This window comes from Falco biarmicus, chromosome 3, assembly GCF_023638135.1.
Source record: "Falco biarmicus isolate bFalBia1 chromosome 3, bFalBia1.pri, whole genome shotgun sequence".
Lineage (NCBI taxonomy): Eukaryota > Metazoa > Chordata > Aves > Falconiformes > Falconidae > Falco > Falco biarmicus.
In genome coordinates, this window is record NC_079290.1 from 105089342 (window position 1) to 105231812 (window position 142471).

Below are 142471 nucleotides of genomic sequence, written 5' to 3' on the forward strand. Positions count from 1 at the left end.
TTGACACCAAAGCAGGGACAACTGGAAGAGGAGCATAGAACTAAGCATCTTCTTCACATGTGTTTTCCAATTGCGTGCTTGAGCTTTGCTCTTTTCCTCATACGTGCACCTTGAGAAAGCACTGCAAGATTACTTCCTGCAACTGGCCTACGAAATGCAAACCCACCCGAACACCAAACACCACTTGCAATTCCTGTTCCCACTCCACGTGTTCCCTCTTCCCCTACAGCTCCACCCAGAGCAGCGCTGTGCTGGACTCATCACCTTCACTTCAGTCTGACAAATCCCTACTTTAAAAACTCTTGTCAATTCTTTCCCTGTCAGGATGCCTCCCAGTCTGAGGGCGAGGGCGTTGGTAGATGCATAGCTTCTTACTCCATCGCTCTTCAGGGGATCTTAAGAGCTTCATCTTAGGGTCTGGCAGAAGCCCTGGGCCAGGCTCTTTTGGGTGGCAGCTGCTGTGTGTGATGCCAGCGCCCACTCCTTACCTTCCACCGGCATCTGAAAGAAGCCTTTTCTTCTAATCTCCCTTGTGGCTTTGCCAAGCTGAGGTTTGGAGAAAGGCAAGAGCCCTGAGGTTCCACACCACCTGCCTTTCTCCAGACCTCAGATTTTTTTTGAGACAGCTTCTTTTTCTTTAACATGTACAGTCATGGGAAACTGCAGGGGTCTTTGGCCTCCGACTGGAAATAAAACTCCATTAGAACAAATAGAGCTGAACAGTTGGTCTTTGTACCACAAAATGAGAATTCCAGTCCCACCCAGGTGCAATTATGCAATTATCACTCAAACTTGCAGACAGGGGAACTGGCACTGCAATGCTTTGCAACACAGCCAGAGCCACAGGGAATCAGTGACACTGGCACGCTTGTCTACCTCCCCTGCCTACCCACTCCAACAAATCACTTTGGGGAGGACAGTTTTTAACAGGAAATGTGCTTTAAATATATCTAACTGTAGATTCAGCAGCTCAATATTGTAACTCAGCTTATTGCATTGTACCTTCCTACATAAGAGTACTTACAGTAACTGGCACTTTTGCATTTGTCCTTCTTACGGACTTTAAACTACACAGTACCTATGCTCCATTTATTTGGCGTTCTTAGACTATATGTTACTTTTGCTTGTAAGTAAAAATAGCAAATATCTATTTTCCTCTCTAATTTCAGCTGACGTTTTAGTTGCCCTGTGCTTTCTAAGGTAAGCATCCTTCCTACAAGAATAGTTGCAGCCTTGACTCAGAACAAGTCCTTTTTTACAACTGGCTATTCCAAGCATGAAACTTGCTAAAAACATTCTGCCTCCCCTATGTCCAACAATTATCTGGGATTACAGTTTCTGTCTCCAGACACAATATCTCAACTGTTGTACCTATTGCAAAGATGAAAAATGAGTCTGGGCTTTCAAGCTTCCTGAAAAGAAGCCTGTCTTATCCCAAGGCTGAACAACTGGAGCCCAAGGATGTCAAAGACAATGAATACCAGATATATTTGAAAAAAACTCCTCTTGGATGCTGCTCCACCATGAGCAGCAGACTTGGGGAAAAGCGCCCAGTTACAGCAAATGACAAGGCAACCCAAGGCGTACACCAAGTGCTCTCAATGGGAAGGAAGCTGAAAGAGCACAAAGACTAGATACAAAAGCACCCAGATCCCCAGCACAGCCACCAGTAAGCTTATCACTAGAGACCGCCTATAAGAAGCTGTAGATGGAAAGTAGAGCCTATGTATTCCCAGCAAAACAACCAAGTCAAAATAAAGATTCTGAAGAAATGAAAAAAACCACAGAAGGTGGTGAAAAACGGCACCTACAATCAATAGAGCAAATGATGACAGAGAGACAAATAGATCATACAGACTTTCACAGGTCACTCATGACTGGCAAAGTGGCTGACAATGATCTTTCCTTTTGCAGGCTGGGCTGAGATGGCGTTTGTGCCAGCCAACAGGACAAAGAACACCAAATCCACGAAGCACGGAAGAAACCAACAACAGGCTGGATCCTTATCGGCCAGCAGAGGTGGATCTTGTATCCTTGGTTTTAGTTATTAATCATGCCAAGTCCTACGACCAGGTTCTAAATTGATGCCAGTATCAAGGGAGTTGTATCTTCTTACACTAGCCAAAGTGCTGGCCACTAACTTATGGCATAAATTATAGACATGTTGCATGTAACTTACACCATTTTCCTTTAAACCCTGTGAAAATACAAGCCCATGCCTTTGCTTCTAAAATAATTAAAGACAGAAATTGTCCATATTGGCTGACAAATATCTAGCGAAATTAGAATATGCTATACTAACATTTTAAGTGTTTTGCTAAAAACATGAAGAAAAATACAAGCTATCCATTAGCAAGCAGTTCTTTTGAAAAGAAACCATTACTTTTTTATGCAGAGCTAATGTGGCCAAAATGCCACAGATCTTTCAATGACTAAACCAACAGTATTATTTATCTGACATATTCATTGTTGAACCCAGCTCTGTGCATTGGCAGTAAAAAAATAGATTCATTTATTTCAAATGAAAGTGTGTTTAATACAGAGGCAATATTTAGGGCAATGTTTGTCTTTAGAAAGATATCTACATCACTTAGCTTTCTTCAATGAAAATTTCAGCTAGACTTAAACTGGATTCTAGAGAAATCAGTCAGCTACAGCTCTGTTAAGCCTTGCTTTACATGGAAACATGGAAAAAGAAGATCCATCTTCTAAGGTCTGCTTTGTTTTTTTCTTTTGGTAGTAAGTGATACAAAGCAGACTGCATCTCCCTGCCGGTGTCTTTATCCCCGTGTGCCCTGAAAGATGAGCTGAGGTGAGACAGGGGCTGCTTATACAGACCCTACCAACACACAGGTACTGAAGAAATTAATGAGCCGAATTCAAAATTGTCTCAAGCAATTTAATTTACTGGCTGTACCCAGCGTGAAGATGATCTCTGTGGGCTCTCTGGAAAGAAAGCATACTGTTTAATCTCATGCTGCTAGTTCATGTGCCAAGTTAGAAGACTGTTTCCCCAAGGGCTCTCCCCCCTCCCCACCACAAACACCTTTTGGGCAGAGAGAGGCTCTTGCACGGGACAACGTAGAACCCAGTTCAGATGCACAAACGCAGCCCCTGAAATATCCACTCCTCTCTGCTGATTAGGTGTGCAAGCCAAGCCGCTCTGCCTGCTCTTTCCTAAGAGCTCAAGTCCCAACAAGCATCTAATCCCACCTCTGATAAACAAGTGAAAAGGCCCTTGCCTGAAATTTATGCAATCAGGCAATGAGAATAACCCCCTGCATTCCTGTTTTTCCTTACCTTTTTAATAATTAGCCATCCAAGGGTGCAAAACACACAAATAAATGAAGACTAAGGGGACTCATGCTTAAATAATACATGTCAAAAGAGTCAATGAAATGAAGGTTCAGCTTGAATACTGGGAGATTCCATAATTAGACAGAAAAGATGGTAAAAGGCTCCCACCCCATGTGTCTCTGCATAAGGATTAGAGAGGGAGAGACAAGTGCGTGTTCAGACCAATGGAAGAATACCTTACCAGCACTTCAATCACTGCAGGAGATTTCATGTATCCGTGTCTCAGGATAAATGGGGCTGTTTAACATAGGTTATTTTCTTAGCAATCCAGGCAAGGAGAGAGATGATAAAAGAGCCAAAACTCTCGTAGGAGGTATGAATGAGCAATTAAATGTTAAAAATAGATAAATAAATATTTACATTCCCATATCAAAGAGTAACAAGAACAGCACTATAGTACACCGTGCTAAGGCAGACGAGAGAGATCAGCCTCCCTCGTGGAAGGTACCAGTAGCCGGAGGGGTGGTACAGCTTTGTGGTACGACCTTTTCGTAAAATGCATTGAGTCTGGGAAGCAGTTGAGCTGTACTCCTTTTCCACATGTCTTTTAATTTGCCTGACACTTATGCATAATGCATTGACCCCAGCTTTGAGCTACTTTCAAACAGTTTGTTCAAAAATTTTGACTGACACGCTAAGGACAGTCTCTTCTGGAGGAAATCAGGGTACGTTGTGAATTTGCCTGGTCTGGTGCTACGATGGCAAAATGAAATAGTGCCCAAAGAGCCAGGCACTGCTGGCCACTGGAGAGTCCTCCTGTGCAGCTGCCCCACTGCCCCACAACCAGCAACCACAGCCTCGGCTCTGCAGCACCAGTAACAGGCAGCTGGGAATTCACTGTGGAAAAACCTCATTTCGGCTGGTTACAAGACATCACCAAGGCAGTGTTCTCCATTGTGGACGTTGTGCCCTGGCTTGTTTGAACTGGTTGTTTAGTATGTTCTTTTGGTTTGTTTTGGTTTTAATTTAAGGAGGAAATTCAAGGCATGAGTCCAGGGATTAGCACTGATAATGCTGCAGTTTGTAACAATGCTACAGCTTTTGCTGTTAGAACCCTTTGGTGCCAAGTACTACATGAAGCAGAAATTTAAAGCAAGTCCCACCTCAAAGAATTTGCAACCTGCTCCTTTATTCCAAAGCAAACTGAGCCAGGTGTGGGCGCCTGCTGGGGAAGTCAGTAACTGTGGGCACACAGTTCACTGCGGACTGCACCTGTGCTCATAGGTGGGGTGCAATGAGGACATGAAACAAGTGCTTGTAAATTATGAGAGATAACAATGCCCAATACCTTTGCTCCACTTAAGTCAAAGCGGTTTTGTCATTGAGAGAGAAGGTTTTTCTCATGTGATCACAGGATGTACTACAACAAATAATGATAAAAGAACAGCCCAAGTAGATAACTCCAGTCTTGTCATGGCTTTACTGTTCCCAAAAGCTTTGTGCATAGCCAAGCTGAAGACATACCAGAGGCATCGTTTCTCAGCCCCAGAAGTATTAAGCCTTTGTATGTTTTCCATAGGTTTGGACTCAGTGATTTGGGTATCAATATCCCAAATGCTAGTGTGCAAACGCCAGACTCACAAATCCTATGAGTTAGCAGCCAAGAAATCAGACCACAAACAGAACTTTCTTGCTAAGACCAAGACAATGGGTGACAAATCCAGCAATGGTTTTGAGGGTGATGACATTACATCAGATATCACTTCTGAAACCACAGGGTTCATCCTTCTGAATTCCTTTACCAGCAACTATATTCAAAATAAAATTTTCCATTACTGGCCATTCTTTCATTCATACCCAAATGTGATTCAAGTTCCAAACTGATAATGTTCTTCACATCATTTATGTGCTATAATGTCACTGGTCTGTTTTGAGAACATTTGAACAATGTGAAGATTGATCAGATAGAAATTGCTTATATATTGTATTTTTTTCCAACAGTACAGAGCGTATAACAGTCTAGTTGCATCAGGATATGACCCTGAACAACTTTTGCTACTTTAGTTAAAACAAATACATTATAAAGCATGGTGTTGGATCTCTGTCAGGGTGAGATGGTACCCAAGTTGCTTCATCTGCTTTGAAGCATCTTTATGCTCTAGAACGTGATTGTAGACTGCACCAGAGAATTGTTTGTGCTGCCTGAAAAACATCAGAGACATGAAATACAGACAGAGCATGGAGGTGTTGGTGAAAAGTCATGGACTCTCATTTTGCCTTACAAAAGAAAAGCTTTTGCTATGTGTTATACAGGGAAACCTCTTGGCAGAGGAAGGTCTAGAAGTGATGTTTTCAGTTTAGATTATCATTCCTAGAAGGCCAAGAGTTAAAGTTCTTCACAACTGCTAAAGCTAGTTACAAGCCCTGACATTCTCCTCCACAAATAACCCAGCACTTACTGGTTAGGCAGATCTCATTAACTTTGTACTGAAAAACGTTATTATCCCTTACAGATTCACCACCTTTTGAGCCCTGGGGTCTGAGAATAAGTAACAGAACCCTTGCAAGCCTGCCGTGATTAGTTACCAATTTGAAGTAGAGTGTTTCCTATTGACACCATCACCACAGTTTACGTGTGCCGTTCCACTTTGCGGCTGCCTGCCAGGGGGACCTCACAGCTGTCACATCCTGGGCTTGTCAAAATTCCTGTAGGCTTTACCAGTTGAAAGGAAATCTATTTCAACGTATGGTGTGTGGCTAACACTTTTTAGAAGGCTCTTCTTGCCCTTCCCCTTTTGCATTTCCATAGCTCTCCAGACCTTGCAGTCTTTCAGACTCTCCCACAGCCGCCCCCAGCTTTCAGCTGACCGGCGCAACGCTTTGTGCTCAGCCTAGGGCAGAGCTGAGACCCACCTAGGCAAGGGACCTGAGAGCCCTGTGGAGCAGAGCCCCACCAAGTAAAAGAATGCCATTTAGCACTGACAGGCTAGGGCGCATTGAAATGTTCCCTTCTAATACATATTTTATTTTCTCTGGTTTTCCACTTAATATATCACGGTACCTGCCACCAGGTTACATCAGCAATAATTTCTGAAATGTTTTGAGACAGTGCCTTAGTGATGGCTATAAAACCCATTGAGGTGGTCCTTTACCTTGTAGCATTTTCTTCTCTAACAGCTGTCTTTCTAGATGAGGATTTTATGCAGAAGATCCCAGATCATCTGAAGTTCCTCAATTTCCAATTTTGCATCTGCTTCTACCAACACTGAAGTGAAGCTTGACAAAGCCAAGTCTAGTGAGACTAGAACACAGGGTAAGGCATGCCCTCAAGAAAAACAGCCAGAAGAGATACCAAAAGCACCAGTGAAACCAGGACCATATTTTCATATGAGTGGATCTAACGGAGCCGAGCTGTAACTAGATCCTCTCAGCAGACTCCTATGAACAGTAGTACCACCATATATGAAGTCATGCGATGTTACCTGTTATCCATTGGCCTCAAATAATTTTCTTTTGATTTGCTGTCTTTTTGGAGTGGTACACCTGGGGAACCATTTAAAGATAAATGAAATAGAAGGTATCCACTGGAAGGCCACTAGTGGTAAAGTAGCTAACTACTATCTCTTCGCAAAGAAACAAAATGCTTCTATTTGTTTAATGACAGGGGTTTTTTGCTGGGGCTGTCCAGAAATTGCTTAGCTACACCATGTTGCAAATCTGCTAGCATCATCACTACAGCTAGGAACCACTGTTATTGATCAACATTCTGTTGTGGTAAATGTAAACCAAGAAAATAATAAGAAGAGATTTCTGCCCAAGAAAACTGACGGATCAGAAGTTCCATTCATTCCTTCCTGAGTTCTTCCCAGCATACTGGCATTCTGCTCTAGATGTTGTCACCAGCAAGCACCACAGAAACTCTGCTGCAAACAGCACTTTCCTTGCTATGTTTCCATAGTTTTTTCTACAAGTAGTTTTTCTATCGCTACTTGTCATCTCTCCCTAAACTCCTCAGCAGAGAGGCTCCTTATTAGGACTGGATGCTGAACATTTCTGTTCCATGGGTACCAGTTGCATCCTAATTGGAAAAACCCTGCTGAAATGGTACCAGTTCTCATTAGAGCTGCTGAATCACAATGTTCCTAGCATCCCCAGTTACTCCTCCATCCTCTCAAGTTCAGACCAGCAGGTACACTAACAGCCATTCTAACTACTGCTTCCCACCTTACCCCCCCACCCAGCGGCTTCTGGGCATGTTAGGTCACGCTCCCAGAGAAAATTGCTAGGATTTAGAGGGATATGAGCTAACTATGCATTTGTTAATAGAAGGGAGGCTACTTTTCTGTGTTGTTTTCCTTGTGCAGTGTGAGTGCCTATAGCCAGAGCAGAGGATGGCAGCGTATCTATGACAACAGAAGAGAGGATTATGCACTGAAATGGTGTGGAATCAAGTGCCGAGAGACCTATTACCGTTTCAAAGAAGGTAGAGGTGCCTGAGGGCCGTGAGTGGGAGAGGTTAGTGGGAAAAACCCGAGAATGCTGGACTTGTGACTCCCACGGCAGAGGAGGTCACCTGGGGGTAGGACAAACAGGTAACAGCTCCTTGGCAGACTTCAGAGGGGACACCAAAGCTGGACTGCCATGGTGATTAAAGGAAGGGATTTAGACAAGAAAACACTTTTGGGAGAAAAGATACCACTGAAATGAACTAAGTATAGTGAAATGAGCAGTACGGAGATTTTTAAACACAAATGGTCAGAATCATTTCTGAAAGGCACTCGTCCCTCTTTGGGTTTGAGCCCAGGCTGCAGTCAGACTGACACAGCACAGTGGCACAAGAACAGCACACAGCCTACGCTGGCGCCTCTCAAGCATGAGTCCAGTCCTTGCGTACCTTCGCAGTGTCCGACGTGTAGAGATGGTCCCCACGGTGGAGGTGGGAGAGGAGAAAAGGAGGAAGGTACACTAAGAAGCAAAGTAAGCTCAGATGGGTCACCCCACACATCCCAGCCCCAGCTCTATCTAGGGGGAACACAGGCACTAAAAGCCAAACTACTGCATTAGCAAGCAACCTTCTGAATCGCACTCCACCCTTCATCTCATCAGTACATCCCGACCTCACCAGGTCCAGCCAGCTTTCCCACCAGAAAAGCATAAAATCAAGGACTCCCACAGGAAGCCTCTGGCTGGCACCCTCAGAGCCTAAGCACAGCCCCTGGGGCAATTATGTTCCTTCTGGGAGCTGGTCAAGACCTGTGCCCTGGCAAGCCTGAGCATCATGGCGCAGAGCTGTGGGCCTTCCTGCGGCAGGGGGAGAGTGTTGTCACCCCACCACCACTCCACGTGCAGCAGCCACCTTTCCCCTCCTGCCAGCTCTGATGGCGATGCGGTGGCTGTTTGCCAGGCTGCACCGTTACAGCAGTTTGCCTGGCACACGGCGATGCGGACAGGCTGTGTTCCAATGCAATTCCGCAGCTGGAATGGTGTGACAGCAGTGGCACCTTTGGAGCAAGCAGGGGATGCCTGTTTCATGAAGCGCCACCAGGTCGGTTTGTCCCGCTGTGAGGTTGGACAGGAACACGTTTACACAAGTGTTCTCACTGCTCCGTGAAACTGTCACTACGGCCTTAAAGCAAATTGGTGAAAGTCAACAAAGTCAGCTTGACCCTCCAGATTCCACTGCACAGGACAGTGAGAGCAAAGCTCTTTTTTCCCCTCATACAGGTGAACAGCTTCTCTACCAGATTCCGAACAACAGAGTCCTCACCAGTCAGATAGGGCTTTAGTGCTGCCTGAAAGAGCAAGAGCGGATGATGAAAAAGATCAGTAGGAACCATGATTCCAAGTAAGAACCTCTCACCTCTTTGAACCTTGACCAGAAACATGCCAACAGAAAGCGAGAACACGTAAACAAAGGACCATTTCCTTCTGGAAGCATAACAGTACAGGACTCGAAGTGTATGGGGTTTCATTTCTTTCTTATCTTCTAGAAAAATCACTTCCCCCCCTCCAAAAAAAAATAAAAGTACATGCATTATTAGAGACAGAATTTCCTCTTTGTCTATGTCTGGAGCTGTAGGAGTGTCAGGTCGCCCAAAGACAACAGCCATAGTAATTCCCCTGTTTTGGGTATATTGTCCTACTAGAAAGGCCACAACTTCTCATGCCATAGACACTGCAAATATAAGAGAAGCTTATTGTCATTTCTGCTCCTTTATTTTTGACCTACTAAAAACCCAAATAATCCTGTACCATGGTTACCTGCAGCCATCTCAACTAGTTTTCAAAAACCTGAGTATATGAAAAATGTCTGAAGGCTAACGTATATTCTTGAAAGCTTATGGAATGAGGTAGCTCAGAAAAAACATACAACAAACACACAACTGTCCACAAGCAGGGGAAAAAGCCATTTCTTGCATTTCTACTTGCACCATCCACTCTGAAAGTAACCAAGGAATGAATGTGTTGGAATAGGGTTTTCAACTTGTATTTGATTCTCCCAAAGGTTACTGAAGATGAAAGAATTCTTCCCAGAAACTTTTTGCCTGGACTTAGAGGATGAGAAACATGCTTTTTTTGAGCTTCACAAAGGTGAATTGTCTTAATCATGGTGGCAATCAATTTAAATAGCTATGTGATCCTCTGAAGCGTTCATAAAAGTATACACAGTAATAATTGGTATCTATATGCACGTGTATCTACATACATGCACACACATTTAAGTGAGCAGTTTCTAGAGCCCACTGATGAGTGCATCAGTGTTTCATACGGCTTTGTTATAATAGACTCATTCTTTCTGCAGAAGAACAGATTTGGATCTGCCAGCTGTGTTGCTCTAACTGAGGTCGAGGAATCTTCCTGCTGAGAACTGCAGCTGCTGTCAGCACAGCATCCTTCAAGGATTCTTGCTTCAATCCTCCGCAGTGCTGAGGACTACCTACTCGATAGAAGGGTGCCATACAGGGTTCCCCGGGCAAGAATAATGCAAAGGTAGAGACCAAAGTCTGGGAATTCACATGTGAGTGTTTAAGCAGACTGGCCTCAGAGAGCAGGATTGTTCCATAGGTGTTTAATGTGGTTACACAACATCTCATCAACCCATGAAATTTCATTTTGTGGGAGACAGTCTATTTCTCTGGTTGGTCTCTCTTACATCCACATTGTCATCAGAAAGATCCGAGTTTACCTTTGTCTGGCAATTTAAGAATGACTTCAAAAGGCCAGATGTTACAATTCTGTACGAGTTCTATATATAAAGCCTTGTGCAAAGTAATTTAAATTAGATATTATTCCAGTTTCTTATACAAAGCTAGCATTTTACCAATTGTACAGCTGCAACATCTGTTTCATGCCATCTAATAAAGCCTCCCAAATATCTTTTTAACTCTGCCTCAATGCTGCAGAAGTCTGGACCTCAATCAATAGGCAGTGGCTAGCAGTCACTAAAATTTGGGTTGGCATGGTTTTATTTTTCATTCCTTGCATGAATAAAGGAACTGTATGTTCTTTGTAGAACATGCAGCCTCGCAGCCATTGCTAGAATATTTTCCAGAGAAGCAGAACAGCAGAAAAAGGAAGGGGAAAGTAAGGCAGCAGTCACAAGAACAGTGTCAGCTACTGAACGTTACTTGCTTACTGCTACACATCACTTCCCTTTGCCTCAGCATCCCTCCCTCAGCTGAGGCATGCATTATAATTAAATCACTTCAGTGCTTTGAGATGAGGGAATAAAACTTTCAGAGAGAAACACAAAAGAGATGTTTTCATTATTTACCTGGGAGCTGCAGTTCCCAGATGCCTGTGGTGTGCACAGCTAGGCGTACAGGGCACTCCAAATGTCATGGTGCCCATACATGCATGATATTGCCTGGCACAGTCATGACATGCCAGCAACGACCATGTGATACACTCATGACAGCACTGTGGTGTTGGCATGGCAAAGGCATGTGATGGCTGCATGTCCTGGTAACATGGTGATAGCAGTTCCTCACACTGACCCTGTGCCACTTCCCTGGGGTTCTGCTGTCTTGACCTGGCACCTTCATCTTGCAAGAGAACACAGTGAATAGCAAGAGCCTTTCCAAGAGCTTCCCTCGCCAAAGCAAGCAACAGTCGCTCTTTATGTTCATCCAAACATGTCTTTTCATAACAAAGGAACGGTTGGCCTCACTGAAAAGAGCAAGAGAGATTTGTAAAATGGTAAATGGGAATGATGATTTTACAGGCTTTCTGAAACAGGCTGGACTGCGTTTACGCAGCAGTAAATGTAAAGTCAGCACAGGGGGCAAAAAGGTGACTGCCTGACAAAAGCAGACCAAGGGCCCTAGTCAGGCCAGTGTGGGGTCTTGGACATAGACAAGCAGCAGTACCAGGAGAACAAGTGGTTGGATCCTATCTATCAAGATCTCATCTTGATTTCTATTAGTGAAGAATGGCTTACATGCTGAAGAATGAGGCTCCATATTCCTTTGAAAACTGTTGTTAGCACTGATTGCTTTAACAGCGTATCCTAGTTATTTATATGGACATCCAGCAACCTTTGATGATAAAGAGAAACAGTTCCCAGACTACATCACTCTGGCAATAAAAGCAATGGTGCTGTATGAAGGGCTCTTTGTGTTCAGATGTAAACTTTGCATGTTTTCCAGTAAATATTAGTAAATCTTTAATTACCTCTTGCTCCTGAGACTCAGCACAGCTTCTATTCTTTTTGAAAGGAGCTGTTCTTGGCATTTCTATCCTCTCCTATGAGCACCCTCTGCTGCCACTCACCGAAGAGATTAGTTCTGTGGCATGAAATGGACTGGCTGTGGGGGTTTGTGCGAGCTTTGAATTGCCACATATTATGACTGCTTGTTGGTGATGCAAGTTAAAATACCACTCTCACAAGCATATTCACAAGCCTCTGCTCCTGGAAGGGAAGAAGTTTGATATCCAGTCTTACCTCCTCATTGCCTGCACAGCACCATACGTGTTACTTTTCACCCAGGGTTACGTCAAGTTGACCTTCATCAAGTATAATGCTGCTTCTGAAGGTCTGACTGTTCATCTGACCAACCAGGCAAACTACAGTCACTTCGCTCAGAAGAAGAGGAGGGTGTGTTGGCAGAGATGGGAAGCAAAAAGGATTTTTGAAAGGCTAGAAATAAATGCCTCATACATGCAAAATCCCTGCACCCAGGAAATGGATGTGGGCTTATGGTCAGGCATGGCAACCAGGCTCAACAGAAGCAATACCAGATCAGGTTCTGTTCTCTGTCATGGACCAGTTCTCTGCTTAACCTGAGAATTTCTCTCCCTGGACCTCTTCTTCCTGCCATTTTTCTGTCATGTATCTGTAGACAATAAGCTTCTTAGGGCAAGAAACCTTTGATGGCAACTACCTAGCACAAAGGAGCCTTAATCTTGGCTAAGGATTTTGCCAATCCTGTTGTGCTTAAATATAGTAATCATAATGGTGTAAGATATGGATGTATTCTTCAAGAGCCATCATTCTTAAACCTCCATCTTTGCTTGTCTTGCTTCTCAAATGAGAGCTGTAATAGAATGAGACTGTTCTGGCTTGTACCAGGATACATACATATCTTGTCAGACACAACAGAAGCTCAGACCTACCTGAGTTTTTACTTCAGATGAGGTGTTTCAGTGGTTAGAACTGGCCCTGATGAAAGAGAACAAACAGAATCAGAAGGAAGAAAACAGTTTCCTTTTAAAGCCCTTCTCCCAGTGTCATGCTGCATTCTGACAATGAGCAAAATACACATTACAAGCGGTACCAGCCAAGCCCGCTTCAGTTGGAGTTTACGGTTCGTGGAGAAGTGCAGTTCGGGACAGCAGATTATAGCTGCTTCCTGCAATATCTGCTATTATCAGTACGTGACTTGTTTTCCTGGAATAGTTTGTTTGCTCAGCTAGAGAGCTATCCACATGGGAATTCAGGTGCTCCGGTAGGATCCCATGGCACAGGTGATATTAAACAAAGGACAGGTGTTTATGAGCAAAACACAAATTACCTGGGTTCCTGCTGGGTGGAGGGAAACAAAATTTGCAGGAACAACTGGTAAACGGCCAGACCTTCAAATTACAGTTGATTCTGCTCTCATTCCCTCCCTACCCTTTCATCCCACCCGGAAATAGCCATTTTCCTACTATATTTCCAAAAGACAAGAGGTGGCAGAGACAGTGTCACTAACCAGCAGCTTTGCACCCTCACAGCAGGTGTCCCACAGAGGGAGGTGCAGCCGAGCCGTTTCACAGGGAGTGGGGACTTGCCTTTGAGTGAACAACGTAAATACCCCATTAAATGCCAGCTGACACAGATGAGACAGTGGAAGAGAGAAGCCCTCTCCTTGGTTTCCTCTGGGGATACATCCATACATCTCTCCCAGGTAGAGTCTCCTCTAAGAGGGTACTAGGCAGATGGACACTGGAATTGGATGCGCTCCGAAAAATACCATGACTCGGACTCGAAAGCCCCTCTCCCTCTCTGCCAGCCACTGGTCCAGACATAGCACACATACACGCACACGCACCCACACTGTTTGACAGAGCCCTTGGGTAACTGGCTTCGCTGCGTCCACGTGGCTCGGGCACATCTCTGCCCCGGCAGTACTGTACAGCGGGAGTCTGACATTTGCTCAGGTTTAGCTCACTGCTGGGGGACTCTATTCCCTCCACATCTGTAACTTAATCCTGGGGTTCTTCCCAACTCCAGATGCATGGAACAACTCAGGGCAGCGGGATGTCTGCCATGCAAGTCACTTCCAGAAATGCAATCCTCCCTTTGCTCTGCTTTCCTGTCTCTCAGTACAAGCAGAAGAAGAAACTGCTGCACAGCCAGGTGAGACAGTTTGGCACACGGAGCACTTCAACAGCTACGTTAATGAGAAGTTCAGAAAAACCAACGGCCTCCCCAAAGACTGGGTTTTCACTGTCTTTACTGTAAGTGCAAGCAAGTGTATGGTGTCCTAGTCTGCCTAATTAGGGTGACAGGAGTTGGGAGAAAACCCGTCAGTTCACTGGAGCCCTCAAGGAAACACATGCACTGAGCAAGAAGGTATTGATGGTCCCTTGGTAACCATTTATCCGCAAAATGCAACACCCTTCTGAGTCTAGAGAGGAGCTCTGCTGGAGGCTTGGGAAGGAAAAATGTCCCTAAACCAAGAGGACACCTATGACTTACAGTGACTTCTACACCTTGGCATTCACAAAGATCAGTTACCCCCATCCCCTGTCTTCCAGTTCTGAAAAGGATGCAGCAGATCATGTTGCGGTGCTTCTTGGCAGCCAAGCACAAACTCAAGCGCAAACTGGGCTACTTCGATCTCACCAGCTGTGACATTTTAATTGATGAAAACTTTAAGGTATGAATACAATATTGTCAAATACTGAATGTGATACGGGCCAGATGTCTAATGCCAGCAGTACAGCACGGTTGACACGGGCTCTGGTGCTAGGAATTAAACAGAGCATTCAGTCAGCCAGCTAGGAAGTACAGGATTCATTTTTTTTCTCCAGTTCCATTGTCCAGCACCAAGACACGGTACCTATGCTGCCTGCACATTTACTGCACAGAGAAACCCTGCATTAACAGCTCAGGATGGGAAGAAAAGTACTTACTGCAGGTGAAACTGTTCTGTGCAGAATTTGCACAGGGAAGCAGAGTTCATAGTGGAACATATGGGAATTTTAATGCCCATTCAGTTTTTTCTCTCTCCAGAAACCAAACACACCAGATGATCAGCCCACATAAATCAGTGTGTAATGCTTCTAACATCACATGAAGTATACTGATTTACACCAGCTGAGTATCCATCGAAGGCTACGAAGAACTCGCCCTCACCATACTGAAGAATCAGTCATTATCGGTTGAGATGTCAGTACCAACAACTCCATGTTCACTGTAGGTTCACCATATAGCAATAGGTCAGCCCACTGAGACTATAAAATCTGCTAGAATTACAACTCAGACTTGTAAAGAGTGAATGAAACAGAGACAAGAAAAGCCAGAAGAAAGGGAAATGTTAAACACAGTGATTGAGGTGCTTTCAGTACAGCACAGTCCTTCAAAACCACCTGGCCTAAACATAACAGAAAGCCATCTGGCAGATTCTGCTGTTGCTAAAGCAGAAAGGAACTCAAACATACTCCAGCAAAGGGCAGCGGGAACAGCAGACCCTATGAAAGAAGGGAACAAATGTATGCAGCAGTGGGTAAGGCACGCGAACAATAGGCTCCTTTGTACAGGGAGTCAATGGCAAGGGAGAGTAAATGGCAAAGACACAGAAACTGGTGCCTCTCAGATTTCAGTGGGGATTGTCTTCTGCAACGCTGGCATGCAAAGCCCGGGCTGTGTAAACTTTAAGTAGAATAGAAGATCTAGTATCACTCTATTGTGGCAATTCGTACTTGGCTAGTTAAAAACTTCAGCGTTTTTAAAGACCATTACCTCCCCAGGTATTTTACATATGGAGAGATAAACAAAATCTGTTTCTTGAGAAGTATTATCTGTAAGAATGATGATGATTTCTGGGCACTTAGTGGTGACAGAGTCAGCTGGAACCTGGAACTTCGCTTTGAGAGAGAGTAATGTAGATCTCTAGGCATTTATTTGGCATAGGTTTGTCTATCTTTTCTTGCCCCTGCTGGGGAGCAGAAAGCCTACGGTTTTATTGGTGCGGTGCCGTCTCACGAGGCAGCTGTGCGCTCCCTGCAGATCAACAGCTGGGCACAGGACCAGCAGCTTCAACCCACAGTTAACACCGCTTGCTGCCGCAAACTCCCAGCTCGCTGTGGGCTGACCTTGACTTGGTGGCCTGACACCCTGTGCTTTCCACCTGTAACACACAACAGCCCGATTTCTCCCTGTCATCCTGTTTCACGGCACATGTAGAATCTGCTTTATGCTGATTTAACATGGCCTTATACGTTCAGTCCTAGAGCTCATCATGCCTTTCCCTCTTCCTTATTTGTCTGAGATGTAAATGCCCCCAGCATCATTCCTAATAATCCCTGAAAGGACGCTCCCTGCAGAATCCTGATTCAGTCTTTGGAAGGTGTTTTGCCTGCCTCAGAGTTCTTAGAAGTAGCACGGAGTATGAAAGCAGGGCCTGCTGAGAAGCTTTCTGTAGAGCCTTGCATATTCATGTGTAAGCTGAGAAAAGAGTGAAGTGCTTTAAGAGGAAAGGGAGCAAAAGTGATGGATGTGGTTTTGCTGTTGTTGGCTTTTTTCCTACTGTTTTCTCAAGCTTCCTTGTGCTGCCCTGTAAATGCCTAAGTCACTACACAGCTTTGGACAGTGTCATTTAAATCCTCAAGGAACCTGTTTTCCAAAAGCATTGCATCAGCCATGCAAAAGGGCTTCTCTCCAGAGGTATGCTGGGAAGACAGATGTGTAAATTTTTTATCAGCCATAAAAGGTTCAGCTATCTATCAGTAGAGAACAGACTGAACATAGATAAGCCATTTGCTAGTTTGCGATAGATGTACACAAATGAAGATAACACTCAAATCCCTAGTTAAAGCGGGAATGGTTCCTTTGATTTGAGTGACATAGCTTTTCATTCACCCCAGGAGTATGAGGTATATCTACATGGATACTGTAGACTTGGTTGTGCCCACCCCAGGTCACGACGATAAAAAAAGACTGAAAAAATTTGTTAAGACTGTGGAAAACAGAACACCACTGCCTTAGCCTGAGGTCTCCACTATCGCTAAGCAGGTCCCTTTCTGGGTTGGCAACATCTGAGTAGCCCTTCCAGTGCTTGGTTTATGACTGCGCACATGGCTTCTGCTGTGTCCACACAGGATACAGAACAAGTTATTTTATTCCTATTTCTGACTGGTATTTCAGTGCTGCTTAAAGCTTCAGCCGGAGGTCAGTCTCCCTGGACACCTGCCGCTACACAAATGCAGAACAGACAGCCCTGCTGTGGGTGGCTTTGGGCTGTGAAGCATGTTACAGTCATCCTCCCTAAGAACAAGTTCTGATGTAGAGAGATGCAGACATTCCCATGCAGTCTCGGCTATCAAGTCACTTGGAGCCTCTGGGAGCATGGACTGATGCCCTCGCCCTCCCTGAGACCACAGCAGGGCGTTCAGCTTCTACCTGGTGAGCTCTAGCAAAGACCCACACAATTAAATTAACGAAGTGTTTTTCTGGCTCAGTCATGCATTTCCTGCACGCCAAGTAGCCTTACCTCTGCCATATCGGCAGGGAAAGGACCGACCTCTGAGACGGGTCTTATGTTGTCTGCTTGTCCCCATGTCACCACGTGACAGAGCCTAGTCTCATTGCCCAGTGCTCCTTTGAAAGGCCAAACTCCTGCTGTAAGGATGGTTCTACAGCAATAAGACTACAACAGTAATCAAACCAGATGAAAATCAGAAGTATTCAGCAGATGCTAACACTGCATCTAGCACTATACAAAGCTCAAGACATGAGACCTCAGATCCTGGTGTGATGCAGGATCTGACTGCAGTTGGCATGTTGTTCAAGAACCCATGGACAAATCCTATTATTTGAAGTTTTTAAGCCTAGCTGTGATGTCTTGACAGAGCAAGTTTAGGATGTGACAGAACATGGAGCTGTACTGCCAGGCTGCAGGGAGCCTCTTCATCCCAGAGAAACATCCAGAACAGCCCTTCTGACCAAAGCCACAGGGTACTTGTTTTCTCATCACTTCAAAAGCCTAAAGAAAAAGGACAGTCCATGGTTAGGAGGTCAAGGACAGACATTCTGGGGTTTTGTTTCCTTTCTTTATCATATGTTTGCTAGGAAAGTTTGAGCAAGGCACCTGTATGCCAAATGGAAGGAGAAGCACAGGGATTCCATTCTATATGAAATTCCCATGAAATGGGATATTCACAGAGATATGGTGAATCCTGGCCTTATCCTCTCCGCCCTTCCTGAAATAGAACAAAGGGCATGTACTAACTCGCCCTGGTTTTGAGAGGTTAAGTGCATTTAAAAACTGAGACATTCAGACAGTACAATAATGGGGAATGTGGAAGGTGAACAGCATGACAGGTATCACAGAGAACTTTCTTCCTCCTGTTTGTCAGCTTTATATGTTTTGAAGGAGAAAACCCCAAAACCTAATCAAGGCGATTAAGAAAGTTCATTGATTTTGTCTGCCAGCACAAAATCTTCTGAACTTTTAAGAGGGAAAAAGAACACTTACTGAGAAGCAATGAGTTTGCCAAGAAAAATGCACGTAACTTAGGTGCCCTCTGTTGGCATCTGCAAAGCAGGGTTTTTTGAGCAGCTGTTCCAGTTCTCCGGAGGAGAAAAAAAAAAAAAGAAAAAAAGAAAAAAAGAGAAGACATTTTACTGCCCTCACTATTTGTTCAAGAAAGTTTTTCAAAGAAGTGAAAAATACTTTTGTGTTTTATTCTCGGCAAAATAAAGGGCCAAAGAGAAGGCTATCATATTGCCAAAATCTAGCAAACACTTAAGACTTCATTTCGCAGGTACTTGCAAGCAAACTCATTGCTGTTTCATGAAAAAAAAAATTATTTTTAAAAATCAATTAAAAGAGAGTAGAATTCTCCTGGGGCTCTTATATTATTAAATATTCTTCCTTACAAAACACTGAATAGTTCCTACATGTCTTATATACAGGATGCAGCACACACGGTGGAGGCAGGAAGCAGACAGAAGAGTTTCTCTCACTATAGGGAAAAGAAATAGTAAACAGAATTATACACAAGCCAGCTGTTTGGTTTCACACAGATATTTTTAACTGGACCATCACATTCTGTGGATTGTAGCTTCAAATGTTGGCGTTTCAGAGGGAAATGGAGATGAGTCCAGTATGGGTATATAAAATCAGTATCTTACATGGCTCCTACCTGAAACTAAAGCTTACCCAGGAAACCAAGGCCAAGGGTGCACTGAAAACTCAGTACCAAGTTTACTTAGTTTTGATCCCATGTCTACCTCAAATCAAAATGATTCCTAGATTCCTAGAAACTTTATTTCATGGTATCAAAAAAACTCAACTAGAAGCTTTAATGGAAACCGGTATGTTAAGAAACACAGTGCCTTCACGCACCTATAGAGGAAGAGTTAATCTAAAAAGCATCGGCTAGAGACCCAAAATAATGTGTAGTGTTGTTTTCAAGTAAGTAAATGTATCCAAAAAGGGATTTTGTTTTAAACCATCCAGTCCTTATGAAAATTTTATCCTGCCTGCATTCTGTGTTATGGAATTCTGCTGGGATTTATTAGTACTTCCACCTCTCAAGGTGTTCACTAAGTCAGTAAAAGGGCATTGCTCTGACTCTGAGGTGATCCAGCCTAGTTTTCTAATGGGCATTCAGTTTTCCTAGGTCTGGCTTCTGCAGATCAATGCAAATCCAGCATTGCCTATCAATGCAAAGCCTTGAGAGATGTCAGCCCAGCTGTAGTCTTCGAGAGCCTTGGTAAGCAGACAAGTCACAGGGTGGCCAGCAACAGCTGATCATGTCACTCCACTGGCTGCCAGATGGAACACTCCTGTTTATATCAGCTGTAGGTCCAAAAGGATCTTTGAATAAAGATCTCTCACTGCTGAGTTTATAGGCAACTTAGAAGGCACTGACAATTCTAATCCATGTAGACCTAAAAAAGCTACGGTCTTTTTAGCCATGCACCCATTAGAAAGAAAGAAGTGGTTAAATTTTTTTCATTTATAATTACTTTTAAGAATATATTTATGTACAAAAGGCTAAATGTTAAGACACGTCCCTATAAAGTGCACCTGCACGCTTTTCTCCTGCCTGTTGTTCCTCCTGCCAGGTTAAGTTGGTTTGTACAATGTGCCTTACACAGCTTTGTAATTCAGGTGGTGCTTGAATGCCAGCGTACTCCACTGCACTTCACCAACAGAGCTGGCAACTGCTAGGTGGACTATATAAAGACTGAAAAAATCCTTACACCGTCTGATATACATCAGCTAGAGCTGCTCTTGCCTGAAGGACCGCCATCTGTTTCACCCCCAATTTTCTGTGAGATCACTGTATATGTAAGGAGTAGCAAAGGGAGAGCCTATGGCTACATGAAGGGTGTGAACGATAACCTGCTCATGGTTACTGTCATAGAGCCAGTTTCCTCCCTGTGTGCATGTGTATTTATTTGGGGGTGTATTCCTATCCTGTATTGCACTGTAAGCAGTTTTACAGTATTTTCTCTACCAATTTCCTAAAATGTTTCCAGTGGAGCTGAAGCTGCTGAAGTGAATGCAAGCGTGGTGTTTGGTTTTTGGTTTTTTTGTTTGTTTGGTTTTTTTAATTGTCTTAGAGTAATAGTCCACCGAGGCCCCAGATCACAGGTTGGAAACCACCTCCCCTCATCCTTCCCTCGCACACAGCTGCTTTGCACACACACGTTGCAGCTTGGGTGTATTTTAGTGCCAGAGTGTTCCCACCACCTCCTAACTGCATCTTCTTTCCCAGATTTGGTTCTTGTGGTTTTCGACAAGCGCCCCATAGGTCAGAGTATTTTACCTTCAGAGGCATTTGGCCACTTTGTGCTCCTCTGTCATGAGGATACTGCAGGGCTTGGCCAGAAACAACCCCCGAAGCTCAGAACTGGCCCGTGTACAGGCTGAAATACGCAGCCACAAGCAGAGGTGATGGCCACTCGGGCCAGAGCCCTGCCAAAGTGCTGGAGAGCTCTTCCAAGAAGCCTAGTGGCTCTAGAAAAAAGGTTGCTGTTGCCCAGAAAGAATTGTCAACAAACTGTCCCAACTATGCCACACGTGCAGCTCTTCAACCAGCATGAAAAACAGCCCTGAACCATTACAGAGCAAGAGGGTTTTCACAAGTTAATAAAACATGAAAAGAAAATAAAAGCTAAACTTGCCTGCGTTACGCATACCCAGCTTGCTTTCACCTGACTTGAACAAGCAGGTATCAACCTCAACTGGAAAACCAGTGACTATTTCTGGAAGTCCTCAGCTCTTTTGCAGACAGCAGTGCCTGCACCAGCCAGCCAGATATTATAGGAAAGTTACAGAAAATGAGACAACTGCTAACCACATTAAAACTCATCCCTTTTACAATGTTGATCTGACCGGCACAATCCAGCCACACTTTTTACATACAAAGCCCTTCTACAAAAACGCAGGGAGAGAAGCTGCAAAGACTAAACCTCAGGCTCAGCAGCAGAAATCCCCCAGGCTGGGCACCATCCTTGGCAGCTGTGTGACCAGCGCCCTCACTCACCAGATCCCCTGTGCCTTGCACCTTGAACCGCGCTCTGTTGACACTCCCTTTTGTTTTTCCTTCGATCGAGGTGACAGCCAAGCAGCAGCACGTACTTCTTGTATCAGGCCAACATCTCAGCAGGAAATGATGATGCCTGGGGGACCAAGGAGAAGGGGAGGAAGGGAGAGAGGTTTAAAAGCGACATCAAATGTCAGACACTGCTCTTCTAACCCAAGAGGAATGTGAATGAGCAGTAAGCTGAAGGGTACGTGCGTGATTCCTTCCTCTCCTGTGCTTACTCTAACAGGGGAGTGCAGGCATGTTCACGTGATCCTGTGACAGCAGCATCGGTTTGAAGCAAGCATCATCTGGGGATGGCGGAGACAGCGACTGTACAGGCTGGCTGGGTCTGCAGGAACAGGGCCGGGGGAGGTGAGCTACTGAAGATGGGCAGGATCACATAGGTAGTAATTTGGGGGGCATGTGAAAAAGCCTATCAACTCTGCTCAAACAGAAAGACATTTGGTGCTCGAGCCTGAACCTCAGTGGCTGTATTCATTTTCCAAATATGACCCCCTTAAAGGAAAAGCTTGCTCTTCCCCTTTTCTAGCCAGAATTTACAGGAACACTAAAGCATCAGATTAATTTAAGTAGAGCCTCCCGGCTTCTCAACATGTTCCCCCAGGTGTCACAGTCTTTGAAGACAAAGGGTCAGCATCTGAGAAACTCAAGGTGGGACAGTCCTTCCCACCAGGGGTATAACCCTGCCTGTTTTGGGTGGGCAATCACAGCTAACTCCTGGGGATCTGGCAAGCACTGCTCGTGTTTTGTCAGGACACGGCCAGGACAGATGTTTTCCATCTGACTGCCACATGTCAGAGACAAATCGGAGGCCTGAAAAGAAGCTCAGGAGACTTCTAGTCCTGTTCCCACCTCTGGAGCAGCCTCAGTTCTTCCTATATCTTGCTTGACAGATGCTTGTCTGACCCATCCTTGAAAACCTCCAGTGACGAAGGCTCTGCAATGTCCCATGCGAGCCATCATTTCTTCCTAATAGTTAACCTTTAATGCAGGTAAGGCTGCTGTCTCTATCTTATGCAGCAGACAAAAAGTAAAAATTGTTCTCCTCCTCTTTCTAGTGGCCTTTTACATATGTGAAGGCTGTTACCATACCACCTCAGTATTCTTCACTTCAGGCCAAGTGTTGTGCTACATGATACATTTCCTTCTATAATTTCACCATATTCTGTAAGAACAGGAGTCAACAGCAGAGAGAGTTAGGAAAAGTGTATTGGGGGACAGACATGGTGTACTAAGGAGAGACATATCCACAAGAGCTGCCCTCAGCACAGCAATGTCACCCAACGGCTGTCTTTGCTGTAAAGCTGCACAGACTTAAACCAAGCATGCCTTAGGGTTAACTAGAATTCCTCACATGCAAGGCAATATACATTAATGTTTTTCCTTTACTCCAGTTTTCTACTTAAACAGGTGGCAAATGCTGGTGCCTGGATGTAGAACAAGGGAAGCTACCTAATTGTCCCAGTGCCAGCCCAGTATCTGGCACCAGGAACAATGAGAGACAGATGCCAGCTTGTTTCATCATGAGATACCAAAGCACGGGTGGAAAGTGGCTACGGAGGGGATGTGAATGAGGGAGCAGGGGGGCAGCACACAGAATTCACCCACGAGGCTCAAAGGCAGATCGTGACGGTCCTTCCTCAGAGCCAGGGGTTGCAGGTTTCTTTGCACAGGGTCCCTAATGGAATCCAGGCTCACTTGCTGCCAGAATTCATCTGGCTTCGAGGTGGGTTCAGCACCTCCAGCACCAATCCAGATGGCAAATGCTCACTGCCCAGTCAGTCCCAACAATCACATCTTGTCATGGTTTAACCCCGGCTGGTAATTAAGCACCTGCAGCTGCTCGCTCCCTGCCCCCTCACCCGGAGGGATGGGGAAGAGAATAGGGAAGGAGTGTAAAACTGGAGGGTGTCCTGGTTTCAGCTGGGATCAGGTTAATTTTCTTCTTAGTAGTTAGTACAGTGCTGTGTTTTGGCCATGATGTGAGAACAACGTTGATAAAGTGCTGATGTTTTTAGTTGTTGCTGGGTGATGTTTATACTAAATCAAGGACGTTTCGGTTCCTTGGACCCTGCCAACGGAAGGGCTGGAGGGATATGGGAAATTGGGAGGGGACACGGCGAGGACAGGTGACCCAAGCTAGCCCAAGAGGTATTCCATGCCATATACCATCATGCTGAGTGTATAAACTGGGGGAAGCAGAAGGAAGGGGGGACATTTGGCATTGTGGCATTTGTCTTCCCGAGTAACTGTACATGTGGTGGAGCCCTGCTGCCCTGGGGATGGCCGAACACCTGCCCGCCCATGGGAAGTGGTGGTAATTCCTTGCTTTGCTTGCGTGTGCGGCTTTTGCTTTGCCTATTAAATTGTTCTTATCTCAACCCTTGAGTTTTACACTCCTTTCCATCCCTCTGAGTGAGGGGGAGTGAGCAAGTGGCTGTGTGGTGCTTGGTTGCCGGCCAGGGTTAAACCACAACAGAAGGTTAAGAACAATTCAATTGAAATAGAATAAAAATGAAAGAACAATAGTAACAATAATGACAATAACAATTATAATGAGAAGGAGGGAAGGGGGAATAAAATCCAAAGGGAAAGGAAGAAAGAAACACACAATACACAGTGCAGCAGCAATGCCCAGCCAGTCCCTGAACAATGGTCTGCCCAACCTGCCAACCCCACCCCCCCCCGGTTTATATACCAAGTGTGACACCCCGTGGTATGGAACATCCCTCTGGCCAGTTGAGGCCAGCTGTCCCAGCTGTGCCCCCTCCCGGTTTCTTGTGCCCCTCCAGCCCTCCCACCAGCGGGGCCTGAGAGACTGAAAAGTCCTTGACTTGTTATAAACATCACCCAGCAGCAACTAAAACCATCAGCACGTTACCAACGTCGCCCTCACGTCAGAGCCAAACACAGCACCGCACTAGTTCCTAAGAAGATGATGAACTCCATCCCAGCCGAAACCCGGACACAGCTCTTTTCCGGTGAGCTCGTGCAGGAGAAATGCGAAGAGAATGGGATGAAAAGAGGAAAGAGGAGCAGCTTTGAAAGTGGAGGGGGGGGGTTGGGGACTTTGAGAATGCAGGCTGGAAATGAACAGTTACTCGAAGCTGTTCGAGGCTACAGCAACTATGCTACACATAAATTCGCAACTGCTGCCCTATGCTCGCAAAAGAGTTTAGAAAAATTGCTGCTCGGTTTTGTTCCTGGGATGTAACTACTACACAGGTTAAAAAAAATAATATTACATTCCCTTACAGTCACAAAATAAAGACTTATTCTTCGATACGTGCTGTCACGCAAGTGACACGCTGCAACATGCACAAGAGTCACCAGGTGGCAGGGTCACACTGCCACCGAGCCACCCCCGGCTGCGCCCTGGGGAGCGGGCACACACCAGTGCTCCCAAAGCGTTTCCCAGTGTGTGGTGGTACGCTCAGATTCCTGAGGGGCAAGAGGCAACCGAACAGCCAGCTTGTCTTCGCCCCCTCCCTGGTGTTATTTACTAACAGTTCTAAGGTTTCTCCTTTTTTACACAACCACTTGAGGTTCAGCATGACATAGGCTCTACGCACCGTGGTACCTTAGTTGCACGCTTGCCTTCGGTCGGGGGGCAGAAGGTGCAGCCGGGACCACCCATCCTTAAGAGCTGCTGATTTCTGATGTTCGTAGCTGTTCGTAACCAGTGGATAGAAGCTAAACTTACAGTAGTTGTTAGCCCAAGCGGTCCTGCTCTGAGGATTCAACGCAGGTTGCAGAAACCCACCCAGGACCCAGCACAGCCACATACTGGGAGCCCACATCGAACCCCATTCCCGTTAGCTGGGCAGCAGTACTGGGAAGGAAAAGGAAAATATCCCCCCAACAAAGGGACTTGAATGCCAAGCCCAAAGGGCTTCAAACTAAGGTGAAATAAGCATACAAATCAAACCAGCATCTCAAACAACCTCTTCTGAGAAGAAGGGGGAAGATGAACCTTTTCCTTTTAATAGCTAAAGCTGTTTGGCTGTCTCAGCTGCTGCTCATGAAGCCACAGCACACATGATTTTCTTCAGGTGGGTAGGAAACCTGCTGCAAATTAAGAACTTCATCATGGGTTTCCCAATTTCCAAGCATATATCCTAAATATCTTTCTTTTACCACCCCATAACCCTGAAAAATATCATACTTGTATGTTTACCTTATTTTCCTCTGTCTCAAAAAAAAAAAAAAAAAAAAAAAAAAGAAAAGATGCCATCTGATGAACAGTGGAAGAAAAGGGAGCTGGTGAGACATCTGTTGTGTAAGACTATTCTGAATTGAGAAGGAAAACTTTTTCGGCATCTGGGAAGGATGTGAGTGGCTAGTGGCTGCACGGGGGTCATGTACAATGTGTACTGCTCTGACACCTGGGTGATCTTAAGAAGACTGGAACCAGCAGAAGTTTAGGCTCGCATGGAACTGATGCTTAAAGAAAAGGAAAAAAAAAGAAAGAAAACCCCCAGGCTAATTATGTCGAAGTCCCACAGTATTAAAGAGTTAAAAGGAAGTGCTGTTGTACTTCTGAAAGCTGCTTCTGACAATGTGTCCAAACAGTCACACCGCTTCCACGGGACTGAAGCTGGGAGGGACAGTCCATCCCTTTCCCACCACACAGCAAGATCAACATTTTCTAAACATATCCCTGCAGATGTGTGCCTGCCCTGTTCTAAAAAGACCCTCACCACTTGCTGAGATCCTACCAGCTTTCTAAGCAATGAATATCCAGCCTGAAGAAGAATAGTAACCATGGCTGGCAGAGGAGCAACTGGGAGCTGCAGACAGTCCTGAGTTCTGGTGTGTTGTCATAGTCATTAAACTTCATATTCTGCCTTTGACTGAGAGCCACTGAGTGGAACTTACTGCACATTTTTGCTGTCTCTGAGATGCCTCGTTTCCACAGGACTCCGAGGAAAGACTGCTGATCCTCTTTCCAGAAGATCTGCTTTTCTCTCTGTGGATAAGGACAGGGCTGCAATCACATACAAGGTAACAGAGGAAACATTGGAAATGGTCAAATAAGTGAAGAACTAAAAGGAGTTGGAACTAGCGAGCAGCACTGGGTGACGAAAATGTCTGAACAGCAAGGAGAAAAGGGAGAAGCTGGCGGAAAAGCATCCTTTTTCTTTTCTTCTTTGAAGGGAAAACTCCACCTAACTGGAATGCAGGCAAAGCAGAAGTCTGCTGTGTGGGGAGGTTACAGTTTGAACTTACACATATGTAACTGACAAAAACAAGAGCTATGAAACATGGGGGTGTCTGTCTGAACACAGGGAAACAGTTTTTTAATGGTGAGGGTGACTGAGCATGGGGACAGGTTGCTCAAAGAGGTGGGGCAGTCTCCAGCCTTGGAGATACTCAGAAGCTGCTTGGGCATGGTCCTGGGCAACTGGCCCCGGTGGCCCTGCCTGAGCTGGGGTTTGGACCAGGTGACCTCCAGAGGTCCCTTCCAACCTCAGCCAGCCTGTGATTCTAACGAGAAACTGAGCCACACCGGTGCTCAGGCTTGCCTTGGGGATGGGTTTTCTTGTGAAGGTCTCCCCCAGGGGATGGTCCCCGAGGCTTTCCTGGCTGGAGGCTCACAACTGTGTGCCACCGCAGGCTCTGCACACTTCCATCCCTGAACTGTTCCCTGCTATGTCTTGCAGGAAGCTTGACAGAACCAACCTTTATCACCTGTTCCACAGCAGAAGATTATGAAAAATGTTTTTTCTACCTACAAAAGTTATTTATCAGAGAACTTCACTGCAGCAAAATCTCTTTTCAAGCCTGGGATATTCAGGATTTTCCCAGCCATAGATTCATCTAAGACATACCAACCTCCCAACTTTTCTCCTCCTTTTCCACAAAAGACTCACCCGAGCAGGGAGTTGTCTTCAGGCCCATCTTTCTCCTGATGAGATTCATCCATTTGGCCAGTGAAGTATCAGTGGGTATTCAAAAAAAGAAAAATGCTCTGTCAGAAGGGGTTGAATTTGGGTCCTCTTTGGCAAAACACCTACCTACTCTAGGAGTGAAAGACTGATACCTAAGCGCTCAGCCCGCACTGATTTCGGTGTAAATGACATACTGAAATAAGTAGAACTGCTGAGGGGAGGAAGCAGGGCATGGGACTCTGCTTGATGAAGCTAGACAGGCACATCATGCCACTCTGCATCCCAAAACAGTTGGATCTCACTACTACCTTATGACCTGGTTCCCTGGAAGTTACAGCCATGTAAACAGGAGTTAATACCAAGCAGGTCCTTCAAAATGCCACCTTATCTAGGTTCTAGTTTGCAGTCTCACCATTTTTTGCTGGCCAGCAGATGTAGCACACCCTGCACAGTGGATAACCCTGCCTGGGCTCAGGAGAGAGAAAGGTGAATTAGCAGTGGCTGTGCTGAAAGCAGGGGAGATGTCGGGCTCAGCGCACTCATGGATGATATGGCTATTCTATAGTCCAGCATGGCTATGTTTGTTTATCCAGTGTGGAAATTCTTGGCAGAGCTAGAATATTCATGTGCTGAAAATATGTTCCAGCCAGAGAAAATCCTTGATCCTCTGGCTCTCCAGCTACCACCAACCATCCCGGAGAGACCCCAGCAGCATCACTAGGTGACAGTAGCATCCAGTGACAAGAAGAAGATATTTTGAATCCAATCCCAATAAAAAGTAACGAAGATACAAGAACGAGTAAGACTGGACTGGAAATTGGAAGCCAAGTTTCTTTCAGACCGAGAGGTGAACAAGGATCTGCGCACAAACTGTGCTCCACGGGCTGTGGTTTTGAATGGGCCATTGCAACCAATGCAGGATCTTGTGATTCTGACCTCAGCTGTACACATATGCTTCAAGCAGAAATCTTTCTCGATTTTCTTAACCATATTTATTACTTCATTCTTATCAGAAAAAGAAACATTGTAAAATACTGTGTGAATACTACAAATAAAACTCTTTTACCTGAACCTAAACGATGTGTAGAAAACAGCATTCAGGTAAGTATCAGTTCGAAGAGCCATTGTCTTCCTTTGAAATGGCAGACACGCTGCAGTTCTTGATGGTGAATAGTCCCTTTTCTATAGCTTTTCTTCCTTGTGCAAATCAAGAAGAAATATTAATCCTGGAAGTTTTCATAAACCAAAAATCATTTCCCAAATACTCAAATTGCTGTCTTCTACCCTCCAGGAAGAACAACCCAAAAACCTCCAGGCTGAATCAAATCTATTCATTTTGATGATTTCAAAATACTTATTTGGATTGTGAACACCTTAGGAATTTTTTCACTGACCCTACATATGTAGCACTGAAAAGGAAGCATTGCCACAAACCAAACCAACCAAGCACTGAATTTCAAACAGAAGTTCTTAGTTACCTGTAGCTTAATCACCCAGGTAGCATCCATGGTGCAACTGCAAAGTCACCTGAACGAGCTTTGTGTGGCCCTATGTTCTGTCCCAAGTTTTCCTTTATGCGGCTTGCACTGGCCACATGTCAATCAAGAGAACAGGCAACTGATTATACTGGAAAAAAAAATAATTCAACAATATTAGAAGAAAAAAAAAAGAAAACTAACAAAGATATGCCTACAAGCACCATAAATTATAAGCCACCTTTCTGATGCTTTTAAGAACTGAACAGCTCTGCCAGGTTGGGCTAAAACTAGGCAGTAAGTTGTAAAGTTATTTGGAAAAAGTTGTGTAACCACACAGTTGCTTAACTTCCCTTTCCTTGGGAAAGGAGGCAAAAAAAAAAAAAAAATTAAGGACAGGAAGTCCCATGAAAATATTGGTTTACCTTCTTCAGTTTTAGAACACAAGTAATTTTCGGGGAACATGAGCAGACATGGTAGCAGAACAAAACACTGCCTGCTCATATCCTTAGTTGCCTTCTGTTTGAGCAAGACCTGTAGCAGGGGAAAAGCCGTTTCTATACCTCTGGCATTTCTCTTACCCTGTTACTCTTTTGCAGCTAAAAAATGAAGAAATCCCCAGAGCTCATGGGGCCCCCACATACCTGTGATCACTGTTCACGTGTGTGGGTGAATGGCTGTAGGAAAGGGTATTGCCTTGCTCTCCTGACCACTGCCCTGCATTCCCTAAAACTGTGTGGGAAGGTCTTTATCTGATTATGAACAGCAAGCCACTTCTAAATAACAAATATTATTTTAAACAAAGCTTAAAACTTTGTTTTAAGAGCATGACATTTCTTAAACATTTACAACCAGAGAAAATCCAGAACAAGTGTAGATCTCGAAGAATTTTTTCTATTAAACTCTCGGAGAAGGTGCATGAAAACAAGGACAGAAACATAACTCCTCTCCTCTGCTAGGTGCCTTTTCCCTGCCCTAAAATTTTGCCACCTTACCTTTTCATTTTAAAAGTAAAAATTTAGGAATACTGCTCCAGATTAGAAGCACAACATGCTAAATGGTATCAGGGAAATAATAGACGTTGCTCAGAGAAAAGCTGCTAAATTTGGTTCTGACTTCAGAGCTCGGTCCCTGGAGGGTGGCAGGGCTCACTGGAGGGTGGCAGGACCCACGGTGAGCCGAGGTTCTCCCCTGAAGGCCAGGTTCAACCCCCACTAGCCAGTCACTCTCCCTTTCAGGTGCAGGGAAGGGACTCTCGGGCACAGCTCAGCCACCTCAGCTTTTTAAAACACGTTGTGTTAGTAGCCTCCTAAAACTTACCCCTCACGGGTACGCAGCTCAAGAACTTTTTTTACAATGAGCTTCCCCAGTTCATAGAACCCACAGACAAGTTTAAGATATGTGCTGGACAACTCCTAATAAAACAAGGACTAAGTGTTACCAACTGTCCCACAAAAAATGGCATTTTTTTCCATAAATGTGAAATATACCTTTTAAGCTTCAAGTACACATCATGTAAGACTTACTGTGTCCTCAGTCGAGCCAACATTTGATGTTGTAATTTCCGAACCTGCATAGTTGCCTTTTTGTTAGGACAGTGAAGGAATCTTTTCTTTGTTTTTTAGATATCACCATGTATCGTTTAACTACTACTACTACATTTAACTACTCATGGCAATAACATTAATGAAGCGTTGTATTTCTAAATGTGTTTGATCACTCAGCCTCTAGAAACCTTGGGATATTTTTTAGGGGTGTTTTATTTTCTCTTTTGAAATAAGACTCATGCAAAAAATAAAATTGTTACAGACATCGAATGGGATGTAAATGATCTGCGGGAGAAGCCTTTTTTAACCTACAGTCCATATACAGAGATCAAACCGAAATTCAAATCAGACCTTGAAAAACACCATAAAGTCTGGGATTTGAGCTGAAAATTCAGCCATGACCCGATTCAAATACTGCAGTAATTGCACACTGATTAAATAAATCTGTTGTCCTTTCTGAATGGAAACTTAAATCCAGTGTTTACTTACAACCTCACTGTTCTCAGCCCATAGCTTTCATTTCCTTTGATGCAAAGAACAGCTTTTTTACAGAAATTCTCCAGGGCTTAAATGATTCACAGTTTGGGTTTTTCCCTCTGAATTGGAGCTTTAAGAAGTCAGGAAATCGGTGGCTTTTCCCATCAACAAGCAGCCGTCAAGTCAGGTGGTTAGGTAAGCAGGAGGTGGAACTGGTCTTGAAGGTTGGCACATAGAAACCCAAAAGGCCACTGTGCAAATTTCCAGTGAATAACACAGCTCTGTTCATCGTGTTTCAGTATTAACTGGCAGTGGCGGCGGCCATTCGACACCCACAGCCCAGAAAGTCTTCTACACCTCACCAAGATCTGCTGCATGTTGCCAGAGGCACAGACTTCCACTAGACGCTCAAACCTTTCATTCCCCAAATAGTAATCTCTGCTGAATTATTTTTTTTTGCCCAAAATGTTGCTGCTTCTCTGTCAGGAATGGAAAAAACGGTCAGTCCCAGCATCCAGCTGCATTGGGAGCAGGTGGCTAAGCAGCTGGTTTAGCCAGTAGCCAGGAATCGGTTTGCCCCTTGCTTAGAAACGGAAAAAAGCACAAGTGCACCACCCTAAAATCTGGTGACAGAAGAATTTGCTTGGGGGTGTGTTGCTGAAATAGCCAGAGTCCCATAAGAGAGGGGAAGTGAACTGGGAAAGGAAAACAAAGTGCACTCCAGGACACTGGGCTAGGATGACTTAAAGAATAAAACCTTACGTTTCCAGTTGGCTTAATTACATCACATAGGCACTTTGTTCAATTTTCAAGTTTATTTTAAAAGGTCACAATCAGAAATCTTGTCGAATACATTAAAAAAAAACAAGAAGGGTCAATACAGAGCCCAGAATAAACACGGCCAACATAGAAGGAGCAGTAAGAAGTGTCTTTATTAGCCAGCGTTTAGACTGATGACTATATTAAACCCTACAGAGAAACTGCTTACAAGGCAGAGGCAGTCTTAGACTTTTTAAAAGTTTTCACATTTAATCCAATCCAATGCTTTTATCTTTCTTTGGCTGAATCTCCAGTTCATCTCAATTAAGAATTTGCACATTTCCCAAAGCAATGGAGGAAAACACTCTCTTTTAAAGTGAATTTCACACAGCGATATCTATGGGGAAAATTATCAGTAACGCAAGAATTAACAGTAAGAGGATCAAAGAAGGCAAAAATACATTGGAAGTACTAATTATGTCTCACATCTTTTTAGGGTTGAGAAGTATCACTGCTCCCCTTCTGCATGAAGGGAAAGCTAAAGAAAAGGGATATCAGTTGCAGTAAACACAGCAACAGAGAAGGTAGAAGATTAAAAGTAGCACTATGGAGGAATACACTACAGTGAACAAGGATAACCGTTTGCATTTCATTTCCCCTTACAATTATTTCACGCAGTTACAAGATTCTATAATGTGCGCGCGCGCGCACACACACACACAAAGAAAGGCAGAAGAGACAGGATAACTCCTCTTGACATAATCACTGAAGAAATGTTCAGCAAGAAAACCATGTCCATGAATCATAACATTAATCCTTCAGCTCTGTTCAAGCTTGCCAAGACCTCCTCCCGAGAAGGCTTCAAGAAAGACCAACTGGAAAGAGCTTAGAGAGAGAGAAAGAGGTCTAGAAACCACAACCTGTGAAGCTGGGTAAGAGCCTAGAGAGACCAAGGAGGTATGATAGCTTATGAATGCTTTAAAAGATGCTGAAAAATCCAAGTTTTTTTCTCATAATCATAATGGATAATATAAATGTTAACTAACAAAATCTCTCTCCTTCTCTGACCTGAAGTCAGTCACTGGACTGGATTGCCCAGAGAGGTCATGAAGCCACCTCTGGGCCAGCTGAGCAGGCAGATCGTTGTCCAGTCTCGCCAAGCCCTGGCGCACAGAGGCTATGTGAGTAGCTTACCCAGGCAATAACCTGTTCCACGTCCCAGGGTTCTCCGTTCACATATCTGTGGAGGCAATAACTTCTGCTCCACAGCTACTGTAATTTCACAGAGGCCTACTGAAAACAGCATGTCATTCAGACTTGGAATAATCAATCCCCTTTGAGTATTTAGTAAGGTGATTAACAGAAATGTCATTATTCTGTTAGGGTTTAATTTAGAAGTCCTGTACTGTTTACATTATCTGTAAGAAATCATGAGGAAGTTGCTGTAATGTGAGATATTTATAACCTTTCATGTGAAGACTGAGTCAAAACTCATTTTTGCCTGGAGCTGATTCAGTCATAAAAGAGCCTACTCCAAGCAGCCTTCATCAGAAGGCATCCAGAGCCTTGAATCTATTATTGCAGTCACATAACACAAAAATAATTACATTAAAAAGACATTCAGGTTTTAACTAGTTGAAGCCACAAGCTAGGTTCATATTTGAAATCACTGTCAATTCACAGCAAGCAACCAGCTCCAGCTAAACCCCTGTCCCTTTAAACTCAGGCAAAACAATTAATTCTAGCCATGTTAGAGCTCTATGAAACTGGAGGAGTACTAATCTAACATTTAAAAAAAGTCCTCCATGGTACAATTTCCAGTAAAGGCAACATCTTTTAGCTGATGATCAAGTCACTGGAGCTATGCTGGTATATACCAGCAGATGCTCTCCTTCTTCTGGGGTGGAGAAAAAAGCATCAAGAACAAATGCAGGGCTTTTCTCTGCTTTCTACTATCTTTTTCTGCCATATAAACCAGGTGAGAAGAAAGCACAAAACCCAAGGATTTTCTCTTGGCAGCATGATCCACATCTGAGCCTTTCAGAAGTCTCCCTCTTGTATTCTAGTACTCCAGGTACCAAGGATTGCTGAGTTACAGAAGAGAAGGAGAGAGATGTTACTCCCTTCTTCCCCTGGTTTCCCTGGAGGGGATGAAAGGGTCACAGAACATGCACAGAAACACGTTTGCAAGCACAAATGATGGGCCGGTGGCACCCACACCGGCACCTCTGTGCACTGAGACCGGCCTAACCAACACCTTCTGTTGGGACTGGAGAGGAGGGTATGAATGATGGAGAGCCCTGGCCCTTTGCTGTGCCACAAAGAGGGCAATTTGGCAGGAGTGAGAAGTCCTGTCTGCTCAGCAGCAGGTAGGGTGGCTAGGCACAATGCCTCATCCCCTTAATGAGCGTGAGGACACATCCTGGGAACACGATAGCTTGTGGAAGCTGTGAGAGCCCTACCGGTACCTCTGCCTTTCCCATGCACCAAAAGGATGACAGTGGGATGCCATCCTTCACCACAGAGACGTGCAGCAGATGCAGAGGGGAATAATGACAGGAAGGGTCCCTGGTCCCAAACACAGTTGAAAAGAGCATCAGTGAGAAAAAAAAAGAGAGAGAGAGAGGAAAAAAAGGTCAGGAAACTTGCAATAGTGCCAGACAGCTGAACCAAATGTCAGCCAGACTTGGTACATTTTCTTTTTCTAAATGTTAAGTTTGTTGAGAAGAAACAAAGCGAAACTCCCCCCAAACCCATCCCTTGTTGCTACGTCTGTAACGATGCTTTATGCATCCAGCCCCTCCCTTCTGGTTTTTTTTGAAAAGCTGAGCTCAGCTCCCCAGCTCTGACAGCACATTGCAATTTATCTGTTTTCATTGTTGGCTCTGAGGGTGGGAGTAGCAAGGCTTTTCTTCTGGTGTTTTGTCTCCGTGTTCTTCTTCTGGAAACTGGCAGCTGTAAGTCTCTTCTCCAAGGTGTGACAGTTCTGGAGCCCCCGGCAGCCTAGGGAAGTTATGTTCCAGATCTGCAGTGAGAATAAGCAAAAGCACTGCACATACAAAAGGTCTTCACACATGTCAGCTGCCCATTACCTTTACCAACACAGCCTCTCTCTGAGGAAAGGACAAAGAAACTAACTCACGTGCCCAAAATCACAGAGTAAATCCATACTGACTCAATTTATTCAACTTAATTTATTCCATTCTGACTCTGAATCAATGGACACACTGCTCACCACTGAAAAGCTGCACAGAAGTCCACAAAGGTGCACTTACCGTCAGCCATGTGGTATTTTTCTTTCTTCAGTGACCATATGCAGAAATGCAAGAAGAAGGTCAGCAAGATGAGAACAAATACAGCCACTGCGGTAAGGATAGCCAGGATGGTGGTATAGAGAGAGTCAGTTGTAACAGGAGCTGCAATTAAATATATTTAATAAAGATTAAGAAATCATGTGCCTAGCCTATTGTTAAAGGGAAGGCAGTTCTTCCAAGGAAATTTAGAAATTCATTTCCTCTTTCTGTTGAAAACAATTTTACAAGGAAAAAACCAAACACTGCAGGTATTAACAATAAAACGGAGAAGCTCCAAGTCAAGGGTGCAGTAGGTCACTGTCTGCGGTAAGAAACATTCATGCTAAAAACCCACATGCCTGATCCCTTCGTTGTTCAGCGCCTGTCTCTCTTGCAGCTGTCACTTGTTCTATCTGCTCTGTTTTGGCTTTTGCTTTTTTTGGGGCATTTGGTTTCGATGTTTCCCTGATTAGCACTACAGCATGCCAAGTTTTCACACTTGTGTCTGCCTCATGAAAGTTGAAAGTAGCACCTTTCAGCAATTTGTCTCAGCAGAACTAGTAATTTCTCTGAATGAAGGGCCCAGACCTGAAAGGCACCAACACATCGCAGGGACAAGGGTGGGGGGGGAAAGCAGGAGCAGTGCAGCTTGCTGTTTTCAAGCTACTCAGTACCTGCAAAGCCTGTACCCATTTATTCCTATATAATTTGATCTATGATAGGATGTGAGATTTCAGTTATGGGTGTTGACTCAACCAATACTTGCAAGGGAACTGGATGACTAACTAAGTTATTGCCTTCCTAAGAAAATCTAGCAAAACAGCAAGAGCAGTTCAATGGAAAACTCGTAATTTGCCAAATAAGCATGCTCTATTCATTTTCTTCATTAGTGACAGTGCTTTAATGGTGGAATCTTTGCCCCAGTCAACAATTCTACATATATTAATATTGCAAGAAACACAACAGTAATTTTCAAAGCAAATTTTCATGATAGCAAGCTCTGGGTGATAACTATGCAGCAAGTCACCAAGAAGCGTAGAGAAAAGAAACAAATCATTGTGAGAAGGTACCTTGCTCCAGATCTTTAGCAGGGAAACCACATATTGCATTATGTGTACTGTTGCCTTGCTTGATTGTTAGAAATCCAGAACTTTCACAACTAAAAGAAGAATAAAAGTCACATTTAGAAGGTCCCTGCCTTTCCCTTCATTCGTCTCCAGCCTCTCTTGGCTCCCTTTCTTCCTTTCCTCCACTCCTCCCACAACCTGATTCCTTTTTTTCCCCTTTTTATAGCAGTGCATGTAAAGTTATGGCTGTTCCCGAACAAGATAACACACATCACAACTGTTTATGTGCACAATTTTTTTAGTTTCTTTGTTTCAAGTGATGTTCATATTTGGAATTATTTTGCATCAGTTTGAGCTGAACTTGGAAGGAAGTTGAACACACAGCAGTTCGTCTTAAGTGCCGCTTTTAGTATTTATAAAGCCAGAGGAGGAAGAAATATCATCTAGTGCTGAATTTAAAAAACCTCTTCATTTAATCTCATTGGTGATCTTGTCTTTGAATCAATTTTATTTTCTAATTTAAGTACTAATCATTTGAGAATTTTATCACACATATTTCCAAAGAAGAAAAGTATCAATAAATACATACTCAGTCCAGTTACGGCACCAGCCATTCTTAACATTGGAATAGGTTCCTATCTCACATGGTTTACATTTGAATGTGAAGTCTAAAATGCCTACAAGAAAAGAGAACATGATATTATCAGTCAGTGCCTTTACTGAAAGATGTGGATACAACAGATTAGAGCACGATGCATTCCCTCTACACTCTTTCTGCATTATGAATCACCCCCCTGGAGAAATACATGAGCAGTTCTTGCCACCCTCGCGTTTTGGGAAATGTATGGGAAAACCCCTTACAGAAGAGGTACGGAACAGTCTGATCTGACAGCAGAGGGTTTGAAGTTAAGAGGCAACACAGAATAAAAGTCTTCCACTGACAGTTCTAGCAGCTTGGAAGAAAAGTAATATCGAAAGTCTAAGCATAAAAGTGAAAGTCTCAGAATTTAGGAAGGGAAGAGTTTTAGTCACAGAGATGACAGTATAAAAGCCATTTCTCTCTGCATCATGAGCCTTCCCAAAAGTAGGTTGTAGCAAGTGATGGAAATTGCTGCTCAGCCAGCCACTTATACTGAGCCCTGTTTAGCGCCACTGGCGTTTCTTTAGTTACCGAGCTTAACCAGCTCCTCGCCCTCTGCGCATTCAGGAAGCTTTTTGCAGTAGAGACATGTGTTATCGATACAGCTGTATCCCTGACGACATCTGCAGTCATGGTCCTCAATATTTTGGCATATGCTGTTGTCTCCTGCCAAAAAGGAAGAAGTTAGACTTGCCTTTGTCATGGAGGACGGAAAACAACTTAACCATTTGTCTTACTGGCTGATACAGGTGAAATTACAGGTTCCTTACTGTACTGTGGTGGAAAAAATGGACACCAGCAAGATATCACTCCCATGCATACTGGATAAAGTTTAGAGTACTCAAATTCAGCACCACTCAGATTTTTACACCATGGTTATCTGAGCACTGCATGACTTACCACTGTAACCCCTCTCTCTTATCTGGAATACCAGCGCAGGTCGTGGCAGACAGAAGCAAGGCAGCAGGTTTGCTTGACTACATTGTGCAGATGTAGACATTGTGGGGTGAGGAGGGCACTGCCAGTGTCCCAGGGAAGCACTACACATTAACAGGCCGCCCAGTCAGCCCTCAAGACACTGCCAGCACCCTTCTCAGTTAGGCTCAGCCAAGTTAGACGAGGGATGCCCAAAAGACCCTTGGCCAGTGAAGCCAGAGCTCCTTTTCCATGCCTTTCCTAACAACAGCAGCTGCTTCCTACACTGCTGGCAGAAGTGGGTCTAAATCCAAGCCATAAAACCAGCAACCCTTCCTGCCCTCTGTCCTTCTATTTCTAGAGGAAATCTGCTGTGAACTTTGCTTGCACTCAAAAAATATCACCTCTAATTCTGACAGGCTCCTGGGTTCATGAAAGCAAAGGATTGATCATATATACTGATCCCATCAGTAAACAGTATCAAGCAGTCCTTCGGGCAGTTGGAGACCAGTTAGAGGAAAAGTGCTGTTCAACCAGGAAGCCGTATAACCTTAAAGGAAAAAAAAATACAGAGGGAAATGCTGGCTAGTTTGATAGCATGCTTAAAAACCCACAGTGAGCAGCAAAGATCAAGCAAAGATTATTTCCTGAGGTTGGTGATGGAACGTACAGGGCCACCAGGGCACTGCCCACATCTTCCTCTGCCCACTGGCCTCCTCTTACTGGCCTTCAAAGCTTAATGAAGACTGGCAGCTTGGGGATGCTTCCTTCGGTGTATGACCAGCGGGTGATTCTGGAGTTGATCCCACTAAGCAATGACTCTCCTACCTCACGCCAAATGACTTTATCTCAGTGGGAAGGGAAATACCTTGGGATCTCCACACTACTGAAGACTCTACAGCTCTTCACCTATTGCTCATTCCCACAAATCCCGTGTGCCTGCTCACTCCTTCCACAGGAAGCTCAGTGTCCTTGCTGTCAGTTGAGGCAGATATATTCAAGCTACGATTAGATGGGAGGCTGACTCCGATCTAGGCACCCATGAAAGATGTAACTTCCCAGCTAAAGCTGTTGCTAGCCTGTGGGACACCACCACGACCACACCAGCCAGACAAGTCTTCCAGCAACTCTGTTTTGGGACAAGCACGGAAGGAAGGTGCGTTCCTTGCTGTAGGTCACACAAACAGTTGCATATTCCTTGCTGTTCAGCTCTGGCTACTGTCACAGACAATACTAAATTAGGAAGAATAGTATGATTGCTCCTGGGACCATGGAAGAGGCCCTCAGAATCACCTGTTCTTGGGCTGAAGCCCAAGAAGCACAGAAATGTTACCCAGTAAGTCCTGCGGCTAGCCTGTTCTACCTCTCATGCCTTAATTTGACTTAAAATTACAGGCAAGTGAGAATCCATTACCATCTCCCCACCATCCCAAGACCAGGCAAGGGCACAGGTTAGACCAGGCTGTTGAAACTAATGATCACCTGAGACCTTGCCTGTGCATCTACTTGTGGGCCAAGCACAGGTCAGCAGAATGGAGGGATTGAAGTGGGATTGCTTCCCACTCTTCAGGACCACAAATTGCGGAGGACAGCCTTACAGAGAGCATCAAGCCCCATATTTCCTCTGAGGCCTGAATGGCACAGACCAAGTTTGAAACCATGTTTGAATGGAGCAAGGGCTCAGAATCAGTGTTAAGCAAACGCTTTCTTTCCTTGCAAGCAAGACCAACCCACAGAAACTTAGCTTTTGCTTTCCCTTTCCCACTACAGGATAACAAGTGTAAGCACATAACAATTCTGAAACATCAGTCTACTCAGAAGTTTATAGCTAAGGCACATCATGAATTTAGGGGGCAGGAAGGAAGCCCTTGCTGCTTTGTTTTGCATATAGAGTTACTCAAGATACATTTACATACACGCACACACACACACTGCCTGTTCCCCATGCTCAGTTACCCTGGTTGACATAGAACAATGTTGACAATCAGAAAGACAACAGGCACATCATTCCCTTACCTTTACTTGAGCTACATTTGGGGCAGCATTTCTTTTCATATTTATTGATTATTCTCAGTTCACCATCCTGGCATGGTGTTGCCAGAGTTTGCTGTGTCCATTGCCATAGGCACACCACCAGCAGCAAGCAAGCTCGGATCTTGATGTGACTGACTTCACTTGTCTGTTCAGTCATGTCTTGAGCTATACAACCCCCAAAGCACACTAGGGGGCTTGTATCAGGACTTCCCTGCAAAAGTACTCTTTCCCCTGATGCTGTGGAAGGCGCTGTGCTTTTTGTGGCTGCACTCTTCCTGTTCCTTTAGGGGGCGGGGAAAAGATTTTATTTTACGTCATTAGTTTCTTAAAAAAGCAGGGCTAAGCAACCGCACAACTGTGACTCCATTAAGAGAGCAGCAGGTTAAAAGCAAGATGTAGCATCACATAAGTTTATTTTCAAGGGGTTTTGCAAGTTGATATACAACTAAAAATTAATGCAATGCAAATTAGTGTGTGAAATTCAGTGCTCTCAGACTACTTTATTCTGACTTAGATATCCTAACGAATGTAGAAACTTGCAAGGATTTAACTATCAGATTGCAATGTATAGTCAGTCCATCCATCAGACATTTTGATTCTGTTAATTGTTTTCAACTTCCTTCACTCTGGATCAGAGGACTCTTGAATTATTTTCCAGAGCCAATGTAACTCCTGGATACCACGAAACCAAGAAAACAAATACTGGCTTCCCCATAGGCTGCAAGATCAGCCCTGGGACCAAAACTGAAAATAGCTGCAATGGGCTCTTCAGAGACACATACAGCTGCTCCGACCACTGACCACTCCACCCTTGGGATTTAGACAACAAGACAGCTGCTCAGCAAAACTGTACATAGGCACAGACATGTTGCCTGTAATCATCACCCGCTGCTGGGTTTCAATTCCAAAATGTGTTGCCTTATACAAACACGTATGGAAACACCCATCTCTGCTTTATGCGTAGACAGCTTGCTTTCCCCCTCCTCCCCTTCTACTTCCACTATACCCTAGGGTTTACTTCTACCCCTGTAGCTTGCGGTTGCTTTTATGTGTGCACAGTGATGACAGTATTTAAAATCTGACCTCATTCCCAACTGAACGGATGAATTCCGATGCAGAAGGAATTTTAAAGGGATTCTTTCCCACGCTGCCTGTGATGACGAACAGGTCAAGGCAAGGGCGAGTCAGACCTGTGAGAAGACCTGTCTCTAGAAAACGCCATGCCTACAGCATTTGACACTTGCCCTGTTACTTCCTTAGTTTAAAACACAGCCAAAGAAGCCTGAATAAACTTCCCAGACATCATCGCTCTTCCTTCAGTGTGTTCTATGCTTTCTTCCTGAAGATAAATCTATGGATCTCAAAGAGTAGGTCAGTCAACACACTCTTCACTTAGTCTTTGGTCTGTTCAGGGATCTGCTTGTGTTCCTGTCATGGACTGGAAGCAATCAGATTAGTTTGGTACACAACAGAGCCTTCTGGTTTTAAAAATATATGCCACAAAGCTGCTCATAGTCTTAAATGTGCTCGGTGAACCCATTCTATTAAAAGATGACATCCAAACTAGCTGCAAGTGGGCAAAAGACACCTCTCTGCTGTCAGTTTTTCCCACATAATTAATGCCCCTAGAAGGCCAGCTGTTATGGTTCGGAAAATAAAAGCCTCTTACTTTGTACTTCTGCTGTACAGGAGATCCCCTCCTCTTCCCACACAGCACGGCTCCTCACACTTCTCAGAGCCTGCACCACTCACGCTACAGTGGAAACAGAGACTCATGGCCAGCTCAGCTGCTGCCCAGCTTACCAGGACTTTTTACGAGGATGTGTAGCGATAGAACAAGGGGTAATGGTTTTAAGACGAAATAGAACCGATTTAGATTAGATATTAGGAATAAATTCTTCACTCTGAGGGTGGTGAGGCACTGGCCCAGGCTGCCCAGAGCAGCTGTGGGTGCCCCATCCCTGGCAGTGCCCAAGGTCTGGCTGGAAGGGGCTGGGAGCAGCCCGGGCTGGGGGAAGGTGTCCCTGCCCAGAGCAGGAGGTTGGAACCGGATGATCTTTGAGGTCCCTTCCAAACCAAACTATTCTATGATTCTATGATCTGGCCATAGAGAGTCCTGAACACCACGGTTCTTGGGTTCAGTCACCCAAGTCAGGATTCCTTTCACCAGCAATTCCAATCAGCATAACCATGATGCTGTGGGCAGCACAGGGACGGTTTACAGCTACTGGTCAGGGTGCTGCCCTTGGACAGAAAACACGGTGCACTCAGCAGCATACAAAACTTTCTCACCCTCTTCAGAACTCTGCAGTCTTACACTGAAAGACAAGTTATTAGGCAAAGCACTTCAATGCTGCAGCAACATGCTCTGCAGACCTTACCTCCTCCATATTCTTCAGAAGTACAGCAGTAGCAATAGACTAGACCATGGCTCTCAGAAAAGACAAGGACAGTGCAAATGTTCCAGATGGAGGAAATAGCCTTTCCCCATCAAGCTCAAAGACAGGTATTAATAATTAGCACTGCCTAAATACCAAATACAAACATTAATCAGACTTTTGCTGAGCATCATGAACACAGCAATAGAGAAGGGACCTCCAAAGGTCATATTGAGACAACTGGCAGGAGGTACACAAGGGATCACCAAGCCTGGCAAAGGTGGCAGGCAGGCAGGCAGTTAGCATATGTGTTATCTGATACCTGGTGTTTATCAGAACAGGAACTAATAGTTTCTTTCCTTCTATCTTTTTTGAATGTTGTTTTTTCCTGAATTGGTCTCTACATGTTTTCATTCTTGTTCAAGCATTACAGTCGTGCACAGATACTACCCAGATGATGGAACATTTACAGTTAGATCACAGACAATAGCTGTACATGCCAAGTCTAAAGCTCTAGAGTCAGCAGTGACCTTTCAGAGACAACCTGACTATCTGGCTTTAAAATCTTTGGGGGTTTTCTAAAGCTAAGCTTGCCTGTCTCTGATGTACAGTAGTGACATTTCACCTGTCAATCCCTTTCTCACTCAGTTCTGTATGTGATGTATGTCAGTACTGCTAGGCTTCATGCTGCTGCCTGATCCAGTAGGGTTCCCAGCTCTCTCTGCACCTATTGATAGAACAAATGCCTATTTCACTCATCTATAAGCAGCAGTTCTCACCTCACCACCACCTGACTGCATGGTGGTTTTATTCAGCAGCAGCTACAGGATTAACTAGACAATATTTAATTAAGACATTTCAGAAATCAGGAATCCTTACCATCTTTTATTTTCACACACAAGCAGAGGTTCCATGGCCTGCAGAGCTCCTTTTGATTCATGTGACCTGTGGTCAAAATGATAAGCCCAAGAGTTAAAAGGCCATTGGAAGCAATGTGGTCTTTGGGGTTGTCTGAGCACACATACCATGAAGTGCCTTCTTTGCATGAAACACGAAGGCAGAGCAGGGTCTTGAACAAGCATAGAGAAGCAGATGGTGGCCGAGATGTTCAGCAACACCTCAGGGTTCAGAGTTTAGTTGCCACTAAAAAGGAGCATCCAAATGCTGCTGCTACTGTCCCTTTGAAGAGAGACTCTGCAAAGGCTTGTGCCGGTGTTTGAACCAAAGGGTCTCTTGTGTGCCAGGCTCTAGTTCCCATTCTTGAATGAAGAGATCTTAATGTTTTATGACTGTGTCCAAGAAACAAACCTCAGTTCAGAGTGCGGGGCCTCAATTTATCAGGAGACCTGAGGAAGACAAGTTTCATCTCCTTCCTTCAGCGAAGGAAGGGAGGCACAAAAACACACGGCAAAAGACCCCAAAGGCAATGGCTGGCTTCCTCCCCTGACCTCCACAGAAGGACTCTCTTCCAGCCATGCCTGCCCACACCTGTACATCTCTCAGGGCAAATTAAGGCTGAGACGTAAATGCACACTGTGATGGAACAGAAGAAAAGATGTTACAGATCTCCTAATCCTTTCTTCCTCCCCTGTGCTACCATGACCTGGACATATAACATGAGGAGGAGTGCTCAGGGATGAGATCTGAAGGAAGAATCAGTAGATTCCTCCACCCAACTGAAACGCACCAATGTGGCAGCTCTTACCTCTCTCCTCAGGGCACACGTTCTTAAGAGTATTTACAGAACTGGCTGCAAATCCTACTTTTGCCCATCATAAGGATATCCAGCCATGAGCTGAACGTCCCACACATCGCCAGGTGCCTCATTTTACAGTTTCCTTTTTGCCTGGGGCCACTGGAGCCGCCAGTTTTCTGAACTGTCCGAATGACTAACCTTTTGGAAAGAACAAAGAAAAAGAAAACAAAAGATTGCAACCACTTCTCAACCACATAGTTAGTTCTTGCAAGTCCAGTGCCTTTAATGACACTCCTTGGACTTCACGTCATCAAGAGCATCGTTACTACAGAGAGTGTCTGGTTTCCTGACATGGAGATTTTTCTGATTACCCATAATGGGTGACCACAGAAGCCATGAAGTTCTTCTACAAGTGAAGAGGTTCTTCACATGAAATCTACGTAATTTCTGAATGACTATTTCTATTTGTTAGACCAATGTATAAATTGCCTTGTAAGCTCCATCTTTTAAGTTGCTTTCATCCCACTGTAGAAAAGTCCACTGCTAGCTACAGGATTCTCATTCTGTCATACAGAACTTGTCTATGCTCTCGGGAAACAACTATCAGTCGGTCTTTAAGATCCCTTTACTATGCCGTGATAGCTGTAAGAAATGTTACCTGCACAAGGGGAAGTGACTTGCCACACCAGGGAACCCGTGGTAGAACAGCAGTTTTAATGGGCTGCGAAAAGTGCAGAGAAACAGTCAGCGCAGGGGGTCAGGTCAGCACTGCAGCAAGGACGTGGTGGGGCTGGCAGCAGAGGGGGCACAGGGACATCGACTCCCCGGGAGGATACCACACGAGCAGTGACAGCTCACACAGTACTGTCCAAAGACTGGGGTAACCAAAAAGCTTAAGGACAAATAACCTGAAACTGTAAGTCAAAACTGTTGCATTCCTTTCAGTTCTGCTGCCCTCCAGGTTCAGCCTGGAGATTTTGCAGTGACTAGGACTGGCTGCCCGAGGGGTTTCCAGACGTTGGGGTATTTGCGTGCCTGCCCTCTTTTGGCACACAGGGAGAACCGCTGCCCTGCACACCTGCCCCGGGTGAGGCTGGGGGCACAGGGGGCAACGGGGCAGAAGCACAGGTGATCCACAGAGTGCCACACGTGGGCTCCTGCGGCAAGTTTAATTCTCACCCCGAAACATTTAGGGCTTTGTGGAGACCCCTGGGTCCTTCCTTCCAGCAGTGCCCAGGCCCCTGCGGCACGCACCCGCCAGAGCCACTGCCTCAGCCAACGGAACGAGGCTCCTGGTCACCTCTCGGGGCTGTCCACACAGCCTGGTCGCCAACAGCAGTGACTCCTTGCACGCTATCCCAGCGGTGCAGAGGCCAGGTAGCAACTTAACTGACATTTATAGAGGGAAACCAAATCAGGCAGAGGCAAAAACCCCCAAGTTCCCAACGCTACCACACTGAGTACTTCCTTTCCAGCTCAGCAGCTGGCACAGCGCGCATCAGCGGATGTGACCTTTCTCAAGTGTCTCATGGCAAACCTGAATCACTTTGATGCACTTCTCAGTCACAGGAGAAGGTGAAGAGAAAATGCAGGAGATAAAGGATCTGGCGTAGCCACAGCAGCAGAAACTTGTCATATATTCACAGGGAGGGAAAAAAAAAAAAAGGAGGAAGTGAACATAAAAAGCATAAACTTAACGAATCTGTGGTTTTGGTGTTGGGTCTTTTTTAATTATAACTACTGAAACATGAAATACATGTTAAGTGCCAAACCTGCAGTCTGAAAGGAGCATTCAAGAACTGCAAAACTCTGCTCATTTACCCAATTTTTCCCCAACAGCTCTCTCAAACACCATCTATTCTTGTCTTAATCCTTCTCCAAAACTGAATGCAGCAAAGCAGTGAGCAAAACAAACTTCCATGTTAAACACACAGACCTGTTAAAACTCCAGGCAGCCCTATGTGATAGATGTTCTCACATGCAAGAGAGAAAAAGTTTTAATAGAAAGCCCAAAGACAAGAGGGATTAGTGTTTTGGTTGGTTTTCTTGCTGTTTTTTTGTAGACCTAACCTCTGCCTGCAGCTAATTACAACCAGTGCAAGGGGCTGGCCGTGTGGCCTGTAACTCACGGCTGAAGTGAAATTTCTCACCCATAAACACAAACTTATGGGAATTATTAGTCAGTTTCATAGACGGTTCTTAAAACAATCAAGAGGCCAAATTTTAGTGACAACAGTTACACAGAAAGTTTGGTGTCTGCTTAAGTAACTTCCCGAATCAGGGCCCTATGGCAGCCAAGATGCATTTAATTTACAAATCATATAGGTTTAACTAAGTACTCTGACTGCCAATGCAGTTCACACTAAACCCAGTTAGCACTGGTTTGCAAGAAGAACCAACACCTCAGTTTACTGCATTACGCCGGAAAAAGTTTCCAGTACAGCCCTTTATTTATCTTCATTTGCTTAGATGAAGCCGCACAGCGCAGCCTGAGCGTCTCCAGCGCCTGGACGAGGGGAAACCGGAATGGCTGAACAGCAGGGACTTTGCTCTTGACACAGGCCCCTGCCTCTGAGGAGGGAAAGTTTCATTTCTGACACGTAGGAAGACAACCGTGGGCAGAAGGCAGCGCCAATTTGTTAAAGATTCTCTGCCTATTTTTAAACTACTTTCTGCCATGGTAGGGAAGACTGGAACAAAAAATCTAAGCAAGTTTTTCACAGAAAAGTGACAAGACTGAAGACGGCAATTAAAAATATTTGTTATTTCTCTATTCAGAGTGAAATATCTACATTAGTTTGTTTAAACCGGCAATCTACCAACACCCCAAAAAATACCGGACCATAAATGCCTCCACTCCTATCAAATGTTATTATGATTTAACTCTTCTGATAGCATGGGACGTCTTGGCACAGTGCTTGGACACAGCTCTGCACAGCCCTGCCAGCACAGACAGGCTTTTGGGCGGGCGCAAGCACCGAAGCCAGCAGCCACAGCGTCTCCAATTTTCCAAATGCTGACGAGCAACCACAACCGGCCCTCAGCACCCTCAGCACCCTACCTCTGCCATGCACTTCCCGGGCCAGCACCAGCTCTCTCCTCAGCCAGGGAGAAGCTGCGCCCTCACCTGCAGGAAGCCTGATGGGGGGCTGAAGGAAAGCACTAGAACACGCTGCACCCCGGCACCTTCCTGTGCAGCTGCTCTAGAGGGCGGAAAACAAGTAAGATTCGTGGAAACAGCTGATGAGCCCACACCAGAGGAGCTCTGCTGCCACAGCAGCACTTCTGTCCAGCCAGCAGCTCCTCGGTTCCCGCGGGCTGTGTTCTCACCGTACCGCCCGCAGCCCCGCACAGCTCCCCAGTTATCTGCGCCTTGCTCCGTTACATGGAAATGCGGCACTTGCTGCGCTGCCGCTGGAGCACGGCCTATGAACTCGGTAAGCGTCGTTTCTGAGAACGCGTTGGGTGTTCCCTGGAACGTGCTCCTCCGCTCCGTCCGTCGCGATTCGCCATCCAACCCCCTGCAAGATGACAGCACCTAGGCCACAGCACACTTGCGAAGACCTCTACACCCACGACAGGGGCTCCATGTTTTTGAAGGGGCTGAGCCTTATCACCTCGAATGCCCTGGCAACTCTCAGGTCAGAACTGCTGCCAGGCCAGATTTACAGAGAACACCACGACACAGCTTCCGCGAGTCGCACAGAAAGCCAGGGCAAGGCAGAACGCAAACTCAGCGCCCGCTGAGCTGACCATTTGGAGAACCTGCTTTTGAATAACTTTTTGCTCATTTGTACTCTCCAGTCACACACATCACGCACGTGCATCTAGCTGCTACCACAATTTATTTCAGAAAGACACTATCACACTTTGTGTATAATACAAATGTTTATATACATTGTATATGCTCTTCAAAATAGGAAATAACTGCCAAGTACACCATATGTATAACATATAAGAAAACATATGTTTAAAAACATGTTTCTAAACACCAGTTGTATTCTTGAATACATTTCCTATTGCATATTTTGGCATATGCTTTGGTACTGTGTAAATAAAATACTTATTTCTAATGAGTTATCTACTAAGGAGTTAATAGTTCAAGTAAAAAACACTTCCGTATTATATAACTTTCAAGTTTACTTCTTCTTGAACTTTTAAGCTGAGGTATGTAAATCACACCAAAATTTGCTCACAATAACGCTTCAGGTTACTCTCAGAGACTTTAGATTTTGAACCTGCTACCTAAAATTTGAATGCTTTCCAAAACTGCAGCCCGATTAACTTGTGGAAAAACATTACAGAAGTAAAGTTCATCTCATACAGCGTACAGGCAAAGAACCAGGTACTTTAACTGCACAGAGACCGAATCAACAACACTTGCTCAGTTCTGAATGCAGGTTGCACTGACAGCACGCAGGCACAAGGTGATCATCCAGATGAATGGTCAGAGCACTGCTACGTGATCTTTGCACGTCTTTGCTCAAATGCAACCCTTGAAGGCCTGGCCAGTAGGCACTGTGTTAGGAGTTCAGGTCTTGCTTCTTATCAACAGAGAACAGCTAAGGAGTTACTCTTCCCTGAACCATCACAAAAGTATCGTTCATCAGCAGAAAAACTCCAAGTGTCCACGTATGTGCTCCTAAGCCTAAGACATAAACAGACTTTCCCCAGATCCAGAGCACTGCCTGGAACCAAACTTGCCTGTGGGTTTCTCTCTACAGCCACTGCAAGCAATCAAGCCCCACAGAAATGATTTAAGCTAAACAATTTTACTGTGGAGATGTGCAAGTCTGACTGAAGCATCAGCCTTGCTGATGACAGACAAGCCCGGCTACTCAGCACAATGGGGTGTCCACCGCGAGGAAGCACACAGCGTGTCAGTTGCCCAGGGCTTATAGATAAAACATCAGTTATACATGGCAACTTCTGAAGTTTACAGTGCAGACAAGTGGGACCCTACCTTTCCTCCTATTTTCAACTACAGTTTCTACTAATAATATTCTAATCAGAAATTACCATTGTGTTTGCCTTCTGGCAGTCCACATATTCTACCTTCCACACACAGAGTAAGATCTTCAGGGATATAACCAAACACTCAGAGATCTGGAGCTACCTGGTGATCGTGAGTAATTCCACTTGTTGGCCTGACAATGGGGATGCTGCTCAGTGTGTTAACATGACATTTTCTCGATAGGTATGTTTGAAGAAATGCAGAAAAGAGAGGTGGCATTGAATAGCCATCTCCCAGCAATCACTTAACAGCTAGCACCAGAATCCCGGCACTGTTCTGGTGCATGGCTAGCACGAGAGTTACCAGCAATGACAACTATGTCTGAAGGCATAGCAGACATATGCCACTCAACACGATCAAGAAGGAATAACTTTTAAAAATGGAAGCACAAAGGAAGGTGGCTAGGTTCATCAGGGGAGATTCTCCACCTAAAGTGAAGAGAGTTCATTTGGGAACTACAGTGAAACACTGAAGGTACCTGAGAAGAGACACGTGCTCTGCTTAGCAACTGAGAATCCTAAGACAAAATATAAATGCAGTCATAAAGCAGGTCTTTTGATTTCCCTGTTTTTCCCTCTGCTCAATGATCAGCTCTTACACCTTTCTAAACACTTTCTTCAGTCCAGGGACAATTGCCTATCACTACATACAGAATTGCTAGCAATGCACAGAGGACTAAACTAACGCAGCCCTGGCAACAGGATCTGCCTAAGAGAAAGAATCACATGATTCCACCAAGAACAGCTACTCCCATGGGTCCTAATGCCAAAGGGGCCGCAAAACGAGACCCAAAGGAACCGAAGTGCAATTAAACAGTTACACACACCCACACTTAAAGTCACAGCACGCTCTGTCACATCACTTGTTACGATCGATTGGCTCAGAAATGCAGGAAACAGTAACGTAACATGGAGTCAGTTTTTGATGAGACTAGAATTGGAGTCAATATGTTCTTCCTGGATAGGAATTCGAAAGCTCTTTGCATCTGAAAAACAGATAATAAAATAAATAAAAAATACTGTATAGAGCAGAAGAAGCAGGAAAAGGGAAGCCAGGGACTTTTCCAGTTTCATGGATGACTAGGCACCTATGAATGACATATGGCTCAGTGCTTGTCTTTCCAGCCAGTGCTAGAAAACACCAAGGATAGGGAACAGTGTATTTTCATTCATTGCTCTATGAATGGAACACGAGGCAGCTGTGGGCTGACTCAAGAGCCAGGCTGCCACTTAGTTCTGAATACAGAGTTCAGCTCTTCTCAGTCAAACCTTTCCTGTGTTTACAGGAGACAGTTCAAGACAGTTCACCTCTGCGTAGGCAAAGACTTCAAAATATGCTTTTTAAAAGACTTTTAAATATTTTGATTCTGGGTCCTCTCTGTACTGAATTCCCTGCACAAAATCATTACATCATTTTTCAGGGACTAGGTGGGGGGCAAGGGGAAGTTATAAGGCATTAAAATCAACGAAAGAGAGAGAAAATGCTTCTGCGTGGCAACAGGCAGGGGAACCTGTGCTCTGTAAGAATGCAGACTTGAGACACTATGACCTCCAGTGCATCAGGACTAAATAGAGGATCAACCACTGGTAGTAACTGCAGATGACACTGTGCTACTTAGCCAGGTAAACTTCATGATTGAAATTATCAAAGTTCAAATAGGGGGCTGTGATCATTCTTTCCTATATATTTTTCCCCATAAAAAGAAACTCACCGTGATGGTTGTTTCTGAAAGGCCTCCTCTTGGTCTCTTTTTTGGCTGCTTGGATAATCAACAGGAGGATGGACATTCCACTCACTATGAGCAGTATCAGACAAATGAGGATAAGGAATAGAGACCCTGGAAGAAAACCAGAAGAATACACTAAAAAAGATTCATGTTTCTAGCTGGAGTTCCCACAGCTTTCCAGCTTCAAAAGAAGGAACCAAGAACCCCACAAGTACCCCTGAACCACAAAGCCTAGAAGTCCCAGCTGCCAAGCAGACTAGCAAGAAATCTGGAATGCTGTGTGTGTCTCACTGAAAAGACTGTACACAATACAGACAAGGTTTCTAAGAAAGAGTGTGATTTCATTTCCAGTGAGGTCAGTTTCAAGTGAAAATTCCTGTCCAGCTGTAGTAAACGGAGACACTAGACTTGGCCATTCCTGCTCCTTACCCCAGTTAGGCTCTGTGGGGCTCTCTGTATCCAAGCAAGTGAAGGGAATCACACTGGGTCTGGATGGCGAGAACACTGTGGTCGACATATTATTCCTGTGGTCAGCGGTGGAGAGACTCAAAGCAGGTGTTGCATTCTGAGAGGCAGCTGCCTGTGTGACATGGTTGCTGCAAACAGCATCATCTGTTTTTGTCCCTGGTCGAAGAGTACTTTTCCCAAGAATGCTGCAGCTAGAGGTGGAAAATAAATTGGTGCAGTTTTTCAGACAGTTGCACTAACGACTTTGTAAGTGATCTCCATGGAACAAATGAGTGAACATTACAATCCTTGTGTTATCAATACAAACTCAGGCTTCACCTTTCCTAGATTCTACAGATATGTGAAAAATAACTAAGCTAACTGAAGTTATTATGGAAAAAAACTGACAATCTGTGTTTCTTAGCATCTATCTGTACGTGTACAAACGCCTTGAAGCACTGCTGCATTTGGCAAGGGAACCTTTTGCTATAGAAACAAAACATCCAGATGTTAAAAAAAAAAACAAACCACAGGCTGTTTTTGTTGCCGTAGGTGGAGAGAGAAAGGGCAGAAGGCAGACAGATGCTTCAAATCAGTATGCAGACTGCTCAAGGCTCCTGGGAGGCATGAGGAACATAGTCGCAGTGCACCCACTGCAGGTTTACCCTACACACCACGATTTGGGCATCAGCTGCTTACAGAAGCAAACCTGAAACGTTGCTCTGAACATGTTTGGAGCAGGGATACATACTTGGTCCAAGGTCGACAGTTTTCATTTCCTCCTACAGAATAAGACCCTTCAGGACATGGTGAGCATACTGCAAAAAAAGGAGGCAGCAGTTGAGTTCAGTTAGCAACGTAACTGCATGATAGCTACACAGTAATTTTACTAGTAGTCTAGCCTACAGAACAGACACAACAAAACCCACACACCCTCTGAACGCCGTAGTCATTGGAGCAGAAGTAACACAACATGCTCAGTGTTCATTTCAGCCTGCAGCTGGCAAGGTTTCCTTTTTCGCTACTGGCTAATTATGGCTATTAACAAGGAGAGCATTAAGATTTCTGACAGCTCAGGAATCACAGGGCAACAGTTTGCTACAACTACCCTGCTACAACACTTGCGCAGAAATATCAATGAGACAAATGACAACAGCTTTCACACCAGAGATAACGACCTCATCTGAAGCGAAGGCAAGAGCTGGAGCATCTGACACGTCACTAACTTACCACTTCCCAGTGTGTATTTGGCATGTGGCATGTAGCCCGCAACACACATGCAAATTCTGTCAGATGTCTTCTCACACTTCTTCACTTCCACGCTCCCCTTCCCTAGCAACAACAGAATAAAGGGCAAGTGAGAGACAAGAAAAAAGTTAAGAAATAAAAAAATATATACATTTACTAGTCAGTGCCTATCTGTCATGTGTAGAAACAACTGCAGAGAACCATTTATTAACAATTCTGAAAACACCTTTTTTCAGGCAGTACAAGCCTGCTTCCTTCGAAGGCTCTACCATCAAAACCAACCAGGAGATATCAGCTATTGAAATGATAACCCAGTCTTTGGGCTCGGTCATCTCAAGTGACAGGCTGTATGCCATCAGCCTTTGAGGAGCACGCAAAGAAAGCATATGAAGACTGGCTGCCTCCCAAACTCGTATCAAGAAATGTCCACCATGCAGCTGACTTACTAGTGTTGCAGATTGTACAACTCTTGCAGAAGTTGTGGTTGTGCTCACTACTGAAGTACTCATCTTGACAGGGGGCACAGACTGTGTCTGCTGTTGCAGTGCAGCGCTTTCTCATTCTTTCACCTAAAACAAAGACCATGTAGAAAGGAGGAACTGATAGTTATCAGAAGGAAACCCTCTTTGTTTTCATGCACTAGAATGAAAATGTGCCCAGAAAAAAACGGTTCCACCTACAACTCTGGCTGAAAACATTCAGCAGATTTAGACATGCCAGAATCCCTGAAAGTTTTGACCCATAGCATCACTGTAGATTAAGCAGCTAAACTGGGCTAGCAGGGGCCTGGTGACTTGCCCAGAGTTGAGGCAATGCCCCAGATGATTCTGCCAGTGGATTCCAAATATCACTTCTCCAAACCACCTTTTCATATGGTTTAGACATCACAGCTTGCAGCCAGTGTCAGTTAGGAAAAAAAGCAGGGATTTAGCATAGCAATAGGTCTGATCTCCAGCATAATACAATGGTTTTACAAAAGATCTTGCCTTTCCTTATGAAATAAATCATGCAATTCAACCCAAAGTAATCCCAAACAGGTACAAAAGATGGTAATGGACTGCTCAGGTTCACAGAAAATTCATTAGTGAAGCAGTCAAAAAATAAATGTTTCTAGTACCTTTGTGCTGGCATTCTGAAAGCCCATCAGGCATGAAAGAATGTGGTTATATTTTGATATGCATCTGTATTGGCACCCAACATCAAAGTTGTTACTAGCTTCATTTCATGAACAGTGAGACACAGCGCAAGACGCAAGGCACGCATTTATTACTATTCCAAACAGTGTATCTGTATCACACATGACGTTTAGAAACAAGCTCTGAATGCTTGGTACCCCCAAATTTCAACCTGTACGATACACAGTACTTACACAGAATTCCAGATTGATGTGCTAGGATGACAAGTTTTGTGAGCAAAGCCATTTGCCCAAACTGAAACAGCAAGTTAACAGTGAATTTTGGAAAAGGAGTTAGACATGTTCCTTCTATCTCGCTAGCTTGTCTCCATACCGCACAGCAGGAACTACGGACAGCTTTCATGACCAGCATTTTTACAGTTGAGCTTAAATACATCCTCATTCTCACAGACTGTTTCATTTTGGTTCTCCATTTTCCCATTCTGCACATGAACAATGAGCACCAAGTCTCTTGCTCGCTCCAATTTTCTCTTCATTTATTGAGTGCTATCAGTGGCAAAATACCAGATCTCTTTAACTATCACAATATAAGCAAAACATTTCTGCATTTCTACCATCTACACAATCAGGAAGAAACTATGAAGCAACAGCAGCAGATTTGCTAACAATGCAAAAAAACTGATGAAAGTTCTTTCAGTGTAAAGAGGAACAAAAAAAGTTTAGAGATAAAGTATTATCTGTATCTGCACGCAAATACACCTTTCTTTAAATCGAGTTCAGAAACACTCAGATTCAAACATTTTGAGAATGCAATAAATTGAATTTATTCCAATTAGCATCTTGAAGACAATACTACAGCATCAGTTCACACCATATTGTGTAGTAGACTTAATTATGAAAAGAGAAGTAACTATTCTGAAAAGATGCACATAAAACCATATGCAAGACTTCAAGTTGCAACTGCATTTAAGACATGACTTACACCCTCTCTAGGTGTGTACATGCATGTACCTGTCTTTTAGTACAGTCAATATTGACTGTACTAAAAATAACCCCCTTTGTTAAGGGGATTGCTCCTTTAACAGCTGTATTACCTGTTAATTCTTGTTACACTTCATCACTAAGTCATTTCTATAATGAAATCCCAACTATTAAAATATTTGAGGTTTGACATTTTGCATTTGTTCTTCTCAATACTGCATTGCCTTCAGAGATAGTCAGATTGTGGAAAAAACCACACACATGCAGAACTCAGAATTCAGGCTCATTATGTTTCTACAATAAGAAAGGAGGAAACAAATACATTACATGTCAAGTTACGCTTTGCTAACCTCTGCCTATGAATCAAGCATATCTTTTTCCTCCATAAAAACACTCCAAGCAGTATAAACCTCGTAACAAAAGGAAGCTTAAAATACATCTATACCACCAGAATTAATTACCTGACATTTTCCATTCTTCTGCAAGATTTCTGAGCTTCTTTCTGTGGCAGTAAAGGACAGTAACATAAATGCTACCATCTTTTCTCAGCTAATGCTCCCACAATGAAAATGCCCAGACTGACACATTAAGCCAGCTGAGCCACACAAAAGAAGTCAAAGAACATGTAGCTCTTTCAAAGAGGATTCCTAAATTAATTTATAGAAATAATCTCGGTCAGTCTATACTGAAAGTCTCCTCATCAAATGCTTTCTCTCCATATTATGCTTCCTACATTTGCATGGTATTTCCATCCATCAAGCTGTTTTCTACCAGTCATGAGTTATTAACTGATAAATATTACATCAAGCAAGTATAACCAACATCCAGTGAAAATTACTTACCAGGGGCACAGTCCTTGCAGCATTTTTCACCAAAAAGATATTCATGTTCTTTGCATTTCAGTCCCAAGCAATGGCTAACAGTCACTGCCAGCAGCAAGAACAGAACAGTAGAAAACTGTGAATAAAAACCCAGAGCTACCATAATGCAGCCCTACTGTCCCTGAAAAATTCTGATAGCAGCAAACTCTTGGAGAAGAGATTCTAAATCGCTGGTGACCAGCACAAATTCATGTCAGTTGCTGGGAAATTCCCAGCATGTGCTCCACGCCCCCATCCTTCTTCCCACACCCCACAAACCCACTGTTTTTCTTCTGTTCACAACTGAAATATTCATAGGTAGAAAGACAGCATGATGACTAGTGTTATGAAAAGATTTCCAGTCACAGCCTTAAACCAGAGTGGCTCCAGCCAGGTACGTACCTCTCTGCACAGTGCTAAACACAGGTCTTGAACGCCAGGAGAGCTGGAAGAGATGATCCTTGTTGTTGTGAAGAGTGATGTTAAAGCCATACAGAGGTAACACCTGAAAACCTTCATGAATGAGAGCCACAGGCAGAATGAAGCGTAGCCCACAGGCTTGCTGCTTAAAAGACGAAGTACAGATTCTCTCCCCTTGGTCTCACCCTAACCACAGACCCACAACTTATTGCTGCATAACAAATAAGGTTGTTAATACATTTCTCTTCCCAGGGAGAGTGCAGAATCATAGATCATCAGTCATCTTGGTATTGCCCTTGGTATTTGGAGACAGCAAAAGCTACAAATGAGAAGCGTTCGCAGTGTCCATTTCCCAGTCCCTTACCCCCAGGCTCCCCGCTCGGCCGCTGAAGAGCAGTAAGCCTCTGACTCCGGACTCGGGGACTTCTCTGTTACCCCCACCATTTGCTCCCATGGAAATAAAAGCTTCCAGCAGAGGTGTGCCCCATGAAAGCACAGGATGCAACATTCATGTGCCAGCTACTTCTGATGCCTGTTTTGTTCCACAGAAGCATGTTAACTCTGGAATCCACACCCCCAGAGGGCTTCTCCATCCAGCTGTGCAAGCCAGCAGTGACAGAGCAGGCTGAACAGCCCACTGGCACTGCGGTCCTGCCCGCGCCCAACACAAGCATGTGGAGTAGAGAAGAAAAGTGATCACACTAAGAATTAGTGGCTTTAACTTTCCAGGCTCACTACCGGAATTTTTGCTAGCTTGATCTTATTGATCTAGGATCCAAATTTTAGGTCTTCCAGTTCTAAAAGACTTGAGCAACTCTTATGCAAAGGCCCAAGTAAACAAGACATCCTACAGCGAAAGATGTTTTATTTACGTTGGTTAAAAAAAATAGCCAGACCTCCCAGACAAAGCAGATCTACAGTCAGTTCACACCTAAAGGCAAAGGAGATGTGACTGGAACAGGAGTACACGTGGAATCCCAATTAGCCTGCACTCTTCGGGAGGACTGAACAGCAACATCATGGCGTGTTTTATCCAGAACTGATGCTTTTCATTTTTCTTAAGGTTCTGTAAGACTGCTTAAGAGTGGAAAGGACACAAAAGCGAGGCAAAACAGTAACTGTTTTCCTACTTCTCCTATTTTCCAAGCATTTTGGAAAACAGCCACTATGGAATGGAAGTTATACCTTAAAGACATTCTTTCCACAAGGGAGCAAGGCTCTGCCAGAGCAAGTAAACCACACCAGCTGGACTTCAGCTACCTTCACACTCGGTACTTGCATGTGGGAAATACCCAAGACTCTTCCCACTGCGGTATCATGCTCCATGCCATTTAAGTGGCTTTACGCCTTATGATTCAGTCACTCCTTCGAGCAATATTTAAGCAGATTTATTTTTCTCCCCAATTCTTTTTCACAAACAGCAGCAGGCTTTATCTATTCAATAAATCAATTATTATTCAACAAGAACTGAAAAAGCAAACTCCTATGGTGTTCACAAACCGGGTAAGGTTAAAATTCTGCTATATACATTTGAACTGAGAACTCCCAAACCACAAGAGCAGTGATGATGAAGCATTGATATTCTTGCTAAAGATACTTTAATACAAGTTAAATGCTCATTTAATAAAAGCAGTTAGCCACATACCATCTTCAGAATTCAACTTTTCTTCAAGGCACCCCTAAGCGTTACCTGGCTTGATACTGCCAGATTCCTTTACATGGCCATATTATGCAAGTAAACAAAACAAGGAGAGAACACAACAATTAGCCAAAACATTTCACATCTAGCACACTCCTTGGCTGGATTTTCACCAATGCAAATTAACCTCTCCAAAACGCTGCTTGGCATTGCCATGAGGATCACATGTGCCGCAGGCTGCTCCCAGAAAACAGCCTGCATGCAGCTACTCTGGGTGTAGTAAGAGAGGAGAGCTTCAGAGTGGTGAATTGAACCATGTTACGGGTCAGAAATAAGAACCTGTCCTGATTTTATTTAATACACAGGTATCATTTTTGACTATAGGTGCTTATCCTAGATGATACTCTATACAAGCTTTTGAATTCTACAAAGATGAAACAGATGATACAAAGATGATGTCCAGGAGACAGCAGCACTCATAAACCGAGACCTATTAACAGCAGGCAGATTGCCTGTGTACTTGAAGAACAACCAAACAGCAAAACCTCATATGGAACTTGTAACTTGTGCTTGATGAAAGGCTTTAAAGAAAAAGTCTCTAGATTCCTTAGACATCACAGGCAAGTAAGGGTTCACCTATGGGAAAGAACCTAAAAGAATCTGAGAAAGATTGAGTACCTATAAAATACTTAAAGGATTATTAAAAATAAACAAGTCTACGGACAAACATGGATAGTTTGTACTTCTAAAATTCCAAACCAGGAATATTCTCAAGTACCTCCAAATCTCACCATGCAGTCCTCTTTATCCTTACAGCTCTTAGTTAACATGTGATCCTGATTTCTGGCAGAGAAAAATGAAACATGTTAAGATGTATAACTCCATGCATACTTTAAAAATTAATTTTTCACAGTTGTTCCTCAAGTTTCAGATTTATCAGGTGTGTGGCAAAGACAGCAACAGTACATACTTTAACATTTTTGCAGTTACTAGCTAGATACTGCTAACCTTGTATTTTTCAAGAGATTCCATGCTCATATTATCAAAAGATTAAACTAAGATCGCATATGCATAATCATTGCCTTTACTGACAGATAAACTTCTAAATTTCATCATCATATTTCAGCTGCTCAAGAACCCCTCTGCAAACTAGCACTTGCTTTCTGAGCATCAGGTGTGACAAGTTAGAACTTGTCCACTCAAATTATATCTAAATAATTGAATTGTGCAAACAACTGGAGTGTAATACCAGAATGCAGTCAGGACATTTATAAGATTATGAACTAATATTGCTAAAAATTTTGTCTTAACTAGACCAGGAACAACCACACTGCAAAACTGTATGTTTGCATGTACGATTTTGTGCTAGTTAGAAGTGCAGGCCATTATGTGCTTATGAAGTCTTAGTTAAAACAACAGCAAAGCAAAACCTAGACCTTTTGCCAATCAATCTAAACCAATCATACCTAGGACTTCTCCCAAGCACCATGGTTTTATACACTGGATTTTGGTTTTAACATCTCCAGACTCTAGCCATATTAAAATTTCACTACCTTGCAATCAAGTACCTGTGGAGCGCTGGAATGGGGGTGGAAGGGAGTGGGGGTTGAATAATACGGCAGACATTCTAAGCTCATTTAAACACAAGATTATCAACTAAATTTATCCCTCTCTTAAAGTTCTTTCAAAATCGTGTGTTAATTTGTCTGTCCTCTGAAGAGTTCAATTTTTTCCCACTCACTGACAAACCTAAAATCAGCAACATTTCCAAAGCATGGAGAAAAATATTTACTGGAAAAGATATGTATATAAAAAGACTGATACGGCCATTTAACACCCAAAATAAAAAAAAAAAAAAAAGAAAAAAAGAAAAAGAGGGAATACTGAAACAGAAACAGGTAGCAATACTTATTTTTACATTATATTAAGAGAACAAATTTAATCAAATATAACATCTCACTTGGATTTTCAAGCGACTGTTCAGAAAGAGAGGTTTTTACAGTAAAGATGGAAGCAGAGTAAAAATACATTTTCTATTTTAAACAGTAGCGGATATGACCCTTGTGTTGCAAGATGCTTTCAAAGATTACCCAAAAGCAAACCGATTATAAGGCTTCCCAAGTGCTGACTGTGCATTGCTCTGGCAAAAGCAGCTCAAAAGCAAAGCCTGTATTTCCCCCAGCTTCAGCATGCATGAGTTCATCAGCATTGTTAACTTGCCCAGAGGCAAGTAATTATACTAGTTTTAACAATGAATTTTAGTTAAGTGCTAATCATACACCTAGGTGAATCCCATTGCTCTATCCAACATCTTTAAGTCCACAAAGAAGCCTTCCCCATTGTTTCATTTTAGAAGGAAATTTGATTTTTTGAGACATAAGCAATCACAAGTCTCTCATGTCCCCAGTGCAACTGCAAACAAAAAACCTGTCACACTATAACCAGTTTGCTTTTTAAAGGAGATGCAGAAGCTTCTCTGTAACATTTGAAGTAAGTTCTTCCTACAGCTCCTAAAGATATTCAGCGGTGAAGGGAGAACTCGTATTAAATTCTCAACAATATGTAGGCAGGTTGAGATGCATTGAGAAAAATACTGGAAGATTAGCCAGCCGGTCTGTGTATGGATATTCTCATGAGGTCAGAACACACATATTTGACCTACAATCCCCTTTACAAAAGCCAACACCTTTCAGTGTTATTTGTGATTTCCATAGATCAGCAGCTATGAGGGCTACAAGAAGAGTTAAATATTTGTGAAGCATCCACCAAATATGATTAGCCAAAAACAGCTGAATCTTCAGCTGGATTAACTATACAAACCAGGGTGAGCTGACGTAGTCCAGTACCTGCCCCATGTAATATGGGCCTTTTTTTTCCACTCACACTGAAGGCAACAGAGCTGTAGATCTTATGTATGGACAGAAGGTTTTTTTAAGTCTAGGACAACATGCTGTAGGCATGTAACACAGATAGCAGCAAAGTAACTTCCTGTTTGGGGGTTGGATTTTTTTTTCTTTTGTTTTTCTTTTGTTTTAATTGAAACCAAGAAAGTGCTTCAGAGCTCTGGAAAAGTGAGCAGGATCAGAACTCCTCATGACCATTACATACATAGTCCATAAGCCTGCTGTTTGCAAAGTATTCACTACATTTCAGGATCTCCTCCAGCTCTAAGTGATAGTTTTGATTTTCATCTGCTACTGCTGTCATTTGCTTCACTTCATTCAGGGCATTGTATTCATTCATAGGATCCATATATTCCTAAAACAAGTAAGAAAAAAATTTTCAATCACTAAGCACACATTTCCACACATCAGAATTATGAACCTTGGCTCTATGTAAGCTTCAGCAATTAGAAGACCAACGTAAGCCATCCCAAAGTGAAAGTAAGTCAGGTGTTAACACCTTTTTCTGTCTTTTTAACAGGCTTACATCTATCTCCTATTTATTTTTTTTTATTATTATTCACTGCTTCCTTGGCTGTTCTAACAGAAATCCAGATTCTCGGCTTATGCCAAGTGTCTACATTTTGGTTGCAAACTAAACTCATTATCAAATCTGGTGTCTTTTGTGAAGAAATCTCAATTCAAAATTCAGGAGCAGCCCACTGCCGATCTGTATGACATGAGTTTTCTGGTTTCTGGAGATAATCTTTGAGAACGTGTTCCATTCAGAACTTTCTTGTTCCATTTTCAACGACCAAGAAGACGTTACAGAGGTCAGAAGTCTCAGAAACAAAGGGGTTTGCTCCTTCACTTCACTCAAAATAGTTTAAAAGTTTTCAAGCAGTGCACTTTAGTTCATGCCGTAGAAGACTCAAGATTATCTTCAATTTCTTCCTAGAAGTGACATATACATGCATGCATCTATGTGTGCATACATATGCAAAGACTTCACAGATAAAGCACCTATTTTTAAAGGAAAGTTCTCAGTAAAAAGGCTATTAACATTGTCTATGTCACAATACAACCGTTTATCCCTACTAACACCATCATTCATACCCATGTATTTGCATACTGAGGTTAGGAAATTTAACATTCATCCTACGTCAGGGAAAAAGCCAACGTTTTACAGGTTCCCCTTTCACACTGCCTATGCTGCAGCTTGAATTCTGCTAATTCAATAATAACTGTCAAAGTACATTCTTACATCCAGAAAGAAAAAAAACAAGCCCAAAGTGAGCCACGAGCCTCCTCACTGGCCACGACACTGCCACAACTATAGGGTGCGAAATATTTCATGGTGTTTGGTAGACTCTTCTGCAGACAGAATTATTAGAAGAAAGCCTTTCTTCTGCAAACCAGAGTCTAAAAGGCCACAAACTAGAATCCACACTTGAAAATAATAATTTGGTTTTGTAAAAAGAAAAACACAGTAAAAGACAAGAGATCTCTGCTATTTCCTAGGCTACTGGGGCCCAGGTTTTGTTGATTGTTGGCTTTTTTGTTGTGGTTTGGTTTTTTCGAGTGAGTTTGATTTGTGCTGGTTTTTCTTTTTTAAAATGAATATGGGTTGCCAGTTACTCCATTTGCAACTGAAAGTATGACTCATTCTCCCAATAACCAGTGCACCTAATGAAGTCTGTGACTTGCTTTCTTGCACTCCATATCCATACAAGTGTCTGTGTGACAGAAAACCCTAAAAGCATACCTGTGAATAACAGTTATGCTAGGAAACCCCCTTTAACAAAAAGCACGATGACACTATCTGCAAGCACTATTAAGCAATACTGTAACCCAAAGTTCTGTGAAGTAGACACACACTGTACTGTTAATTCAAATATTTTTGGACTTCATAGTCTCTAAAGCAGTTTCAATCCTGTATTGAAAAATTAGCTATTGGTTTTAAAGTCACTAGAACTGGGGAAGACTTACCTCCAACTCTGCCATTGTGACAACACCATCATGGTTAGCACCAATGGCCTCGTCAAATTCCATCCTTCTGTCTTTTACCCAGTCATCATCAATATCTTGAGCTTGCTGGTTCTCTGCAGTACCAACAGGTAATGAAATTAACTCTGAAAGGGTAAGTTTCTTATCTCCATCTTGATCTACAACAGAAGTACACAGTAACTGAAAAGTATTTGCTTAATGTCCATTAAAAATGAGAAATTTCTTCAAGTCAGAGATGCCATTGGTACAGTCTGCCTGGTTTCAGCAGTCCACAATCCTGACTCCAGCAGAGAAGAGTAGTTATCATTTGTATCTTTTGTTAGCAAAAAACTCTGTATTATGGTATACACACAATGTTTTAGAAGGCTAAAAAATATACACTCATCAATATACTAAAAAAGTATTTTTCTGGACCTGAAGGACACACCAGGTGGCAAGCTGGGCTTTTTTTTTATTATTTTATTGTTGTTTGATTTTTTTCAACAATCTACTGCAACAGCAATTTTCTTACATCTGTATCCAGTCTCCCCTTGCATTAGCGCTCAGGTAAATTAACTCTCATAAAAGACTGCATACTGGAGTCGTCTGTCTGTGCGTCACATACTCAAGTATCACTGGAAACTCTTCATATTTATTAAGCTAATAACTAGCAAAGTCGTAGCTTGTTGGGGTTTTTTTGGTTTGTTTGGGTTTTTTTTAAGACAGGTGTTCTAGCAGTTTTAAATATGCATCACTATTGACTCAATAGAAGAAGAAAGATGTGTGCCAATACTCATGAATTAAAAAAAAAATATTTTCTTAGAAACCTCAACCATTTATTTCCAATTTCATGACTATATAACATGATTCTTACATGGCTGCTGTAGTGGGGAAGTACAAAGCAATTAATGCCCTCCTCATGGAACATTCACATCAATATATTTTATAGTATTTTACTGTTCATCAAACCTTTTCTACTTTTGCTACAGTAACCCTACAATGCAGTAGCACTTCAGTGTGCTACTTTACTGTCAGCTGATCTTCTTCATATGAAGTACTGAGAATGTCTTTCTAATAGGTAATGTTGTGCTGTTCTTTAACAACCAGAGACTAAATTCAGTTTTGAGATGCACAGACAATTCCATAGAGATGCCAGCATTTGTTCTAACAGTTTCTTTTTCTTACTCATCACATTAAAAGATGCGTAGAACAGAGCAAATAAGATATGCCAAAATTTCACATTGAACCATGACAGCATAATGACGTAAGGTTTACCCAATAAAATGGTTTACAAGTAAACAGCTCCCAAGAAATGCATTTTAAAATGGCATACCCAAATCTCAGATGATTTCTTTCACCATGAACTTCAGCATTCCCCTACTATGTTCTGGATGAAAAAAGGGCAAGAATTCTTCGTTCAAGAACAGATCAGGAGGTGGGTTGTCAGCTTGGTACCACTAGTCCCTCAGGTTATCTGAAACTTCCTGTGCTAGAAATTTCAGAAAAAGATTTAAGCTATCATGTTCAATCTGTTTAGAGTTCTTAAAAATATGTACTTTCCCCTGTTACTCAATTGTTTAAACAAGGATGACCTATGAAACAGTTATTTTACAGTTCAACTCTCAAGGAAAGTGGGTGTTGAGAGAAAACAAAGTGCAATTAGTTTCATCTAGTGTGCGCTGAAACACTAGGAAAGATCCTTTAACCAAACAACTGAACTGAAATTAGGAGATGAAAATAAAGACTCAGCTACACCTGTATCAAAACTTCAACACATCAAGTGAACACTGCTGTCCTACCAGCATTGTTAGCTGGTTCTGGTGGAAGGTAGGAATAATCCAGCTTTGTTCAGTACTTGTTGTTCACCTTTCTTATTTTCGTGTTTTGAAGCCCACCGCCAACAGACATCTTTCGCCTGCCTGAATACCAGTAGTACCTTTCCTCTGAAAAAATCATCTTTGTTTTCTACTTCACACCATCCCTGTGCATTGAAAGAGCCAAAACATTCTTCACATTTAAAATATACTTCAGATTCACTATCTCTTTGTATTGCAATTGTGACATCACACACCTGGTTAAGATCTACAAGAACGGAAGATGTCAACCCATTCTTCTCCTACCCAGATAATAACTGTAGAGCTACAAACCCTTTAACATTTAGCGTGTTTTCTTCTAAGACCAAGTAACACAACTACCATTACACCTAGAAAGATGCTGCTGATCCGTGAAGCACTCTGCACTAGTGCTTTGGCTAACATCATCACATAGGTTTATTCTACTCCACAGCACTCATTAAATCTACTACAGGTAAGAAAATATTCTTTGCCAATACAGCGGTTCCAAGCATGATCAAAAGGGGCATATTTTATTACTCCAATGTTACAACATTCAGCTTTTCTTATTTTGACTTGCCATTTCTTAATACAACATTATCTGAACCATAACTAGCTGTACTATTGTTTTGAACTCTTTTTAGGTATGTTCAAGCTCACAGGATCTGAATTAACAAAATGGTACAGAGATCCACAAAATGTTGTTATGCATACTACACACCATTTCGAATGTAGGTTTTCTTCTCGAGCCACACCACAATTCCAGACAGCACCCTCACCCTTCACAAAACTACATATGAATTAAGCTTAAGAATTGTATTAAACAGATTATAAAAAAGAAAAATCAAAGCCTAATTTTTACAGTGATCAGCAATACATTTCAAAGCATCTAACTGAAAAGACAGTATAAGCAAAGCCATAGAGGACTAGGAAAGCTATGAAGAGACTCCTGCCCTGCCCCTGCTCCTCCCTTCTTCCTTCACCCTGTCAGAGGCTCAGAATTCAAAAGAATCACCAACTCAGAGAGAACTTATACCCTTAGACTCAAGATGCATCATCCAGTATTTCAGCCTAAAAACGTCATTCATTGGAACTGTGAGAGATTTAAGAGTGTAGCTCTTCAAAAGAAGTTTGGAAACATCAAGAACAGATGCTAAGTCAAGCACCAAGAAACACATTTAGTTTTCAGTTACTTAAGGATGCAAGTACTTATTACTCCTTGTCTATTCTAAATCAGAAAACATTCTGACTTCAGACCTAAACCCTGCACATGTTTTAGTTAACACTATAATTCAGTAAAGGGAAATATTTTTGCTGCAAGGAGAAAACGCAAGTACAGGTGTACAGATACATCAGCACCAAAATCACTTCACATTTCCACTTCTTCATCTTACACCATGCAGACAAGCACTTTCAAAGTGCTGAATTTTTCCTAAACTCAATGGAGAATCATAATTTGCGCATGAGTTTCCGCTAAAACCATGCATCTGATCTGAAGAAAAAACCACCCTGCAACACACAACGTGACTGCTGTGCACCTAGCGGTCCTGAACATAACCAAACAGGAAAAAAATACCTGTACAGAGTATTCTTTTTCTGGTGTAGGCATTTTCTAAATGACACACTGGAAAAAATACTGTGTGTAGCACACTCTGCTATCTGCAAAATACACTAACACAAATCTGAACCATTGGCTTTTCACAAGTTTTAAAAACACTCTGAAAGACTAAAGTCTTCAGATAAACTTTTTTTGTTTTTAATTTAATAAACTGCCTTGAATTGCTCTTGCATGCTTTTGCTTTCTGAGTTACAGGTGGGGGAAAAAACCCAACAGTTACATCTACTTTTTTTAACTGCTAGCTGCACTTAAGATTTAAGTCTTCAATAAATGTTTTTTTATGAAGAGTAAAGAAATCCTTCAGAGTCTTAATATGAATTTTAGGGCAGTTTTTAAACAGCAAGTTTTACTTGTGTCCTTGATATAACTAAGCCCAGAATAATCAAACCACTTGCTTACAGTTTTCCAGTGTAGCCAACCCCAAATGTTCGAAGTCACAAGTCAGTCTCCCTTTGCCTACTTTTCTTAAATGAAACTCAGCTGTCAGTCACCAGTTGAAACTGTTGTTATCTGCATAAGTTAAGTTGTGCCCCTAGTTGGGGCCCAGCATCCAAACTACAGCACACTTCTGCGCGAAACTCAGAACATGCCTTAAGATCCACACATTCCTTTATTTTTTATTATATAGGCCAAAAAAAGGTACTTTTACACTGCACTAGAGTACAAAAATTTTTAAGTTTTGCTTATCATCCTCAGGAAGCTGTAGATAACTAATCTGACTTTCCCAAACAAGGCTTGTTACCCAGGTAGAAAAATGATTCTGTACACATTTCCCTTATTCAGCACATCTTTTATCTGATGAGCATTCCTGTAAACTGCAGTTAACCACACTGCCATAGAACACGCTACACAGGTGTTTTCCCTGCCATAAAATTCAAAGGCCCATTTGCATTTTAGTTGCTTTTTGATAAATGGAAAATATAACACAACCCACTTTTAAATGACTAATTCCTGCAAGGAAAGGCTAAGGCTTCGTGTTTTACTAACAGTGAATTTAAATACTTTTAGATGAGGGGAGCAGGGAGATTACTCTGTTAAGAGTTCCCATGTTTATACCAAGCCAGACTCAAATGAAAGTTTCAACAGTAATAAGGAAGAAATGATCAATCTCTCTCTAGAGAACTTAAATGAAACATAAAACAATTCTTAGGCAACCTTCTGCTATCAGCTGCTAGCGCAGTGCCCAAGCGCGTGCCCACCCAAACACAGCCCCTCCGCAGTGCCAGGACCAGGCTCGGGGTGCAGCAGCTCCTTTCGTTCGGAGCAACAAGGGACCTGGGTCCCGTAGTAACAATACAACGGTCCACGCACAACACAGGTCTGACAAATTTTAGCAGACTGTTTAACTGAAAAATATTCAAAGAGTAACAAATAAGTAACCAAGATTTTCAGTGTTTAATATTTACAATGAGAGTGTTGGGAAGGCAGATCTGAGTCGGAAGGAACTCTAGTATTTCTGTCTTATGCCTTACACATTCTACATTTTTGTAGAAGCAGAAGCATAAGTAAAACATTCATCTTAAGTACAGTTTTGACATTCAAGTTTTAGGAAAGTAAAAGAAAACCCAACACACACCAACAGTCTGCACTTACTTTCTTCATCTGTCTTCAGCTCTTCATTGTTTCTGATCTTCTCTGCAATCACTTTTTCATTAAAGCCCTTACTTGCCAAAAATTTAATTTTGTATTTGGTCCGTGGCACCTGGCCTGTAAGAAAGAACCATTTCTCAGACATGACATAGTATGCTTAAATGACAAACTTTTGGTTTCATTACTTAAAACAGTCTGTGATAAAACATTTTGGTTCAGCTGCATGGCCATCACACTCAGCTTTATGAATGGCAACATGAAAACTATCACCTGATTCACTTTTGTGTTTCTTCAGACCAGACAGGCCTTGTGAAAACAACCTGTTTATGTCACCATCCTCACCCCATCCCCAGCAGAGCCACTTAACTTGTTATAATTTCCTATGACCGCAAGTGAAATAACACAGCGGTCGACATAGGACTCGGGTGCTGACTGGAGCACCTCACTTCTTCACTCTGTTGTCTTCTGTACGGATCAAATCAGTTGCAATCACACGCAGTCCAAAAGAACTTAGATTTTGTCACAGCACATCTGAAGAGCAGCCAGTAGGTCTGGCCACTAGCAACTGGCTTCAGATGTCATCAGGAGATGGAGGAATCATTCGTCTTACCATCACTATCAGGGCCCACAGCTCGGAAGTGCATTTCATTTTCTTCCACAGTTTTCCTCTGATCCAGCACCACATCTCTTTCGCACCTATCTTTTTATCATTATTTACACCCACCCTATGGATGAAGAGCAAACAAGATTTAGATTTGAGGACTGGGGGGTAGGTGGTATATTTTTTCATTCTAAATGAATTACTTTATTCTACAAACATAGGTTGCTACAGGAAAGAGTATATTTATAACCCTTTCTGAGATGTTGTACATTCTTTGAACTACAGAGTAAACAAGTAGCAATTCACCTACTTATTTCATAGTTAAATTTAAGTAACTACAACATGTAGGTTACTACTCAGTGAAAATCCAGCCACGCTTCATTTTGCTGTAAGTTAACCCATTTCGGTATTGTTTTTGAGTAATTGTTTTAAGCAGAGGAAACCACAGCCAGCTCGCTGATGGCATCCTGGCTCATTTCCGATTGGGTCAGAGTCGTCAACTGCCAGCTGCTGCAGACTTTCACTACTTTGAAAAATTTCTTCTCTAACATCCTCTCAAACCATTAACTCCCTCTCAATTTATCTTTTCAAGTCCTTTTTACCTTGATCTTCCCAAGATCTCTGAAGTTTACTGATGAGCTGCCTCCCTGTGTCTGCCTAGATCACATCCCAACAGTTATGACGATTAAAAACAATGAAAACATGATGTGAATAACTTTGGTGCAAGGACTTTCAAACTACTTAATACTTTGGCTGTAGTACTCGTAACTGGGAAAAAACAAACAAACCAAATTTCCTTTATTAAACCTTGATCTCTGGTAACACATTGCAGCTGACAGTTTTTAATGCTGAACACATTTAGAAGTTCTGCACATACGTTTCCTTACCATTAGGTTTCTGAGTTAACAGGTTCACTTTGTCAAAGGATATGCTCGTACTCAGTGCTACTGAGCTAGGGAACTAAACTTTTTTCTAACTGACTAAAATTATCAGTAAACAACCAATCTGATAATTCACTGTTCTCCTTAATGTACTACCAATACTGCTTTATTGTATCAAGATACACTGCCATACCATCAATTTCATTAACACTTATTTCATTAAAAAGGAGTTAATGTAAAAGTTACAGTTGAAGAACAAATACAAAAACAGTAACATGCCACTTTAAGAGGTTTCTTATTGAGCATATCATTAAGTATTTATTTTAGAAAGATATAACAATATTTAAAACTGAAAAGACATAACTTTCAGGAGGCAAGATGTTATTCAGAGCACACCAAAACCACTCTTGTTCAATTAAAAAAAAAAAAAGAACCTAAGAAAAAAGAAACAACACAACAAAAAAACCCACCCAGCTTAACTCTGGCTTTTTTATCAGTTTGTATCACCGTCTCAACAGTACTGAGGTGTTATCATTGAAACTCAAGTTATTAGATATGTGATTTGCCTTTAAATGTCAACTAAATGTTAAAAGCTTAAGCCAAATAGCAACTCTAGCACCTAATCTTCTACAACACTTAGCTCTATTAATAAATGCAGTATTATTGTATCATGTCTCTCCAAATCTATATGCACCAGCTCAGTATTAGCAACTTTTCAGCACCAAAGGCAAGACCAGTAAAATGGTCACGTTCTGCTTGCACCACCTTGCACTTACTAGGTGAACAAATGTGGGTTTCAATGCAGAATAGGTACTGCCAAAAACGAGACAGGAAAACAAAGCGCCTTCTCAACATTTAACATTCTAGTTTCCTTAGATCAAAGCTATCATTGAACTTACTTCTTCCAAGCTGTACTTTCCATTTAAATCACATTGTAACTAGGGAGAAAGGTAACAAATCCCATTTACTGGTGTTCTAACGCACGAAAGCAGCCCTTTGTTCTGCTGCCACAGTGCACAAGAAGCCTCCAATGACTCAGATCCTCATGAACTAGCAGGCATCCACTGTACAAGATGAGCTGAAACCCTTCGGTGTCCATAAACAGCACTCTTAGTTTTGAGAGGAATATTTACAACCGCATGAAATATCAGATGTGATCCTGCTGTGAGGTTACCATCCAAGGCAATAAAAACAAAGGACTATCTATGCTTCCTGAGGTAACTATCTCGTTCAGAATGGACTGCTTGAAAACATTCCCACTAACACTAACAAGCTTAGATAATTACCTGTTTGTTGCTGAACAACTTAACACTGGTAAATCATGGAAAACTGATTTTCATGGAAAATGGTGATGGGCAATCACTTTTCTGAGGCACACAGGCCAGAACACTCAAAAGATCTTAGGAAAGAGTGGTACATTCTAATGCACTCCTTAAAAAAACTAGCAAAGAAAAGTACTGCCTAAAAAGAATTTAAGTTCAAGAAAACAAGATGAATCCAAGGAAGAATATCATCCCCGATTACAACTTTGCTCAAACCTTCCTTGGCAAACTATGTATAGAAATCTCGTGATGATTTCTCAAACTTCATGATATACCAGCTCCAAATCAAAACCCAAACAAAAAAAAAAAAACAAAAAGCTTGATTGCACTTTTTCTACAAGAAGCATAGTTTGCTGCTAGAGTGACATCGCAAATTTGTAAAACTTTAGGTATGTGACATACTGCTACCCAAGCTGACAGCAAAGAAAGTTTTTGTAAAAGCAGGGACTACCATTAGCATAAATTTGAATTAAGAAATAGACCACAGAGTCCTTTTTGATTGATCCATATTGATTACTTGTCTGATTCCACAAAAATTATAGATAAACCACAGCCCAGACAGTAGTTGAGGCAATGTGATAAATACCATTAGCATTAATACATTTCAGTAACAGGCAGCATCAGACATAACAGCTCCTTAAAATGTCTAAGTTCAAGGTTAACACTTCACTAACTATTTAAACTATATTTCATTATCTATTCACAGCCAAAATGTTAATACTACTGTTGAGTAAGAAACAAGCAAGCATGCTACTCTGTAGGATAATTCTAAATTTTTCCTTAACAAAAGCCTGTAGTAAGGGCTGCACTGAATACAGATGTCAAGCCTGGAAGAACAGATTTTAAACACTTCAGCCCAGTTTCTCAGCCACAAGCCATTACAAATCAGATTTTTGTGGCCAGCTTTCAAAAGAGCCACCTCTGAAAGTATTATCAATAAACATTGGCCATTCAGGTTTTCAGATTCATGTTTGCAGGTTCCTAAATGACAACACCGCAATACTGCCCAAGGGCCTGGGGGGAGCAGGAAGGCAGTGTTCTTACCTAAAAGGACTAAAGATAATAATTTTCTCGAGCACCTAATGCGTATCACTTTAGAGTTGGTTTCTGCTTCACCCAAACAATGAAAAGCAGATCCAGAAAATATTTTTTAATAACAGAAACCAAAGCAAAGCCCTACATAGCAGGAGGTATGCAAAATTTGTTAGATGTATATTTAAATGTACAGGTTAGGAAAAAACCACAAATCAGGGTCCACACACTACTTAAAACCTTCCAATGGCATACAGCATAAACAGTTCTTTCACTGAAAAATACAAGTCTGTATTCTAAAGCAAAGATAGCAAAATGGGGAAGCTTAAAATGTCGCCTCTCCACGTTCTTTATTCTACCTGCTACTGTCCAACACGGTCTGTCCATACCGGCAGCTTCCCAGCACAGATGCAACGCACAGCAGTAGAAGTGAATACTGCGTTAGGCCATGAGATGAACCCCACGTTAAGAAAGCCAGCACGGATCTGGCCAAAGCCACCCCGTCTGTGTGACACAGTCACAGCTGTGGAGCCCCGCGCTACCCTTACAGCACTGTGGCACTCCGAACGGGTTCTGCTTTGGGAAAGGGTAGGTTCATGACAAGGAGGAAAAAACAAACCAAAAAAGCTCTGTGCATGGCAGTAGTTACCAGAAGCTGTATTTAAACCCATGACCTGATGAACACTATCAAGGTAAGGCACTTAGCTAACACAAAAATTTTAATTTTTAAATGGCTACTGGGGCTGCAGCTGAGTAGCTGAAAACATCAGGAAAATGCAGATGCTAGGAGGATTTCAAACTCGCAGGGGTAACTCCAGCACAAAAACACCCTGAGAGAAACCCACACGTATTACATTCTTCTGTACTTTAATTTATTTGGTTTGTTCGTACATGTAATTTAATTTAGAATACAACTGACCCTTAGAAGCCAGGCTCACCAAACTGAATTCCAGTACCCAGTGCCACTGATTTAACGAAATCAGTGTCACCACAAGCACACTTGATGGCTTTCAATATCCTTCCTCCTGCCCTCCCATGAACACCCACCCACACAAGCTAAACTACACCACCCAGCAAAAGAATAGAAAATCTATAGATTCCAGGCTAATTTAAACTATTTAAATGGAGACTATAGCAAAATGGGTTTTCTGGCAATTATGAGAAGAAGGAAGGATGTCAAGCAAGCCCCTCTCACAGATTTTCCTGACCTGAAGGTACCTGAACACTTACTCTTGGCGAGGAATGAAGACTAAAAAGATAAACCTAGGATTTCTTGCACCATGCCCCAGTTCCACAGGGCAAATTTGGTTGAAGTACTGGTTAACTTATAAAAAACCCACTTCTGTAGACAAGTAAGGCTTGTCCTCCCAGTAAAGAGTGACTTCAGAAACTAAAATACAAAATTGTGAAATGCCACTTGTTCTTTCAGTCACATGTAGGTTGCTTGCTTAGAAAAACATAGTTTGGGGAGCTTTGCTTCCATGGTTCAACTTTATTTTCAGTAATCCTATTAGACAATAATTTATACTTTGAATTGATTACTTTATACCATACTGGCATGCTGTAGAATCTCAGCTTTCATTAATCAAAACCATACTGTGTGTTTTCTTTGTCTTCAAAGAAAATATTTCCAAAGGATCTGGAAGCCTGTGGCTTACTAGCTTTTCACAGAAGTTCATAGTATTTCTCTTTTCCCTCAGCCTTTAAGAGTATGTCTAGAAAGCAAACAAAACCCTCAGAATGCTGTCCTACATTCCTAATCTGATCATCAGGTGGAATGTAATTTTGAGTGAAGCTGATCTTTAATCCAATTGCTTTAAGTTTCCTAAGACAATCGCTTTCATAACAAACAGGCAGAACAGCACAGAGCCTGCAGCTTGCGAATGACAGTTCACTAACCAAGAGCTGAATGTTTCCAATAAGCACAGAGCAATGAACATGAAACCTTCTAAGCACCATCTTAATACTTGTATATATCCTACCAATGACACGAGTGGTCTGAACAGCAGACAGTTAATAAAGGATTCCACACTAAATGAAAAAGGCACACTTGCCTATTTGCTTTAGCAACCTTTACTCAGGAGAACACCAGAAAGAAAAAAAAAAATCCAATGTTACTATTGATACTCCTTCCCTGCTAATGAAAAGGTTGCAGAAAAAAAGCTGTTAAGCCTTCTCATTTTATCTCAAGTATATGAGCATTCCCACACCATCACGAGCATTAAAAGCACCAATGTAAGTTTCTGTTCTAATTAATCTTCTATTGCAAAAATGCAAATAAAGCAAGTTCTACCACCTAGCGTCTGAAAGTAGGAACTCAAAATCAGTGCCGTTTCCATTACGTTCACTGAACTCCAAACATCTGACAGTCCATTAGCTGACACAAACCTTATCTAGCACAAGAAGTGCTTTAATGCCTAAAAGTAAAATTAGTATTTTTACACCAAGAGTAGAGCTAGATTAAGTTTTCAAAAAGGCTACAAAATATAAGTTTAATGTTTCTTTTCTCATGTTTCACTCTCATTCTCTTTTCTTTTTCTACATTCTGGGGAACTAAATGTTTTGTTAACTGCTAAGTGCTAACGTAATGAAGCAAGCTGTCAAGTTCTGAACTCTTGGTATGTGCAATGAGGCATAATTATTTGTAACCTGGATGTATTTCATGTGAAACACTCAAGTTTTAGACACTTCACATCTACTAGAAAGTTTTATGAACAGAAAACAACTGTTAGTCCATTTACCGCAATCTTATCCCATTGTTTGTCCCTTTTCATCCCTTTTCTTCCCTTCTGCCTTTACTACTGTCTTTTCAGTGTCTTTCCTCTGTGGTTATTTGCAGAAGTCACAACAGAAACAAAAAACAAGATCCATATGGAATATGAGACCAAACAATAAATAAGCAGCTTAGATCGTCAATTGAAACCAAACTTACAGCAAAGCCATAGAGCGTATGACTGCTAGAACAGAACTGGAACAAACTCCCACCCTCCCAATTCATTGATTGCGTGGGCATCCCACCACTAAGGCAGCCCTTCCTTACCAATTCCTTGCTCTAAAAGGCAAGTGTAATTGACTATTCATTGAGCCAGGAAACCAGGAAAAAGTAATACTTCCATATCTGAAGAGGTTACATAGGCTTTTTTCACACAGAAACAGTACATTTTGTCATAAATTTTACTAGACCACAGCATTAGTCCTGTATTACTGGTTGTGACTATCGGCACATGACTTCTGACTCCTGAGGATGGCTTACGTGAGTATGATCAAACCTCCTTAACATGAACACGGCACTTGTAGTATGATACCTTCCCCTCATCATGGCGATTTTTAAATATTACAGAAAAAATTGCAAATTTTACTCTGATGATCAGAGAAAGAGGCTGCAGTGTTCTTGGCAATGTATGTAGCTTACTTTGAAAAGATGACCATGAGCTTCTTCCTTTTTTTTCTGGGGTCTGAATCTTCCTCAAACTCTTCCATCTCTTTTCCTAGAAAAACTTCTTGATGCCTCCAGCAAAGCTGAGAGCACACCAGGGCCGTTCCCTCGGCTGAGGAAGCAGGTAGCCCAAGCTCTCTTGTGCCAGGTCCGTGGCTGCCAAGGGCCAGCAGCGCAGCTCCTGCCTGGTGCCTGCCCTGTGGGAGCAGAGCCGGATGGTCTTAACGTGGGCGTCAGGCTCCATTAAGAGTGCAAAAGCGAGGGGGCTCTTTTCTTGGCTCACAAAGCCCCTAGCCCTGGTTTTGTTGCAGCAGTCCTATGGCTGCAAAGGGAAGGGGCAGGCCAGCGGCAGAATTCCTTCCTGGCACCTTCTGTGTGGGAGCAGTGGCTGTGTTACTGAAAATCATAACCAGGAAAACCCTCCATGCCAAACGATAGTTAGAAAGCAGACGTTGGTTAATTGCAGTGCCGGGTGCACGGGGGATCTTCCCTCCTAACGCACACACCAAGCTACTCAAAAGTACACATTACACACACTAGAGTACTTGCATAGTCATGGTACGTGACATTTCTTCACTGACCTTGGTGTCTGCAGGGCTGTTTCACACTCACATTTTCTCTGTCACAGCTCCTATGCAGCATTTTTTTTACCCCTCCCTAAACCTGTCATCACAGAGGTGCCAGCAGCATTGCTGATGGGCTCAGCTTTAACCAGCAGCAGATCTGTCTGGGAGCTGGAACCAGCTGTGTCCAACATGGGAGCATCTCCTGGTGTCTCCTCACAGAAGCCACCCCTGTGGCCCCTGTCCCTCCCCACCCCAGCTAACAAACCCCTGCCATGTAAACCCAATGCAGCCGTCAGCGGGCAGAGAGGGGGCACTGAAAAATAGGGAAAGGGAGCTACAGAGAGAGAGGCAGAGGTGGGGGGAAAAAAACAGTGATGGGCTACAGGCCAGAGAGGAGGAAGGGAGGGGGAACCAGGCTGAGAGATGTAGAAACCCAAAAAGTAGTGATGGGCCACAGGGCAGAGTGGGAGGAATTTGAAAAGGGGAGAGTGGGCTGGACAGAGAGAGGCTGAGTAACACCCAAAAAACTCTGAGCTAAAGGGGAGAGACACAGGAATTAAAGAATAGGGAGCAGACAGAGAGAGTGATGAAGAGAAAAACGGACTAGAAGGACTGGGGGATGTAGAAAACCAGTGAGGGACAGGGAGCCAGAATGTGGGATACAGCAAAAGAGAGGGACAGGGAGCAGGACGCTAAGGGCAACAGAGAGAATGACAGGGAGGCGAGCCAAGAGAAAAAATAGGGACAGAGGGTGGGACAGAGGTGAAGCAATAAATAGGTACAGGGAGCAGCAGAAAGAGTCAGTAAGGATAAAAGATGAACGCAAAAGAGGCCAGGGCAGTGAGATACAGAATGAAAGAAATGACAGTGAGCAAGACAAAGGGTTGGAGGGAGCAAGAAAAGGAAGGAGAGAGAAAAGAAGGCTGGGACAGAAAGCGGCACGTACAGGAAGAGAACACCAGGGAAGGGCAGAGGTGCAGAGGGAAGGGCAGAGGTGCAGAGGGATGCGCAGACGTGCAGAGGGAAGCGCAGAGGTGCAGAGGGAAGGGCAGAGGTGCAGAGGGATGCGCAGAGGTGCAGAGGGATGCGCAGAGGTGCAGAGGGAAGGGCAGAGGTGCAGAGGGAAGGGTAGAGGTGCAGAGGGAAGGGCAGAGGTGCAGAGGGAAGGGCAGAGGTGCAGAGGGATGTGCAGAGGTGCAGAGGGAAGGGCAGAGGAGCAGAGGGAAGGGCAGAGGTGCAGAGGGATGCGCAGAGGTGCAGAGGGAAGGGCAGAGGTGCAGAGGGAAGCGCAGAGGTGCAGAGGGATGCGCAGAGGTGCAGAGGGATGCGCAGAGGTGCAGAGGGAAGGGCAGAGGTGCAGAGGGAAGGGCAGAGGTGCAGAGAGAAGGGCAGAGGTGCAGAGGGATGCGCAGAGGTGCAGAGGGAAGTGCAGAGGTGCAGAGGGAAGGGCAGAGGTGCAGAGGGAAGGGTAGAGGTGCAGAGGGATGCGCAGAGGTGCAGAGGGAAGGGCAGAGGTGCAGAGGGAAGCGCAGAGGTGCAGAGGGAAGTGCAGAGGTGCAGAGGGAAGGGCAGAGGTGCACAGGGATGCGCAGAGGTGCAGAGGGAAGGGCAGAGGTGCAGAGGGATGCGCAGAGGTGCACAGGGAAGGGCAGAGGTGCAGAGGGAAGGGCAGAGGTGCACAGGGATGTGCAGAGGTGCACAGGGATGCGCAGAGGTGCAGAGGGAAGGGCAGAGGTGCAGAGAGAAGGGCAGAGGTGCACAGGGATGTGCAGAGGTGCACAGGGATGCACAGAGGTGCACAGGGAAGGGCAGAGGTGCAGAGAGAAGGGCAGAGGTGCAGAGGGAAGGGCAGAGGTGCAGAGGGATGCGCAGAGGTGCAGAGGGAAGGGCAGAGGTGCAGAGGGATGCGCAGAGGTGCAGAGGGAAGGGCAGAGGTGCAGAGGGAAGGGCAGAGGTGCAGAGGGAAGCGCAGAGGTGCAGAGGGAAGGGCAGAGGTGCAGAGGGAAGGGCAGAGGTGCAGAGGGATGCGCAGAGGTGCACAGGGAAGCGCAGAGGTGCAGAGGGAAGTGCAGAGGTGCAGAGGGAAGGGCAGAGGTGCAGAGGGAAGTGCAGAGGTGCAGAGGGAAGCGCAGAGGTGCAGAGGGAAGTGCAGAGGTGCACAGGGAAGGGCAGAGGTGCAGAGGGAAGGGCAGAGGTGCACAGGGAAGGGCAGCAATCGCTGCAGCACTGGCCGGCCCAGCACAGCCCCTGCCCACACCGGGCAGCGCCCGCCCCACGTCGCGGGGGGAGCGAGGCCGGGTAGGGGCCGCCCGGGCGAGCCCAGGGCAGGGACCGGCAGCGGCGGCCTTGGCACGGCCCCGGGGCGGGAGAGCAGCAGCGGCCGCTGCCAGCGCAGCTCGGCCCGCGGGGGCTCCGCAGGCGCCGCTCCCTGCCCGCACCGGGGCTACCGGCACCCGCGCCAAGGCAGCGCCCGGCGCACCGGGCCCGGCTGAGCCGTCACGGCAGGGCCGGGGGTGGGGGGGCTGCGGGCCCGGCTGCAGGGGAGGGGCTGGGGCGGGGGGCAGCTGCGCGGGGCGAGCGGGGCCGGGGCAGGTTCAGGGGGGCTCTGGGGAGGCGCCCGCCGCCGCCCCCCTCCCTCGGCTCTCGGAGCCCCCGGGCCGCCCGCACTCCGCTCGCCGCCCGCACACCGGGCTCTGCCGCAGCGGCGGCTGCAGCCCCCCGTGCCGCCCCCCCGTGCGGACAGCGAAGAGGAGCCCCCCCGCCCCCGCCGGGACCGGCCCCCGCCGTTACGCGCCGACCCGCGGCAGCGCCGGTTACTCGCCGGGCGGCAGCAGCGAGCAGGGTGGGAGCAGGCGCGGCACCTGCAGTACCGCACCGCGGCCGCCGGTCGGCAGCAGCGAGCGCGGCGGTTTGTCGCTCTCACAGCGCTGCAGCGTGCGGCGCGGCGGGTCCCGGGGTGCGGCCGCTCCGCTCCCAGGGCCCGGCCACCGGCGCGACGCCCGCGGATCAACGCCCGAAACCGGCACCCAAGCTGCCCCTCGGGCCGCGCCGCGCAGCAGCCGAGCCCGCAAGCGCGGCAGCCGCGGGAGGTGGCCTTCCCCGCTGCCCCGAAACCCTGATGCACAACGGGCACCGCGCCTGCCTCCCTGCGCTCGGGCAGCTCTCGGTGCGGGACACGCATATGGTCAACACATTTCCCGGAAGGAAAAGACATACACCTTCACGAGATTACCCAAAACTAATGATAATATTCTCTTTTCCCCTGGTGCATGCCCCGTTGTCCAGAGCAGGGGTCTTTGGTGGTCTCGAGGGTCTGCAAATCCACCCGGTGCTCCACGCAGCTGGCCAGAGGTCCCCCTTGCAGTCCCCACTACAGCCTTAAACCAGGTCAGCTCAGCCTCTTACTCTTCCCTGGCCTGGAATCGCTGGCCTCCAGCTGGTTTTCCTTCATCCTCCAGGGCCACCCCTTTGTTAGAACCTGAATTTATTGCATACAAGTATACAAAGATTGGTTTCAAACAATCAAGGTACCTTCATGCTTAACTGTTCAAATCTAGGATGCATGACTACTTCTAAATTACTAAGATTAAACTCCAACCCTTCTGTAACAGCCCCCTCCTGTTGTTACCACACAGTTCCGTCTGTTCTAGCTTTGTAACTATAGTTCTTAGATATATATATTCTGGTTTAGCTTTGCATCTATAGTGTTTGTTTCAGTGTGGTCGCTATGTTGACGTTGCCATCCGACCCTGCTTATCTAAGAGCCATTTAAAACTTACGGTCACTGAGGGGACCCATCCCATGTAGAGGTGGCTTTGAAACAAACTTGCGTTCCCCATGTAAGGGAACTAAATGAAGGTTCGGTGATGGGTCAGCTGTAACTATAGGGTCGACTATTGTTTGAGACCCCCGAGAAGACTCAGAGATACCTGTAAGGCGCATGCATGATGCTTAATTAACATAGTACTACCTGTTGAATGAATATGATTGATTTTTCTAAGAAATGTAATGCATAATCATAAATGTGGACTATGTAATTTTGTTTGAATGAAACATATGGCACACACATTAGGTGGAGTGATCCATCGTGCATCCAGGGCTGCAATAAAGGATGCCTGCTTAATGCTACATTGGTGTTAAGGAGTCTTCTTATTTCTGATTTTGGTGACACCTTGGCTCACAGCAGCCCACCACCACTGGGGACACAGCAGCCCCGTTACAGGGAGGGGCTGCTGCCACCAGCCTCCCTGCCTGCACCAGGGGTCCCCCCACCCCAGCCCTCAGCTGGAGCCCAGCAGGGACAGGGGGCCATTTCCCGACAGCCCCCCATGCCTGACCTCCTCCCCTGGGCTCCCTCACAGCCCCTCACCTGGTGCAAAGGCAGTGCAAGCACAGCCAGGAGGGCAACGGAGACGGTGAGCGGTTATTTAGTCACACACGTAAGTTCCAGGAGTGAGTGTGCTCCGGGGCTCCGGGCCCCCGATGCTCCCCCTACCCCAGGATGCCTCAGCAGTTGTTCCCAGAGCTGCACTCCTTGGTCTGGTGGGAACAGGCAAGCAGGCAGTCCATCCCTGGAGTGACAGGCTGCTGGGCAGGGGTGGAGGCTGCCAAAAGTGAGAGGCAGGGTGCCGGACGCTGAGAGGCAGGGGGAGAAAAGTGGCACTGGCTGAGCAAGGCGTGTGTAAAAGGAAGCATGAGGCAGGGAACAATGAGGCAGGGAACATGAGAATGAAGCAGCACCGAGAAAGACAGGGGGCAGCAGAAAGAGGGAGAGGGACAGACACTGACATGGATGTCCCACAGGATATAGAAGCAGAACAGACGGGACAGGGAGCACGACAAAAAGGGAGGGGAAAAAACAGAGGCAGGGAGAGAAAGACTAAAAAAGAAAGAGAGAGAGATTACAGGACAGAGAGGGAGGAATTAATAAATAGCAACAGTGAACCAGACAGAACTAAAGAACAGCAATGGGCTGCAAGACAGATAGGGGGAATGAAAAACAGTGGCACGGAGCCAGACAGAGCAAGATAGTGAATGAAAACAATAGCGAGGGGCTACAGGGCAGAGAGGGAGGCCCTAAAAAATTGGGACTGGGTGCCGGTCAGAGACTAAGAATGAAAAAACCACACTGTAGTCGACTGGCTTGCAGATACGTAATTAATAGAAGGCTAGTCTGTTACTTAACTTGAAACTTAGAAAAAATATGTAAATATCTAAGTGAAAAACAAAGAATTTGAAAAACAGAGGATGTTAGTTAATCCTTACAAACAGTTAACAAAACATGGCCTTGGAAGAAAGAATAGACATGGTAAATACCACAAGCTAAGAAGTAACAAGGTAAGCTCAAGAAGAAGCAAATGGTTAATAAGACTAAACAGAAAATTACTTGAATTACGTGTGAACTATCCTAATTAGCATGCTAAAAGATCCACCCTCGAACAAAGACCCCTACTCACAAAGCCCTTTCCTAATGTGCCCTGTGGGGGGAGGGAGGGGGGGAATGCTGTACTTTTAAATGGAGATGAGGCTTCTAAAAGCCAATGAAAATTAAGTGTGACTAAACATAATAGTGAACAACTGTTCAAACTGTGTAAAAAGTTTTACTGTGTGTGAAGAGGTGTGCCTGCTTTGTAGTTTTATGAGCCAGCACCCATCCCTGCACAGACACGTGAAAATACCTCAACTTGGTGTGTGAACTGGCGCTGCTCACCAGGTAACAGACCCGTTTATGGGACAGCGATGGGCTACAAGTCCTTACAAAAGGAGTAATTTTAAAAAGTAGGGACTGAGAGCCACACAGAGAGAGATGGAGAAAGGAAAATAGTGACAGGCTGCAGGAAAAATAGGGACAGGGAACCAGACAGATAGCAGGAGAGAAAGAAAAAAATTTGCAAAGGACTACAGGGCAGAATGGGAGGAATTAAAGAATCGGGACAAAGAGAGATGAAGAAAGACAACCCAAATATCCCGCTTCCACAGGGAAGCCACAAATCCAGCAGACTTTCTCTCGCAAAGTTTAGAGACAGCCAAACGAGGGGAGGAAGCTGCACATCCCTCCACATCACCCCGCTGCTCCAAATAGCTGCCACCTATGCCCCAGCCTGGGCTTCCCGTAGCCTCTTCTGATACCAGTGACACTGGAAGCTTAACGTGTAACCTTAGTATATGTAAAGCCTTAGTGTATTTATGAGACTGTAACCAAGAAGTCCTTTTATTGTATGGATGAGATCTATGATTCAACTGGAAAGGCACACCTGGGACGAAAGAGAACAGCTCATTGAATCTCATGGAAACCGAGCACGTTTTGCCAAGAAAACATCGTAAGAGAACTAAGATGACCGGCTGACGTGCTAGAAATGGATTTGGGTCGGTGGTCGCAACAGCAGCCCTTCGGCTCACTTCAGGAGACAATTACGCATGCGCAAAAGGACGGATTCATGTAAAGGGATTCCAGGAAATAATCGAGTATGTACGGGACTTGGGGAAACAGCGCACAGGCATGCTTGCCCAGAACGCGAGGGACATGTACCGGAGGGCAAGGTGTCCGTGTTAGGGGGAGACAGCCGCCGTACTCCCAGCGCCGCAGTGAGGAATGCCGGCCGTCTGAACTGCAAACAACCCTTAGGATGCGTCTTCGGCCGGCCTCTGGGTAGCGCCTCGAGCCCTCCCCGCTCCCGGCAGGCACACCCCGCGGCCCAGGGAGGCCAAAGACCCGCAGGGCAGCCCCCGCCGCCCGCTCCCCCCGGGCACACCGCAGCGGGCAGGAGGCCTCCCGCCCTCCGCGGCGCCTCGGGGGCGGCCCTCACCCGCTGCCGGCGCGGAGAAGCTGGGCTTCGCCCCGCGCCCGCCTCTGCTCCCGGGGCGGCGGGGGGGGGGGGGAGAGGCTGGTCCCCCGGGGCGGAGGAGGCCGGTACCCCAGGGCCGAGCCGCCCGCCCGCGGCCGCCTTGGCCGCCGCGCTTCCGGGCCCTGACACGTCATCGCGGCGCGACACAGCGACAGCCCTACAGCCGCACTTCCGGTCCCTGGGACGTCATCGCGGCGCGACGCAGAGAAGGCCTGGCCGCCGTCATGGTGCAGCTCGGTGAGTGCCCGGTGAGTGTCCGCGGGGCCCGGCCCGGCCCGGCCCGGCCCCGACCGCCTCGCGTTCTCTCCGCAGGTGGCCGCCTCCTGAAGGGCTACCGCGGCGGGCACGTCGTGATCCGCTTCGCCCTCGGCGGCTGCACCAACCGGCCCTTCTTCCGCATCGTGGCGGCGCACAGCCGGCGCGCCCGCGACGGGAAGTACCTGGAGCAGCTGGGCTGCCTCGACCCGCTGCCTAACGCCTACGGCGAGAAGGTGGCGGGGCTCAACCTGGAGCGGCTGCGGCACTGGCTGGGCTGCGGCGCGCAGCTCTCCCGGCCCGCTGAGAAGCTCCTGGGTAGGCCCCGGGCGGGGGCTGGGGCGGGGGCCCGGTGCGGCTCGCCCCGGCTCACCGCGGCTCCTTGCAGGTCTGGCGGGGTTTCTGCCGCTTCATCCTATGACGGTGACCGGCGCTGAGAGGCTGCGGCGGCGGCGGCGAGCGCAGGAGGCCACCGCGCCCCCAGCAGACGGCTCGCCAGGACCCAGCGAGGCGGCCTGAGAGAGACCGCGGCCGCCGGGCGAGCAGAGCAGCCCCAGCCCCAAGCTGCGTCTGACCTCGTTCAGTGCCAGCTGCACGCTCTACGCTGCGTGCGTGCTGCTCACTCCAGACTCTGCTCTGACAAGTTTACTGTTGCTGTCGAATGTGGTGCAGCAGATATTAAAAGGGGTTTTCTTACTGTGATGTAGGTGTGGAACCATTCCAGCAGGTGTATACGGCTTTTCCCAAAGGCACGTTATTAGCTCTAGAGTACTGCTTTTTGCACGGCTCATTTGTCAGGTGTTCTGACTCGTTGCTCCAGTTTACTGGAACAGACAGTCCAGTGGTTCACAAGAGGCCTGGCACAAATGCAAATGGATGGCAGCTGCGTTTCTGTTTAATTTCCCCAGGGAAGTTCTGCGCCTATTTGTTCATTTACAAGCAGAAGGGAAAGATTTCCGTTTTGGATAAAGAGGGAGTGGGGTTTGCGAGACATGAGATACAAGTCTTACTACTTCATCACATATTTGATGCCATCCCAAGAAGCAGGAAACCCACTGAAATCTTTCTCCTGTCTTAGATACACATCTTGTTTTTTGGGGTTTCATTTGGCGCAACTTCTGCACAACTCTACAAAGGTGAGGCAAAGACAAGTTTTCCATTTTGCATCTTGCTAAGGCTTACAATGTAACTGTGCCAATACAGGAAGAATAAACAAAACACAAGGGGGCTTGCTTGCTTTTAACAGAATCACAATACTGAGAATGGGTGGGTTTATTTCTGCTTATGGGTGAAAGATCAAAGTAGATGATTAAAAAAATACTCAAAGAATATTTTCTTAATCATCTCTGAAAGGTGATGGTACTGCTTTTCTAGTACCTTCCCGTTCTTCCATGCATTTGATACGTTCAGAATCACATTCTATGTCAAATGCTGACTGTACTCTGGTACAGGGCTTCTAGGAAGTTCCTTTCCAGCTTACTCTAGATTTCCTTGCTTCGAAAGTAACTGCATCTGCACAGTTCTTCCCATTGTAACCTAAAGGCACCAAGCAGCTTTCCCTTTCTGGAGCTTACCGCTTCAAACACAAGAAGGTAGATCTGTAAGGTTTCTTCTGATACAGTTTTGTGGAGGCCTGGCTTTTTTTCCTATTAAAGAAAAAATACTACTTTGTTATTAAATAAAGCATCCCACAACCACACACGAGGCAGTAAAGCAGTAGTTTTACGGGGGTGGTCTGTAATGCAGTAGGGTGAGTATCAGCATCAGACACTGCTGTTGCAAGACACAGTTACAACATCAGGTATGTGGAGGAAGGACCAAGAGGAGAGTCTGGCAGTGCTCAGGTTGTGCGTTCTATAGTGGCTTCTCTCAGCTGTTCTCTTGCTCTGCCTATTGCCCTGAGTCCCCTGCTAAGGCACCCGCTACACTGAGAAACAACATGCAGCTGATCGGAGTGGACTTAGAGAAAACGATGTGTTTCTCCTCACGTAACTCCCTCTTCACAGTCCATGCAAGTGGTGGGTCTATTTCTTCTCATGGACCAAACGAGTAGCTGTCAGGGTTCCTGAATTGTGCCTGTGGATCAGAAGGGTAGTGCATGCAGCAACACGCAGCCTCTGGGCCACAGTACACCCAGCCTGCCACAGGAGGAGTGCATTTTTCTGTGTAGATGTAGAGTGCTGTGCACTAGTGCAGGACAGCTCAAGCTTTTAAAAGAAAAATTAAAAATTGGCATACTGAGTTTGTAACATGTAATTCTCAGACAGCTGATGCTGTCAGCAGGTGAAGGCTGCGAACAAATTACAATGAGCAATTTTAATATCTCACAAATGGCAAGAGGTGCAGTGCTGGAAAAGGTATGGCTGAGGCCTCCCAGAGTTTGCTACAGAGAACCAGTAGCAGTTAGCTATGAACACTGAATGCCATTTATGCTTTGGGCTGAACCTGTCTTTTCAAGAGGTTAGTTGATGCATTTTCTTGGAGCCATGATGACCTGTTGCTTAAGGGGCTGTACATAGCAGCGTAACATACAGGGATCTAGGTTCAAGGGTGTACATGTTACTGTAGACGCTGCATTAAATACTCTAGAGCTAGGGAAAAAGGAGCAAGAATTTTCCTTTCTTGGTAGGAAGAAGCTACCACACTGACTCAGCTCATGTCACCTTCCCCTCCTCCACCAAAAGCTGTGTGGGCTAAAAAAAAGTAACTGTAAAAGGAGTGAGCGTAAGCCAGAAGCAGACTGGAGTATCATCAGGCTGACACACAGCAAAAGCTAGGGTTGAAGAAAGCCGCAGATGAAGCTCAAATCTCTAGCATAGTATTTCTTCAGAGCATTTGACAGCAATACTGTTAAACTGCCCATTGTTTAAGTAGCTCTTGTAAGCTTGGTTAGCACTGTACTCACACAAACCAAAATCTTCATTTCTGCTCTGACGCTGTGATTTCCTCTGTTGGCTGTTCCATTGGCTATTGCAACAAAATTTGTTATCCTTTGTTCAAGAAAGCTATTCCTGGATCCTAGAAAAAGCAAAGACAAAACAAACAAAAAAAGCTTACATACAGCTTATATGCAGGGCAAATACCACATCATCCCCACTGCAGACTGCTCCTCCATCTGCAGACCAGTTCTCCGCACATCCTTCACATTTGAATTCATCATTTGAATTCATCTAATTAACATTACTCATAGCCCTGCTTTCTTCCCACTCCTGGAGTGCTTCCGTGTTCCAGACGCTGGGCAGGCTGACGAAGCAGTCTCCCTTTGGTTACCGTTAGCCATTAGCGCTGTTTGGGTGTTGGACTGTGCTGTTGCCTTTCAGATTTGAAGTAAAACTCCTTGGCTAGCACTGTGGGTGGAGGTGTTAGGCAGCGAGCCGCATACACCGAAAAGTCCATGCATTTACCATTTCTGCACAGGATATATGAGAGAGAGCGTGTTGGCAAGGCTTTTGATGTGAACTCCTTGTACAGCGTCGAACACTGTCTTCCCAGAACCTTCAAACCCGTTAGGAGACAGCATGGATGATGATATCAAGAAAGCTAAGGATTCTAGTAAAAGGCTTCCAGTCTGTCCCAGCACTGCTGCCCTACAGCTTCTGTTGTTGTCTTGGGTGTTGCAGCCTGAGATCTGCCACCCTAAACGCTGCCCCACTTTCACTAGGACCTTCCCTTCCACTGACCCTGCTACAGAAGCAGCAGCCTGGGGCAGAGGAACAGCAACGGAAAGTTGCTGCAGCCATTTCCTCAGTGAACACCAACAAAAACCTTCCCAACAGAAAAGCTCAGCTAAATGACTCATTATGTCTTAACAACCAGAGGTATGAAAAATGTCAATTTAGATAAATTAAACAGAAGCTGGGGATTTCCCTCAGCATTTCAGCACCAGCAGAATTCTCAAGATATTTATTGTACTTGATGCAATCCATTGGGTGTTGTTACAGTAATGGTATCTAAAAGGCTGGCTTCCAGTCTGAGGGAGGGAGAACATGTATTAAGAAAGCCACCTTTTACCTGAAGACAAATTATTTTTTTAATAAAGTAAGGTGCATCTCCTATAGAATACAAGATGACTAACTGCTTGTTAGTAGAAAATAAATTGTCTAGATAACTATTTTCAAATAGTTCCCTTTTTTTATATATACAGTCATGCAATTTTATTTTCTTTGATTCTTGAAAATACTTATTTTCTTCATTCAAAGATAACAGCAGAAGTTCCAAAATCGTTAGGTTGTCTTTCTTGAGAGACACGGCAGAGGCTGAGTGAACGCAGACACATGCTGAAATGGTTACAGCTAGCTTAATTGCAAACTTGAGACCATTGACTGGCGCTTTCTCCATCCTTCTCCCCATTTTCCCTACTTTTGTACATGTGTTATAAATACATTTATGAACATCCACAAGTAATTGCCATCCAGCAAATTTAATGATAAGGACTCAATCAAAATTAACCTTTAGGTACTGCTAAAGAGATTAAACTACAGCACAGTGTAAAATCACTTTACTGTCTAAACTCATGCATCTTACTTCTAAACAGCAGCGTGCAGATTTAGACAGAATATTTGAAGCATTTGGATTCCAAAAGGTAAATGTCACTTTGCAGCTCACAGTTCAACAGTGACCACATACAGTAACGTCTGTAAAACACAAAACGTATGACAAAGGAAAAGAATAAGCAAGTAAGCAATGCCTCTTTTTAAAGTTATGTCTATGGATTTGGTGCAACTTCCAGCTCTGCATGATGGTGACAGGATCTGGGTTTTTTTCCAGACACCCCCAGTATTGCTCAAAGCCCCAAATTAACATACGTTGATGCTGACTTAAAACTCCTATGTATGTATAAATACTACATAAATACATATGCAAAATAATGTCCTTATCCAATAAAACAGAAGAAGTAATGTATATTCTATTGGGCAATGCATATGAGCGTAGCAATAGTTTTGTAACTATATAAACTTATTTTGTAATATTATTTACAGATGGAAGCAGAAACAAACGTTACCATCAAATACATTGATTTCATCAATTCTATGAATCTTTTGAAAATCCTCGCTTGCAACAAAATCACCTGCAACTCTAGCGACCTAGAAAAGGGAAGTGCTCATGATCCATTTAGTGCAATAATGCTGGGTACAGAACTTAAGAGGAGAAAACAAAGAACCAGTACTGCATTAGCTAGCAGGAGACACACAAAAAAAACCCCAAACTCAAACACATTTTGGAGTTTAAAAGTTTGGTAAGATAAGGAAAAGAAATTAAGGTTACACAGCAGACCAACAAGAAAACAAAATTTCTCCAAAGTCATGTCTTTAGATTGTCAGAAATCAGAAGTAACAAATGTACAGTTTCTCATGCTACTTTGTTCCAGCTTCATCCTGAACATTCCTGGAGACAGCTGTCCCATAATCAAGGAAATGGCGCATCACAGATATTCCTGCAGATATGATACTACATAGGCCCAAACAAAGAAAAGAAAGATTAACAGACTCAGCAGTCTGACAGTCCTTTACCTCCAAGTGCTTCACTTCATAACTTCGGTAGTGTTCCTCCATTTAAGTAGCATGAAACTTGCTTCTCAAATTAAAAAAAAAGTAATACGCGGGGGCAGATGATAAAAACAAGAGGTTCTTATAAGTTGTGCATTATGCTTTCAGCACTGGAGTGTAGCAAGCCACAACAGCTACAGATCACACGAGTTATTTCATCTTGGCATCGTGGATCAAGCATCATAATAAACTTAAGTGAACAGTCAAGTACAACTCATCTAAAAGGAGTGACCCTCCAGAGAAAACCTTTCTTTTGGACCTGAAGATCAGGTGAGCAAAAACCAACCTCTGCAGGGGTGCCATGCACAGCACATGTAAACACCAAAATGCCCATCAGCCTTGGTAAACGTTGGCTGCCTACCCAAATACGGAGGCAGGCTGACAGGGCTTCTAAGAAACAGTTTTATTTCTGTTCTCATCTTTGCTCTCCAAAGTCTCCTGGGCTTAACTGGAACTTGTACAAAATTCTCACACACTTACCAACTTCCAAAATCAGAATAATTAAGAAATCTCTGAGAAAATGAAACCCAAAGCCCTTTTAATAGTTTCAATGAGATATGGAAGATGCAGCACTAGCTGACATGTACTTAATCACTGATGCCCATGCAGATTTTAAAATGTCACAAGGTACAGCTGTATGAAAAATGACTGATGATGTGCTGCAGGCTTTCACACAAATGATTTTTCTTCAAATCCCAACGTAACTTTGAGAGTAAGTTTCTACCCAAGGGGAGCTGACACAAAGAGACCCTTCTCCCCAAAGCTGGGTTATGGACAACTGCCCATCCTCCTGCAAAGTCATCACAAGCCCTTGTAGCCTTCATTAAAAGTCCCATGTGGAAAGAAATACACACATATTGGCAACCATCACCACGGACCACAGCCAGAACCTACAGAGCAGGGTTTGGGAGCCAGGCTGCTGTGTTTTCACCCCACAGCAGCCTCCTGGAGCAGTTCTGCTGGTGGCAGCTCTATGCGCCCAGAAGCACGGCTGCAGTGCTAGGTGGAGTGCTTACACCACCAGAGCAAGACCAGTCGTTCTCAGCCTTTCCAAAGTTTTGTAAAGCAACCTCCAGAGTCAGGCCTACCACGGGCAGAGGCCGGGACCCGCAGGTTGGCCCCACCACTCCCCGGGGCCTCACAGGAGTCACCGCTGCCTTGGTGACTGGGGCCTGGGCCTGGCCATGAGATGGCACCTTCTGCCCACGAAGCTGGCAGAGCACCATGGCCCCAGGTGCCCACAGCATCGTGTGCAGCCCTGCAGCTCGCTGTTGCCTGAGAGATCATGGTCACCCAGGCACCGGCCTGCCAGGTCCCCTGCCTCAGGCCAGACGTCAGCCGTCCCCCTGGGACACCCTGGGGAAGCTGGAGGGAATGGCCCCACGCTGACACCACCACCTCCTGTTGCCGTGGCCCCAGGGGCACAGACGTGCCTTTGCCACCTCTGGGGAGGGATGAGTGGTGCCAGGTGCTGCTGACTTGCCCCTCACCCTCCCACAGGCAGGGGAAAGGTCAGCGAAGCCAGCGCAGAGCTTCTCGGTTTGCCATGCCCACTGCTGCCATCCCGGGGGCGCATGAGCCCACCATGCTGTGACGGGGAGGCCGAGGGCGACGCAATGAGGCAGCAGAGGCTGTGGCAGCTTCTCCCATTTATTCATTCCGCGCACGGGACAAGAGCGGGCGCTGCTCCTCAGTGTGTGGCAGCTCCTCGGTGGGTGGCAGCTCGTAGGTGATGCAGAGGGAGGAGAAAAGACAGCCCAGGAAGGAGACCAGGCTAGCGAAGTACATGGCGCCGCTGGCACTGCCCACAGCTGCCGTCAGCGGCCCCATGGCCAGGGCCACGAGGATCTGCGCCAGGAAGTACTGGCAGCTCAGCAGGGAGATGTCAACGCCCATCCCGCGCCGCGTGCCCTCCGCCTGCGAGCCTACGAACTGCGGGGGGGACACAGCACAGCGTCAGGGGGTGGCATGGGAGCCCCTCTCCCCTCCCTGGCCCGGGGCTCACCTCACGGCTCTGGTAGTAGTCGCAAAGCAGGGAGTAGGGCAGCGTGCAGAGCGTGGCAAAGAGGATGCCGTAGGTAGCACACAGTGACAGCACCACATAGATGTTTCTGGAGAGCGTGGCCAGCCCTGTGCCCAGCCCGAAGGCCAAATACGCCACAAAGTACAGCGTCCGCGTGCTGAACCGCTCCTCCAGCTTCTCCAGTGCAGCTGCAAGACAATGGCACAGCATTCGGGGTGAACTGTGGCCCTTCCTGCTGCTAGCCAGTCAGTGGACCCCAGGGGTGCGCCTTTGGGACCCACAGCCCAGCCGTTAGGCAGCCACATTTCAGCAGCAACCCTCATGCCTTTGATTAACTGGTGGCTCACACGTGAGCGCCAAGGACCCCTTCCAAATCCCACTGCCATGATGCAACCTTGCTGCCCTACCTACATGGAGGGCACGGCAGAGTTGAAGCATGGCTATGCCCCTGTCCTGGAAGGGTAAATGGGAACTGTTGGGGCCAGGGGGACAGACACACGACACACACAACAAGGTGCTGAGGTGGTGCATGACACCAGGGTGCTCTGTCAGGGGTACATGGGCAGAGTGCTGTTGGACCAGAACTGTGCCTATGGTGGCTGCGTATATTTCTGGATTCAATGGACATTGAAAATGCCACTTGTGAAAGGAACTGTATATTAACAGAGATGTGTTTTCACTGGACTGCTGTCCTCGCCTGCTGTCAGCACAGGCCAAGCTAACTAGCAGAAATAACACAGTGAAAAAGAACACTCTGCTTCGGCACTTGTGCCATGCGGTAGCTATGTGCAATATAAAAGCCGGACTAGTTGTTGCAGAAACACTGCTTAAGAAGCAGGTGCACAGCAGTGGCTAAGGTGGCTGTACCAAGTACCTGAATAGAAAGCAGCACTGAACGCATAGATGCACATTCCCCAGCAGCCCATGGTGACCCCAGCGTTGTACTTCTGATACTCATCTGAGTTGTGAGGCGCTTTCGGATTCCCTTGAAACACTACTTCTCCCATGAAGTCGGTGTAGAAGAGTAACATCCCCTCAAATGAAAGCCATCCTGAAAGCCAGAAGTTAACCTATTAGGATGCGGGGTATCCATTTCCCCTTGTAAGCTTACATGGATGCTGTTAGCTGTGTAACAAACCGTAACTGAAGACAGGTTGTGCAAGTTATTACATAATGTTCAGCCACATTTATCTGAGATTGCTGTTCCCTGTGCATTATGCTACAATGTTTGTCAAAGACATTCAGGATTTTAAAGACCAAGATTTATCCTTTGAATTCCAAAGTGGTATCCTAGAGGCTAACTGGGGCCCACAGAATACTGGTTTAGCAAGACAGAAAGATAGATTACAGCAGTCTGAGCTGCTTTCAGGTTTTGACAGGACACAACGCTCAGCTTCACAGAGCAGCTCATCACAGAGTTGTTTCAGGTTGCTGTTTTCCTCCCACACAGAACTGGAAGCAGTGCTTCCTGTGTCGCGGCTTGCAGCCTCTAGAGCACCTCTGACAGAGTTAAAAACTCCTATCACAAACCGGTGTCAGGGCCACCAATGCAGGCAATCTCTTAATGCCTTTCAGAGCCAATGAGTATTAACTACCTGTTATCTTCTGTCCAATTTTGTGTAAACTGGATTGCTTGCAAGGGTAAAGGTAACAGTGCACTGGTTCTGGGCTCTCCTGCAGCGTCACATTCTGCACTTGCTCACAGCCTGTTCTGGGACCCCTACACATGCGCTGTCCAAGGGAGGAAAGTGAATGCCGGTCTCAGGTGTAAGGAAGGCAATAAAACTAATTCCTTTCTGCTCAGTAATGCCAGCTTCAGAGTGTTAAAAAAAAAAAAAAAGTCAACAGTTTCAAGTTCTCAGTTCAGTGGTGTTGTCTCATCCTGGCATAAACTTTCCATTTAACAGATGTGCTGATTTAGGCTCTTATTCCCTTTCTAGGACTGTAGGCTTTACTGTTTTGTTCGTTTGGGTTTTTTCCTTTCTCAGTGTTCTAAGAAACTAAATACCAGAAAGTACCTTACTGGTGAGCGTATATGGAACAAACCATGCCCTCTCTAGTTAGCAGCCATTGCAGCAACAGATAAAAAATTTTAAAACATTCACCCAAGACAGGCTACTTCATGGTGAAAGCAAGACAGGACTTTGCGAATACCTAGGAAGTGGTTGATGCAGAGGTTACGAAGAGCCTTGGGCATCTGGCAGATGGTCGAACAAAGAAGTTTCACAGAGAGTGGTTGCTCCAAGGTCTCGCTTGATCCATTCAGCTCGCTCTCATACTTAACGCCGTTCAGCAAGATGTTAGCAACCTGCACCGTAAGAACTCCCAGGTCAACACATACAGTCAGAAAAACCCAAACCTATGCAGTATTACACACCTATCTGATCACCTGGAAGTTAAACTCTGCTGCTGCAGTATGTTGACTTGAAGACTGAGAACAGTGTATTTGGCTAAGTAGTAAGCTCAGCCTTGGAACAAGTGTTAAATGGCAGCACTGTGCCACAGCTTTCAGCATACTTGAAACAGTACTCTTCACTTCTCTAGGGTATTTGGCAACCATATCCAGTAGCATAGGGAAGGCATAAATTCCATTGTATTTAATAAAAGCTGTACCCACATCCAGGTGAATTTGGTTTCTGAAGTTCTAGAGACATCACGGAAGAAGAGGCTGGTTTTAACTGAAACACATTCGCATTGCTTGCTAACGTTGATGCTTGATCTCTGTGTGCACAGAATATAAAACCCTGGCCCTAAGAAAGCCTGCTCTCACAAACTGGGTCAAAGTACAGCAACAGTAACAAACTAAACAAAACAAACAACCCCCACCCCCCAAAATAAAAACAAAAACCAAACCACCAACCAAACAAAACAAAAAACAACAGAGGACAGTTTACCTCATCCCGGATCATAAAAAAATGGGCCAGCATACAGAGGTCTCAGACATTCCAAGTTATCACCAACAGTGGGAGGTGAGGCCAGAGTCTTATCCCTGGGTAAGGGAAACCTCACCTCCCTGATGGAACCAGATGTAATGACTGCCATAAGGAGAAGCTCATGGGAGAGTCCTATCCCTGGCCCTATCTTGCGGATATTTCTGTGGAAAGGGAAGATACAGGCTCAATAAAAATGTGTCTTTTTCTGCTCTCATGTGGTAGCTCCCTGGGTGGTGAAGCAGGGCTAAAAATACCAACCTAACTTTCACACATGGCCTGGTGAGAGCGGAACACTCCCATTTCTGCCATGGGAACAATGGCAGTTGACAGACTGCCAGTCATAATTCACATCCTACCCACTACTTTACCGATAAAGTCATATCAGGTATGCTGTTCCCATACTGACTTTCATAAGCAAACTGTCACGAGCAGTCTTTAATGATGAATTTGTATGTCACACATTTAAAACTATATGAAGAGATCAAATGAATGCTCAGGTTTACAGGGTCATATCATTGATTTTCTGCCCTTACCTGTTGGCTGAAGGTTACATTTCTTCTTCTATTATTTTCTGGACAGTGTCCTGTTACGATATCTGGAATGGCCAAGGTCTGAGGTCTTTTCAGGATCCCCGATGACCGTGGCTTTATCGCATCCAGTGAGCCCACCCTTAGCGGCTCGCCGTCAGGCCCCGGTGTTATGCTGCTCTCCCCTTGCTCCAGAACTCCGTTTTCTCCTTGGTAACAGCCATCAGGTACCCGAGGAAAGCTGACACTGACAGGCTGCCTGGGCAAGCTAGCTGGAAGTGCTAAATAACTACTATGCCCGCCTGTAAAACAGTCTATAAGCACACTGTCAATATTTGAAGTCCCAAATGATGATGCAAACTCATTAATTCCCGTCAAGGAATTGTCTCTGCTGATAAAACTGCCATATTTGGGTGTGAGTGGGCTGAGGGGGGAAACGGGACTTGTAAAACTTTCATATAAGTGAGCTGAGTTATGAGAAGCAAAGTTTTCATTTACACCCTCCTCAAAGAAGAAAGGTGGAGAAGGAGGGAGAGGAAGACTTGGACTCTTCATCACCTTTTTCTTCCTGCTAAAGGACCTTAAGGGTCTTTCTGGAATGCTGATTAGAGTCAGCACAGTAGTAATAGTCAGTATAACTGAGGTGAAGACATAGATGACTCGAAGTTGCCCTCCCACAGCTTTTCCAAAACTGGTTTTATCCCAGTGTATTCCTCCAACAACATAACCAAAGCCACCTCCAAGACCTGGTGGAAAAACAGAGCCGAGATTATCTTCCCTAGCCAATACGGAAGTCAGTAACAGCGCACACCATTTGTCTAATGATTATTCATAAGTAGAATCTGACATGTTACTTCTGTTTTACTACTCAACCCCTTTTCAATCCAAATGCAGTAATAAACAGTTATCCGCGCCACAAGGACAGTCTGGAGGTACAAACATGGGACAGAAAGAGGGAGAAGGTCAGTGCTGTAAAAGTGATGATACAAATAATCAAAAATGGTAGTTCTTTCTTTGCTAAGAACAAACCACTTTACCTTCAGCTATTTCAGTCCGTAAAACAGAAGTGTCCACCAGCCTCGTGGCAAGGCTCTGCAATCAGTCAGCTAAGACTGTTTTCCTGAAAGTAAGTGAAAATCCATTTTCCTCACTCAGTTAGACGAACGCAGATCTAACTGCGTCCAAGACAGACTGAATCACTTCAGAAGCGTAGCAAGCTCATTACTCGGCAACATGTTGGCAGTATATAAAACTGCCACTGCATTACTACCAATGAACACGGAAGTTCTGAGGGCACCGGATACTGTCTCACTCCATTCACATGGTGAAAGCCTTATGACACTATTCTTTCTTTCTTTCTTTCTTACAAGTACGTTCAAGAGTGTGAAACAATCTCATGACGAAGCAAACTAGACTATGGCAGCACAGTGACTGAAGACGACAACAATGAGGGATCATAGTGCCCAGTATGCGCTCTCCCCTGCAACAGAGCGACTGAAAAAGGCATTTCCCAGACTTGCAGAAAGCCGAACCTCCTCCCTGGAGGGATTATTTTGTTTCTGTAGGTATTATAAATAACATGAGGGACCTTCAGGTGATTAACTCAGGAATGTCTTGTTTGACTTTTGGTAGTTACAAAAGCCTTCTGCAGTAAGCAGAGTTTGTTTTCAAAGTTAATTAGCCCTACCTCTCCAGGTATTCGGTTATTATGCTCATACAAGAAAAGACCAGTGATTTACACTCTGCTTTCTCACAGTAGGTCTTGTTTACTTAAGGTTCACATCACCCAGGAAGCATCAAGCAAGCATACCTGCTAATAAAGCGTGGATGTTGAGGCCCCTGTCTTGATCCACTGGGCTGCACACATCCATCATGTAGGCGTGACTGGGATTGTCTGCCGAATCTGCGCTGAAGTCCATGAGCACAACACCACAGACCGTAAGGATGATCCCCCATTTGTGGTTATTTGCAGTGTCAGACAGGGCACTCCCTATATCTTTGCCATTCAGCATAAGCGAGAGCCCAAGCAACGCTCCTGGGAACAAAACCAAATCAAAATCAACCAACTGCTTGTAAGCACAAAAACCTCCATGCTCCAAGCATTATACTACCTGCACAGCCTTGCAGCCAGCACTACTGTCCTTGTTGAGATCACCACAGTCTGGGGAATGAGCATGGCTTATAGGATATACATAATCCTTTTCCACTGTTCAAGCTTAACAAATGTCTGGAGCTGCTTTTGGCCAAAGACAATCATTCTTCACCCTCAAAACATCATCTCTTCAGACTCTGACAAAAGAAGCTTTTATGTGTGGATCTCCAGCTGCCAAGGCATCACCTCACCATCACTCACCACCTTCTTCAGACCCACAAAACCCAACATTTCGGGGGCATTTTGTTCAGGGACATCCTCCCTAGTGCCAGAGGGGATGTTGCAGAAGAGAGATGAACCATGTTTGTACTTTACAAGTGTTATGCCCGTTGTTTCTAAAAGACGCACCTACTGCTAAGACCAGAATGAAAGGTCTTCTCCTCCCAAATCTTGATGTGCATCTGTCACTCCAGGCCCCCAGCAAAGGCTGTAGCAAGAACCCTAGAAAAAACAAATCCTCAGTAAGCAGCATTTTTCTACAAGCCTGTTTCACAGGGGAGTTAAAACAGGTAGCTTAAAAGGCAGTTAAAGGCAGAAAACCATGGCACAATACTGTCCCCAGTTGGTACTAGTCACCCAGGTGCACACAGGCACACACAATGTACTGCCTGGCATTTCCCACATCGGGGACTGAATAACGTAATGTGCCGCTGCTCGTTGTCATGGCTGTTGACTCTGCATCATCAATACAGCAGAGACTGACATCAGGTGAAGAGTACAACAGTTATATGTTCTAAAGTACTCTGTTACTTACAAGCTATTTCATTTACCTCATCTTAGATGGGAGATCTCCTGCAGAATTAGCTTGGAAGACAGCACGAAGCAAACATACAAGTTAGAAAGGTGCATGTGTTACTCTGGGACAGCCTGTGAGTAGGGGTCTGTCTACTCTTGTCCTGGTTTCAGCTGGGATAAAGTTAATTTTCTTCTTAATAGTTAGTACAGTGCTGTGTTTTGGCTATGATGTGAAAACAATGTTGATAGGACACTGATGTTTTTAGTTGTTGCTGGATGATGTTTATAGTAAACAGGGAATTTTTGGTTCCTTGGACCCTGCCAGTGGAAGGGTTGGAGGGGCACAGGAAATTGGGAGGGGACACGGCCAGGACAGGTGACCCAAGCTAGCCCAAGAGGTATTCCATGCCATATAACATCATGCTGAGTATATAAACAGGGGGAAGAAGGAAGGGGGTGACATTTGGCATTATGGCGTTTGTCTTCACGAGTAACCATTATGTGTGATGGAGCCCTGCTGCTCTGGGGATGGCCTGCTAATCAAAACTAGCGAATAAATTCCCTGCTTTGCTTTGCTTGCATGCATGGCTTTTGCTTTACCTATTAAATTGTTCTTATCTCAACCCTTGAGCTTTACATTCCTTTCCGATTCTCCTCCCCATCCCTCTGGGTGAGGGGGAGTGAACAAGCAGCTGCGTGGTGCTTGGTTGCCGGCCAGGGTTAAACCACGCTTCTTCTGAAGCACATTCAACAAGTACAAGAACAGGCAGAACAAAGTTTCCAAGTGGTAATAGCCCATGCTATGGTTCTTCCCATAGTAATGGATATGCTCCCAGCCCAGCCTCTGTGTTAAGGCAGGTAATTCAATGCCTGTAATGGCAGCGTCAATGGTCCTTCTTCACTGGAACACCTTGTTTGTTTCAGAGAGTTAAACAGGGGAAGCCAACCCTACTCTGCTTTTTTCACACAGCCTTGGGAACTGTCTCTGTATGCTTTTTCTCACAGGGACCTAAATGGAGACACTGATACTCTTTTGCTAGTGTTTAAATATAGGAACATAGTAACCAAAGCTTACCCTCCTGCAAGACATAAGATGTCGAGAAGCCATTGAAACGAGGCCTTTTGATCACACGGGCCCATTTCAGTTAAGACACAGCAAGAATTACTCTCCATTCAGTTGTCTAAAATTATGGCTAGTGCTTCTTAACCTCAACAGCACACAGAATGTACTTGTTAACAGCTGAGGCAGAGAAAACAAAACCATATGACCCCCATGTAGTGCAAAAAAACAGAAGAGAAGAAATAGCATAAAGAAAAGTTACCTAATATAGGGCTGATGAACCACACCATTCCATACAGTTGGTCTGGAAGCCCCATCTGAAGCAGAACAGGGGTAACATAGGCTGTTTCCATGGCATAGCTGAACTCCAGCCCAAAGAGAATGCACCCATTAAAGAGGAGTTCTAGGAAAGACCTCTGCGGTTGGAGATCCCCAAAGTCAATCAAATCAATAGGACATGGAGTGTTCGGTGGCGGTGGCGGTGAAGGGCGAATGTGTTTTCTCCTTTTTGGATGTCTCTTGAAGTTATTGGCCCGATGACTTATGTGCCCTGTGACCGATCCAGAATAGCCTGGAACTTGTGACCTCCAGATTTCCTGAGAAGCCCCGCTTGGCAAGAGCGCAGCATCACTGACGGGGGGTGTTGCAGATTGTGGAATCATCACGGGTAGATGTCTGTAAGAAAAACAGTTCAGAATAAAATGGTTGAGTAAGAAAAACTTTGCTTAATTTCATTTACTGAAGTTCAAGCCTTTTCTCAACACTCCACATACTGAGCGCAGCCTCATATTAGTCACAACCTTTTCTCTCAATCTCTTGACATAAGGCATATATGTTTTATAGGTAAGTCTCCATCTTTGCACAATTGAGACAGCAGAGATCCTATCTTGGTTACCTAGGCATTGCCTACCATCACTGGGGATATTATGACTGAAATATTTAAAACAATTAGCAGTTAGACATGTCATACTTCCCAGGAGTTCACATAACAGCAATACGTTTACATTTATCTGCAGTTCACTTAGACTGAGGTCATCTTAATTTAGTTCAAGTTTATAATAAAGCAAAGCTGTGGCTTGGCTGCAGATCCAGACCCCTAATGCAACGCAAAATCACCTTTCGGTATTGATCCTACCATTCCCGCTGCCTGTGCTGAAGCCAAGGCTCAATGCAAAACTTTTTTCATAATGACTGAGTTTGGTTTTCTTCCTATTTACATTCCTGAATTCAGCAGACACTACTGCAAGGACAGGGCCTGATCCTCTGCTTCTTTCTGGTTCTATGTCTGTTAAGACTTTACCAAAGCACTCAACAAATGTATTTTTGAAGTTCAGACTACACAAGCTGAACACCCGGATGAGGTCAGCTGACAACAAATATGCTTGGAACCAGAAGCTGGTATCATTTTTCAGTGCAGGAATCAAAGTTTCAAACTAATACCCGAGAAGAAGATACATGCCCCGCCACAAGCCACCCTCAGCACTGCTACTCCTCTCTCAGAGATGGATGGCATTCAAGTGCTGAACAGCCTCCTTGAGTCTCATTAGAATCACTCCTGTAGCCAAAGCTTGCATACTGTGGCAAGTGAAACAGCCAAATGGGTTCCCAAATAGCATCTCAGGATAGATGCCAATAGATCTGCTGAATTAACAAAGCACATGTGATTTCTTGCCTCTTGTTGCCAGAAATGGAAACGGCTTGTAAGTGAAGTCTGACCCTTTCTTTATGCTTTCTTGCCCATGGGACCAAAGGCTGCTGCCGCATGAGAATGGCTCCATACCACCCCACACCTCTTCAGGAAAACCCTCACAGCTGCATACTAGTAAGCAAAACAAATATCTTACTTTTTTGTTTACAGTTCCCCTAGGGAAAAGAATCCCAGCTGTTCTGCTACTTTGGCTGCACAGAACTCCCACAAATCTGCTTTTTGCTACTTCCTCTGGCACATTTCACATGCCAGTCTTTCTTCCTGTAGCCCTTAGCCTACACAGCGCCATTCTTCACTGCATATCCCCAACTATTATTGAAAGCAGAACTCTGTAAACCCACATTTACCATCACGCTGATGCAATGGCTGTTAAGCATGGCAGGATGATGGTCTACACAGAACAATCCCCAGCTCCATGCAAGCGTCCAAAGAGAGTTATTGCGCAATGCAAAATTAAATACCAAGCACATCACAGAAGACTGCAGTTGGGGTAACTTGACTGTGTTTGGTGCCTGAGGGGGAGGAGGAAGGGTGGGAGAGATAAGACATCTACTAAAGTGTTGATAACGTTGTACCACAGATTTCCTCAAGACTGCTCCTCTTCAGACTAAGATGCATACCACATGAGAGAGAAGAACAAGCAATTCATAATTGTAACTCCATGCCTTGACAACCCCCATCTCACAAGGCACTGACTGCAAGCTGCATTTTGGTGGGTAAGCTCATTAGATACAAAGGCCCCTCAAGAGACCAACAAAACGAGAAGCATACGGAGACTCTGTGAAGATGCCCACATTGCTGTTCCCCTTCATGCTGTTTTCACAAATTACTGAAAACTTCTTATGATTCATGTATTCCACAGACAGAGTACGTACTTTGTAGCAGTACCTTTATTAACCTTTGGGTCAAAGTAATTTCCTCACGATGAGAATTTGTTAAAAATTAGGAAAAAGATAGCAGAAAAACAGACATAACGAAAACCCAATGAGTTTCATGACAGCTGCTTTAATGACCCTTTCACAGAAACATCACAATGCAGTTGTGCTAGCACTCCACCACTGATACACCTTGCCATTTGCACCCAGGGTGTCGATCTCCCTACACTTGATCTATCAGTTCCATTTCATACCAGATCCTCCTTTATCTTCCTGCTCCATACTGTGCGTTGCAAAGAGGTTGTATCACAACTCGTAAGTGGCAACGTTGTAGTGACAGAAGGAAAGAACCCCTCCACGTGACTCGAAAATACACATGGTGGTGATCTGCAATTACTTGGAACGAAAGGCTGTCATTGACAGCGTGCCACTGGTCCCACAGAAAGTCAGCATAGAACTGCGAGCTCAGCCCCTCTTCCTCATCTCCTTTTCCCCAGCGGACACCTTCACAGGGCTCAAGCCTGTCCTCAGGTGAATCTACCTGGTGATCACAACAGCTGCAAAGCAGGAAAACTCTCCTTCAACCGTGTCATGGCTGTCAGCTTTCACTGTCAACAGCTATTTGCCATTTCTGGCACTCGACGTTGGCCACACCAGCAACGGCGCATCTCAATCCGCAGGGCCTCGCGAGGCCGGCCCTGCCACCCGCCACCCGCCCGGCCCGACCCGCACCTCCACGCCGAGAATGAGTTCCTCCTGCTTCCGCAGGGTCTGCTCCCGGTTCTCCTGCAGTGGGTCCCGCGGGCTCCAAACGCCCCACGGCCACCAGCGCTGCGGGGACCGGCCCTGGCGCCGGCGCTGGCTCGGCGCGAAGGCCGCCGCCCCGCAAACGCTCCTGTCAATGGCGAACGCGCCGCTCCCCCGCCCCGCGACCCCCAGGCCCGGCCCCGCCGCCCGCCCCGCGGCCTCACCTCCGGCGGCGCCCGGCCCGGCCCCGCACTGCGCCGCCGCGCCGTGACGCCGGCCCGGCCCCGCTGACGTCGCTCCGCAGCCGGCCCCCGCACCGCAGCCGGCGGAAGCGGCCGCCCCCCGCACCGCCCCGGAGGGCGGTCACGGCCGCGGCCGCCCATTGACCGCCCCTGCCCCGCAGCCCCGTCTTTCGGGCGCCCAGCAGCCGCCGGGGCCAAGCGCTGTCCCCCAGGCGCACCGGCGGCCCCCAGGCCCCGTCCCCTCAGGCCTCCCGCGGCCCCCCCCGGGCCCCGTCCCCTCAGGCCTCCCGCGGCCCGCCCCGTACCCGGCCCCTCAGGCCTCCGGCGGCCCGCCCCGTACCCTTCCCCTCAGGCCTCCCGCGGCCCGGCCCCGGCCCCCAGGCCCTCCCGCGGCCCCCGGGCCCCGGCCCCTCAGGCCTCCCGCGGCCCGGCCCCTCAGGCCTCCCGCGCCCCGCCATGCCCCGCGCTGGCCCTGGTACGGCGGGGCAGCTGACCGTGACAGTAATGCTGTCACCTGCAGCAGTGAGATTTTTTGATAGGCCCGCAGAGTAGATGCCGTAGATGATGCTACACTCCGGTAATGAACAGTAGCGCTCAGTCTTCCCCTGCTTTGGGTAAGGCAGTGTGGCAGCTTTGTTTTACAATGCCACGTTTTTTTGCTCGTGTTCAAAATTTCCTCATGGTTTGCAAAGAAAGATGCCACTATGTAGTGCTGTCAGCTGGGTGTATTTAAAAAAAAAAACACTTCAAACTCGGGGCATTAAGGATGCTTGCCTTTATCTCCAGAGGTTACCATAACACTGCATGGATCCTTATCATACATTAGTATTTAGCTCTTATAGAATTTATTGTAGCAGGACAATGGCTTCCCTGCACATACATCACTAGTCACAGTAGGAATAAATGGCACCATTTGCAGAAAACTAGCCCTCCTTTATGTGGTAGGTGGTGCAACCGCAAAGGCTGAAAAAGATGCCAGAGCACTGTCGGAGGCAGGTGAGGTTCAGCTAGTGCACAAGTACATAGAAAACCCAGCAAGAAATTGTGAGAAACGGAGTAATGTTGCAGCACACACAAGGACAGGCACAAGAGACCACTGAATGTTCCCATCACCATGGATTCCCTGTCACATGATCTGCACTGTTCAATATTTTTATGTTAATTTGGCCATTATATTGGCCAAGTATAATTTATCAGTGTTTCTGTGACCCAATGGCAGTGTAAAGGACTGTTTACAACACTACAGGTTATTCACTCACAGCACTGACATTCACAGGGCAGAAGGGTGTTTGTACTGTCTAAATGAAAAGTGAGACGGTTCCTCACCTATCCTCACAAATCATCATTCTCAAAACCTCATCCCAGCCAGCACATCAACAACCACAGCAAAATTTTTCCCTTTACTGCTTTCTAGGACAGGGCCCTGTGTAAGCACGTTGTTCCCAAACATGTTCCTTAAGATACATGCCTAATTCTGCCAGACCAGGTAAAAGCGAGCAAGAAACTTGTCAAGCACCAGCGCTGCTGCTCTCAGCTATTTGATCCAGTTCACCTTTTCACCTCCTTCCTCACCCGTGTCAAAATGCTCATGCAGATGAACCAAACACAGATGGGAGAGTCAGTCTGATGTCACAGACATCTCTGAGTAACGGACTCATCCCGAAATACTACTCTTTGCCCCAAACACCACACATTCTTTTGCTGCCATGCCAGACACTGCTGCAGGCTTCAGTCAAAGATGCTGCAGGTTCCTCATTTGACAGACATTCTATCCCCAGTCCTTCTGGCAGATTTGAGGCAGTTCTGGTACTGAGATGTCCCTCACCTGTCTGTGCCGAGTCTTCCTTTCAGCTGCCCAGGTATGGGACTTCTGGAGCCTCCATCAACCCAGCCTTGCCACACACCACTTTGCAGTGCTGGTGGCTGTTGCCACAACAGGATGCTGTGTCTTCTCCTGCCAGAGGGCCTCATCCACAATAGAGCAGTCACTGTTCCATTTGCTGCCTGTTGAGAGAACAAACTGGTTTTAGAAGCCACACTCTTAACGAATTGATTAAAACCATCGGTGTGGCTCTGCAAGAAAGCAGTCATGTTCTCATTCAAAACCATGGGCTGATGACATCCCTTTCATTTACAAGCCTCCAATGCCACCACCACTGGCAAGATCCTTCCTGCTTCTGAGCACCAAAGGCAAAAAAATGAAGATTTGCAACCCTAAGGATGAAAGGCAGGAATAGGGGATGGTCCAGGCAGGTGCTACAGCTGCTAAGATAAGACAAGCAGGCAGGTCTGCTGCCTGCCAAAGGGATCAGGCAGGTGGGGCAAGAGACAGCTGTTGCTGGGAGAAGCCAAGCCACTACCATCAGCAGTAGTTGTAGTAGGACCAGCTGTTGCTGACCCAGCTTCTAGCCCTCAGGGACAGTTAAATGGGCTGAGATTATGGCTGTCAGACCACCCACAACTGCTTGCAACCTTCTTTGCTCAAGCCCCAGCATCAGCCATCTCTTCAGTGACCACAACTGAGAACACGGTGCCAGCCTCTGTCCCACCCCCCTCCACGCGCTGGAGAGCTCCATGGACACTGAGCACACGAACCCAGTATTTAATAGCCCCGTTCCTTGTGATTGAGGACAACTTTCTGTTCCACCTGGGCATGGAGACAGGGTTATGTTATTAATGCTGGCAGGCAGTCATAGCCATCATATCCAACGATTTTTCCCTGTGGACATTTGAGACATTAAACTCTTACTTATTCCATGTTCAATTAAATAAAGTTGTCTGCTCAGAACTTAGAAGAATTAACTCTCACACCATTTAGCACAGTTTGTTCACTTGTGATGGTGGGACAGGCACTCTACTTCTTCCCAGGGTAACAACAATGGAGAGAACGAAAGCAATTCCTGCCATGCATTCATCTATCAGCATCCTTTGGGGTTTAGACAAAACAGAAAACACAAATCTCCTCTCCTCTGTGAGCTTACACATAAATTGCTGTTGAAATGTAAAGATATTCATTTACTTTGTACTAATTTAACCCAACAGCATTCAAAAGAGCGAGTTTTGGTGATGAATACCTACTGCTACGAATCTGCGCTGTTCCCTCCTACCTTCTCTGGGTGCAAGATCTTTTGCATTCATTAAACTCCTTGGTTAAGTCTTTCCATGAAGCAGCTTCTGACAGAATATTCATCTCTGCTCCTTTACAGCTTCATGTTAGGCTCACTGTTTCATTTGCGAGCAGACCTCATTATTTGCCTCACTCAGATCAGGACCATTCCTTTGTTTCCTGGAAACCTCTCTTACTATCTTCATAATCCTTTTCCCCGAGGTAAACATTAGCTCCAGTCAAGTGAAATTCTGTGCAAGCCACCAAGAGAGAGTATGTTGTTCTCTCGTTTGAAGAATTGGGTTTTAGTTGTGTGATGTTGGGTGTTCCTTTTACTCGTTTTGTCTTAAAATGCATTTTAAAACATCTTTCAGTTAGGCTCAATGGCTCTGCAATGTCATTCAGTGATCCGCCTGGAACCGTCAGCTTCTTTTCCAAGCCGATTTCTTCTGGGGGAGACACAAAGTCTGTACCAAACAGAATACACGCTGTGGAAGTTGTTCTGTGTTCGGGGGCTGCACTTCAGAACACTGAGGGCCATGTGAATCCTGGAGCAAAGATCAATCTGTGCTGGGTGACCCAAAGAGGGAAAGGCCAGATGGGTCACCAGGTTTTTATGTCTGCAGAGGGTCCTGTGCACACCCTGTGCAAGCTGTCCTCTACTTCCTACAGAAGAGCAGACAGCCTGCTGCTATACAAGCCAAGAAGTAAAGAAAAAACTATGACAGTAGAGATCACACATGATCCCTCTTCCTTCAGAAGGGCCATGAACGTGCACATTCTGCACTGCTGTGTTTCTGTGGGAGACCATGGGCACAGCCACAGAGCTCCTCAACAAAATGAACAGGCTTGTGATCACGGCATGGCTTGGCCGCCCTTGACACAAAGGCATTGCCTTGCCAATACTGTAAGAAAACCTCAGAAACTGTATTGTCTGAAAACACAAGGTGGGGGGAAGGCCCTCAAAGTTAACTTTTTTTTATTTTCTAACTTAGCATAATTCACTTCTTTTAAAGGGCTGGGGAGAAGCTGCTTAGTTTGGAGGACTCCAGTTTGTCCCCTCCTGAGCTCCACAACAAAGGAGGTGGAGTAACAGGGCAGTAGATGAGGAGAACCCAGAGCAGCGTAGGTTACAGAAGGACAATTGTCAAGCCTATCTCAAGTCAGTTTGCACAATTTCATCACAAACTAGAGAACTTTCCATAGCATGGGAAAGACTAAAGCTTTCCTGTACCCAGTATGAAACATTGTGTATTTCTTGCTCCACAGGAGGAATAAGAGGTCTAGCTCAATCTGTCATTTTTGACCACCCCAACCTGGCAATAACACAGAAAGAACTAAATATCCTTCTTTTCCTACTCCACATTGAAGTGACAAGTTAATTATTGTCCATGTGCTGAAGTCTTTCAAAAGGAAAAACAAAAAAGCCTTTGTCTTGTTTGGGAGAATGAGATTCAAGGTTGCAGGGGCCAGGGCGGGGGGTGGTGATGGGGTTGGGGCACCACTCCTTATTTGTTAATTATTAAGTGGAAAGTGTAAAGAATGCACTCAGAATTTATGAAAAAGTTGAGATCTCTTACCCATTTGTGGCCAGTGTTGCCAGCTGAAGGAGTATTTGACTGAGTCAGCTCGGCTGTGCTAGCCTTTGGTATCATAGCTGGTTTGGCACATGTGTTGCCAGTGATCTTACACAGCACGTAATGCTTTTCAGCACTTGGTGCTTTTGTAGTGTTTGGGAAAGAGAGAGATGTATACAGACACAGCAACTGTCTAAGGTTCTTTCAATTTGTGTGGGCTTTAGTGCCATGGATTCAAGCCATTTGTCTGATATAAATTAAATTGTCCAATAAATTTTGTGTGAGTTTTCAGAACGGATTAGGGAAGAAACAACCACTCAGCTTATATGGCTTTGTACAACAGCTTTTTTGTTTGGTTACTGCCTCTGAAACCATCGCATCCCAGTCTGTTGCATCTTCCTATTCTACTTAGGCAGGCTTTGTCTTTCAGCAAAAGCACACTTTCAGAAAGCTACAGTCAGGAACTCTTACAGCAGAGAAGTGAGATACAAAGGTCTCAGCTCACATCCAGAGAACAAGGTGTCACCATCTGCACTGCCTCCTCTGGTATACAGGCATGACTCTAGGTATTGCCACATGCACAAAACCAGCCCACTGATTTTTCATAGTACCTTCGTAGGGGGAAAAAAAAATGCCTCATGCCTGTCATTGTTTAAGAGGCAGTTGGACTCTAGTGTGCTTGAACTTCTGGGAAGCCTTGAAATAGTCATGCAGTTGGACTGGATGATAGTTGTAGGTCCCTTCAAGCTGAACGAATCTATTCTACTCCCTGAGACTTTCTTGTTGAGAACTAGAAAGCAGCATGATTACTTAAAAAGATATGAGTAAAGCCCTGTACACTTGCTACTAGGCAACAGGCTCATCTCTTTTAAACACGGTCTTTTTCCAAGCAAATTCAAAGCTCCAAATATTCCTGTAATCCCTCAGAAAGCTTGATGCGACTCTTCCTTTTATGTAGTATATTCCCCATTCTGTCCAGTGCAGTTAACAAAAAGTCACATTATTGATTAACTTTCTTAGGGCAATGTTGCAGTTTTCTTGATACTATCATTCTTTGGCACTAGAATAGTTTAAACAGGTTCTAGCTCGACCCTAGACTATTTGCAAATCAGGTACCAAGGTGTTTCTTCCATGGCAAGTTCTTGACAATCTTATGCCAATGACAAAACTCGCAGGAATTAGAATCAGAGAATATCTGAAGTTGGAAGGGACCCATAAGGATCGTCCAGTCCAGCTCCCTACTCCTAGTGTAAGGACTACCTTACACTAAATCATATGAGTAAGAGCATCCTACAGGTGCTCCTTGAACTCTGACAGGCTTGGTGCTATGACCACTTTCCTGGGGAGCCTGTTCTGGTGACCGACCACCCTCGCAGTGAAGAACCTTTTCCTAATGTCCAATCTGAACTTCCCCTGAGTCAGCTTCCATTTCCTCATTTCCTATCACTGGTTACTGCTGGAGTTACCTAGATGAATACAGGCATTTATCATAGGGGCTGAAGCGTTGTGTCTATGGCACCCGTCCTTGCTTCTTCTGCAGTCCCCTTTCCCAGATAATTTCTAGAGCCAATGCCATTTTGCCTTCTTCCCTTGCATTCTTCCTGTGCCTGTATTCCAGGCACACACGAGCTTTTACTCCATTGACAAATCAAAAAAACCCTCTGCTTTTCGGATTTATGATATCAGTTGAAGAAGCAATTTGTATTTCTGTAAATGCCCAGTCATGCCAATAAGGTCTGTGGCCTATGGTATTGAACACAGAACAAATACAGAGTAAGACAGAAAAAAAAGAAGCAAGTTCAAACAAGGTGAGGTGCATTTCAATTATATATTCTTAATGCTTATATGGTAAGAGGAGCTTACCACGTAAATTACACCGCCCTAGCATCCCTTACATGCCAACTGAGTAGGCGTAAGGAAGTTGGTGGGAGGCTAATACAATGTAAGAACATAAAGAAGTCTCATATATGCCAGTTTGCACACCATCTCCATATCTGGCCCTTAGCATACTGTCGTATGACTTTAATAGCCCAGATAAATCAGTTCCTGAACCTGAATTCACCAAACTCCTACGCTGGCTATATTAATGGATGCAATTAAACATTTAAAAGGGCACTTGAATCTTTACTTATAAGAAGGAAAAACACAGCCAACTCCCCACCCCCCCAAAAAAAACCCCACACACCCAAAACACCACCAGAAACAACCCCCAGTATTTTGCTGCCGAATGAACAGCAATGGTACCAGCACTCATCCATTTGCATTAAAATGGCATTGTCAGTTCATTGAGAAAATAAATTCAACACGGTGAACTACTGTACAAGAGAAGAACATGAATTGTGAAAGAAACAAGTATGCATGTTCTGACAACTGCTGTCTGCAGTTCCTAAGTCTGCACTTGTGTGGATATATATACCAAGGTTAGTGTCTGCTCCCATCCCTTCCAGGAACAGAGCAAATCTACCATGTTCTTTCCAGGTGAGGCCACGCTCCTGAAACAATCCATTAAGCAGTGTCTTCAAAGTGCCCCCGACAAGTGTGCTGGATAACTACAACGCACAACATTGCACGTAGAGCTCTAATAATAGGAAGAGACAGAAATGCTGCCGCTATTGACGAATACACAAAGCAGGACATAGTCTCGGACCATAGCTCAAATAGTTTTGTAAAATAGATGAAACCTTTTCTCTAAACAAGCAAAGTCTTTAGTAACAAACCAATTGGGTTTTAGAAACACTAGAATGCTGTCACAGTACAGGTGCCAGTAATCTATCAGCCTAGTCTACAGCTGCTGTATCACTTGAAAACCAGAATGCTGTGGCCCCTTCTCAGACCTTAGAGGATAATTATTCAGAAAAATGTCGCTAATGCCACACTTCACTGAAACCATTCAAGTGTTGTGCAGTGACAGCCCAATAGGGGTTTTTCCACCGGTTTGCACTTGATTTGACTCGTGTTTCGGCTCAGACGCGCTATTCCCACAATAGCAGCAGCCATGCATTCAGTCGTTTGCTTTCCTGAGCTTTGTGCAGTGACCCCTCAACGAGCATTACTCTGCTTCTGCAGCACAAACTGGTACTGCCGTCGGAACTGGGTAAGGACGTTACCCAGCCCCTGCCCCCACAGCCGAGCCCCCCCAGCGGCGGGTCCCTCCGACGGGGAGAACCCAGCGCGGTGAGGGAACCGTCACTAGAGGGCACTTACAGAACCCAGGAGGCTGAGGATGCTCTCAGTACCAGAAGGCTGCGGTCCTGCGAGCAGCTTGAAGAGGCCACACAACCACTTTTGCATTTGCTTCCTAACCAGCTCCTGCGACCAACACTTTAAGATACAGAACCAGGGAAATAATTATATTTCAGAAGCTCTTTATCATCTTCTGGTTTTCCAGCAACTGAATGAAAGCAAGATGAGGAAAAACTCTCTGAGACAACCTGTGTGCCAGGCTACATTAACCGTGCGTTCCCGGACAAATGCTGAACACACGTGTGAAGCACAGGTATGTAAGGTATTTCCCACACAACATACTGGTGCTGAGTGGTGCTGTTGGGCGCAGCTTTGCAGAAAGAGGTGCAGGAACACACAAAGCAGCGTGGCAAACTCACTGAAGTACAGCATTTCACAGTGGTGCCTCAGGCAGACCATGCATTTCATGTGAGACAAGAGACAAGGATGTGATTATGCCCCAAAGAACCTGCAGGGTTTTTTCTGGACGTGACAAACCACAGAAAGGTGACAGGCAGTACATCAGGAAAGCAGGAGCAAGAATCCTGGATGCAGGAACTTGTGGTCACCCAGAGCAGGCATAGGCTACATGTATTTTGGAACTAAAGTCAATTTTCACTTAAAGATAGAGCACAAACAGAATCTACTGTCATCCCTGCTATGTTACCTGAACAGCTCATTTCCTTGCTTCTCGTATTAATTGTGAGCTGCAGCTTCCAGCCAGTAGGTCCTGTCATTAGTAAGATCAAAGTTTTCTTGGCTACCAGGTGTCTTATTTCTGTGATTCAGTACACTTCTGATCTTCTGTTGAAGGAAAGCAGAACTCACATGATCAGCGAGTTCTGGAAAACCTCAAATCACTGCTCTTGTGAAGGCCAAGTGCAGGGCAGCACAAGGAAGGGTCAGGCCACTGCTGTACCAAGGGCTGATGTTTAGAGGTGGCCAGCTGAGGCACTGGGCTGCAGGCAGGCACAGCAGGCGGTGTCCGAGGTCCGTCAGGCAGCATCACCCTTGACAGAGAGGTGGGGAAGGGTACCACAGCGATGCTGCGCCGAGCTGCATTCTCTAGCAGCTGCACTGGCAGGGGATTGGGCTGGCTCTGCCCAGACAGAGACAGGGTACTCAGAGCTCAGGAAAGAGAGGCAGGATGGCACCGAGTGGTACGTGGTGGGCACTGCAGGAAGACTGGAGTTGCCTCTTCCTAAGCATTCATTAAAACTTTGGTTTATAAATTGGCTCTGTACCTTGTCTAAATTGACTTTGGAAGCCTATGGGAAGTATTGTCCCACTTCCCTGTGTTTACCACAGGGGAAATGAGAAACCACCAGGTCCCTGGGGCTAATTACTTTCTTCAAAACCCAGCATTGCTCTATGTTTCTGACTCAGTGCAGCATTCAATTTTCTGCTGAGATTGTATCTATATCGCATTACAGGATGAGTTGCAATAGCACTTGATGTTAATTGCAGTGCACAGACTGCTCCCTTCTCTCCTTTATACCAGTTATCAAGAAAAACCAGAAAGTCTACTTCTGCTGTTTTTAATTTAGCCTCTTCCATCCATACAGAGTGCCTGTCAGACAGGAGAGGCAGGGGCTGTCATCCCCTTTCTGCCTCAAAGTGTCTAGCAACAAGGCAGAGACTATAGGGGTGTCTATGTGCCACCCCAAACAATCAGTTACCCTATGGAGACAGACAGAGGCTGGGGTGCGGTATGGCCACCTGGTGTAAACAGATAAAGACAGGCACTTTAATATTCCTGGGTGGCCCCAGAGCCACTCGGACAGCCGTCCTTGCCTCTCACATCCACTGAGGCAGAGAAAAGGGCAGAGATGAAGTAACAGAAGCAGGACACCCCTGTGTGACTCTCAGAGCCTGGCAGTCTCTTTCAGGGGCTCTGTCTGCCTGAAACTCCAAAGCAACCCTCAAAGCACCCGAGTACGGCCATGAGCTGGCTTCTGCAGCGCACAGAAACAAGCAGGGGCTGTGCATCCCGACAAGTGCATGTGGCTCAGCAAATTCTACGGGGTCTAAATTTGAGAACATTTGTTGGGTGATGAGTATAATTGCCCTTTCCATGAAGCATGGTCAAAGGGATAAGTGTTTTTAGCACCTTGTCCTTATTTTGTTTCCCTCCTAAATGTCTATCTCTGACAGCAGTATTCCAGCACCTCACCATTGGAAACAACCATTTATATGACACAAGTCATTTGCTAGTTTATCATCTCCTACTCCCTGTCTGTCACTAGCAGCCAGGATTTCCACCACTTTCAAGTGTTAAACAGCATTGGTTACTACCACTTGCCCTGCATCACACGTACACCGGGAACGGTACGAGCTTGTATGGTGCTCCACACTCAATGCAGTGTATGAATAACATTTGAAGAAAATTGATTAATCAGTGTACTGGAAAGCAATGCCTGCAGGACCAGCACGGAGGTCTTTGGAGATCTTTTATGCAGATCTTTTAAACACAGCCTCCTACTAAAACAACAGGAGGGCAGCCATACTAGATCAGATAGCAGTCCTGTTTCCAACAGGGACTATTAGTGGACGCTTGGTTGCTGCTATTCTGAAGCCTGCTTTTCCCTTCTACTGATAAATAATAGAGTATTTCCTTTGGTATTCAAGTTGTTGAGTGTTTCCAGGTACATCAAAGTGCTGTAAGTTATCTCCTTTCTTCCAATTTCTTACCCTTTTGTTAAAGGCCCTTTCCCTGTTTGGCAGATCATTCTCAAGACATTTTCTACTCTCCTCCATCAGCAGTAAAGAAACTCCTCTGGCCAGAGTCCAGCCTGCAACGTGATGTTTTCAGCCTGGAGTTGCTCTGGGGTTAGCCTGCATTTTCTTAGGGGGGGGGGGGGGGGGGGGGGGAAGGAAAGAAAAAGAAAAAAAAAAAGGAGAGAGGAACAGAACATTCTGTCAAGTAAACATTTGATAACGCTCTTGAGCAAGAGAAATGGAACAGGTAACAAACAGTAATGCAGATTAACTATCTGCTAGGGCAAATACACAGTACGTAAAGGTTCCCTGTACACTGTTTGGATGGCATTTCTGTGTTGAGCCTGATACACTGGTGTACTAATTGATCTCTTCAACAAAAGACATGACCTTTGGATACAAAATTGGAGGTCAGCCCTCAAAGTAATCTAACTAATCTCCTGCCTGGTAGAATAAAAACAGGCTTGCTGTTGGTTTGACTTCTCTAATTTTTATTTTTTTTTTTCTCCCCTCCCCTCTCCCACAAAGAAGTGATTTCTGCATGTGCACAGTTACTCCGTTTCTTAGTAATATTACCAGCTCTTTGGTGTAGGACTGGCAGAGGTTGCCGAGAATCCAGGGGTTTGATTCTACATGAAAGTTTAATGCAACTCCTAGGTCAGCTTTATGTCTGAAGATCGAACACATAAGAATCAGTAAATGAGGCACTGGTTTCTCCCTCCTGAGGCTGAGCCACACGGAGGCATTGCCCAGCAAGGGCTCTGATCACAGACCTGGAACACCTTAACCAGCAGCGAGGTTGTATCTGTACTAGAGCTGATACAGATGAAAATGCTTCTGGAGCCTGAGTCTAGCCCGGGGGTCCAAAACTGAAAGCTAGCATTGAAAAATGGCAGAAATTATTTATGAGCGGGAAAATATTTTGCAATCATCTAATTAAATAATTCTATCTGTTGAAGTCCTGAATAAGACACAGAGCAACATCTTCTAAAGCAGCTGGTCCAACCAAGGGCTGAAATTTAAAGCTAAGCAAATTCAAATTACAAGTAAAATACATGGTTTTCGGAGTTAGAAGAGATCAATCATTGCAGTAAGCTACTGAGGGAAGCAGTAGACATGTGCTTCTGTGGAACACATGCATTAAACAGAGATCGCTGAAGGAAAAGAGAACAGGGATGGAAGATGTTTTTGCTATATGAGAGCTCAGTTCCTGAGACTGATGGTCCTTTGCAGCTGTAAGGAAGAGAGTTTTGCACCTATCTAACCAATCTCTTCTCAAAGACAGTAGGGACAGCGCTGGAGCACATCCACTTCACTTTAAGCCAGTTTACTATCTTTTGCAAAGTAAAACAATAACTCCTCTTGAGGTCTTATGGTCAGGCAGAAGAACATGATAACCTGAAAACAATTTCTTCAAACAGACTATATTCTCCTGGCTGTCCTTTTCACATTGTCCAAGATGCTGGACAACCTTCCCATGGCCCACCAAGTGACAAATGCTTCCAACCAACCCCCCTGCCTTTTTTTTTTTTTTTTAAATAAAAATCCAAGTGCACTAGAAGAGTTGCTCATGTGACTGGGCTACATGGAGATGGTAAAACAGGAGAACTTTTTTATTAAAAATAAAGTGGACATCCTAAGAGACTGGAATATGGGCTCATTTAAATTTCAAGTATCAAATAAATGTGATACAGAGATCAGATTTCACAGCTGAAGAACAGCCACAGAGGACAGAGGTGAAAATTAGTATTTGAAATTTATACAACATAAAGTAGATTTTTGTCACTATCTTTTGTTCCTGGACAAGTTGGATAGGAGAAAAACAGGTTTGATACAAGTGTCTTCCTGCAGATTAATTTCCTGCCTACCTTTGCACAGCTCCTCAAGCCACCCACTTGCCTAAGGAGAAATGTTGCCACCAAATCTAGTCCATGAACCTCAGACAGGCCCTACCCTTTATTTTCCATGGATGATAACAACAATAAAGCCTGGATACACAGCTCACAGATACAGGAGCATGTAGTCATCTTCCGATACTGGTCCTGGGAACTGTGTGCATACCATACATTCTCCCAAACAGAAGAGATGACCAGGGCTAGTCTCTCCCTCAGCTTTAAGGCATACTGGGCCACACTGATCTGGGCATCCCCTCAGAATTACCTTCTCTTGAGAACTTCAGTAGGGCAGAAACATGTAGGCTCTTTTAAGACCTTCCACACCGTCAATAAAAGGGAAGGAAACAACCTCCTTTAACTTGCAGAGTCAATGTTTGCAACCCTTTGCAAGCCCCCTTTAATTTAAAATCAAACCTTTCCACCAAGCCAAGAGACTCCCTCTCTCTCCTCTGTTCTAACGCAGCCCGAGATCAGGCGGCCAGAGCAAAACACAAAGCCCCTGCCGTGGGGGCAAAGCAGACCTACCCAGCAGCATTTCTCCCTTATGCCCTAATCCAGCCCCCTCACTGCAGGAGTTTGTCCTAGTGAGCACGTTGCATCATTTTTCACCCTCCACTCGAAGGTTTCCCCCATGTTTTCTGTCGCAACAGCATTTCTAATGCCCTGTCCTCTACCTGTTTGATAACAGCATTGCTGTGGACAGGTGTGTTTTTTACCATTACCGACCTTGCAGCTAAAACAACGATCTGTGTAGTAGTAGTTCTGTACAGGAAGAGGGAGCTAGAATTCTGACATGCTTTTACTACATATATCATACCCAGAAACAACGAGTTGGACAGCTGGTGTAGACAAACATCACATTCTCCACGACGTTCTCAGAAAATACATGCATCTTAGATTGCCTCTACTTGTCATCCCAAATGGATCTTCAGCCAGATCATCATCATCTTTATTATTCTTCAAAATGGGATTTGCTTCCCTTTGCAATTCTGTATAAGCCCACCAACACCTGGACACAGCCTAGCTTTGCACACTCCTTGTGGATACTGAGAGGTGAAATGCACACAACTGGGAAAAAAGTTTTTTTCATGTGTTTTAGCTCAGCCACAGCTACAACCCCTGAAAGGAGACTTCCAGGAAAGAAGGAGTTGGGAAGGAAAGTTCTATTAAACAGACCTGCATCCGGCTCATCCCCAGAAACCCCAGCTGTCACCTTCTTCTATGTCCATTGACAGAAGTCGTGAACCCCGTGCCAGCTAAAGCGTACGTCAGAATAGCTGCTCATCTCTTTGTTTTGCACAGTGTGCACCTATGTAGCAACATACACATTACATAATAGTAAGTCATACACTAAAAGGAGTCGGATTGCTAAATCCATCCACTGTGTGGATGAGATTTTTACTTCCGTCACCTGATAATTTAATTGCTCAATTAGCTCTGCCTGAATGCCTTGGCTGTGGTAGAGGAATGTTCCCTTGCAGGTCATAGTAAATCAGAAGACAGGAGGTAAGCAAGTGATGCAAAGGTAAATGATTCCTCCACAGCAAACCAAGTGCATCACCCAATTGTATTTTCTCTCATCTGCTCCTTGCACTAGAGTTTTGGGGAGAGAACAGGCACCTGACAAATGAAAGACCATAAAACTCTAGTCAAAAGCCAGTGTCATAGGAGGCCTCCCCTACGCGGCTTAATCTCCAAACTTTCGTTGCTGATTCAAACCTAGCTCTGACATTTCTGTGTTTTTGATATTCCATAATATGCCTAATTTAGGTAACAGAGTAATCTCCTTGTTGATGAGGACTTTGAAACATCTGCTGCATCACTGAACATTACAGTATTGCTTTCCTTTAGCCAAGAGGCAAGTGGAGAAGATGTCACCAAAGTGGCACCTGTTGATCCCCCTGGAGCAGTGGGTCTGGTGGTGGGTGGGCTTGTGGATGTGATCCTCGCGCACCGACAGACTGCAGCACAGAGGGGTTCGGCTGCCGTGAGCAGGGCCTGTAGGTAGGAACAACTTGACGGACTTTGTAACTAAGTATTTTAGATGTAATGAGAAAGCAATTACTTCTGCTGCAGACACAACTCTTGAGCGTACTGCAGGCACCCAGATCACAAGAAACTGATTGCATCATAGCATTCAAAGAAATCAAAGAACAGGCAGTTACCAGAGAAATCTGTGCTTGTAATAGATGGGGTGCTGGGTCAGAAGGGCCTGGCTCTGAAGATGTGCGTGTGACACACAATTCCATTCTGAATGGTCTTGCCTGGCACTCTACAGCGGAGTGCCTGCTTCTGCCCCCCCGCAATCCCACCACCACCAATCCAACCCACGACCAGAAAATCTGACGCCCTCAACCCTTCCACTCGCACTTGCCCTCTTTCCCTTGCAGCCTGAACGGCTTCAAGCATTTTCTGGGCAGTGGCTTTCCCAGACTTCTGTTTCTGGATCACATTGATCCCAGGCTGCGCTGCAAGAAAAAGTACCAAATGGACAGATAACTCAAGAGTTTGGACAAAATAATCGGCATCCACTGTGCTGCCTTCAGGGCCTGATTTTAAACATTAGTAAATACACTTTCTCTGTGTGCTTTTTAAGGCATTATTCCTTCCAAGGTAAATCATTACTGTGTGCCCTGATGTGAAATACGACCCTAATCTGCACATCACTTATCCGTGTTTGTCTGGCTCTAATTTAGTCCCTTTCCTGTCTCTCTCCCACCTGTGTGTCTATAACACCAGTTTTACAACAATCCTCACTGGAGACAGGAAACACATTTTCATTCATGAAACCAGCAGGAGCAAAGATAAGGAAAACATGTCAGAATAAATGAAAATTCTTCAGGCGACAGAACCTTAAAGAAAATCAAGGGGCCTAGAGGTGAGGGGGGGGTTCATTACTGCAGCAAACTACACATACCTTAATGGTGCCCTTTCGTGTGGTGGGTGGCACTGGAACATAGAATGAAGCTACAGCAGTTGACTTCATAGCACTCTCCCTCTGCTGCCCACGTCAAAACCTGAGTGCTCCTGTACGATTAATGAAATCATGTCGGTTTTTTTATTTTATTTATCCTAAGTTAGACGGGGGGGAAATATTTCTATTAAAAATAATTTCAAATTGCTTAGGGAGGTAGGAGAGTCTCTATCGCTGGAGACTTTTAAGATCATCTGCCAGGATGCTTGAGAGCAGATTAGGGTTATTAGATCCTGCCTTGGGCCAAGGAGATGAAATAGAGGAACTCTGTGACCTTGCAAGGTCTTTTCTAGCTTTTCCTGGAACCATTCAGTGAAAGTGGCCTGGAAAAGCAGCAAACTAAACACTGGTAAAAGACATGCTTCTGGTCTGTATTCAGCTGTGGAAGCAAAAAAAGCCAAAAGAGGCTTGGAAAGTCTACATCTAGCAAAGTGACAAAAGAGAAAAGAGTTTACAATTTAAGTCAAAGAGAGCGCACAAGGGAAAAACACACTCTGCCGCATGATCCCTATTTAAGGTCTTCTCATGAACACCATCATTAAATCCCTACCCACATTATCATTTTAAACAGTTCCTTCAAACCTCCATTTGTGAACCTCCCCCTGGTAGTGCTCCTTGCCACCATCATGAGAGCTCACATTAAGTTATTCTGCAATGTGCCTTTCCTAAATCCCTCCCTGAAGCCACCTATCAAACAGGTAGAGGTGAAACAGAACTTACTTGGCAATTACTGACCCCATTTTGCTTTTATTTAGGATGCAGTGTCTCCTGAATTCTTGATCGTTAGAAATCATCAGCCTGTTGATTCTGCAAGTACTCACCGTGCTAGAAAATCCTGTTTCTGCCTCATGCCATGCAAAGTCTGACTGGATGTTACTTTGACCTGAAAAACAAGAAACAAAGTAGGTTTGTAGCCAAACCTTGGGCTGCCAACTATACCTGTGGTAGGAAAAAGGTGCATCTCTAGCAACCAGAAATTACATTTAAAATACATCTTTTCTTGGTTGGCTCCTATAAATCAGTGTAGTTCAAAAGAGGCGAATTTAATTAGAAAACTCTTGTCCCAAATGTGGTATTGACAATCTTGGAAATTCAGGATTAATTCAAGCCAGAAAGGAGCTAAAAATAGCAGCAACTATACATTACCAGCTTAGTAAACAGGTAACGGAAGTAAAAGGCAGTGAGGATGGGGGGGGGGGGAACCCCAAAACCAAAACCAACAAATAAAACCCCACAACCACCTTCCAGCAATCAGAAGTGTTTAAATACATTGGAATAAAAACAAATATCACCATCTATAAATACATCTGTAATAATCAGATTGTCCGTTGCTATATTCACAGGGTAAAAATCTGTCAACAGTAATACAGAAAAGGTTGATATTTCTTAGTGACTTCCGCTCCGCACTGCAAGATGATACGTATCATAGCTTAAAACCAACAGCTCAGACCGATATTTAAATAGTACCGCAGGTGAGCTATTAGTGATTCAGCACCCGAGAGCCCTACGAGAGGTCTGAAGATATGATTGCTGACACAAGTTTCTGCAAGTCATTGAAAAATAAGTAAGCTCCATAGGTCAGAGGGAAAGCCAGTCTCTGGGAGTACAAACAGGACAATCTAGGAGCTCAACACCAGTCCGAAAGTGGGAGAAGGAACTCCCTTTTTGTGGAAGGAGGGAGGGCATTCCACAAGCAAGCAGCTGCCACCTAGGTACTCTCTGCAGACCACCCATCACACCCTAGCCAAACTGCTTCCCAGGAAGCCACAGGCACCAACTTTTTCACCAAAAGCCTTAATAAGCGATGCTCGGGGTCCTGTGTTTGGTCAGAGACGCTCCAGAGCCACTGACTGATGAGAGCAGCAACGGCAAAGGGGGCAGAATTTTGTTCACGGATGGACACTGAACTGGGAGGATGCTGGGCTGTAGACCAAGGTTCAGCACCAGTGCAGTAGGGTGCAGGGACCAAATAATCTCTTGAGTATTTAGTGACAATGGCCAGGAAATAACTAAAATACCTCTAAGTCTGCACCATGGAAAACTTTACTGAAAAACAGGAATACTTTTAAGAATCATGAAGAACTTGGGAAATCTTGCAAGGAGAGATGATGAAGAGACAAAAACCTGTGACTTCCGGCCTCCAACTAGAACTTCTCTGCTAGCAAATAACAGTGACATCAATAGTGACAGAACACCAAGTAAAAGCAATTTTAATTTCTAACGTTTGGATTAAGGAAACACAATTGTAGCTTAATGTATTCAGGATGCAATCAGAAAATCACAGTGAAGATGGTAAATTTGCCTTTTTATTCCACCTAACTTACAGAAAATTCTGCAGAACATTTCAGTGTAAAGATAGAACATTCTGGAAGAACTCGATGATTGTTACTTTACATATGAAAAGCGTTTCTATTCCATTCTTTGAGATTTTATCATGCAAATCATGCAGAAGTGGGTGACTGAACATTCCAAAAGGCTTAGCACAACTTTTACTGTGTTTGCTTAGGCAAATATTCTGATACCTGTCACCAGTTCAAATTTAATCTTGTCCAAGGGTTAGAAAACAGGTCAGGGTACGTTATGTTTGCCATTTTGTTGCAAAACTTTGGTGCATTTTTATACCAAGGACACATGAAACAATTTCTGGGCCAGCTGACTTCACTGGTACCCCAGCTTCCTCTGGACTGCTGCAGGATTCCCACATATTTGGCTTCTGTGAAGAGCATGGGAACAATGTGGTCCTTGAGTTGTTTACAGAACTTAGGAACGATTTCTCTGACTGAGCCCCAGTGAAGTGCCGAGTTTTAATTTCACCACTAAGTGCCAACCTGAGCCGGAGCCTGGCAGAAAGCCCCAGAGTTCTGGCGCTTGAGAACTGGTAGCACCGTGGGTTTCCTTTCGCGTTGCAAGCTCATCAGACCTGAAGCACATTTCCATGTTTATAAAGCAGCTGAGCTGACCCAACACAAACGAATAGGTGGAAAGCCACAGGAAACTGAAGCAGCACCAGCTGCCTGCAGCTGAATACCACTGCTCAGAGAGGCAGCGCAAGCCGCTGATGACATGCGGGTTCACCCCTGGCACGCGGTGCTGTCGCTGCGGGCTGCAGCCCCCGCCAGCTGACCCGCTGCTGGCTCAGGGTGACTCAGGGCTGGGCGCTGCCGCCCCTGCGCTCCCGGTTCCGCAGCTCTGACTCAGGCCGGCAGCCCCCGCTCCCGGGCAGGACCCCAGGGCCTCCCCCGGGAGCCCCGGTACGTGCCGCTCCACAGGCCCTCTCTGGCACGCCCGGCAGCCCCATGCCCGCAGCCTCTCGGGGAATCTCCCGTTTCAGCAATAACAGAGCAGAGTTCGTTAACAAAGTTAGCGCAAATATCTTCTCCTTCGGATCCGAAGGAGCGGAGCGCATCTGCTGACTAACAGCGGGACGGCGGGGAGGGAAGGCAGCTGGCATCTCTCTGAGGGAGGAGACACGTTCCCGAGTGATGCTGTGGGCAGTGCAGGAAAAGCTGTCATCTCCAGCAGCAGCGCATTGCCTGGCAGGGATCCAACACCCACTGCTTCCACAACGCTCCTTTCCCTCCTGGCAAAAATGCATGTTAAATGTGATGAGCCTGCAACACTAAAGGGGAGTTAAACTACAGCTGGAGCTCTCTGGCTAAAAGCGTTAAATACAAATGGAAAAACCGATGCAGTATTTGTGAAGCCCTGAAAAGAAAAACTCGGGGTACGTAAGTGTGCTTGTAGTGAAGTAACCTTCCGTGAAAAACAAATGTGAAGGGGCCTGATGCTCCCCTCCCCGCGACCCCCAGGCACTGCCCAGCCAGCAGATGCGGCTCTGGCCAGCCACTGCCGGCACCCACGCGCCCTCGCCGCTCCCTGCACCTCAGCCCTCTGCCAGCCGGGGAGGAGAGCCCGGGCACAGCCTCCCAGACAAAGGCAGGCACATGGGCAGGGTGGCACACAGCACTTCCAGCACTTTTTGATTGAATTTCCTGAGGAAACTTTTACATGGCGAAGATTTCTGGATCCCTTCAAGCTTTCTGGGGTCAAAGGCACACAGATTCCCAGAATCAGAATCTCCCAATGCTATCAACCACTGCAAAAAAGGTTCAGTTTTTTTCAATTCTCTTCCTTGCACTTGACCAGCCAAGACCACTCCATCTTATCTACCTGCTCATGATCAAAACCTGCTAGTCAAGTGCTCCACAAGTCTCCAAACACCGTATACCCTTCACCTCGTGCCTCTACTCCATGCATCCTCACCACAAAGCAGTGACTCACAGTCTGCCTGTCCAGATCATGGCCTAGACAGCTGCCGATCAGGATGTGGAGGCATCAGCCACATCCTGCAAATGGAAGGGGCCACAAGGCAGGACAGACAGAACGGCACTGACAGGCCTGTGAGTCAGAAGGCAAGGGAGAAATGAAAGATGTTGTCGGTATCATGCGGAGCCCAGAGGTAACAGGGAGCCTAATTGCTAGACACGTACAGAATGGTGAAACAAGATAAAACCCCTCCGCAGCGGATGCTGTAACTTCTCTCGCCACACGTTCCTGGGCACAGGGTCTCACCGTGGTGCCTTCGTACCGCTGCCAGGACGGCATGAGCGGCTCTTGAAGACCCCCACAGAGGAAGGCGGCTTTGGGGAGACTTCTGGGGATTATTAGTTATGTGGGAACAGACCAGACCTTTGTCTCTCTGTTAACTTTTTGAGTCAACTCAGTGGGTCACCAGCCAGAAAACCCAACATGAAATGCAGTCTGGTGTTTTGTTAATAATATACTCCGTGTTTGTTCATGCTCTTTAATCACATGGTTTTTTGCTCTGTGGAACATCCTGTCTCTCTGGCCTAAACCAGTTCGGAGGTAAAGGTGCTTTGGACTGAATCCAGACTACACACATGTATATTTTTGTCTTGCCCTGGAAACCCCATGTCAATTTAAAGCCAATCACCAGATTTTGTATTACTGTATTTTCCTGAAGAATAAAAGCAACCTGCGTATAAGACAGACGAACAGATAGCCCTGTGCCCCCGCTCCAAGGGGAAACCCTTCGCCTCTCCAAAGACAAGAAAAAACCCAAGGGGACAGGCCAGCACACCAATACATTTGTGAAGACTAACTGCTCGCCAGAAGCCATTCATCTGTTGCTACTGCTACGTTTCTTACACATCAGCAAAAGTGGCAACTGTTTAGTTTTCTGTATTTTCACCCGAAGGTCATAGCATTACTGTGTCAAACTAAAGTGTGGGGGGGTTGAGGTTTCGTGCACTTTGGGGTTTTGGGGCATGTTAAACTAATCTTAAAAACCCGTACTGTGTTTCTACTTCCAAGTACTAAGAAACCACTGAATACAGCTCCAAATCACTGACACTGTTATGAGCAGAACATATTATAAGTAAACTTACCACTAAACTGCTAACACCACAGATTGATGGATAACTTTCACAAAAATTCTGGGTTCTACCACTGCTGCTTCCTGAACCATGCATAACCCGGAGAGTATGCATGACGGCCACTGGAGAAGGGAATGTTCCAACAGCAGCAAAGCTTTCTTGAAGCCCCATCTAGCTGATTCATGCTTTCACAAGTTGGATAACAGGTTTTTATTCAGTCACTTCGACTTCTACCACATTGCTCAAAGTTCACAGAGCGCCTCAGTGTTTCTCCCTCTGCCCCGTTTGTGTAATACCTAATAGATAAATTACTGAAACTGTGTCGGCATACTTGGGGGTAGGGGGTAGGGGAATGGGATGGGATATGGGCAACACAAAACCCCCAAAAAAACCAACAACAAAAAAACCCCTCCAGACTTCCAGAGCTCTAAAATAAGAAAAAACCTGTAATTCAAAAGCTATACTAACATGGAGTTATTTTTATAATAAGACCCAGTAAATAAATGTACTGGACAAATGCAATTTCAAACCAAATTCATGTATTATTTGTAATGAACAATGCAGTAGCATAAAGGAACAGAATGACCACCAGGAATTTACAATAAAACAATTTACAGGGACATTTTACTTAGTCTGAAGAGACCTATTCTGAAACTGAGCAGGTGAATGAATCAATAATAAGCAAACTACTGCAAAGTGATTTATCCATTCCAAGAGTAAGTGCTGTCATTTGGAACATTTAGCTATGTTCCCCACATACCAGCAAGCATTTGATTCCTGTCTTACAGGCAATACTCAAGTTAGTCTTCACTGTGGAACAGGTACAAAAGTGTCCTTCCTATTAACTCTCCTGTCAGACATTAGCCATAAAATGACACAGCTACTTAGTGCTGGTGATCCACTACAAAACTGGATTTGTGGTTTTAATCTTTCATCACAAAATAGATTAAATCTGCAACTTTAAAGAAGCATGAGCACATAATCCTAATAAGAGCCTATTTATCCTACACAAAAATAATTAAATATTTGATTACTGATTTTCTGAGCAACAACTTCTGTTTCTCTGGTCAGGGACATTATTTCTCATACATAATTTAAAAGGCTAATGCTAATTAACATACGCTATATCCAGTAAGAATGCTGGGGCAACAGTGAGAAGGGATCTGTTGACTGCAGTGCAGCTCTCCCAAGGACTTAATCTTAATAGGAAACTTAATATGGAAATAACATGAGTATTTTATATATCCCAAAATTTTGCATTTAGGATGAATATGAACAAAGCAATTGTTTGGAGCCACTGGGATCACTGTGAACGAATGCCATTCTAATTGACAGGACCACCCCCACCCTGCCGCGTGTATTTGCAGACGGAGCCCCTGAAGCACACCCACCACAGGGCATTTCTACGGGTGCAGTTTGCTGCGGAGAGGTATGTCCCAGAACTGGCTATCGACACTGGGCATCTCTCCTGACCACCTAAGTTTGTTCTGCTGATCCTGCACTTGTGTCAATTTGATTTTGTAAACTGACTCCTACCAGGCCCGCCGGCACAGAAGGATGCTCTTCTGACCAAGAAGGAAATATCGAATACACACTGTGCAGCTTGTTTCGCTGCCATTTTAGCAGAAAACAATTTACTGACCTATCAAAGAAAGCAGCTCTGTGAGCAGCAGCAGTCGTGGAACCCAGGTTTAAATGGATTTTGCGGCTCCTGCCCGATTTACAGTTCTTTGCTGTCCTCAGCTCATGCCAGTGAAATTCCCCTCTGCTTCCCATCACAACAGGCTCTGCGAAGCAGCACGAGGGCTGCCACCCTGCCCGGAGAAACCAGCTGCCGGGAAGCGTGGAGAGACAATAAACTTGACAAGCTTTGACTTGGAGCTGTCTTGCACAACAGCTCCCTCTTTTCCAAAATGAAAATAATTCTACCTAAGACTATTTTTCTTCTCAATTTGCTAGAAATTGTCATAGATGGGATTGTACTCACTCTCACCAAATGCTCAGACACCCATCTAAAAAGCAATTTTGAGGAACAAGAAACACAGAATTCTGACATTCAAAATCCCTTGCTTTGTCCTTAAACCTATTTCCCAAGTAACCTGCAAAACACAGAAATTAAATAGAATTAAGTGTTACACTTTAATCACTAATATTTCAATTTATTTGAAAGCAAATACTAGGACATGTGAAATTATTCAATAGGTGGTCTGAGAACTCTGGACCTTTTATTCAAAGGAACGCTATTTATTAGAAAAAAAGATATTTACCTCACACAACCTGAGTTTTTACCTCTAGTAAAAATTGCCTCCCTGTTAGCAAGACAGAAGGGAAACTAATGCTCCCCCCCCATCCCCTCTTGGTGTCCTTTCATTTCTTTAAAATTCAGGCATCATTGACCTCTCCGGACACCTTTGGAGGTAAAAGCCTAGTATAAAAGCCTGCTCCCAAAAACTCAACGTCTCCCTTAAAGCCTAAGTTAAAGCTACAGACCCAGCAGTCTGTGTCTCACTTCTAAGTCTTTTTACAGCCTATCTGACAGATCCCATCCATCCTAAGCCTGTATGCCTGCAGCTGCTGTGAAAATTTTGGGACGGTAAAGCCATCGGAAGAAATAACAGCACAGTACTCTTGTCCATAAGGCATATTTTAGACTTGCGTAAACCCTCCTGTAGCGTGTTTACATTGCAGTTCTTTTTTAGAACTGCAGGAGAGAGAACAAGGGAAGGGTTTTGTTACCTCTTCCACAAAAAGCGAAGTGGAGATCCTTGGGGCAGCACAGAGCAGCTGTGTTGGTGAGGAGCGGGATGCACACCTGGATGGCTGAATTGCCAAAGACTGGGAAAAAGGCAGAAGTAAAAATAAACGTGAAACTTCCCAGGCTGCAAAACACCTGGTCTGGGACATACCTGCTCTCCTCTCCAGAAGAGGTGCAGGAGAGGACAGACTCCCATTTCTCCCTCTCCTCTCACAGTTCTGCCATCCATCCCTCCATCCCCCTTCCCCATCCTGCCACCCATCCTGTCGTCCCCCCCAGCTCTGTCCTTCTGCCAGGTCCTCCTGCAGCCCAAGACCTCCGTCTGCCTCCTGTCCTGCCTTAGTGGGTTTTGATTCCAAAAGGTTTCTGCGATTTCACTTTAAAAGCAACACACGCTTCAGACTTCTACAGAGGTAACTTTTGTAAGTAACAAAACTTGTCAGACAGGTGGGTCTTGAAAAAGAAAATTCTTAGAATTTGAATCTGGAGAAGACCTATGTGGCGCTCTGCTGTGCTCTGACACCACAGAGACCTGGAGTTTTACACAGTCATTTCTGAAGGCAAAGAGTGAGTGTGAGCTGGATAAAGCCCTCAGGAAGAAGCCCAGACAGTGTTTACAAATTTCAAATGACAGAATAATCACCTCAGAGTAAGAAGCCCTAGCAACAATTCATCTTCATTTTTCAAATACTGTGCCTTTAATAATTTTTTAGAACTAGCGAATTAAATATTTTTCTTCAAGGAAAGGCTTGTGGGGTTTTTTTGGTGGTTGTTTTTTTGTTTTCATGTGTATATATATCTATGTCTATGTATACGCCTTTTCAATCTTTGATCCTGACAGTTTACACGTAGTTTTCCTGGAAAAGTTGGACACCATCCAAAAGTTCAGTGGCAATGCTATGGTGTTATCAAAAAAATAGCTGGAGTCAATCCTATGAAGCTGTTTATTTAGAGAAGCAGAAAATTCTTTTTAAAATACCAGCTTTAAAACTCTCCTACTTGAGATAAGTCTAAACAAACCAATGCCAGTGCTTTGTTTCAAGTCTGAAAACTTAGGGTTGGATGAACTCCAGAAGGACCGAGTGAGTTTCAACAGGCAGGAAGAATCATAAATTTTGCTTCTGGAAAAAAAGGGCTGTGTTTTGCTTGCCAGCAGGACACCAATTAACCTTCCAAAGAGGGAAGGAGCTGAACAATAATTTTTTAAGCCATCCGTCTGCACAGTCTTCTATTAAATTTTGAGAAGTTAAAATAATCTTCCAGAGATGAAAGTCTAAAGCAGAGAGATTATGTCTCCGGAACAAAAGTAGGGAAAGAACATGGAGCAAACACACCGATTGGGACCTGTAACCACGCAGAGATGGCAACCCCACCCCCCAGCCCCAGCATGCAGGTGACACCCAGCGTGAGCAGCAGAGAGCCCATTTCCCCTAGGCACAAAAGGACAAAACCTTTTCAGTCTCTCTGTGAGAGATGACTCCTCCCTTACATTCCAGCCCCTAAAGTCAATTCACTCCTTTTCCCTTTTTCTTCACCCCCCACCCCCCGACTTTGGAAGACGTTTTCTGTTTAGACATAGTTACCCAAAACCAGAGCACTACAGGCAGGAAAGCCTATAAGGTGTAGCATTAGGAACAAGCCTTGGAAAGCTCTGTAAAAAAATCAGTGCAAATACAGTGACAAAATAAAACCGAGGCAGAAGTGAGGCAAATACACATGGTTAAATTTCTCGCATGACAGTATATAAAGAGCAAGATACTGTTCAGTCTGATTTCATTGCTTCTGCTAGGCAGTTGGCTTCTCCATTATTTCAAGTTTGGTAGAAACAAGAGGGCATAGCAGCTTATTTGCATAAAGTTTAAAAAAAGTTTTCAGTGACTAGGATGGAAGAAGCATCGGTCAGCATCTGGCATTCAGGCAGTATCAGCTTCCCCCACAATCCTTCATCCACCCAAGCAAAAGCAAGATAGACTTTCCATGTCCACCCCTGATCAAAATTTGACTTCAGGAATTAATCAGCTTGCTACAAAGGATTAAAACATACATGAGTGCCTTCGTCCTGTCTGCGCTTCCAGCAAAGCCAGCCTTGGGCTGTAACATCCACTGCCAAGAGTCAGACCGCTCAAACGGTGCAGCTGTTTAAACTCCTTTTCTCTTTCAACATTTTAAACCACAGAGCAGAAGTAACAGGTATTATGATTTGTATACGGTATAATATTTTTGCACAGCCCACTTTCAATGCACCTATCAAAAACCCCATCAAGTTACAATCCAACAAGTCCAGCTAACAGAGTCACTAGCAGGCAGCAGTGAAACATTAGGAGAGCTTGGCATAGCAGTGAGCATGGTGGCAAGTGTGAGAAAGCAACGAACCTTGAAGAAAATGAATTTCAATGAGAGTTTAGTAATTTCAGACTGCTGTCTGAACTACAGCTCTTGAAGTTCATCCTCATTCAAATGGAGCCTGGCAAAGCAGACGACATGAGAACTCCGGCCGGCCTAAGTCACAAGAATTTGCAGAGATCTGCACGTCATCTCCTAGGCAGCTCAAGGTGCTCATCTGACAAAGAACTGATGCACAGTGGTATTATGAATGTACAACAATTTAATGAACACCCAACTGAGAAGACATCATTGCATACTGGGTTATAAAAAAATTCTTCTGTGACTAACGGGAACTCATTTACATTGGGTGGTGCTGGAAGAATAAACAGAGGAGCAATATGTTTGGAAAACTGGGGAAGTGTCAGTTTTAAAGCCCTTAATTTTTCTCACAGAGAAGTGGCAAGCTTGCCTTGCCAGGCTAGGGACTTGGCAGATCAAAGTACATGACATTTAAAAGTCCCCCTAGAAAACAGCTTGGGAAATACAGGCTTGTGAAATCCATCTAGGACCCAGTCTCAGAGAAAAAGAAAGTGGATCCAGGGAGTTCAAAACAACTAAGGCTTCCCCATTCACAAAATGGCAGGGCTCAGTAGCCAGCTGTGTATATACCGCCTATGTTGTTGATTTTTTGACATTTCCCCCAACATATTCTAATTCTGCATACATGGCAGAAGTAATGAATTTCAAGGATCATCCAGGGCAAGGGCTGTCCGTAGCCAGAGCTCAGAGGGAAAGATGGCACAACATGTGGACATCATTGGTCCCCAACTCCCTTCACTTTTTAAGAAAGGGATTGTCTGTCCGGACCCGTTTCACTAAGAAACGTTATTGCAAAGGTACATTGGCAGAATCATCTGTGGGGAGACTACCAGAATACTAATTAGGTATGTGCACTAAATGAATTGAGAACTAAAGCAAGCAGAAAACCTACGGATAATACCAAAGTGCCCCTCACCTATATGAACACCACCTTGAATATCTTTTTTTCACTTGATAAGAAAACAACAACAAAAGAAAACTAAAATTATGCACAAGACAACTCCCTGACTGAGCAGACTGAGAATATACAGGTGCTGTAGAGAGGAAAAGGCTCTCTGGGGACCAAGGGATGGATACAAGGCAGATATTGTCACGCAGCTGGTACACCGCATTTTTTGCCCAAGGCTGATATTCTTTGAAAGCAACAATGGTCCAAATGTAGATTTGATTCAGTCTATCAAATTAATTACAGGAAGTCAGAAGGGACTGGCATCTGCCTTCTAGCGCAGTTGAGAAAAGAAAGTAAAGCTCCTTATAAATGTAAGTGCATTAAAAGTCCATGAAACATGTACCATCCTTACTAACAAGTAATCTGTTTAAAAGCAACTTATTCATCAATCTCCTCTAAAATAAAAAAGCCTACAGTTAATGAAGTAGGACAGCAGACTTATCAGATGGGCAGGACTACGCTTGAAATGAATGCATTCCCAGACTCTCTCTTTCTGCTTGTAACGTTTCCTTACTGTACCTGCATGGACAGTAGACAGTATTTTAAAGGCAGGACAAAATGTTCTCATGGACTGTATGCAGAAACACACAAGGTTGGTGGCAGTGCCTCAGCCTTGGCCAGATCTTCTCCAGAGGCAGTTATGCAAGCTCCAGCATTACGACAGATCACCACAAGCACAGTGGAGGACTGGTATGAACTGGTAAGCCTGGAACAAGGGAATAGACTACTTACATCTAAGCTGGATGAACAATAGTTGAGGCAAATTTATAGCATTTTTGGAAGCTGGGGTTTTTATTCCCACTGAGAAGCCTACCTCAGCTAGGAATGCCGAGTCATGGCAGTGCTGAGATGAAGGAAATGAGTCTGAAGAATGACTCCTCTTTCTGCAAGGAACACATCTCAGCAGTTCCACTCTGGAATGGTTATATCATTAAAAAATCCAACCACTCCCACCAACCCCCACGGCACAGCTTTGAAGACTTCAGTATTGCAAACCAATTTCCTACGCTACAAACGAAATACTTTTGGAAGGGCCCTGGCCGTGGGCAATCCTCAGCAGCCCTGCTGTGTCCAGGACACTGCCAGGGACCAAGCCACACACCACTCGTATTTCTGCTTAAACTTGGGTCTTGCCCAACGAAAGGCCTGGCTTTCTTCCACTGCAGTGCCATTAGCGTTGCCAGCAAAGAGAATTTATGCAGCGAGAGAAGGGACTGGCCTTCCTGCCACAATAGGGCCAATTGTCCCAGGCTGCCACATCCAGTTAAATGTTTACTTTGTTGTTTCACAACTCAACAGGAAGCGAAAGGTCGGAGAGGCCCCACTGCAGGACAAAGATGTTGTCATTCATCTATTCACCTCAAGCCAGGATTCCAGTGGGACACTACTGCTTTCCAGTTTTTTCCCCTCCTATTCCAAGAGACAGGCACCAGGTAGTAAATTAACACTCCAGCAATTCTTCCAGTCTGGTTTCACATCCTAGAAGAAACGTTACTAGTCTGAGGGTATTCTATCAAGGTCCTGAAAGAGGAATGTTGCCAGGATTTGTTCACCATTACTGGTTAATGGAGAAAGATTAATCTCTTGAGACTACCCTTGAAGACCAGCTCTTTTGGCACACTTGAAAACGAGAGCTGTAGCACACGTAGAGCCGTAAGCATGCAGAGCTTCCTGAGACACAGAAGTTCTCTCAGCTTAAAATGGTGAGGGCCCTACTCAGAGTCCTTCATAAGCTGTATTTGCCAGCATGAAGGTAAAATAAGAACAACCATTTAATAGGAATGAGACTGCTATTCTGGGCTCATTACGAATGGACAACCTGCAGTGCTTCTCTCAGTCAATAAAGCATGAATCCACTTGGAGGGCCACTTGCCCACCTAATCCATTGAAAATAGCCAAAAACTTTCATCACCTGCATGTATATTCTTCCTCAGTTCATTTAACAGGAGGATAAAAGCCACTGAGTTTAGCCAATGCAAACCTATCACAACAGTAATCAAGCTATTAATTTCAGGAGGAATATGCATGGGTCAATTAAACATAATGTAATTTCCAGGTAATTGCGAACATGCTCAGAGCTCGTGAAGAAAACATGGCATATTTAGCCCTGGCATGAACAAGTCCTGCTCTGATGGAACTTTGACCACACTGTTTCGGATGGTCTGAGCGGACAGACAGTCGCTGGGACACAGCCCGGGATGGGATGAGTCATTCCCCAGTAACACCTGTTTCCCTCCGCTGACTGGTGAGGAAACCGAGACACCTGCTCCAAAGCAGAGGTAGATCTGTGTTTGGAGAGGCAAATCCTTCCTGATTGCGCCCGTCCCGCGCACAGCACGCGCCTGACAGGTTAACCAACAGTTAGTTAGTTAGTTAACCTAACTAACGCTAGGACCTGAAGAAACCGGTGTGCCTGTGGAGTCGGGGCAATGTCACCTTCCCCACAGACTGTACCCTCAAAAACACAAGGCAAGAGCTGTTCTGGCGTGCACAGGGGAATCCCAAATCTGGCGGGGGGGGGGGGGGGGGGAGGGAAATCCAAAGCCCCCCCTCCCATGGCTGACTGAGCAGATGTGTATGAACCGAACCTTCCACCTCCTGAGCTGCTCAGGCATAAAGCTAGCAGTGCTTGCTCTGTAGCTGGTGAAAAGCACGGGAGCCCCATGCAAACTGGCCAGCAACCTGTGCACTCTTCCAAGGTGGCAAGCACGTATCCAACGCCCGCCCTCAGCACAGAGGCTGAAAAATCTACCATTGACCTAAGGCGGCAGCAGGATTATGCATCGGACTGGAAAAGCACAGATTCCTTTAGGACTGTCCGGTCTATAAACAGCCAGCCACATAACTCAGTGACGCACTGAAAATCCCTGGACACGACTCAAAAATCTTCCTCTCAAAGCTGACGGGAACATTCCTGGGCCAGCTATTCTGGCCACAAGTACTCTCTCCTCATCACTGGATATGAGCGTTGGCATTCACAGCAACCTTATGCCAGTAGAATCCTGAATCCCCTAGGTTATGAGGCAAAGCTCAGGTTTTTACAGATCAGACCCCATCAGCCAGACCAGGCTCTTTACTTCAAAATGGTCAAAAGTCTTCAAATAACCTTCAAGTTCCCATATGACAGTGGGCATATTTTGCCAAGTCAGCAGGATTCTCATTCCCAAGTCAATACTATTACAAGAGAAAAAAAAAAAAATCCTATACAAATATTATATTGCATACTATCCTATTCAAACAACATTTTAAGCTGTGTTTGGAGACCAAAACACCACCACTGGTAACCCAGCAAAAGGGTAATATGATATAGAGCACTTTAACAATATTACTGTATTCCATTCTAATTCCACCAAAGCACTTCATTTACAAAATGGGAAACAGAGATGCAAAAGGGCTGTTACTGTACTGCACTTGTGATTTCAGATTAGGTAAAAAGGTACTGACCTGTCACAGAAACAATGCCAGCAGATTCAGAATTTACATTTTGCTCATAGTGTCACCTAAGATCACCATGAAAGATACTGCATTTTTCTTCAAAATGACTCAAAAAGGACCACAACGCAATAAAAAAAAAAACCAAAAAAACTGTCGGCAAGATTTCTTGGAACATTGGATGTCTGCCACGTTACTCAAGAATTACATGTTTCTCAGCCTTTTGACTCACACAGAATTTAAATAGGAACATCCACAGTGGTTTTTAGAACATGCCACCATATCTTATTCTAAAAATCAGAAGGACAAGCCCTCTGCTTTACTATGTGTACTTGTGTGTTTCATCTGGTTGACTGTAAATACAGCTTCCCAGAGCTTAATCATTACAGCTTGATGACACCAAGTAAACGGTAATGACTCGTGCTCTTGTGCAAACAAGTGGGCAAGAACAGCCTCAGTAGGATGCTGCCCCTCATCTTTTGAACCTTCTCGGATGGGGAATTTGAGTGCGTGCAGCAGCAGCACAAACATCAAATACATTTTGTGAAGAGCCTGAAGAAGCCCCAACCTCTGTAGCGCAGAGATCTTGTGCCCTTCCCATGGTGCAGAACACATTAAAGCGAAAAGCGTAGTGGGGACACTTCTAGCCCTCTGTAACACTCAGCACAGCAGTTCAGGCTGTGATCCAGAGCCTAATTTGATACAGCATAGGTGTGTAACCTCGGCTCTGCTGTGCTGAGAAGACTGCTCTTAAGGTGTGAGAAAGTGTACAAAGCCATGCAAGATAAGAAAAAGTAAAATTACGGACAGAAGTGTAACCATCAAGACATGAATAACAGGACTCAAGGAAAGAAATACTGACATGAAAAGGTAACACAAAGCCAAAACATTCTAACAAAAAAAGAAAACAAAAAAATGCCATGTTTTGTGCCACTTCTACTCTCTGTGAGGTCCCAGTGCTCCTGCAGATGTTCATGCAAGTGTTCCTCACCCTTGGTTACGATTCACTAATATCCTTTCACAGTTGGAGAAGAGGGTTGGCATGAAAGCGAGTGCCACACATCTTCCTTTACAGCCCTCCAGGTGATTCATAAGCAATTATTTACAAGTCATAAAATTCTTCGTCTATGGGGGTGAGTCAGAGAGCTAGGAAGTGACTTGTATTCCAGACAGCCTCGGTGGGCCTTACAGTCTTTCGGCACGATTCCTACAAGACCAAAACTATTTCTAAGCCCAATTGCTTTGTGACACAAGCCCTGCTGCCAGCTGATTACAGAGACCCTGTAAGAAGGAGAGAGGTGAGGCTCAGGGTGCTGAGGACAAACACGTTTCACTGGCCATATTTACTTTTACACATACAGATTACGAACATGTTTCCAACAGCCTATTACCACGCAATGGAATGCAAATAACAGTTTGCTGATGTTATGAGAGTAAATAAAAACCCTTCACTGTTATGTTTATGAGCACAACCACTTAAAATTATTGATTACAAAGATAAACATTATCTACCATTTGGTAACACCTAGGAATGCATATGGCAAAATATTTTTAAAGAACTAGCCCTATGTGTGAAGGTCTTCCAGGCACCTTATGAGCTTATTTGTTGGGGTTTTTTTCCTCCCTTGAGAACTTAGCTGAGTAATAATAAAGGCATATCAATGTTAAACTCCTTTCTGGATGCTAAGTACTGCTATAGATTGACCATCATCCAAACGGTATATAATTCACAGACATATGCTACAGTCATTTTCTGCAATGCACACTCTAAGCAAACCAAAAGTAAACTTCATCTTTCCTAGAGCTTTACTCATGTTCAGTTTTAGTGCCTGTTCTTTATAGTAAGTGGTTCATGATAGTATGTAGGTGGAAACTCGAAGCAAAAGGCTGTTCCTCAGTCATGCCATGTGCCAAGAAGTTAATTTCATTATTCATGTGTTCCCAGAAAAGGCCAGATGGACACAGGCATGACTCTAAAACAGACTCTCCAGTAGTTTTCATATGGGGATTATTTCTTATCAGCAGGAAGGGGAAGCTTTATCCATCTGTCGGAAACCATTAAGGGCCATTGGCCCGTTACTATGAAATCGGAGTAAAACTACTCATGAATGAATTCAGATTGTAAAAAGATGATTATGAACCACAGAGGAAGAATGAAGCCCTCCAATTTCTGGTGTTTGTGGGATTTAGGTTCATATTACAACACTAATACACACTGAGCACACTTTTACTCATCTTTAGTCAGCCTGACGGCAGTAAACTGTGGGGCCCTTGATAAAACCCTGGTGTTTAACAGTATCAGTTAGCCAAGCTCGGTTACCCTTTTTGGCATGAATCACCAGAGAATGCCTGTTTTAAAAAGTAACGGCTACAATTGCAGCTATATATGAGAGATCAGCAATGCCTTTGAAATGTAACTTCATACCCTGGTGGGCAGGCTTGCCGCTGAAGGCAAACTGAACTGAAAACAAGCAATATGAGTTGCAGTACAAATTGTGACATAGCAAATGCCAACCATCTTGTCAATCAGCTCCTGGGACACGAAGCAGATTCTAGAAAGGCCGTCTCTCAGCATTTGTGGTTTGCAGCAACCAATAGCCCAGAGCGTGAGGCTGATGATGAACGAGCGGGGAAGGGCGCGCTGTGGCAGCTCCAACACGCCGAGTCCTGCGTGCCGCTGCGCGGTGCTAGAGACCGAGGCTGCTCAGCCTTCGCTCCCAGGCGGCTCCGCAACACCCACAGCCAAGACCAGAATGAGCCTACTCACCCACGCTGCCCTCGCCTGTCCCTGGGGAACGCATACAGCGCTTCACGCCGTGCTGCGCATCACGCGGACCCCGCACCGCTGAACTCACCGAAGTGGGAGAAACAGCCTCGGACCATCTGCAGCAGTTCAAAGGGAAGAACTGCAAAGATACACACGCAGAGCATGACGACACAAATTCTACCACCTCACTGCCTGCCTTCCATGCGCACGGGTCCAACCACTCGGCCGAGGAGCCATGCGCACAGGAGCCAAGCCGCCAGCTCACAGCCGTGCCACAGCAACCCTGGCACGACGGCAGCAGGAGTGGGGGCATTGCCTGTTCAATCTAGTTCACAGAGTTCAGCACAACCTTGGACTAAAGCTTTCGGGGTCTGCTGCTTATACAGGTTACCAGTTCGCTCTTTGCAATGAAATCCACCATTTCCAAAAAGAAGCCAGGAGTTTCACTGAGGCAGCAGTAACATGGAAATGTAGAAGCTGATTCTCAACTATCTATGCAAAGTTCAAAGTCATTTCTTGCTAACCTTGCCTTTTTAAAAACTTTCTAAGCATCGTTTAGCACTGTATTTTAAATTGACCACAGGAAGCACAAACAGGAAAGTCCAGGAGAAGCCTTGTCTACCCTCAGGCGCTTCCTGCACTAGTGACAAAACTGCTAAGAAAATGCTTCATGTTTAGGTTATATTTTCCCTTCTTTTTAGGCAAGAAATAATTGTTCATCAAAAATCAGAGTCTGGAAGCAACAATGCCCCCTTCTGCATCTCGGTGTCTAGCTAGACCCAGAGCTGCTGGGAGCACATCTCTGATAAACCAAGTTTGGGAGTAAACTCAGAGAATGATCCAAACCAAAGTAAAGCTCCTAAGTTATCCTCCCACTCCTGAAGTGGAATAGGTGTTAACAGTCACTCGATCTACTAGGCCACTCACTGCTGAAAAGGAATTACCTGTACTCCTCCTCTCCAATCCTTGTAATCCCTTGGCTGATGGAAGAAAAAGCTCAATGGTCCCTTTAAGGAGAAAGCAGATGATTCATACATTCCCATGTTAAAAACAGACACTACAAACAATTGAAAAGACCACAAATTGTTTCCCTATTGTCACAGCTATGCAATATCCCAAATCCTAATGCCAGTCAGCAGTGAATTCTCTCCTCCTGCTCAGGCATCTAGGCAATAAAAGCAAGGATACAAAAGACAAACATTCACAAGAACTTTATCACAAGTATTAATCTTTTTCCTTCCCGTACTCTCTACATGGTTGCTTAAAGGGCCTTAGTGTTACAGATTTTGCTCCGTGGGTGTACAGTTAGGCTAAGCCTCAACGCGTGTTTGTTCCAGCCACAATTTGACCCTACACTGAAGTAAGAGTTGGGCATGTGCTAGCAATTCATTTCCCATCCCTGCTTCATTTCCACAGACAGAAAAGGAATATGCGCACCAGCAGGTAGACAGAGCACACTCTGTTTTAGGTACCTGACTTGGATGACTGGAGAAGCAGGATCTTGAAGTGTGTGCTGCTTAATCTGGACACAGCATCTGATCTCTGCTGAGTATCAAACAGGGATGCTGCTCTGCACTCTTCCCTTTCTCATGATGATTTGTGCTTGCCAACTCTCACTGAAATCTCCACATCCTAAGTAATCAGCACACTTCTTCCCCCACAGTTCCTGACAGTCTTGGACAAGACAAAACTAGAGAGCAAAGATTTAGTGGTTATTGTGAGTTGTGTGAATACACATGCAAAGGAAAAGGGGAGGGAAAAAAAGCCCAAACCAACCCCACTCCCCCCACCCCCCACTGGACTCAGAGAAAGCTTCCATTTGGTTGGGAGAGGTTTTAGTGAAGGCTCCAAGACGTTGTCACAGCTCACTGAAAGAACAGCACAAAGGTTTTCTCTTTAGGTAAACGCTCCTGGGGGCTTAACAGTCTTTCAACTCATGGTGGTCGTTACCACACAGATGGATTTGTGTGTGAGTTTCTGCCAGCCTTCTGGTACTCCTTCGATATGCCTCAAAACATGCTAGTCATCTTGCCACAAGTCAGAGGGGGCTTTCCTGTACTGTAAGGAAACGCTGCCTATGTTCAAATCCTTCAGCAATCAGCTGTCAACTATGGAAATCAGAAGGCAAAGACTTTTTTTACAAGAGGATATTTTCTAGAAGGCCTAGATAGGGTGGGGCAGACTGCAGCAGGAGAATCTTGCTTGTGCCGAGTGATTTCAGAGTGCAAGAGACAGATAATGCACATGAATCAGCAGCGCCTTGGGCTCCATTGTAACAGCATTTCTCTCCACATCAGGAGAAAGATCCTGCGCCTGACAAGAGCTAAAATCAGGCCAGGAATGCAGCTTTCTAAATCACCTTGTAAACTGAGGGACTGCAAATCGAGGACTTCAGTGAATTTGACTTCAGCTGATGCACACACAAACAAAAGGCATGGCGGGGCCTGGGGCAAGAGGAGGAGATCAGCCCTCTAAAATGCCCATGGTCATTCAGCTCCTTAACTGCATCTTGGTAGCACCAATTCAAACGAAATCAGTTCCTCTAATCCAGGCTAAAATGGTTCTAATGCCACATTCCCCCTCAAAGAAGCTTATCTTCCCTGATTTTTCACTAGCATAGACAACCCATAGACGCAGCCCAGACTGTCCGTCCTCCCTCCACCCTCTCTCTTCACAAAGCCCTACCTCCATGGAGTCCTCCAGGTGATGGATGCACAGTAACCTATTGGCAAATCATTCCAGATTGCGACCGTCTGCTGCAAGATGCTGAGAGCATCTATAACCTCGTGACAAGCTGACACCAGAAATGACGTGAGAACACGTGGCCATAGCAGCATATGGACAATACCCGAATCAGCACAGTTCTGCACGCAGCGGCACAATTCCTGAGCAGGGGTAGTTGGCAGGACCATCATGAAGATGGCAGCACAGTTCTGTGGGCAAGTCTTGAACACAGACACGTTCATAACCGACGTCTGAAAAATTGAGAACAGCTTCAGGGGGTTTTACAAACAGTGAAGCCCACCACTCCAGACTGAAAAGACCACACCAGATAAATGCATTCCAGCTGATTAACATAAACCCCTTCAGAAATAATATTATATTATATTATATTCCCCCACTACAGAAGGTTCCAAACTATATAGTTGCTTCTCTGAGACATGATGTCTTCATTGCAACCTAAAGAAACATACAAAGTAATCTACATCAGAACACAGCAAAAATGTCTTCCATTTGGAATATTTTTATGTCCTGAGATCAAACTCAATTATGCCCTGGTGAAACCAGAAATAAGGCAGTTTCTATTTGCTTCAGAATAGGGGATATTCCTCCTGATTTAACACATTATGGTGTATGGAAGACATCTATCTGTCTGTCTGTCCCCAGTCTTGAACCCTTTGAGATCTGCCACCCTGCATCAGCAAATTCAAGCGCTGGTAGTATCATCACAGGGAAGCTTTAAAATAAGTAAATAAATAAAAATCCTTTTAGCAAGGTTTTAACTATGTCTAGAATCTGCTGTCACCTGTGTGGGAATGCAGGACACACACAACCTGGCACCTATATCCTATATAAAGAGTTCTGCCCAAGGTGAAAAAAGCATTCTGCATTATATACTTCCAAAGTCTTACCGAAAATCTGCAAAACATTCAGATTCATCATCATAATGAGAACTTGTACGGTAGCTAACTAGAATCTACAAGAAAGTGAATATTCTTATAAATGAGAAGCTTTGGAGGAATACAACATGGTATCATTCCCCTACTTCCCCAGGCATGCCTTCCCATGCAAGAATCCTCTCTCCTAGCAAACAGATATTCAGGTAATTGTTTTCCTGATGATGCAAGTGTTCCTTACTACTACAGACAACTCTCTGTTCCTGATGCTAGTGACTGACAGACTCGTGAGGCACGTAAGTAGCTAGGGGAAAATAAGACATTAGGACAGCCTGTAACTCTTTGTATTTGTTGGGCAATGTGACGCCTATTTTGCACTCAGAAAAACTGAGATCTTTAGGGACAGATGTGCCTCAGAGTGTGTGTGTTAAACCTAAAGACTGATTATTCTTGCAGGTTGGCCTTTTCGCTTTCCATGCAGCCTGCAGCATGCTGCTTTACAGATAACAGAGACTGCCTCCTGTACACAAAGCCACGTCAATGAGATTTCAGGAAACCATGGATTTTTATTTTTTTTTTTAATCCACAATATAAATCCCAGACACACACCTACCAACTGCTTTTCTGTACAAGACTGACAGACTGCCTGCAGGTACTGCTGTGCTCTCTCTGGCTCCAGGAAAGGAGATAAACCTTACCAAGAAATAATTAGACGAGGGAGCGAACTGTACTGTCAGCTGAGCCAACGCTGGTACACCCTGTTACAGCTCCCTTGCTTTACCACTGCTTACTTGCTAAATAAACTGACCCAATGAGTCAGGCACTGCAACAAAATGATGTCATGCATAAAAATTCTGAACTAGTAGCCTCCAATACTCTTTGAACACTCGGGAATAACCCCTGCATTAGTCAGGGAGCAGCAAGTACAAGCTGCCACTGCCTTGGTGAGTCATGAACAAAAGAGACTTGGCATCTCCTACAGCTTTGTGTAACCCTCCTCCTTATGTTCTTCCACTACGAGCCAATGTTCCCAAACTGGGTACACAGCACGAGCACATCTCTGATGCTGGCTACATCCCTACTACATCCTACTGATGGCTCATCCATGTGTGCCCCAATCAACTCGTACTCTGTGATCTGTGCTCCTCTGTGTTTACACACATCTAGTCATTAGAACAGACACATGTTCTGTGCTGCATCTTTATCCAGCTAACCTTCACCTGAAGATACTTCGAGTCTCTAACTTAAACAGTCTAGTCCTATGCTTCCTGTAGGCGTTTTGCACCAACAGAATTAATTTCCAATCCCTCATGAAATCTACCAATTTACAAACAGCACTTTTCCAGTTATGCAACTGGTCTTCACTGGGTTTGTCAGTCCTTCTGTCAAAAGGCAAACTTCAAAACCTACCATCTTGGGAGATGTTTCTGAAAGCTTCTCCTTCAAGCAGCAGGCACTGCAGATTAACACCAGGTCTACTCAAAATGCCTGGATATTTGTCAAGGCCAAACAGCCACCAAATTGTCTCCTACAGCTCTTTCCCTGCAGGAATTGGAAACTGAACCTTTTGAAAGCTTCTAATTTGCTTAAAATAAGGACTAAACACAGTCTAAAGACATCTGCCAGTGTCTAGGAAGGCTGGGGCTCTAGAAATGCAGGATGTATGTTACAGTTACCCAACATTAATAGTTTTAAGAAACATAAGGCAGGATTGCCCGTTGTATTTAATTGCAGACTAAAATGGATTCAGTCAACATTTAGATGAATGTATCACTGCTAAGGCCTGAAAAGGTGGGGTCGGTTTGTTTGGTTTGGGCTTTGTTCTTTTCTTTTTTTAAAATAAAGTCAGAACTAGTTCAGGAGTTGAGCATGAGAGACTTAACATCTCCAAAACAGACAAAGAATGCCCAACAGAACAGATGTTTACTTACTGCCAGTGCAGTGTTTTAAGTTGGTATTTGTCTCAGTCACTACAGGTGATCTCAAAGGACACGCAGAAGAATTTAGAGCTATTAAAATGACAATTCAATAAAACTTCCTCTCTCCACACAGAACACAAAAGCAAAGGTTTACTCTACCATCCCTCCTAATTTTCTGGTGCTGCATTACTCTGCATGGATTGCTAAGACAACAAAAAGACTCCAAGTGTAGCAATCCCACAACACTCTCAGCAGGTGAGTTTATGCAAGGTAACTTGTGCAAGAAGCTCTTATGAAAAAAGCAGAACAGAGAACATGACATACATCATCAAGGAAAGCAGAACCCTTGGCTATGTGATCTGCAATTCAGATGATTCTTTGCAAAATGAACTCCCTTGTTTCCTCCCAAATCCATGGTAGCTGCTGGCATTCCATAAGAATTTCCCATTGTACTTTGTGATACTGTAATGTACCTGGATGCATTGCAGAGGGAATGTCCATCTCTGTGTCCAGGAACCACAGCCACTCTCTCAAACCAACATACACCGATGATAATAATCATACTTCAACTTATGATAATTGGATTCACATACCTTGCTTTTTAATCATTCACCGAAGGTGCACAGGACAATGAAAGTAGAAATGGGAAATGCATGATTCCATGCAGGAATCTAGTAAAGAACTGAAATGCCGTTTCCTAAAGGATATATAGAGAACCTTTACTGTGAAAGTAGAAGCTGAAGCTGCTTCTACCACTGCTTCAAACCGACAAATGTTAGAAAAGCACTGTTAATTCTACCCCTACCTTCCTTCTTTCCAATTATTCCCCCCATCCAGTCCCAGCTCTAAACTGAATGCAAGAATTCAAGGTATGTTGCAGAGGACCAGTGACTTCCCCCTTGCACTTTGAAATGGAGAATCACCCTTTTCCTGCTCCAGGTCATGATCAGTCTCACCAAACCAGAAAAACCTTCTCTGGCCCCAAGAATGCTCCACTTTTCTTCTCCATACAAAGACACCAAGAGATTTAAACTTTTAAGTACTAAAAATTTAACTTAAAATTGCAAACAGTTTTTTTTAAAAAATGCCTAGCAGAAAACACCTTTGTATTTGCCAAATTCTAACATAAACACGTATTCACTTATTCTAAGGCTAAATACCTGAAAGCTGGCAAGGCCAGGATGCAAGGCAAGCTTGCGCTGCTCTACCCGCCAGCTCCAGTAAGCCCGGTGAGTTGCCTTCTCAGCCACACAGGCCAGGATCTCTTAAATCTGAAGTGGAAAGAAAAGAAATTGGCATGTTCAATTAAGAAAAAGAGTCTGCTGTTACCCATGCAGCTGGAAATTTGTGTGTATTTGGACAGCAGACCTGAGTTAAAGCTTCTCTAGCCTCTACGGTTGATGCAGTCAAATCAGAGTGGTAAAGAAGCTTAAAATGAAAAAAGACAAATAGAAATGGGTAAAATTCTCACACACCCCGCAAGTAGTTTCTTACACAGCTGACAAAGTGCCCTCACAAGCTGCCTGTGCTCTCTGCAGTGACGCCTGCCTGATAGGTCCGTGGTGCCCAGTATCCTTGGAGTCCCACAGGTGAAGCTGCAGTTTCTGCACAGCCCTGATACCAGCGTTTGCGACAAGGCTGTGGGAGCAGGTGAACAAGGGAGAAGGGCAAACAGCTGAGCCAGATATTCTCCTCTGACCAGCACACACTGGTATAAGCATCACCTCCCACCTGAGGGACAGGAGCCTCTGAGAACTCCAGGCTCTCCATCACTGATCACCTCCAGTTTTTGCTTTGTCTTTCTGTAAATCTACTTCTCTTCCACACCAGAAGCTTTGTGGACTTCTACTTTCTTACCCTTAAAGATGCAGATAGTTAGCCTGACTATCTCAGCTTCAGAAAAATCAGCTCAGGACCTTTGTGCTGCTGGTCCTTGATGGGCACAAGTGCACTTCAAAAAGGTTGGAGGAGGCAGATATTAAAAGCATACCTTGCCTTGCCAACTTTCAACAAAGCAACAGATGACGCGTTAACCTCACACTGACTATTTCTTACAGAATTCTCTGCTCCTTTATTCCCTTTGGTTAGTAAGAAGCGGAAATGTTTTGTCCCAAGAACCACTGGCGGCTCAGTAAGCATTCCAGCTTTCCCTCTCAGCATTCCAAGCAGAAGAATCAGCCACAAAGGGTTTTTTCCTTTTCCTCTGATTAACACACACACACGCATAAGCTTACACATGGCAAGCACTGCACATATTTTGGTATTGCTTAAGAAACATCTGGGTTAGGCAAGCAGAGGCTGGAGCAATGGAAATCACCTTACTGGTTCTATGAAAGACTAACTGCAGAAAAGGCCAGGAGGTGAGGACAACATTGCTGAAGTTAGCACATTCAGCACACAGGGGAAAGCTGCAGAGCAGACCCGAGCTGCCTGCTGTGACAGCTCCAGAGGTGCTGTTCCCAGCCCAATGCAAATAACTGCTCTAACTCCCGAACAGCACCACCAGGAGTGATGGCAGTCATTGCACAAGCACAGAAAGAGGCAGGCTCTCCACTACTAGTAGCGATAAAGGAGTAGACGTTCTGGACCAAAAAAAAAGATCCATCTAATTCTGTGCCTTGCCTAAGGGAGTTGCCAATACCGACATCCTTAAAGCAGGATGTAAAAAAAAGCCCTACAGGTAAGAGCTTTCCTCACAGAGGATGAGCTAACCTGGTTATCGAGTTTCCTTTGTGCAATGCCCCATCACTTCGAGCCAAGGAGGCCAACAACACCCACTGCACTCTAAGTGATCCTCCTGGCGCGCCTCCGGTGTGGAAAGATCACAGAAAGACAGACAGACTCAGGCCAGAGCTTCTCCAAGGCCCACCTCCACTTCTTCACAGCCTCGACAAACAGCTGTAGTAGTTTTATGTCTGGGGAAAATGAATCCTCCAGCAGGTGACCACGGGGGGGGACCGCCGGTGAGGCAGGATAGATCACAGGTGCGAAGGCCAGTACCCCAGACATTCTCTGACGTGGGTTTTAGGTAAGAGCCTCTCTCAGCTGCAGGTAAGGGATGCACGGGGCTGTGTGCGGCTCCTCCATCCACCACGGCTCACCCCTTCTGGAGGGGAC

General features: G+C 44.9%; 5 protein-coding genes, 1 long non-coding RNA gene and 1 pseudogene across 28 annotated transcripts; 2 read left to right on the forward strand and 5 right to left on the reverse strand.

Annotated features, from left to right (window-relative positions):
- The first annotated feature begins 1876 nt into the window (after nucleotides 1-1876).
- TTLL10 (tubulin tyrosine ligase like 10) lies at nucleotides 1877-20888 on the forward strand. The gene is given in 15 exon segments (XM_056331525.1): nucleotides 1877-2037; nucleotides 4877-5075; nucleotides 6525-6710; nucleotides 7662-7780; nucleotides 9022-9142; nucleotides 9803-9888; nucleotides 10100-10197; nucleotides 10199-10289; nucleotides 12189-12368; nucleotides 13332-13357; nucleotides 14134-14242; nucleotides 14539-14660; nucleotides 19630-19663; nucleotides 19666-19722; nucleotides 20734-20888. Coding segments are annotated over 15 exon segments (1725 nt in total). The 5' UTR covers nucleotides 1877-1895.
- A 12719-nt stretch (nucleotides 20889-33607) lies between these two features.
- On the reverse strand, nucleotides 33608-47040 carry TNFRSF18 (TNF receptor superfamily member 18). Of its 12 annotated transcripts, none has more exons than XM_056332978.1 (11): nucleotides 46801-46953; nucleotides 44398-44460; nucleotides 43749-43937; nucleotides 43069-43389; nucleotides 42923-42988; nucleotides 39648-39946; nucleotides 37248-37382; nucleotides 36666-36753; nucleotides 36080-36168; nucleotides 34992-35132; nucleotides 33608-34765 (listed from the first exon to the last, which is right to left on the reverse strand). In XM_056332978.1, the coding sequence occupies exons 5-11, from the start codon at nucleotides 42955-42957 to the stop codon at nucleotides 34590-34592; spliced, it is 963 nt and encodes a 320-aa protein (XP_056188953.1). In that variant the 5' UTR covers nucleotides 42958-42988; nucleotides 43069-43389; nucleotides 43749-43937; nucleotides 44398-44460; nucleotides 46801-46953; the 3' UTR covers nucleotides 33608-34589. The 12 variants fall into 12 exon arrangements, with proteins under 12 accessions (XP_056188953.1, XP_056188954.1, XP_056188947.1 ...); XM_056332979.1 differs by adding an exon at nucleotides 40749-42770 and having other exon boundaries at nucleotides 42923-43389; nucleotides 46801-46952; XM_056332972.1 differs by adding an exon at nucleotides 45277-45367 and having other exon boundaries at nucleotides 42923-43389; nucleotides 46801-46917.
- A 2416-nt stretch (nucleotides 47041-49456) lies between these two features.
- TNFRSF4 (TNF receptor superfamily member 4) lies at nucleotides 49457-55436 on the reverse strand. 2 transcript variants are annotated; one of them, XM_056332981.1, is made up of 7 exons: nucleotides 55133-55436; nucleotides 52621-52743; nucleotides 52157-52258; nucleotides 51678-51744; nucleotides 50909-51138; nucleotides 50465-50590; nucleotides 49457-49738 (listed from the first exon to the last, which is right to left on the reverse strand). In XM_056332981.1, exons 1-7 carry the CDS (start codon nucleotides 55272-55274, stop codon nucleotides 49668-49670), a joined length of 861 nt encoding a protein of 286 aa, XP_056188956.1. In that variant the 5' UTR covers nucleotides 55275-55436; the 3' UTR covers nucleotides 49457-49667. The 2 variants fall into 2 exon arrangements, with proteins under 2 accessions (XP_056188956.1, XP_056188958.1); XM_056332983.1 differs by lacking the exon at nucleotides 55133-55436 and adding an exon at nucleotides 54752-54943.
- Nucleotides 55437-57151: 1715 nt separating this feature from the next.
- On the reverse strand, nucleotides 57152-74946 carry LOC130145966 (45 kDa calcium-binding protein-like; annotated as a pseudogene).
- A 3237-nt stretch (nucleotides 74947-78183) lies between these two features.
- LOC130146624 (uncharacterized) lies at nucleotides 78184-81872 on the reverse strand. The gene is made up of 3 exons (XR_008820964.1): nucleotides 81762-81872; nucleotides 79325-79559; nucleotides 78184-78433 (listed from the first exon to the last, which is right to left on the reverse strand). It is a non-coding gene; the product is annotated as an uncharacterized LOC130146624 (long non-coding RNA).
- A 50-nt stretch (nucleotides 81873-81922) lies between these two features.
- MRPS16 (mitochondrial ribosomal protein S16) lies at nucleotides 81923-82757 on the forward strand. The gene is made up of 3 exons (XM_056332984.1): nucleotides 81923-82037; nucleotides 82113-82373; nucleotides 82444-82757. Exons 1-3 carry the CDS (start codon nucleotides 82025-82027, stop codon nucleotides 82572-82574), a joined length of 405 nt encoding a protein of 134 aa, XP_056188959.1. The 5' UTR covers nucleotides 81923-82024; the 3' UTR covers nucleotides 82575-82757.
- Nucleotides 82758-84959: 2202 nt separating this feature from the next.
- SLC45A1 (solute carrier family 45 member 1) lies at nucleotides 84960-116981 on the reverse strand. Of its 11 annotated transcripts, XR_008820963.1 has the most exons (12): nucleotides 116917-116981; nucleotides 116039-116148; nucleotides 102429-102607; nucleotides 97294-97706; nucleotides 95585-95677; nucleotides 94895-95119; nucleotides 93091-93830; nucleotides 91779-91932; nucleotides 90499-90675; nucleotides 89607-89812; nucleotides 86580-89533; nucleotides 84960-85073 (listed from the first exon to the last, which is right to left on the reverse strand). XR_008820963.1 is itself a non-coding variant. In XM_056332957.1 (11 exons), the coding sequence occupies exons 2-11, from the start codon at nucleotides 116105-116107 to the stop codon at nucleotides 89252-89254; spliced, it is 2538 nt and encodes an 845-aa protein (XP_056188932.1). In that variant the 5' UTR covers nucleotides 116108-116148; nucleotides 116816-116902; the 3' UTR covers nucleotides 89238-89251. The 11 variants fall into 11 exon arrangements, 10 of the variants coding, with proteins under 10 accessions (XP_056188932.1, XP_056188934.1, XP_056188938.1 ...); XM_056332957.1 differs by lacking the exons at nucleotides 84960-85073; nucleotides 116917-116981 and adding an exon at nucleotides 116816-116902 and having other exon boundaries at nucleotides 89238-89533; XM_056332959.1 differs by lacking the exons at nucleotides 84960-85073; nucleotides 116917-116981 and adding an exon at nucleotides 103711-104158 and having other exon boundaries at nucleotides 89238-89533; nucleotides 116039-116129.
- Between the last annotated feature and the right edge of the window lie 25490 nt (nucleotides 116982-142471).

What these genes read in the sequence shown, in the direction of transcription:
- TNFRSF18 (XM_056332970.1), bottom strand. Translation starts at nt 43,125, where the DNA reads ATGCTTGTTCAAGACCCTGCTCTGCCTTCGTGTTTCATGCAAAGAAGG. An exon ending in CGAGGAGCTGGTTAAGCTCG is followed by an intron (nt 36,754 to 37,247) that starts GTAACTAAAGAA and finishes CTTTTCTTGTAG; the next exon opens with GCATTTTAGACTTCACATTC. An exon ending in TGGTGCCGTAACTGGACTGA is followed by an intron (nt 36,169 to 36,665) that starts GTATGTATTTAT and finishes TTCTTCTTTTAG; the next exon opens with TTGTGAAAGTTCTGGATTTC.
- TNFRSF4 (XM_056332981.1), bottom strand. Translation starts at nt 55,274, where the DNA reads ATGGTAGCTCTGGGTTTTTATTCACAGTTTTCTACTGTTCTGTTCTTG. An exon ending in TTGTACAATCTGCAACACTA is followed by an intron (nt 52,259 to 52,620) that starts GTAAGTCAGCTG and finishes TGTTGTTGCTAG; the next exon opens with GGAAGGGGAGCGTGGAAGTG. An exon ending in CAAATACACACTGGGAAGTG is followed by an intron (nt 51,745 to 52,156) that starts GTAAGTTAGTGA and finishes CTTTTTTTGCAG; the next exon opens with TATGCTCACCATGTCCTGAA.
- MRPS16 (XM_056332984.1), top strand. An exon ending in GCCCGCTGAGAAGCTCCTGG is followed by an intron (nt 82,374 to 82,443) that starts GTAGGCCCCGGG and finishes GGCTCCTTGCAG; the next exon opens with GTCTGGCGGGGTTTCTGCCG.
- SLC45A1 (XM_056332957.1), bottom strand. Translation starts at nt 116,107, where the DNA reads ATGAAGTCAACTGCTGTAGCTTCATTCTATGTTCCAGTGCCACCCACC. An exon ending in CATCCACGCTTTATTAGCAG is followed by an intron (nt 93,831 to 94,894) that starts GTATGCTTGCTT and finishes TTTTTCCACCAG; the next exon opens with GTCTTGGAGGTGGCTTTGGT. An exon ending in CTGCATCAACCACTTCCTAG is followed by an intron (nt 90,676 to 91,778) that starts GTATTCGCAAAG and finishes TCTGGCTTTCAG; the next exon opens with GATGGCTTTCATTTGAGGGG.